The 137,736-nt window shown below is 57.9% G+C and overlaps 2 protein-coding genes across 10 annotated transcripts; both read left to right on the forward strand.

The window, feature by feature from the left end:
• The first annotated feature begins 4,994 nt into the window (after positions 1–4,994).
• EPB41L1 (erythrocyte membrane protein band 4.1 like 1) lies at positions 4,995–70,293 on the forward strand. 9 transcript variants are annotated; one of them, XM_063404727.1, is made up of 25 exons: positions 4,995–5,272; positions 14,635–14,684; positions 41,771–41,961; positions 42,539–42,703; positions 44,819–44,923; positions 45,000–45,042; positions 45,707–45,782; positions 45,987–46,205; positions 46,292–46,379; positions 46,634–46,786; positions 47,484–47,581; positions 47,727–47,902; positions 48,302–48,450; positions 48,966–49,001; positions 50,769–50,960; positions 56,547–59,108; positions 59,643–59,750; positions 60,872–61,270; positions 62,637–62,705; positions 63,107–63,187; positions 63,375–63,437; positions 64,332–64,427; positions 65,276–65,356; positions 66,185–66,301; positions 67,379–70,293. In XM_063404727.1, exons 3-25 carry the CDS (start codon positions 41,788–41,790, stop codon positions 67,385–67,387), a joined length of 5,259 nt encoding a protein of 1,752 aa, XP_063260797.1. In that variant the 5' UTR covers positions 4,995–5,272; positions 14,635–14,684; positions 41,771–41,787; the 3' UTR covers positions 67,388–70,293. The 9 variants fall into 9 exon arrangements, with proteins under 9 accessions (XP_063260797.1, XP_063260796.1, XP_063260800.1 ...); XM_063404726.1 differs by lacking the exon at positions 4,995–5,272 and adding an exon at positions 6,105–6,254; XM_063404730.1 differs by lacking the exons at positions 4,995–5,272; positions 63,107–63,187 and adding an exon at positions 6,105–6,254.
• Positions 70,294–71,512: 1,219 nt separating this feature from the next.
• AAR2 (AAR2 splicing factor) lies at positions 71,513–77,638 on the forward strand. Its single transcript, XM_063404737.1, has 3 exons — positions 71,513–72,340; positions 73,841–74,070; positions 76,576–77,638. Exons 1-3 carry the CDS (start codon positions 71,593–71,595, stop codon positions 76,741–76,743), a joined length of 1,146 nt encoding a protein of 381 aa, XP_063260807.1. The 5' UTR covers positions 71,513–71,592; the 3' UTR covers positions 76,744–77,638.
• The last annotated feature ends 60,098 nt before the right edge of the window (positions 77,639–137,736 follow it).

Below are 137,736 nucleotides of genomic sequence, written 5' to 3' on the forward strand. Positions count from 1 at the left end.
CATTCTTGACCTTCTCTTGATTCATTATCTGCCATTCCAGCTTTTAGCTTTCTAATTTTCCTGCCTTTCATTGAACCACTGAGTCACCAAGGTCGGAAAAGACTCTGAAATCATCAAATCCAACCACTGACCAGCCCAACTGTGGTCAGCACTAAACCATGTCACCAGGTGCCCTGTTCCCACACCAGGGATGCTCTGATGCTGTGCCCAGCAGTGTTAGAAGCCAAGATCTTCACATGGTCACCTGGCTCCATGTGCTGGGACACTGGTGGCTGTATCTGGTCATCTAAAATATCACAAATCCACAACAGATGGCCAGATGGCTTTTTTTTTTTTTTTTTTGCATTCCCTTCATGCCTGTGACTCTTAATAGAAAAATCCATACAGTCTCAAGATGTTTGCACTGAGAAGGAAGAGCTCGGGCAACAGGAAAGGTTATGCAGGACAAAGTCAGGTTCTTGGACAGAAATGCCACTTCCTACTGGTGCAGCAGTCCCCCAGGTTAGTGGGGGGGGGGCTGGGGGTCCTGGGGTTCCTGCTGTAATTGGCACTGCAGCCTCCTCTGGGGCTCCCCGAATCTGAGGGATGCAGGACAGGCAGTGTTCAGGAGCATCCTTCTCAGCAGGGCATGAGGGATGCAGGAGCCGTGCCAGAGGATGAGAGGTCACCAGAGGGGTGATGTTGGCAGGGTGGGTTACAGGAGCAAATGTCACCACATCCCCTCCTCCCTTCACACCTTGTTCTCCATCTGTCCCTGCCCTCTCTCTCTGGGGTTCCACTGGTAAGGGGGGGTGGCTGCTCTCAGGGGACAGGCTGGTGTCCCTCATCTCTGCTCAGACCCTGCCATCTCCAAGCTGGCAGTTAATTAAGCTGTTAGAGCCTTCCCTTGAATCAGAGCATAGCAGACCTGTGCCAGGGACTCCCTCAGGAGAACTGCACTATCCTGGCAGCCTGAGGATGGGAAGACACAGGATATCCCATTGCTCTGCCTGGCGCAGTCTGGGGCAGAGGCTTGGCATCCCCACACAGGATGGCACTGCTGCCCTGCAGGGATGGTCCAGGATTCCATCCAGCTGGTCAGTGCAGGAAGTCTGGCAGAGGAGGGAGCGGATCCGGTGGGCTCAGGACCCGCACCAGGGGCTGCAGCTGCTGCTGGAGCAGGACCTGCCCAGCCCTTCCTCCTGCCCCTCACATCCCACAGCACAGCAGGAGCCCCTTGCCAATACTGTCACTCTCTCCTGCTCCAGCTCTGCTGCAGCACCAATGCTGTCTTTGCATCTGGCTACAGCTGTGCTGGAGGCATCAGCGACCACACACCCTGCCCTGGGTCTTAGGGGCAAATATTCTTTCCTCCCAGTGTCCCAGGGGTTCTCCATAGCTTCCCACTGCAGTCTCCCTACCTGCAAGGCAGCAGGTGGGGTGTGTCCTAACTGTGACATGAGTCATTAATCTCTTTGATTAATTTAAAAAAATGCATTTCCTGCCCTTTTATTCCTATTTTTGCATCATGCGCGTAACTGTCTGCAGTATCCCAACTGTCTGAAGGCCAGGCACGGACAGCATTTGGGGAGAAGGTCCTTGGGAACCCTTGGGAAGCAAAGGATAAAGGCAGTGGGATGTCTGCTCATCCCCCAAGACTTCAGGGCTCCAGACATGCAGGGATAATAAGGGCTTGACTACCAGATCTGGTGACAGTCCCTGATGACATCTGTCCCAGAGACTTCTTTGAGCTTGGGATGCCACTCAAACAGCCTGGAGGAAGATGGCATCAAGAGCTGGAAATGTTTTCTTTGGGTGGAAATATTTGCCCGAGCTCCCCAGCGTTCCCATCACCCAAAAGTGGGAAGGGCAGAGGTGCCCAGGAGCTGCAGTAGCTGTGCCCCCTCTTCTGTGGGGTGCCAATCCCTGCCCGTGGGCACCCCCAAGCTCCTGTGGGGGTTTTGCTGAGGGGGCTGGAGCCGAGGAGCACACAGGGAGCGTCTCACTGATCCCAGCTGGCAGCCAGCTCCCCAAGCTGCACAAAGGGCCTTTTCATGCCCTGCATAAACAAGCAAAAGGCATGAAAGGTTGTTATCGCAGAGCATCAGCACCAGCAGCAGCTCAGGCAGGGATTCCCGAAATAACCTCTTCCCAAAAGGCACAGACACGCACACCCCTTTTTCCATGCTGTTGGGATTTAGGGAATAAAGGCTTTGGGTGCCCCCAGCTTCTCTGCAGACCTCTGTAGCCCAAGCTCTGTTCCCTTGTGCCAGGCAGGGTCTCCTTCATCTCAGCACAGCCCTGCTCCAGCTCCTGCTGCATCCCTGTGTCTGCCAGTGCCACGGAGCATCCTCAGCAGGGATGGCTGGCAGCTGGAGATGGGCCTTCATACCCGGGCTGACTAACAGTTTGCTCTGGGCTTGAAAGGTAGAGCTCCAAGGTGCTCTTCCTTGCAGATTTGTTTCCCCAGCTGCACCCCTCTTATCCATCTCCTTCAATAAAGAGCAGGTTTCCATGTAGAAATACATTCCAGAGGCACTGCTGGAGGAGGTGCTGATCCTCTTTGCTTTCCTTCCCATAAAGCCAGGTTAGAGTCACTGCAGAGGTAAACTGAGAGGGGAAAACTTGCTGGAATGAAAGAGCTTGGAGGTTCTCAAGGAGATAGAGCCATAGACCCAGACTGGTTTGTGTTGGAAGGGACCCTGAAGACCATCCAGTGCCATCCCTGCCATGGGCAGGGACATCTTCCACTGTCCCAGGCTGCTCCAAGCCCTGTCCAGCCTGGCCTTGGGCACTGCCAGGGATCCAGGGGCAGCCACAGCTGCTCTGGGCACCCTGTGCCAGGGCCTCCCCACCCTCACAGGGAACATTTTCTTCCTAATAACCAATCTAAATATCTCCTCTTTTAGTTGAAAACCATTTTGCCTTGTCATGTCATCATCTGCCTGTGAAAAAAGCTGCTCTCCTTCATTTTTATAAGCCTAAACCACTGGAAGGGGCTCTAAGGTCTCCTTAAAGCCTTCTGTTCCCCAGTTGAACACCCCCAGCTCTCTCAGCCTGGTTCAGAGCAGAGGGGCTCCAGACCTTGGAGCATCTCTGGCCTCTCTGGGCTCACTTCAGCAGCTCCACATGCTTCTGATGTTGGACCCAGGGGCTGGAGGCAGCCCTGCAGGTGAGATCTCGCTGAGCAGGGCAGTGGGGCAGAATCCCCCTTCTCCCCTGCTGCCCAATCCCCTTTTGATCCAGCCCAGGATGTCCCCCTGGGCAGCTAAAAATCTGGCAAAAGCCTGATGTCCAAATCTGTCCTAACACTGAACCGTGAAACATCTGCCAGCCATTTGCAATTTATGCCAGTCCAAATTTATTGGTGTTTTTTCTGTTGTTTCAGGTTGATTCTGCTGGACAATGGGAATCTGGTTAGGACATTCTCACTTGGGTTAAAATTGGGTGACAAAAATTACCTCACTCTCAAAAGAGGGAGATTTTCCCATGGAGCTCCCCAAAACTCACAGGTCCCTCTGTTCACATTGACGTTGCAGGAAGCTCCAAGTTTTCCCTTGAGCACCCATGGAAAACCAGGGTGGGCACTGGACCATGGACAGGCAGAAGGGCAGCTTCACCAGCTGAGTGGTGGCTGCATTTGGGGTTTAAAATAACTGTGTTTTCTGGAAATGTGTGCAATTTATCTGAAAAAAATACCTGAACAAATGGCAGCTCCTTTAAACGTCTTTAAATATCTTTTAATTAAGTTCCTGAAGACCTTGTAAAATTTACACTTCTTCTTGTTTTCCGGGGGAAAACAGAAGTCTTGCTCTCCCCTCCCTGCCCACCCCATCTGCCATGTATGGTATTTCCACTGCTCCCATTGCTGCAGCAGGAATTGGACAGGGATGTAGGAAAGTTCATTTATTGATTATTGAATAGCCAGGAGAGTCCAGCACAGCTGGGGTCACCAAGACCTCACAGGGGATTATTTTGCCAGGGAAGCTCTCTCCCTCCTCTCAGCAGGCAGAGGTGCATTTTCCATGCCTTCAGGACTGTTGGAGAGTTTCAGGCTTTAGCTTGGTAGTCAGGGGAAGACAGGCTGGGTTGTTTGCACCAGTGTGAGAAGAGGAGTGAAGGATTCACTGGGGAAATCTGTTTTATACATTCTTCTTCCAGCTCCCTGGCTCCCCAAAGGGGATGTTACATCCCAAGGGGGCAGTGACATTAAGGGTATCTGTGCTCAGAATGCTGCCAGTGTGGTCACCCACTGACTTATCTGACTCAAATTCACTTAAGAAGGTGAATTAACATTTACGTTTCCCAGGTTTTCCTTTGGAGTGTGACAGAACCCCCTGAGCAGCCATCACTGCTTTCCCTTTGAAGGCCTGGGAGATGAATACAGACAGTCACAGCAGCTTGCACACAACTGCAATTATTTTTTTCAACAACACAGCCCAGCTTTTCTCCTGTATAAATTCCCTACAAATTCAAATCAGTTGTGTCCCTTGCAGTAAATGCTGTTTCTTGCAGGGCAGCCACCCCAGCCCCAGGCAAAGCACCTCTTCAGCACTGTCCCTTAAGGATGTGCAGCAGTGGAAGGCTGGAAGGGAAAGCCGTGCCTGCACAGGGGATCTCAGCAGCCAGCTGGAATATTTATTTGTAAATGAATGCCCTCCCTCAAGCTGGTTCCCATGCAGTGGGGTGTTTCTTTTTTCCAAGAGGTTCCTGCTATTTACCCAACTTTCCAGCTGGGCTTCTCCACGGCACAAAGCGGCAGGACCTGCCTGAGTTTGTACAGTGAGTCAACAGCTCAGCAGGGGATTAGAGCCCACAATCCTGCTGGCATCACTGCCTTGGCTCGAACCACTGGACCATGCAGCCTCATTTTGTTCCTGGTACTCTCTGCTGGTATGTGGTTTGTCAGGGAAAAAGCCTCAGTGTGGCTAATAAAGGAGGCACTTTCCAAAGCATTAAAACAAAGCCCGCCTCATTCCAGCGCTCCAGCCCAGCCGTGGTGCTGAGTGGTCAGGCTCCCTGTGGGACTGGGAGCCGCAGGTTTCTCTGGGGCTGCTGGGCAGGAAGCTGAGGAGCAGCGCCCAGAGGCAGCTGGTGCAGAGCCCTGGCACCACTGCTGCCAGGCAGGTGAGCATGTGCTGACACACTGTCACTGCCTGGCTGCAGGGGACCAGCAGAGACAGCCAGGTTGGAGCTTCCCTGCTGGGAAGGGTCCCCCGGCCTTCCTCACACCACTGGAGGCCTTTTCTGTCCCTCACACCAGGAGGGTCACCGAGGGCAGCCGTGCCACCAGGTAAGGGAGCAAAGCCAGTCCTGCAGGGCAGTCACGGCATGAGGTGCACATGAGCAGAAGGCACTGGGTACTGAGCTGGGAGCCACCACAGGCTCTGGGAATGGGAAAACCAGACCCGTGCTGGGCTGGCACCTCCCTCCAGCCTTCACTGCTCAGAGGCTGCCAGACAGGGGGGCAGAGAGAGCTGAGTGTGCAGCCTCCCTGCTGCTGTCTGTGAGAGCCAACCCCATACCCAGGGGTTACACTGACAGCAGAGTGGCCCCTGCATCCCTGCTGTGCATCCAGCGAATCCCTCTGCAGCCAGTGCATCCCTGTGCCTCCCATTGCACCCCTGCTGTCCGTGCTGTGGGTGCATGCATATTAAGAAGAGCAATAGTCTCCCCTTTCCCTCTGCATCTCCTGTGGGGGCTGCTTGCCCTGTCACCCCCAAAATACACGAGTCTGGTCAGCTGCTGATGTGGAGATCTCCCGGGCCCGGCTCACGGGTGTGTCCCCCAAACGCCGCGGGTGGACAGCCCGGGAGGCTCCACGAAGGGCCGGCACCCTGCAGGACCCGCCGCACGTCGCGCAAGGGGTGACAGAGGGGGCTTCCCAGGGATGGGGCCCTGGGGGAGGACGCTGACAGGACCGGATGCCTCCGCGGGACCCCGCCCGTGGCCGGGGGGCGCCGCGCGGGACGGGGGCCCTCAGTGCCCCGGGGACGGAGGGAGCCCCGGCGCGGCCCCGCGATCCCCGCAGCCCCCGCAGCCCCGTGGCCCGGGGGCGGCTCCGGCGGCGGGGGCGGCGCGGGCAGGGCGGGCCCGCCCCTCCGCAGCGCCGCACCGCGCCCGGCCCGCCCCGCGCTGCGCCGCGCCCGCCGCACGGCGGGGCAGGAGCGGGCACGGGCGGGCGGCACGGCCAGGGCGGGCGGCGGCGGCGGCCGCGCCCGGCACACGGGGCGGAACGGAGCCGAGCCGGGCCGAGCCGAGCGGGCAGAGCCGAGGTGAGCGGCCGGGGCGGTGCGGGGCCGGGCAGCCCCAGGTGCTGCGCGGCGCCTGCGAGGGAGAGGCGGGCAGGGCTGCAGCCCCGCCGCCGGGAAGGCTGCCCCGAGCCGGGCCTTCCCGAGCCGGCGGCGGCGCATCCCGCTCCGCGTCCTGCCGGGATGCTGCGGGCGGGGCGCGGGCCGGTCCCCGCGGGCTCAGGAGCGCAGCGGAGCGCGGGGAGGCGGCAGCGCCAGCCGCGTCCTGCGGGCGGGATGAGGCGACCGCCGGCATCTGCAACCCCGGGGATCCGTAGCCCCGAGCTGCGGCACACATTGAACTGCCGGGCTGGGGTTTGAGGGAGACGATTTACATTAGAGGGAAAATGTGGAGAGAGCCAGGAACAACTTGGAATGGGTCCTCGCATATTTCTGTGGTTATTTTTGGAGTACCGTCATATGGCAGGAGGTGGGCTCTGGAGGTATCCTTGAGCTCAGCATTTTCTCCATAGGCCGGTTACCCGGGAGATTGTACTAGAGGACCTGCGTGGCCCTTTCCCCATCAGTGCTTTCTGTATCCCCCATCACCGTTTCTCTGGCTGTTTCCCGGGGTATTGTTCCCTCCGGCGTGCCCAGCCCTCAGCCTGTCTCGGCGAGGACCCTCCTGTGGGCAAACAATGCTCTGGGTGTGCTGGCTGGGCAGTCTCGGTGTGCTGCAGGCGATGGCAAAGCTGTGCCTCATTCAGCTGTGGATGGTGTGAGGTGACTCCTGATCAGCCCCTTCTCCATTGCTGTGGATGAGGTGTGGCTTCTCCAGCATCCCCAGAGAGACCAGCCCATGCATCCGTCTCCTTCCTGCACTTAGCTGCCGCTTTCCCTCCAGCTTTCTCATGCTACACTTGGCCAAAGGGATTTTTGCTCCAGCAGAACTGGGGGTGTGGGAAGCACAGTGTTTCTGTGGTCTGTTCCTCGTGGGTCTCCACATCCACAGGAGGGCTCTGGCTGTGTCAGGCCCTTGGACCAGGGCTGGAGAGGGGCTCTGGTGGCCTTCAGCTATGTGTCCTTGTTGCCACCGGGCAAGTTTGCCACTGAGGAAAGGCTGCCTGGCTTTGGGTGATGGTCCTTGCAGGAAGGGAATTCAGTACTCTTTAATGATGTTGGTTTAGAGTCTGGCTTGGCAGGCACAGAGCCCGTCCGTGGGGCTCCCTGGGGTGCTCGGAGCTGTGCTCTCCACGAGGACCTGTCCCTGCGCCGTGCAGGGATGCAGGGCATGTTCTGGAAGCTGTGGCAGGTCCAGAGCTCCCCTCCTTACCCAGGGATGGCCTCTGTGTTTGGAGTCAAGGACCAGGGTGCAGCTGCCTCCTATGGGCTGAGCCCCTCTGGGAGGGGGAGGATTCCCATCTTCTCTTCCCACCATCCCTGTGCCATGGGGATTGTTTTCCTCACTGCAGCCGCTCCCAGCAGAGCCCTGGCCAGGGCTGTGAGGTGCAGAGCCTGTGTTTGGCAGGGGATGAGTTCTTCCCCTGCTGCTTTGGCTGCTTGTGGATGTTGTGCCTAGAATTTTAGATTTTTATCAATTTTTGAGATGTGAGCATTCTCCAGAACTCTTGAGGGAGATGTTTTGGTCAGGAGGAAGCATCTAGACAGGGTTTTTGAAGTCCAGTATGGGATTTCTGAGCTAAAGGTATGAGTGTTCCTGGTGTGCAGAAGGGGAAGGGGAAGGTTTTGGTGCCTTTCCTTGTGCCATGGAGACACAGAGTGTGCTGGGCCTCCTTCCCTGGGCTGCTGCCATGGTTGCCATCCTCACCCCAACCTTCCAGAGTAAGTGTCTCCTGGTGTGTGATGTCTTTGTGGCCAGGAGAGGTGGCTAGCTCGGCTGAAGAAGTCACTGCAGCATAGAATGTGGGGGGAAAGTCTTAAAAATTATTTTTGTTCCCCCAGGCAGCTGACCTCCCTTTTAAGCTCTGGGTGATGACCTTGGTCCTGGTGAGGAGCTGGATCCCTCACTGATTTACAGAATTACATTGAGGCTTTCTGCTGGCAGCACTGAGCCCTCGTCCCACGGGGGATTCCGGCATCACTCCGGGCGTCCTGCCTGCCTTCCTCGCACTCCAGCACTGCTGGGGACTTCTGCTTTCCTACATGAGGCTTCCAGACACACACAGACCAGTCAGGTGCCTGACTAATTCTGTCCCTAACAGAAAAAATCTTTCCCATAACTAATTAGGGTTTCTAAATTAGGAAGCTGCTGAGAATGACCTGTCGGTTAAAGGGCAGGGGGTGGGCTTGGCTCTTCCCAGCCTTGCTCCAAGCTTCCTGCTTGGGCTCACAGACATCACTGGAGTGTCCTTTGCCTTAGTTCTCTTTGGCTGTGCCCTTGGGCTGTTTCCCTGCTGCCTTGGGCTCGGTGCTGCGGCGCCGAGGGACAGCTGGGCCGGCGGTGGGGAGCGCGTGTGCCGAGGGAACAGGCCCGGGCCAGGCTGGGCTCCGCACGCCGTGGGCGGCTGCAGGCTGGCAGTAGTAGACTTCCATGTGGTGCCTGTCACTTGGAGGTCTGAGCTGAGCCTGAAGCTCCCTCTGCCAAAGGACAAACACGAAACAGTGGCAGACCCTGAGTGCTGGGACCTCCTGCACAGGGATTCCTGTGCAGCCACAAATACCTGACTCTCACACGGCACCTAAAAATGTGCTGGCACTGGGGCTGTGACAGCGATGGCTGCGTGGCTCATTGTTCTCATTAGAGTGGCTCTGAGTCAGCAGGTTTGGGGTTGCCACAGCCTGTGCAGGTCTGTGGTGCTCAGCAGTGGGGCTGGCCCTGACCCTGCTGCAGGGAGAAGTAGGGTTTGAGCCTGAAATCAAAGGCACAGTGAGCTTGTGCTGTCCCTTGAGCCTGGAAGTTGTGTCTGTGTGAGCTGGAGGACAGCCTCCCTCAGGAACCCCTTCCAGCCCCTACCCCGTGCCATTCAGAGCTATAAAGCTGAGCACCACTGCTGCTAGCCAGGCTTCATGGTTCAGTCCTTCATCATCCTCTTGTGTGGATTACAGGAGGTGGGAAGCGTGGTGAGAGGAGACTGCCTTTGATGGGGACATGTTGCAAGGCTTCCCCGTGGCTGCAGATCCAGCCTTCCTCTCCTTCCAGCCCTTGAGTGGAAGCTTGTGGGAAGCTTGTGCAGGACCTAAGTGTGTCTTCAAAAGAAGAGGAGGAAATCTGGGCGGCCACATTTTCCAATGTGGAAGCAGTGGCTGCTTCCTGCAGCAGCTCTGCTGTCCACACAGCGTGGCCTGGTGCAAAGCAGGGTGCCAGGCCCAGGGCCCGTGGATGTCCCTTGTCTTGGTGGCAGCTGCTCCCTCTGCCCTGCCTTGCTCCAAGGGGATGAACTGTTTGAGGATGTGTGGAGCCATAGAATCATGGGTTTGGGTTGGCAAGGACCTTAAAGTTCATCGCATTCCAACCCTCCTGCCATGGGCAGGGACACCTTCCACTATCCTGGGTTCCTTCAAGCCCTGTCCAGCCTTGTCTTAGACACTTCCAGCCACAGCTTCTCTGGGCAGCCTGTGCCAGGGCCTCCCTTCTGTCACAGGGAAGGATTTCTCCCTAATACCCAGTCCTGAAAAGAGCTGTTGGGCTGGGCAGAGAGTGGTGGAACTGTGTGGAATGGGACAGACATCCCAGAGCCCTGGATGGGTGATTTGGTACAAATTCTTGTGTCTGCTTGTCCCAGTACACAGCGGAGGGGGCTCTGGATGCAGCTCAGAGTTGTCAGTGTCCTGAGTGGGGTGTGCACACCCCTGAGCCCATTCATGCACCCTCAGGTGCAGGAGGAATGGGAGCAGCAGACAGCCTTAAAATCTGGATGATAAATCTCTAGAAGAGGATTTTCTTTCCCTCTGCTGCAGATGGTCCGTGTCTTGCCCTCTGCAGGGCACTCCTGGCTCCCTGGGGGCTCAGCAGTGCCCCGGGCTGGGTCTGCCTCACGCAGGAGCTGCTCAGCCCCCCGGGGCTGGTGGGATCACAGCACCAGGGGATGCTGGACTGACCCCATTGTGCTCTGAACACGAGACAAATGAGGCTGAAGCTGCAGATCTGTGGCTGCCAGCGGGTCAGCAGTTTCACTTGGACACTTGGCCTCTTTGTGGCAGCGAAATGTGGCCGCAGGTTTGGATCTGCTCCATCCCCCTTCCAGTGCCCAGCCCGCTCCCCACTGGCTGTAAGTGGACCCTGGGACCACCTGGCTGGGTCTTGCTGTCCCCGAGCCCCCCTGGGATCCTCGGTGAGGAGCTGGTGCTGGGGTGGGGAGCAGGAGCAGGTGCTGCGCCAGTGTAAAGCGCATCCTGCGTCTGAGGAGATGCTGAATGGGGATTTACAGCCCAGCCCTGCTGCCAGGTTCCTCCCACCGGCTCCTTCCTCCCTCTGCTCCTACTAACCCACTGCCGGGGCCCCTTGCTGCCTGGCAGCAGCGGAGATGTCTGCTGGTATCCTTCCCCGAGCATCAGATGGAGAGGAAAACACAGGGTGGAGTCAGCTCTCGCACAAAGGAAATGTTGAGGTATCGTTTCTGCCTTCGGTGCGTTTTTTAGGTGGCTGGGGAGAGATTAAACAGGATCTTAACACATTCACAGCCCCCTTCCCACCTCATTTTCCTGTGAATCTGTTGCTGTCATGGTATCTTTCGGATGATATTTTTAGCTTTGCCTTTTCCTTTTTTTTTTCCCCTCCACTCCTCGTATCAGGCTTTTGAAGGGAAACACGTTTCTATGGGAGAACAGAATGAGCCATTTCACGAGACATTTTGTTATGGGCAGAAGGGCCGGGAAATCTGATTGTGTGTTTGAAATGACACATTCCCCTTTGTAACCAGCTAATCAGCCTGGCTGGGGCGGGTGCCAGCAGCGAGGCGCCCTGGCCCGGCCGGCGGGGATGGACCAGCCCCAGATGGGCATGCATGGAGGGCCGGGGGTCCTGCAGGTTTTTCTCTCAGTGATCCCATGGGAAGCAGCGCTCTGTGCATGGGGGAAGCAGCTGGGTGCTGTGAGGAGGTGCACCCTGCATCTGGCAATGTCAGTGCAGGCAGGAGCCCTGCGGAGCGCATGGGGGTCGTGGCACCTGACAAAGCTTCAGGGCTCTGGGGGTGCTGAGAGGGAAGTGGCAAAGGGCTGGAGGTGGGAGAGGGGTGGCAGGACAGCTGGGGCTGTTGCTCGCTGAGGGAAGGAGCCATTTTTGACCAGGATACAGACTGATGTTACATGGTGATGGTGAGCTCTGGCAGGGGAAAATTCCAGCCTGAATTCTCAGCAGTATTTCCCTTCAGGAGATTTACTCAAGTCCTGATAGATGAAGGTCCTGTGGAGTGAACTGGCCAGAATAAGAGAAGCCTCCTGTGAGGGCTGATCTGGCCTGGGTCTGCACATCCCTACATGGGGCAGGAGCTGTTATCTCCGCAAATTCCCTGGGGTTGTTCTTCAGGGAACCAAGGAATTCTTCCTGCTGGTAGGACATGGTGACCACAGTATCATAACATCTCTGGCAGTGTCCAAGGCCAGCTTAGATGGAACTTGGAGCATCCTGGTCTAGTGCAAGGTGTCCCTGCCCATGGCAGGCAGTAGAATGAGATGGGCTTTGAGGTCCCTTCCAATCCAAACCATTCTGGGATTCTGTGGAGTGAGTAAATTCCTGCTCGTTGCCTTGGTCTGGTGTAAGACATGTCCATAAGAAATGGTCACTTTGGTCACTCCAAGTCAGTCTGCAGCTGACTTGGGCTCACCAAGGGATGGCCGCAGGATGTAGAGCAGATGCCCATGCTGTGTGGGGACAGGGTCCCTCTCAGCCCTCCTGGCCACCTCCATGCTGCTGACGGAGCTTTGGAGCTCAGTCCCACCCCGGGCAGGCCTGGGAAGGCCATGGTGGTGTGGTCCATGGACTCCTCTGGGTCTCCTGGGCTCCTCTCCAGGTGCACCCCCTGCCCTGTGTGTGCTCCTGCTCTGCTGGAGGGGGCACTACGAGTCCTTGTCCCCTGGCTGGACTCATCAGGAGGTTTGCAAGGTGCTGGGTTAAGTCTGAGTGAGCTGGAGCAGTGCAGGGCTCCTTCCTAAGCCCGGTGGCTGCCTTCATCCGTGTGCCACCGTGTCCCAGCGCCTGTCCCCCGGCAGCGCCACGCTGACCTGTCAGGGCCGGGCTGGCTGCGTGTGGTGACGAGCTGGTGACAATGTGGGTCACTGTGGGATGTTTGTGAGCCCGGGGCAGTGTCTGTGCTGGAGATGCTGTCCACAGCAGCCTGGCGCCAGCAGAGCTGCGTGCCAGGGAGTCACGGCACAGTCTGGTGAGGATTTCTGCTCTGGGGAGCTGCTATTCGTGGGCAGGAGTGAGCAGGGTTGGGGGAGGCCTCGCTGCCGCTGCCACTTCATTAATGTGATCCTAATTGTGCAGTGTCTGACATCCCAAAATGGCCATGGCTCGGAGCCTGCACAGCAGCCCCGTGGCCGCTCGCAGGGCAGGAGGGGTGGTCTGAGGCTCACGGGGAGTGCAGGGGCTCTGTTTGGCAGTGCCAGCACAGGCAGGCTGGGCAGTGCCGGGTGCCACTGCCCTGCCTGTGGTGGCTGCACCCTCCATCCTCCCTCACAGCAGGAACAGGGTGCAGCCCTGGGAGCCTGGGCTGCTGGTGCCATACTCCTCCTTTGGGGTCTGTGGAAAGCTGGCTGCTCTTGCACCTGCCTGCCCATCTCTGCTGGGCACCTGTCGACCCCACCTGAGCTGGGATGAGGGAAATCCGAGCACACAAACATGGAAGCAGCACGGGGTACTCACAGAAATCATTTGGCTCAGCAGAGAATGAGCGGGGCCATGGAAGCTGTGCTGAAGCAGGGGCAGAATGCCCACAGACCCCCTGTGTGCCCTGTGTCTGCCACTGGAGTCCAGTCCATGGATCAGCTCAGCCTGTGGATCCCCATGGATCAGGGGCACCCCTGTGTCCTGCTGGAGAGACAGAGCCCTTCTCACAGGTCTCTTGGTCTGCTCTGGCTCCTGAGCCTCTCAGCAGGGGCATCTCCGTGAGCAGAGGAGGTGAAGGAGAGGGAGGTTTGTCTGGACTCTGGGATGGAGGGGTGTGGGCACATAGGTGCTGGCATGGGGACACCGGTGGCATCCCTGAGTCTGTGGACAGACTGTCACACTGTCACATGCATCCAGCTCCAGTGCTCAAGCCCCATGACAGTGGCCCTGGGTGCCTGTGGGTGCCACCAGCACTGGAGCTGGGCACAGAGGTGCCCTGTGTGGCCACCCAGCCCTGCTCTCCACACCCAGGACAGCTGAGCCAGTAAAACCACGTCTGGGAAGGAATCTGTGCCTGCTGGGCCGGAGTGTAGGTAGTGCACCCGGAGCCAGCACACGGTGACATCCTACCTGTGCCTCCCCTGGGTGACAGACACTCAAAAGGACCATGCAGGTGGTGGCTGCAACCCCCTCTCCTTTTCACCTTATCTCTCATGCAGATCACCTGCTCAGAGGTGGAGTTCTTTCCTTGGAGGTGCTGAAGCTCACAGCCTTGTTGCATTAGGTTTTCCGGCTCGGTCCAGAAGACAAGCAGGAGCAGCTTTTGTGCCTCCTGGGAAAGCTGCTGGGGGTTGGTGCTGCTCAGGGCGGGCCGTCGGCTGCACACAGCTGATGTTTGCTTGTGGAGAGTGAAAGGATTTTGCTGAATCCATGAGAGAGATGAAGCTTTGCATAGGCCTGCTTTGCTCCTGCCTGGGGGGAGGCTGAGCCTTGCCTGTCCAAGGATGTTTGAAAATTAACCCTTGGAGAAGTGGGAGCTATCCCTGCTGTGCCACACTGTGCTTCCTCCTCCGTGACACTGTAGTGCCACTGGGCAGATTCTTCTTCCTCTTTAGGTGCAGCTGTCATGTAAAAAGAGGCTCTGAAAATGCTGTTGCAGGCTGGGGCTGTCCCTGGTTTTCCTCCTGCCGTGCTGGAGCAGCGGGGCTGCTCTGGGGGTCCCGCACCCCTGCCTGTCCTGGGCCTGCAGCCAGAGCCCTGCCCACCAGATGCTGCCCTCCAGCCATGGGCATGGGTGACAAAGGGGTGGCACAGATGGCCTGAAAGGAGACCTGGGGCCGTGCCCAGGGGATCCGGTGGCACTCGGAGGTGCGTGGGCTCTGCGGCGCTGCTGTAGTAAATATTTGCTGTTCTCCAGGAAGGAGCGGGGCTGGCTGCACATCAGGAGAGCAAAACGACGTTGAAAGCAATCCACAGCTCCCATTTCCAGCAGGGAGATTTGTGTGGAATCCAAACACAGCACTGGAGCTGGGCAGGCACCCTCTGGTGACAGCTGTAGCTGTCCTTCCAAGCACTTGCCATCATCTCTGGGAAGGACTTTTCCCTTCTTTTTAACCAAATCTGATTTCTTCTTTGCAGGTTGTAAATCGTGCCCAAGCTGAGCGCTGAGAGCAGCCCCTGGAAGCAGCGTGAGTTTATCCTGAAAGCTTTTGTTCTCCTTTCCACATCCCACATGAGGCTGAGTGGGTTTTGCAGCACAGAAAAGGTTGCTCAGCACGGAGAGGTGCTGCAGGGAGAGCCTTGTCTGCCAGGAACCCCTGGGAATCTGGCCTGCTCCCACCAAAACACTCAACTGCTGGGCTTGGGCTTGTTGTGGCTTTCTTTGTCTTGGGCTTGCTCCCTGGTTTAGCTGGGACTGGGGCAGCAGCCCCTTTGCCAACAGCAAGGCTCCCCCAGGCTGCCCCAATCCCTGTCCCCTGTCGGAGCGGGTTTAGGGTGTCACGCTGAGCGCGGTGTTTCCCCACTCTGGGGTTCTGTGCCCTCTTTTGTGTGCAGGATCTGAGGAAGGCAGCGTGTTTGCAAACCAGCTGTTGTGTTTGGCTGGCTGTGGATCCCTGCCCAGGGCTCAGGTCTGGGCTGGGCACAGCTGGCCTGAGGTGCATCCCGGGAAGGCTGGCACGGCCGGGCAGCTGGGAGCAAAGCATGGGAGAGGTCTGAGCTGCAGAATGCAATTGCTGTGATACCTGAAAGAGTCAAGGGCTTGTGGTCCAGGCCTTTTCAGGGACCCCAGGGTCCCTCCAGCTGGTTGTGTTGCTCCATTCCAGAGTCACGCTGCACAGCACAGTGACATCCATGTGAAACCAGATGTGAGCTGCTTCCAGCAGCTGGTGAGGGCTGGGGATGGCTGGGGGGACAAGGTCCTGCTTCTGCTTTGACTCTCTGACCTGAGGTGAGCCTGGGCAGAGCTGCAACATGACCTCACTCTGGGCTGAGGTGGGAGGATGGTGTCCTTATCTGAAAATTGGGATGAGGAGCTCTGTAGCTGCACTGTGCTGTCCTGGCTCTTTCCCAGGTGACAGAAGTATGTGGCAGTGTGCACCACAGGGCTCAGACCCCGCTGTCCACGGGGTTTGGCTCCTGCCCAAGGCAATGGGTGCAGGTTCTTCATCCAGAGGTTCCGCACCCAGAGGGTACTGGGCACTGCCCAGGCCCCCCAGAGTCCCAAGGCTGCCAGAGCTCCAGGAATGTTTGGAAAACACTCCCAGGAATGGGATGGGATTATTGGGGTGCCTTTTGCAGGGCCAAGGGTTGGATTGGATGATCCTTGTGGGTTCCTTCCTGCCCAGGATATTTCTTGACTCTGTGGGTGTGGATGTGGGCAGGGATCTGAGTCCCTGCCGAGGGCTCTGATGGGCTCCTCGGGGCTGGAGCTGGTTCTGGCTCGCAGCAGGGTAGGTCTCCATGTTTTATGAGCAGTTTCTCACCAGCTCTGCCCCTCCAGGCACTTTGCAAGATGCCAACTCCACCCATGCCCGGGGGTGCAGGTCTGTAGGGAGAGCCAGGAGAATGGCAGGGATTCTTGTCCTGCCTTCGTGTGCTCAGGAGTTTGGGAGTCACCAGGCTGGATTTGGTCGAGGCAGAGCTGCAGGCCCAACGTTAGTGGTGGATTTCTTGTGGGTTTCATGTGCTCCTGCATGGCCTCAGTGTCCCCCGAGAGTGGGGTCAGGGTGCCCTGGGCTCTGCCCCTGGGAGGCTGGGCACCCAATGGGGGTGTTCTGCTCCTGGGCAACGCCACTGGGAGCTCTGCCCTGGATGAGGTGCAAATTCCTGTTGGTGTCCCCCACGCTGGGGTGGCATGAGGAGCAGGAGCACATGTGCCATCCCCATGGTGACCCCTGGTGACCTTGCTGGTGGCTTTGATGGCCCAGGTGCAGCTGGGGGCCCTGGCCAAGGTCTGGGTGTCTTTGGTTCCACAATTCCCCCTTGTATCTGCTGGGTGCTGGGACTCGGGGCAGCTGCAGCAGAGCTGCTTTGTGTCCCTGCACTCCAGGCAGGCTCTCCCAGCCTGTGCCCGTCCCCTGCAGGTCCCAGCTCCCCCACAGGTCTGGGCAAGCAGGTCCTTGCCAGCACAGCCTGGGCCAGCTGCTGCTGTGTGCCCAGGGAGGTGTCCCCTGCTTCAGGAAGGGTCGGTGACACTTGGGTTGTGGCACAGGGACTGTGCTGGCAATGAGCTTCTCCTGTCTCTGGATTCCAGCAGCTCCCTCACAGCTGGTGCTGGATCCCACCTCCTGGGCAGGGCTCCTGGCTGCTGGGGTTGGGTGGGGGCTGATTCCATGGGAGCTTGCTCAAAGGACATGGTCATCCATCAGTTGGCCTGATGGCCACTGTAGGTCCCTTCCAACTGAGCTACCCCATCCTCCTCAAAGTGGTGCACAAGGTGTCACCATTACCTTGGGGAAAATGACACTTTGTCACCACTGTAGACCCTGAGAGGGCCCTGGTGGGGCTGCAGAGCAGAGGGTGATGATGGTGGGGAGAGTGCTTGGCCCTTCCTTTGGATGGGAGAAGGCAGGCCTGAGCCTCTGTCAGGACTTTTGGGCTCCTTTTGGTGGCTTCCCTTGCTCTGGGTATGGTTCCCCTACTCGAGCTCCTCTCCTCTTCCAGCCCACTGCTTCCCAGGGTGCCTGGCCCTGTGTTCTTGCCCAGGGAGCAGCTGATGTCCCCTGGCTGCCACATCCCAGCACAAGGCAGCTGAACCCGTGGTCTCTGCCTTCCTCTGCAGGCAGAAAGGATGGGAGCAGCTCTCTGCCAGTCCCTGGCAGGGGCAGAGCGTTCCCTGCTGAGGGGTGTTGCACAGGGGATGCAGCCCCCTGCCTGCTCCTGGAGTGCAGCCCAGGTGCCTTGCTGGTGCTCCACAGTGGGCACTGGCATCTCAACTGGGTTCTCAGGGTGCTGGCTGCTACCATCACAGCCTTTGCTTCAGCCTCCCTCCCCTGCTGCACCAGAACATTCCAGGGCTCTGGTGCCGTCCCTGAGTGAGGGTTGGAGTGGGAGGGGAGGGATGGCTGCAGTGCTCATGCTCCTGGTCCCTGCCCGGGCTGACTTGGCTGTGGCACCTTTTGGACAGTCACTCCCTATCCCAAAAAGCATGGGGTGGGCAGCAGGGCAGGGCCAGCTCCCAGCCCCAGGCAGAGCCCCGGGGCTGTCAGGGTGTGTCACTGGTGGGTTCAGTCCCACAGCTCTGCTCACTGGCAGTTTTTAATGCCTGCAAAGCTCAGGTGGGCAAGGAGCACCTGCTGAGGTGCCCCCTCAACTCCCTGGGCAGGATTAGGTCCCTGTAAGAGGAATTGGCCCAGGGCACTGCACAGATCCCCTCTGGCCTGGCAAAAGGTGTCGGGCTGTTTTATGGAGTACCTGGGGGCATGAGGCTGTTCTGTGCTCCCTGCCCTCCACCCCTCTCTGCAGCAGGACCCTGGCACAGCCCTGGCACAGCCAGTGGGAGCTGGCAGTGCTGCCTGCGGGTACCAGGGCAGTGCCCTGCCTGGCCCTGCCCTGCCCTGGGGCTGCTGCTGCACTTTTCTCTTGATTTCGGGCCCATCCTGGCTGCAAGACATGCCTTGGTCAACGAGCCTTGCTCTGTGCCATCCCAGCTGCTTGGGCTGAGCAAACAGGTTTGTGGTATGTGGCAATGTGGGCCCTGAAGGCTGGGGGAGCTGCCAGCTCCCTCAAACTCTTGGGAAAGGCTGGCTGCTGGCCAAACCCCTGCTTGCCTTGGCTGAGCCTGTAACCTCCTGTGCAGCACAGCGCTCAGGGGCTGGGCTTCCCCCGTGCTGGGTCACGGCGGGGCAGGCTGGGGTGTCCACCCGTGTCGGATCCCTGTGCCCTGTGCTGTTGGAGCCTCCTCTGTCCAGAGCCACGCTGGGATCCTGCCCCTCCTTTGGCATGCAGGGCTGTGTGCTCAGGCAGCAGGAGCTGGGGCTTTCCTGGGAAGATGCAGCTTTGCTGGTCTGATGGCGCAGTGCTCACCCAAGCCCTGGGCAGGTGATAGAGAGCTCTGTTCTGATGTCCCAGCCTGCCCACTCCTCCTGGCCAAAGGTTTGAAGGCTGGGCTGGGCTCCTGCTCTGCTGCACTGGGGATCCCTGTGGGGCTGGGCGGAGAGGAAGAGCTGTCTGCTCTCAGATCCCTGCGGAGGAGGATTTGCCACCCAGGACTGGTGCTTCACCAGCTTTTCTGGCACAGCAGGGCCCAAGGGATGTGGAGCTGTGGGCAGCATCTCAGCAGGCCCAGTGAGGGCTGGGGGTCTGCAGGACTTGTTCCCAGGGGAGCAGCAGAGGCAGGACCGTGTTCAGGAGAGCGCCTGCCCTGGTGCAGGTGTGCTCTGGGGCATCATCTTCCAACAGCACCTCTCTGGCTCCTTCCATCCCATTTCCCACAGCCCTTGTTGTTCTTTCCTTTATGATGGGACCCCCTGTGCAGCAGGCAGGACTCTTGGTGGCATGCTGGACGGTTGGTGGGGGGAGGGAGCTATGCACTGTGGAGAAGCTTTCAGAGCCTCAGGCCGCTGGCCTTGCTGGATGGAGTGGGAGGTTGGGTCTCGTTGCCACTGGTGTCACCTGTCCAGCCCCGTGTGCATGCTATCATTCAAGGCAAGCAGTGCTGTTGTCACTCCACCTGCTCCACAGGTGCCACCTTCCTCCAGCCAAAATCCCAGTGCTGGCCCCAGTGCAGGCACTGGTGTGGGGGCTGGGGGGCCGGGCGGGAGTGCTGCACTTCCCGCCCCTCACTGCGAGGGTGTGCTTCATGATGCATTTTAGGTGGAAAATTGGGCTGGATGAATTCGAGAGGATGAGGGAAGGAGAGGGCTGCCCTAATCCTGCTCTGGATTCAGCTCGGCTTTTGTGAACCAGCCTGCTCAGCTGCAAGTGAGAAGGTACCCGGGTTGCCGGGGAGACAGAGCCGTGGGATGTGGCAGATGCTGCGGCCACAGGGAGGGTTGTGTCACCCTTTTGCTGCCACCGGAGACAGCCCCGGTGACAGCCCCTGACTGAATTGTGTCCCACCCTTTGCTGCCATCAGGGACAGCCTCGGGGACAGTCTCTGAGGATGCTGCAGGGGACACAGTGCTGCGCCATGTGTGTGCCAAGAGTCCTCGGTGCTGTGAACACCCTCCTCAGTGGCTCCTGGGGGCTCTGGTTGCCCTGGATGGTGCCTGGAGGCCAGGGCAGGCTGGGAAGGGTTGGGTGCTTCTGGCATGGAGCAGGGCCCACGCTCCACAGGCATCTCCAGGTGTGTCCCTTGTGCCAGCCCCAGCAGGGTGAGGGGGCAGGTGGCCTTGCCACCACTCAGCTCATTCCCCTGGTGACCAAGATGGGCAGCCCCAGCTCTTGGAAAGTCCAGGCTTCTGTCCTCTCCTCTTCTAGAAGGGTCTGGTCAGAGACCACCTTCAGGTCCTCAAGGGGTGAGCAAGGCACATGGTGCTGTGGCAGCCCAGGCTGACTGGGACTGAGGGCTCAGTCTGGGGTGGACCTGGCTGAGCTGGAGTCACCTCTGGCTTTGTGTTTCTGGTCCTGCCTGAAACTTTCCCAGTTTAGCTGGGAGGGCAGGAGCTGTGCCAGCCTCTGGTGCATGGTCCTGGACACAAATTGCTGTGTTGGGATTTGCTGTGGTGGGGCCAGCCTGGCTGTGGCAGTGGGATCCCTGCTCCCAGCCTGGCTGTGGCAGTGGGATCCCTGCTCCCAGCCTGGCTGTGGCATTGGGATCCCTGCTCCCAGCCTGGCTGTGGCTGTGGGATCCCTGCTCCCAGCCTGGCTGTGGCAGTGGCAGTGGGATCCCTGCTCCCAGCCTGGCTGTGGCAGTGGGATCCCTGCTCCCAGCCTGGCTGTGGCTGTGGCAGTGGGATCCCTGCTCCCAGCCTGGCTGTGGCAGTGGCAGTGGGATCCCTGCTCCCAGCCTGGCTGTGGCAGTGGGATCCCTGCTCCCAGCCTGGCTGTGGCAGTGGGATCCCTGCTCCCAGCCTGGCTGTGGCAGTGGCAGTGGGATCCCTGCTCCCAGCCTGGCTGTGGCAGTGGCAGTGGGGTCCCTGCTCCCAGCCTGGCTGTGGCAGTGGCAGTGGGGTCCCTGCTCCCAGCCTGGCTGTGGCAGTGGCAGTGGGGTCCCTGCTCCCAGCCTGGCTGTGGCAGTGGGATCCCTGCTCCCAGTGTAGGTCTCAGGGTGCCTGGGTTGGAACCTCCTCTCAGAGCAGGAGGCTCTGGTGGTTCTGGGGTTCTCTCAGGCTCTGCCCCCCTCGGGTTCTGCCCTTGGGTGTGGTGGGGAGGCTTTGCTCAGGTTTGCCTTTTGTTTCCCCTTTATTTATTTATTATTACGTTTTAAAGCTTTTCCTGCAGCCCTTCCTTCTCTTGTCATTTAATTGTCCAAGTTCCCTGAATACTTGTCACCTGCCTGGGGGTAGAATTTGAGACACATCAAAGGGAGCTGAGCTTCTGCAGGTGCTGAGCGAACATCCTCTGGGAGCTGGGGAGAGATTAAACAGCAAGGAAAAACAACTGCTGCACTCAGGTTTGTCCAGGAGGTAAAATGGAAGGGCTGGGGGAGAGCGAGGGAAAAGCAGCAATATTTGCTCTCCAGAAAATGTCTGCCCCTTGCCTGGGAGGGGGCTGGTGTGGGGGTCTCTCCGTGTGGTGAGGCCTGGAGGGAGCTGGACGGGGGAGCAGAGGCTGGAGCAGCTCTCAGCAGCAGCGAGGGGCTCCGTGCACTGATCTCGGCTTTGTTCAGCTGCTGCTCGGGCCTGGGCTGTGCCCTGCTGCAGGGACTCAGCTCCTGCCCTGCTGCTGTCTGCAGGGGCGGGGAGCAGTGGCAGGGGCACACGAAGGGGCAGAGCTGGTGGCACAGCTGGGCTGGCTTCCCCGACTGGGAGGGCACAGGAGGGCAGGAGGGTCCGGGCTGTGCCCACCCTGCGGCGCCCGCAGCTCGGGTGCTGCTGCCTGCTGCTCATGGCTGAGTCACAGCTCAGCAGGGGCAAGGAAGGAGTTCTCAGCTTTGTCTTTGGGAGTGATACAAAGCAAATGGAATAAATCCCAGCAGTGGCATTGTTTGTGGTGGCAGGCCTGGATCAAGGCAGGGCTTGGAGAGGTGTCCACCACAGCACCTCGGTCTGTGGTGGAAGCCAGTGCCAGCTGCACCCCACAGGCCTTGGCAGAGCAGCCCTTAGGGCTGCTGGGGGCTGCCCTGGCCCTAGTGGGGCCTGTGACCAGCCCTCTAAGCCTTGGTGGACCTGCACTCAGGGAGGAATGGATTTTTGGGGATGTTTATTTTTGTTTAAAACCCTTATAGCAACAGGCATTTTGTTGCAAAAAAATATCTCCATACCTTATCTTTTATAAACATCCCAAATAACCCACCTAAGATATTCTCCTCCACTTCCCTGAAACACCTTAGGCTTTGATGCTGCTGGTGGGTCAGCCAGTGTGGGATGCTGTGCCCCAGCATCCAGCATATCCATATGCCAGCAGGGATGGATGCCCTGGTTGGGGGGTGAGGGGAGCTGGGCACTTTGGGGAGCAGCCAACTGCAGCTCTCCAGGTCCTTTAGTGCCCAGGGTGCAGTGCCAGGTGCAAGGGGGCAGTGCCAAGGTGGGAAGCTCATGGAAGCCTCCATGTGCTAGTGGGTGCATTGATTTCCTGCAGCACTAGTGATCAGTCAGATTTTCAGGTGTCCAGTCAAAGGGAAAGCTTAGCTTTACTCTGTATCTCTGACCGGTGAGAGGTCAGAGTCTGCTAGAAACACCAGTGCTGGGGATAGTGTAAGGAAGCCCCCAAAGATCTATTTTCCAGCTGTGGGTTTTCATGGTTAATACAGCAGTCTCCCACACCTCTTTCCAGCCAGATAATCTGTCTTCCCTCAGAAGGGAGATGAACAGCAGCATAAATTGCAAAATTTATGAGCCCAAAAAGACATTTGCAAGAGCAATTCTCTTCCTTGAGCTCCTGCCTGTTTCACTTACAGATCTGCTGCTCTTCTCCTGTGAATTTGTAGCATTTTCTCCCATGCAAATGAATTTTGAGGTGTTTGGGGGGAATGTTGGCCTCTGTTGGCTGAGGATGTTCAGTCGGGAGAAGAGAAGGCTCCAGAGAGGCCTTAGAGCCCCTTCCAGGGCCTAAAGGGGCTCCAGGAGAGCTGGAGAGGGACTGGGGACAAGGGATGGAGGGACAGGACACAGGGAATGGCTTCCCACTGGCAGAGGGCAGGGATGGATGGGATATTGGGAAGGAATCGTTCCCTGGGAGGGTGGGCAGGTCCTGGCACAGGCTGCCCAGAGCAGCTGTGGCTGCCCAAGGCTTGGAGCACCCTGGGGTGGTAGAAGGTGTCCTTGCCCAGGGCAGGGCTGGAACTGGATGAGCTTTAAGATCCCTTCCAACCCAAACCATTCTGGGATCCCAGACAGCTGGACTGGCTCTTGAGAAGGACTCAGATGTGATGAAGTGTTTCCATGTGTCCTTTCCCTTCCCTGCATGGCATTTATCAGTTTCTGGAGGCAGTAGCTGGACCTGGGCTGGGAGGATCTCATCTGGAAGTGTTGCTCCCTTTCCTGGGGGCCTTTGGGCCGAGGTGGGGCTGAGCTGTGCAGTGCAGCTCAGAGTGCAGAGGCACACACCCCATGGAGCCATCCCAGTGCTCCAGCGGGAAGGGGGAGGCTGCTGGGCACCGGGGCTGGTTCCTGGGTGGTTCCTGAGCTCTCCTCCGTGCCGGCTCTGCAGCAGGGCCGGTGCTGCCGGCAGGCCCGGGTGCAGTGGCTCCTGCGGGATGCTGGTCGCTAAGCAACCGGCAGAGGTGGAGCTTCTCGGGTACCATTCCCAGCGCATCCCTGCCTGCATCCCTGCCCGAGCCCGGCCTGCCTGCCTGCTCTGGCACTCCCACATCCTCCCAGGCAGCTCAGTAGGAGCTCCTGCTGCCCACACCACCCTGTCCTGGGGCAGGAGAGCACCCCAGGGTGTCCTTGGGCATCACTAAACGCTGATTTGGGATTTCTCTGCCCAAGATCACCCAAACCCTTCCCTGAGGAAGGAAGATGTCTTGAAGCTCTGTTGACTGTTTTGCATGGGATTCCCACCTCAGCAGTACTTGCCTGGCTCTGGGAAGCAGGGCCAAAAGAGGGGAGCCCCAAGGCTCCTGCACCCTGAGACTCCCTGCAGTCCTCTGGCTGGGCTGGTGTGTGGGTGAGCTGGCTGTGGAATGCTGCAGGAGCAGCTCTCCCTCTGGCAGTTGTGCCTAGGGAGCCTGGGGGCCTTGGGTCTTCCTTAGGCTGTTTTGTGACAGGGACACTCAGGCTGGCACAGGAGGGCTGGGTGTCCCTCAGGGTGACCCCAACCCTGTCTGGGTATGTTGTGGCCTTGGCTTCTGTTTCTTTGTGCCCTTCCCAAGGCTGGGTGTTTGGCTCGGGTGACATCCTGTGGGTGGGAAGGAGCCTTCCCTGTCTGCCTGGAGGATGGGGAGGATGTTTTGGGCTGGCTTCAGCCCTTCAATGCCTCCCTAGGGCTGGTTCATGGCATGCCATGGCACTGGAGGATGTTGTGTTCTGAGTGTCCCCAGCCTTGTCCTTGTCCTGTCCATCCAGTGCTCCTTGCTGGACTTTGCTGGAAGAGCTGAAAGCCCCAGCAGTGCCATCAGATCATGAATTTCCCCTCTCTCCACTCCTGGTTCATTCCCCACTCTGCTGACTGTGCAAGCCATGCCTTTTGAAAGGTCAGTATTTCCCTAGAAGAGGCACATTCCTGGCTTTATGAGGCTGCCTGGAGTGATGGAGGGGACAAGCTGGGCAACCTTTGGCTTTGCAGGAAGCCCCACGGGACATCCAGACCCCTGGGCCCTTCCCTGCAGCAGTGGGCGGGGATCAGGCAGTGGGGTGGGTTTGGCTGTGCAGGCACAGGGAATGCCTGGCTTGCTGTGGATCCTGCCACGAGGATCTGTTCTTGATGCACCCCCTGCTCCCAAGTGCCACACTCATGGGATCCTGTGCTCTGGGCTGAGTTTCGGGGTCCCTGTGAGCCTGCAGGCTGGTGTGGCTGTGCTGGCAGGAAGGGGCTGTGTGACAGCTGTCCCCAGGCAGGGAGGGGACTGGTGAGAGCAGGGGTGGCTCTCAGGGAGCCAAGACTCTGCCTGGGAGCAGAGGATGGCTTTTCACCACTGGTGACAGAGAGAAACTTCTGCTTGTGCTGCTGAGTGGCTGTCCCAGGGAGAGAGTGAGGGAACTGGGCTGGAACTGGAGAGCTCTGGAATAGCATCATCCCTGTGTCACCTCCATGGGCTGTGGGACTCTGGAGCTGCTGGGCAGGTGCAGCCAAGGCCCTGGCATGGCTGAGGGCATCAATTGGGCTTGGCTTTTGGAGGTGAATTAGGAGGGGTGGGTGGCACCTGTGGGTGCCAAGGAAAGCAGGGAAGTCCCCAGAGCCCTGGCAGGCAGGCTGGGGTCTGCCCTGAGGACAGTGCTGTGACACCCGAGCTCAGTGGTGGCACATGATGCCTGTGGTGGTGCTGCTGGTCTCATCCTGCTCTGGTGGGAGAAACCAGGGGGGACTGGGGGCTGCAGTCTGCTGGCTCTTCCCCCTCCCTGCTCCGGGGTGTCTGGGCTGCGCTTCCATCTGGGGAGGCACTGGGTGCTTGCAGGGGCTGACTCACAGCTCTCCTGCCCGCCAGCTGGGGCATCTTCATTTGAGCGTTAATGAGGTTGTGGAAGGTGTTTCTTGGCTTCTGAGGGGACACAGCAACTCATTCCTGGTCTTATTTACTCAGCTGAGAGGTGTCACTCAAAAGGGTAGGAGTGAAACCTTGTTTGAAGTGGCCCCAAATTTCCCGTGTCTGGCAAAAGGAGCGTGTCCTGCCGTGTGAGAGGGAGCTGGGAGGACGCTGCCTTCGCATGCTGGAGGGCTCAGAGGAGGAGGAGGCGCCTCAGCCCCATCCCCCTGGGAGGCAGCAGAGGTTGTGCTCCTCTTCCCTGGTTTTTCCCGGTGCCAGAAGGGTTGGGGCCAGAGCAAGCTGGAAGGAGGGTTTGGTCTCTGGGGATGGGCTCTGCCCTGGCTGTTCTCAGCACTGGCAGCTGGCATGGTGAGCTGCCATCACTGCCTGACTCCAGCCTGGCTCAGGGGATGACTCCCTGTCAATTTGGTGGCTTCTTTTCCCCCCCCTAACTTTCTCATGATTCATTTTTGACATGTGGCACAATGCCTCTGGAGCTGCAGGGATGCTGATCTCGACTTCCAGGGTGTAGTTTTGTGGAATAAGCTCAAGCTGCTCTATTAACCCCAGATCAGGGGCTGGCACCGTGGGCAGGAGGTCAGTGCTTGTCCCCTGCAGGCGAGGATGCCAGGGGAGGAGGAGCTGTGCAGGGGAGGCCCGTGCTGCCTGTCAGCAGGGTCAGATGTCCCTGCGCTGCCTGGCTCGGGCATGATGAGCGAGCAGATGTCTGGGCTTCTGGCAACTGCTGACATCATGTAAATCCATAATTGCCCAAACACACATTCAACACGTGTCAGTTCAGGCTGGGCTGCCTGCAGGAGAGCAGGGAGGTGGGAGAGCCCCTCACCACGGGTTTGTTTTGGGTGGTGGATCCCGAAGCTTGTGGAGGTGTCACACAGGATCGCTGCCCTCACATGTGTGTGTTCCCGTGAGATCACCCCACCCTTGCTGCCTTTGCTCTCCTGTTTTTCCCCACTTGACCCAGTTCTTCACTTGGCAGCTCCAGCCTGGCTGTCACACTCTGTGTCAGTGACGAGCCGCTGTCTGCTCTGTCTGCTTCAGTGGTGCTCGCTGGTGCCTCAGCCTGGGCTTGGCTCCTTTTCCCTGGCTCAGCATCCCTGGGGAACTCCAGGTCAGGTCAGTGGAGCTGAGCACACCAGCTCGACAGCCCGAGCTTGCCGGGCTGGCTCTGGGCAGGACAGCCCCCACCTGTCTGGACAAAGGTGTCTGAAGTCACCAGCAAAGCCCTACAGGGCCTGTCCCCAGGAAGGGACCGGTCCAGCCAGCCTGGAGGAGCCCTTCCTGCCCTCCCTGGTCAGGCAGGCTCTGGGTTGGGACTGTCATCTGTGCCAGAGGGACAGGAGTGGACGTGTCCCAGTGGTTTCCCTGGGAGCAGCCTGCCATGGTCAGCCCATGGTGATTTCTTCCACCAGAACCAGCAGGTTCAGACCTCTTAGCTCTTCCCCTCCTGAACTGCAGAATCATTCAGCTTGGAAAAGACCTCCAAGATCTTTGACTCCAACCTGTGACTGATCACCACCATCACAAACAACAGTTTGTCAACTAAACTGTTGCCACATCCAGTCATTTCTTGACCACCTTTAGGGATGGAGACTCCACCACCTGCCTGGGCAGCCCCTTCCAATACCTGGCAACCCTTTCAGTGAAGAAATTTTCCGAAATATCCAATCTGAAACTGCTGGTGCATCGAGGCCATTTCATCTCATCTGTCCCCAGTCTCCCCCTGGCTCCCCCCTCCTGTCAGGGAGTTGGGCAGAGCCAGAAGGTCCCCGCTGAGCTTCCTCTTCTGCAGACTGAGCCCCTTTCCCTCAGCTGCTCCTGGTGCTCCAGCCCCTTCCCCAGCTCTGTTTCCTTCTCTGGACCTGCTCCAGACCCTAAAGGTCTCTCAGAGCGTGACACAGCACCTGAGATGAGGAGCTGGTGCTTCCTGGTGTTGTGCTGCCGTGGGGTGGGACAGTTGAGGTCAGGTTGGCAGGATAAGGTGACAGAGCTCACCTGGGCTGGTGTGAAACCTTCTCACAGGCTGGGGACCAAGGCATCTGACGTGAAGAGGGAATGCTCACGCTGCCCTTCAAGCTCCCGTGTGATGTTTTTGAGCTCAATACCATCCTGCTGGGCTGGAGAACAACGTGCTCTCCTGGTCTGACATCCTTGCAAAGGCTGCTGGCCAAGGGCTGGGAGCTTGGGGGGGGCTGGGGGCAGTGTGGCCGTGGCCCTGTGCGTGTGTGTGGGGACAGGAGTGGATGTGTGGGGGAGGCCCAGGGGAGCGGAGGGACGATGCCTGCAGGCACCTCGTGGCTGCAGGGAGGGTGGGATGAGGTGGGTGATGGTGGCAGGGGAGCAGCAAAGCCTCTCCAGCACCCCAGGTCTGCCTGCTCCTGTGGGAATTGAGGTGCCCGTGGGATGGGGTGTGAGGCCAGCAGGGAGCTGCTTTACTGTAAATGGAGAACAGCAGGAGAGATTGTGATTGTCTGGGAAAAGAATTGGAGGCTAAAATACCCATCTGTGTGACTGACTGAGGAACAATGAGGAAACAGTTGGATCTGAGGAGGGAACATGGAGAGGGGGATTGAGAGAAGTGTGTGGGGTTGAGGGGCCAGAGAGCAAATTTTGGTGCTGTGATCACAAAGCTGCTCTGTCCCAGCTAACAGGGCCCTGCAGGACTGAGCAGAGAGGAGGAGGGAATCCCAAGGTCCATCCAGCTGCGGGCAGCAGGATCTGTTCCCTTCGGGAGCAGCCAAGACCCTGTGGGCAGGAGGAGGAACCGAATGTGTGGGGTTGGGCCCCGGCAGCGCTCGGTGCCCAGCTGCCTCTGCTGGGTGCTCAGAGGAGCTGCTGGGGCTGCAGGGACCTCCCTGGGCAGCTCCACAGGGCTCTGGAGACCTGCTGCTCTCCAAAAGCTTCCAGATCAGCCCTGGGAAGGGCCAAGGCTGGAACCTGATGGACCTGAGCAGGCACTTCCACATGGGGTGGCGTCAGGTCCTGCTGGATGGACGGTGGCTGTAGAGGGCTTCTGTGACCCACCAGGACTCTTGGCCTCTCCGTGCAGGACTGAGCTGTCACTGCCACTGCATCTCTGCAGGGCTGGTCCATGGGGGTCACTGGGGACAGTGGGGAGCTGCACAGCTTCAAAGAGTGGAAAGGCAGAAGGAGCTTTGCCCTGGCTGCTCAAGACAGGGACAGCAACAGCCCAGATCTGGAGGGAGGGAGGGAGGTTTGCTGAGATGGAGAACAACTCTCTAAGCTGAGGAGGATAAAGCCCTAGCACAGGTGGTGGTGCAGGAGAGGAGTTATGTAATTCCAGAATGGTTTGGGTTGGAAGGGACCGTAAAGCTTGTCTTGTCCCACCCCCTGCCATGGGCAGGGACACCTTCCACTATTCCAGGCTGCTCCAAGCCCCGTCCAACCTGGCCTTGATCACTTCCAGGGATCCAGGGTCAGCCACAGCTTCTCTGGGCAGTGTGTGCCAGGGCCTCACCACCTTCACGAGGAAGAATTTCTTCTTAACATCTGATCTAAATCTCTCTTCTTTCAGTTTGGAATGGTTCCTTCTTGTCCTATCATTCTCTCTCCATGTAAAAAGTCTCTCTCTCTCTATTTCCAGTGCCCCTAGGCATGGGAAGGGTCTCCGAGGTCTCCCTGGAGCCTTCTCCTCTCCAGGTGAGCACCCCCAGCTCTCCCAGCCTGGCTCAGAGCAGAGGAGCTCCAGCCCTCAGAGCATCCTGTGGCCCTGGGAGAGAAGCCTTATCCCACCCTCCTGCCCGCCGCAGGCTGTTCCAGGCTCGGGGCCGGGAGGGTGGCGGTGCTCCCTGTGCCGAGGTGGGTGGGTTAAAGCACCTCTAGAGCATTGTCTGGCCCTGCAGGGGGGCTGCAGGGGGCCCGGGGCTCCCGCGTCAGGCGCAGCCGGGCTGGCTCAGCGCGGTGAGTCAGCGCGGGGCCGGTGATTCACGGCGCTGCTGCGGGGATTAATGGGCTGCCAGGAGGGCAGCGCGGGGGGAGCCAGAGATGTTTTCCCTCTTTTATCGGCGTTTCCCCAGCCTGGCTGCCAGGTACAGCAGCTCTGAGCTGGGGAGATGTGCTCTGCCTGCCCAGGGAGCTCCGGCACATCCGGCACAACTGTAAATCACAGAATCACAGAATGCTTTGGGTTGGAGGGACCTTAAAGCCCATCTCATTCCACCCCCTGTCCTGGGCAGGGACACCTTCCACTGTCCCAGGTTGCTTCAAGCCCTGCCCAGCCTAGCCTTGGACACTTCCAGGGATCCAGGGGCAGCCACAGCTTCTCTGGGCACCCTGTGCCAGGGCCTGCCCACCCTCACAAGGAAAAACCTCCCCAGTATCTCATCTGACCCTGCTCTCAGCCATTGGGAAGCCATTCCTCCTTGTCCTGTCCCTCCATCCCTTGTTCCCAGTCCCTCTCCAGCTCTCCTTGAGCCCCTTCAGGCACTGGAAAGGGCTCTCAGCTCTTCCCAGACCCTTCTTTTTCCCAGGCTGAAATCCATTCAGCTATTCTGAACCAACCAGCATGTGGTTCAAAAATCTTATTTGGGCGTCTTTCCATGTCAGATACCCTCACCTGGAGCCGTAAGGACTGCGCACAGGTACAATCCTCTCAGGGCCTCGGCCCATCCTCAGTGCTGCAGCTCAGGGTGTGGTCAGAGGCTGTTGTGCATCCTCATCCTCAGGCTGGTGCTTCCCAGCCTGTTCTTTCCTCCTGAAGGGCTTTTGCAGAGCAGGTGCCCTGTGCCAAGCTGAATCCTGATACTGTGGGGGGGTTTTGGTTGCATTTTGCAAGTCATTGAGGAGTTCTCAGTTTGGGTGTTTGTCATGTCTGAGCTCTTGGATGCCAAAGGATTCTCCTCAGCTTTGTGGGGACACAAATGCTGTTGCTGTAAATTTGTATGGAAGTGAGACTGAGGAAATGTTTTCTTAGCAGAGTAGAGTCAAAGCCAGGTAAGAAAGGTTCTTCCAGGCTGCACCTCTTGCCATCCATCTCTGCCAAGACTGCTGTGGGCCAGTCCCAAGGGGGATGTCTGGCCAAGGTCCTTCCCTGGACGCTATTCCTGGCTTCTTTTCGATCTCCTTTGACACCTTTTAAGTCCTTTTGTGTATCTGTGAGATGCTTCAGAGGATGGAAATTTCCAAGTTCCAGTTTTCCCTGCAGCAGCTGGAACCCAGCTAAGCCACATGTGCTGTAGGGCTCAGGACAGAGTTTCAAACCCTCAGGTTTAGGGGTGGGTGCTGGGGGCAAGTCTGGAGACTTTGGTACTTTGGGGTTTGTGCAGGAGGGGTCAGGGCGTGTTGGCTCTGTGGTGGTGACACTGCATTAATGTGGATAAACCACACATAGTAAACACAGCCTGAACTGCAAACAGGCAGGGAAAGCAGCCTGGGCAGGGCTGATCACTGCTCAGTGACAACCAGGAACCTCTAAAGGGTGTTAAACAAGAGGGAATGGGAGTAAAGCCATTCCCCAGGATGGGATGTGGGCACTTCTCACATCCCTCAGCAATGGGGCTGAGGGTTCCCAGCTCCTGGGGGATGTGGGGACCTGATGGGGGGCTGGCAGCATGTGGGGCTTGGAGGTGGCCATGGGGCAGCTCCACTGCTGGTCCTCCAGGCTTGCTGGCGTGGCCTGTCCCGTCCCTGTCTCCTCCATGGAGGGTGGGGAGGGCTGATAGCACCTCTCCTCTGTGCCCGTGAGGTTTATCCCACACAAGGAGCTGCTCTGGGGAAGTGGGGTGCTCCCCCAGGACCTGCCAGGTCCTGGATCTGGCCAGCACAGTTACTGGGGAGCTTTGCTGTTTTGGTTGCATTTTGCAAGTCATTGAGGAGTTCTCAGTTTGGGTGTTTGTCATGTCTGACCTCTTGGATGCCAAAGGATTCTCCTCAGCTTTGTGGGGACACAAATGCTGTTGCTGTAAATTTGTATGGAAGTGAGACTGAGGAAATGTTTTCTTAGCAGAGTAGAGTCAAAGCCAGGTAAGAAAGGTTCTTCCAGGCTGCACCTCTTGCCATCCATCTCGACCAAGGCTGCTGTGGGCCAGCCCAAGGGGGATGTCTGGCCATGGTGCTGGTCCTGTTCCAGCTCCTGGGGAGCTTTGCTTCAGTGAGAGTCCAAGGAGTCATGGGGACCCCAGGCCTGCGGAGCACTGTCCAAGAGAAACTGGAAACCACAAGGATAGATATCAGTGAGGTGTGGGAGGCCCTGGAGGCTCCCCAGAGCAGTGGGACACCCCTGTCCCACGAGCCCTGGGGCATGGCACAGCATGTCTTGTCTCTGGGGCAGGGGTAGGTGACAGGACCCCGTGTGGGTAGCACTGGGGGGGCTGGGTTGGTCTGGGGGCTTCACTGCAGTACAGTTTCAGCTCTGGGGCAGGACTGAGGTACCTTCTCCTCTGCACCTGAGTCTCCTCTGTGTCCCACTGTCCCAGGGTGTCCCCCACGAGGAAGGTCAGAGCTGGTAAAGGAGCCCATGTGCTGCTCCCCACCCTGCTGCAGCTCTGAGCTCACTCACTTTCTCTTCTCCTCACTCTGATCCCTCTTGCATCCCTTCCCTTAAAAACATTTGTCTCTTTTCTCTGATAATTGCCTGTGAGGCCTGAGCACCCCCGAGGCCTGTGAGGTGCCCTTGCCTTAGCAAAAGCTGAAAATCCTCTTTCCTCCCAAGCCTGGGCACCCACAGAGGGGCCATGTCCTTCTCTGCAGCATCTTGGGATCTGCTGTGCCATGGGTACCAGGGGGATGTTTCCATGCATAGCAGAGGGTTCCTCAACTGCCCTGTGGATTCTCCTTGGAGCTGTGGGTCCTCCCCAAGGATGCTGCTCCCTGGTGTTCCTGCCCTGGTGGATCCCATGAGTCTGTGGCCCTGCCCCTGTTCCTTAGTGTGGTGTGGAATCCTGGCATGGACAGGAGGCCTGTGTTGCACATGCTTGTGTCATTTAGTCTCATTTGGGGACACTCTGGAGTTTTTCAGGGTCCTGGTCCTGTTCCAGTCTGTCAGTGGTGGAAATGGGGCTGAGCAGCCACAGGGCCCCCTCTCCGTGACAAACATGGCTGGGAGAGGGTCAGGTGGGGAGGAATCAGAGGGAAGCCTGCACTGGTGTCTGTAGATGTTCAGAAAGTGTGAGCCAGGCATCCCAAAAACGGGGAACTGGGCTAAACCCCACAAGTATTCAAATACTCCAGTGAGTGCTCTGAGGAAGGTGCTGAGGACAGAGCTGAGCACACATTGACAGGTCCAAGTGGGGTGTTTTGGGAAAACACTGGTGTGGGCCTGGATCAGCTGTGCCACGCCAGAGCTCCTGGCCTCCCCAGTGCTCCCTTCTCGTGCTCACACTGGGGAGGGCAGCAGGGACATGTGTGGGGACAGTCTCCCTCTGACTGCGTGTAACCAGGGTGCCTGAGGGTGCCTCTGGAGGTTACAGGGAATGATGGATTTAAACCCTCAAGGACTGGTGGGGTGTTTCCCTGTCAGGGGCCTGAGATGGCAGCTGGGTATAGGATGAGGCTGGTCCCAAATGCCAACATCCCCCACCTGGGTGAGGGGCAGGGAGGGTGCCTTGCTGTGACTGAGCCCCGTGTGCCTCAGTTTCCACTGTCAGGATTCGGTGCGCTCCGGGAGGGGACATAGGGAGGCCAGTGCAGCACCTCTTGGCCAGTCTGGTCCCCACAGTCCCCCTCCCAAGCAGGGAGAGCCACCATACCCCCGGGCTCCAGAGCCAGCCCCGAGCAGGGCTGGTGCAGCCTGGGGCCCGGCCCATGTTCCACTGCCCCAGGCACCCTTCCCCTGGCCCTGAGCTGTGCCAGCCCTTCCTCTGCTCAGGAGTGCAGGGCGGTGAGACAGCCCCTCCCAGCAGTGCCCCCAACACCTCCCTCCTTTCCTGTGGGCATGCCAGAGTGTCCAGGGCGGGATGTGCCTAGGGCTAGTTTGGGTGATGTTTTTCAATTGATTTTCCAGCCTTTCCAGCACAGCAGGGATTGGCTTTGCCAACCCTCCCCTCCCTCCACCCCAGCTTTATTGCTACCAAATTAATGAGGAACGTGTTGGTGCTTGAAGTCAGAGGCTCTATCAGCAGCTCTCTGCCTTCCTCCAGTTCCCAAATGCCTCCAAAAGGATGGCTGGCAGCTTTGCCAGGGCGATGGTGCAGGGATGAGACCAGTGCCTGCCTCTCTGCCCCCTCAGCATCCTCTACTGGGCACTGAGGGCTTCCTGGGACACTCAACTGAAACCAAAGCCCAATTCAACCCTGACTCTTCCAGGACGTGAGCTGTGTCCCACTGTGGTCCGAGGGAGCTGGCTCTGCTTCCCTGCCTGAGTCACCAAATCGTGCTCCAGGTGGCAGTGGGGGATGCAGGCAATGCCCTCCTGTGCCATGTGGGATCACAGGAATGTGAGGAAACGGTGCCATGGGGTCAGCAGGAGCAAGGGAGGACCCTCCAACAGCACTGCCTGTGCAGGAGCTCAGCTCAGTGCTTGCTTGGGGGGCACTTTTGGGGCAGGGGGAGCACCTGTGGGGCTCTAAAACTGCCCCTTTGCCCAGGAGGTGTTGAGGTGTCCTGGTGTGGTTTCGTGGTGGGTGAGGAGGTGCAGGATCAGGCCCAGGCCCATCTCCATGGGATGATTCAGGAACCAGGTGGGTTCTGGCTGAGCCTGTTGTCACCATGGTAGTTCAGAGGGCTCTTCTGGGGGGTGGCACTGTGGCTGATGTCCTTCTTCTGACCCCCTCCCTGCGCTGAAACACTGATGAAGGTCTCCTGGGCTCTGCCTCCCCCTCCTGCTGCCTGAGTTGGCCTGTGCCAGCCCAAGGCTTCACTTGCCTCTCCTTAGAGAGGAAATGTGGGAGCTTGTCCCTGGTGTGCCAAGAGGAGGGGCCCAGGCTCTGCTCAGCAGTGCCCAGGGACAGCCCCAGGGGCCACGGGCACAAAGTGACACACAGGAGGGGCCCTCCAAGCTCAGGAGACACTTGTGCACTGGGAGGGTGGCCGGGCACCGGTGCAGGTGCCCAGGGAGGTGGTGGAGTCTCCATCCCTGGAGAGACTCAAAAGCCACCTGGACACATCCCTGGCACCTGGCTGTGGGTGGCTCTGATGGCAAGGTGACCTCCAGAGGTGCCTCCAGCCTCAGCCAGCCTGAGATCCACTTCTGGAGCACAGTGCAGGGGTTCAGCAGGCACAGTGGGGTCCTCCCTGAGCACAGTGAAGGTGCCACAAAGCCCAAGTGCCAGCAGGACCCCCTTTGAAACCTGTAGCTGGTTACATCTCCCCAATCCTTGTGAACCCTGGGGGCCTCACCACTCATGGAACCACTGAGGTTGGAAAGGAATTCCGTGTGTGAAGTCCAACCCTTACCCCTGCACTGTCAAGGCCACCACTCACCCATGTCCCCAGAGTGCCAAATCTTTATGTCCTTTAGATTCCCCCAGGGATGGTGACTCCACCACTGCCCTGGGAAGCCTGTGTCAGTGACAGACCAGCCTTTCCAAGATTTTTGGAGCCAAGAAGAGTTTCCACAGGACCCTCTGCAGTTAGTGGGTAGTGGATGCAGTGGGTCCCTTTCAGCCTGGCCTGAGCCCCTTTCTCTGGGTCCATTATTGCTTCCTGCCAGGGATGGAGGGAAGATCCTTCCTGCCCTTGTTTTCCCCAGGCTACCTGATGGAGCCACCCAGGGACTCTGTTCAGTTGTGGGTGACACCAGCCCTGACCAGCACTCAGCAGCCTGGAACTGGTAGCCCTCAGCCCCAAACTCCAGTGGCTGCACCCTCCTGGGGAGTTGGGAAAGGGGGAGATTCAGGGCTGGAAGATGCTGAGGCTGCCTAGGCACAGTGGGTGCACCCAGGGGGGCCACAGGGTCTGGGGGAGCTGCAGGCCCTGCTGGCCCCTGGCCTGCCTGAAATGTGGGGATTGCACTGCCGAGGTGTTCGATTAGGGTGCAGACCAGGCAAGGATTTTGGAGGAGTATGAGTTTGCTGGGAAGTGTGGGGTTGCTGGTTCTCCGTGGCTGCAGGCTTCTGTGTGTCAGAATGGGACCCCCTGGGTGTCCCAGTTCAGTGGCTCAGGAGTCCCTGTGGAGGTGCCCAGCCTCGGGGAGGGCTGTGGGGGCTGGGACCCCTTTCCTGCCCGCCTGGTTCCCCCAGGGCTGGTGTTCCTGGCTGAGGGAACAGCCCATGAGCATCCCAACCCATGGGTGCCACTTGGGGAGCTCACACTGGTGAGCAGCGGGGCAGTCTGGGATTCTCCTCCTGCGTACAGCATGGTCACCCAGACAGTGAGTGCCCGTATCCCCACAGCCAGAGCCTTTCGGGAGTCTCCCAGCAAGTCCCCGGACTTGTGCTTTGTCCCCTTGGGTTCCTGATGGCTCGGCATGCCCAGGATTTCCATCAGCATGTGCCAGAACTTGTGGGTCCTGCCTGGGCACACCTGGCCAGGGTACCCCAGCCTCTGCCCCCGGGATCCCCCCGTGTCCCTGCCTGTGCTCTGGGTGTCCCCGGCACCCGGTGATAGCGGGACCTGTCGCTCTGCCCGGCGGGGTCAGTGCGGGGCTGCAGGAGCCCCCTGTTGCGCTGAGCACCCCTGCAGAGTGTCCCCCCGTGCCTGCTCCCTGGGGCTGTCCCTCCCAGGGGACCAGCGGGGGACGTGTGCCCTGCAGGCAGGGATGTGCCGGGTGTCACGCTCGGCACTTCACGCTGGACAGGGCCGATGAAAGAGCCTCTGTTCAGCCGCCGCTGCTGGGACAGCTCAGCTCAGCCCGGGGCGAGCGGGTTGCTGGGTTTTGATGTGTGTTTGCAGCCCCGGGACCCATGGCAGGGCCGGGGAGTGCAGGACAGTGCCGGGTTACCTTGGGATAAAGACGTGCAGCCGAGCTCTCCCGCCCTGCCGGGCGTGCGCAGGGAAGGATCCCGGCCCGGGATGAGTCAGGTGTTTGCGGGGACGGGGGGCGGTGGGGCTGGCATCGGCACCCCCGGGGGACGCTCTGGACACGCCCCGGAGGGCAGCCCGGCGCTGGGCCGGGAAGGAGCCCCGCTCCCAGCTCCCATCCCATCCCGGCTGCGGCTGCAGTGCACATCCATCCATCCGTCACTGCGCGGGGCGTGGGAAGAGGCGGCTCTGCAGAAAGCGCTGCCTCGGACGCAGCGCCAGCCCGGCGGGATGAGCCGCGCCGGAGCCGTGGGGAGCTGGCACCCAGGTAGGGCCCCAGGGCCGCTGCGCGATGCTCGGCCCTGCTGCTGCTGCCGCTGCCCCGGGCTTTAGCCAGGGGCGGGTGCCAGGGGACGGCCGGGGGGGATACGGCTCCTGGAGCCTGGGGGCGGTGGGGGTGCTTGGACTTGATCTTAGACGTCTTTTCCAAACTTGCCGGTTCTATGATTCTATGACGGGGCACTTTTACAGCTCGGGACACTGCAGATCTCTGCCCCTGCCAGTCCCCCGTGAGGAGATCAGGGTTCAGTGTCCGGGAGCAGGGGATCCCCTGTGTTTCTGATCCCCCCCTTCACCACAAACAGCTCATATGATTCTCTGGCCCTGCTGCAGAGCAGCACAGGAGAACTCTCAGGCTGCACTGCAGAACGGTTTGAGGATTTGTGCGTCCCATGCCGGGGGGTGAGGTCCCAGGGGTGGCTCTAGAGCCCAGGGATGGCACTGGGGCTCAGGGTGCTGTGTGCTGCCCGGGCTTTAGGGCTGTTTTCCTTGTTTCTGTGTCCCTGGAGGATTCCCAGGACCCCCTGCCGGGCTCCCCTCAGGTTTCCAGGATGGCTGCAAGGCACTGCCTTTGCTCCTGTTCCTTGCCAACTCAGCCCTGCCCGGTCAGGGTGCCGGGTGCCACAGCCCTGGTGAGCATCTCCGTTCTGCCTGGGGGCTGGCAGGTACCTGGCCCCCTGCCCAGTGCCATGCAGCCACTGCCACCCCCACAGGGTGTCCCCATGTCCGTGTGTCTCTGTGGCAGCATCTGTCCCCCAGTGTGATCCCACAATGTATGGGGGCTTTGCTGCCACCATCAGCCCCACGGGCCCTTGGCAGGGGTGGGGGAGGGAGTCCCTGGGTTGGCACCCATCTCTGTGCTCCCCACTTGAGCTGCAGCGTGTGGAGCCCAGTTTAGGCTCTCAGCAGGGGCTGCGGCCTGCCTGTGACCAAGATGCTCCGGAGGTGAAGCCTCATGGATGGGCAGAGTCTCTGCAGGGAGTGAGGGGCATAAGGGGGAGCCTAGGAGAAAAGGGGGATGCTCAGCCTTGGAAACCAGCCTGGCAGCGGGGAGTGACTGGGCAGGGGAGGGGGAGAGCAGGCTGCAGGGAAGGGGAGGCTCTGGGAGAGGAGCGCTGCAGAGGCTGGAGCTGGGATATGCTGGGAAAGTGCTGGGGCAAAGCAGCTGGAAAATCCACACTCCGTCTTGGAGGGGAAGGAGGAGGAAAACACCACGGGGAGGAGGAGCAGGCAGGGAGATGATGGGAGGAGATTCCAGGCATGACAAGCAGGTCTGCCTCTGATCCTGCTAAGGCTTCCTTTTGCAGTCACCATTCCCACGTGTCTGTTCCGGTAGCCTGGAGCTCCATCTGGCTCCAGCCCTCTCCTCCGAGGAGAACATCCTCCAGCCCCAGGCTCCAGCTGCAGCAGGATCAAGCCAGCCCGTGCTGGAAACTGGGCTTGTGCTGAAAACTTGCCCTTGCTGAAAACCAGGCATTGGGCACCAGGGCCTGTGGGTGCCAGGAGGAGCCCTTTGGCCACTGCCCTGCACAGGGCAGGGTCTGGGGGTCAGTGTCCGCTGCCTCCAACAGCCTCAGCACAGGATTTACTCCAGTGGGACAGGCATGAGCAAGGCTGGGTGCTGCGAAGGCTGGTGCCCAGTGGGATGGGGTCCTGTTCCCACTGTAGGAAATATTTAGAAAGCAAAAACTTCAGAATTCCATCAACTTCACTGCACTTGTGGTGTAAACCTCTTTTACAGGTTTGTGACAGCAGATATTTCAGTGAAATTGTCCCTTTGGCAGCACTCTGGGACCTGTGTCCTTTCTGAACCCGTGGCCTCCACTCTGGGGTCTCTGCGGGGGCAGCAGGAGCTGAGTGTGCATAGGGAAGGTGCTGTGGGATGGGCAGGGCTCCATAGCTGCTGCTCCCTCCCATCAGGGACAGCTCCTACCTCCGGCACAGAGCTGCTCCCAGGGCAACATCTCCTTCTGCAGCTCTTGAGGGCCGTAGGAAAAAAGAGGAACAAGGGGTGGGACAGGTTGTACTGTGCTGCTCAGTGCTGCTCAGGGCCCTGCAGAGCCTGCAAGTGCCCTCAGGGTGCTGAGCACCCCCAGCCAAGCACGGAGGGTGCTGGTGGTCATGTGGGTTTGGTGTCCTTCTCCCACAGCCTCGGGTGCAGGTCAGTGCAGGTGACCAGGCTGCCACGGAGGGTGGCAGCATCCCACTGCAGCTGCCACTGTCCCCAGGGGCTTGGTGCTGCCAGGCTGGGGCTGGGGCTGACTCTGGGCTGCAGCAGCACTGGGTGAGTGGCAGTGCTGGAGGAGCCCTGGCCTTCCCACTCAGCCCCAGGGTGGGCCTGGAATGGCTCCTGAATGCAGCTCTTGTGGCCATGGCCAGGAGCATGGCAGTGCCAGCATGGTCCCTCTGTCAGGGCTGTGCAGCTGCAGGGCTCAGCTGCAGAGGGCCATGCCCAGGGCCACCGCCCCTGCCAGCCCTGGCTCCCTCAAACAGCTCCTGCCCCCAGCAATGACCCTGTGTATGGGCCAGAGCCACCCCAGCATGGCTGCAAGGCCAGAGATGGAGGGATTCCCTGCCTGGGAGCAGGGAGATGGCGCCTGGGGATTTACCAGGATCCCTTAGCAGAGCTCTGCCACCCTAGCACTGTTGTGCCATGCTCTCACTGGCTTTAGCTGGAAGAAAGTCCCTGGGATCAGGCTCCTGGCCCACCATCAGAAGGTTGGAACTGGAGCTTAAGATGCAAAAGTGAAATAGGATGAATTCCCCTCTTGCTACACTTAAGAAAACCTTTCATTTCCTCAGGGATCACTGAAGGGAAAAAGTAGTTTGGAAGAAAGTTTAGAAATGTCAAGTGCAAAACTCAGCGTGTTTTTGGCCCAAAGTGATGCGTTGTCATTTTAGAGATTTCACATTGATTAAAAATTCACACACTGAGATCCAAGTGGAAATGCTTGGGAATGATCCGCACAGGGACTAGGGCTAGCAGCGAGCAACTGCTCGAATTTGCAGTGGAAAAACAGCAGCCCTGTTTCCTCTGTGGAAAAAACAAACCACTGGTGACCTCTGAAAGCTTCTGGTGGCCTCGGCCGAGCAGTGGTGTCGGTCAGGAAGAGCTGATGCTGCTCAGGGTGGGTTGTCTGGCTTGTCGAAGCCAGGAGAACATGGCCCTGGGACAAGAGGGTGAAATCCTGGGCCTTTGGGTGTGAACTGAGCCCTCTGTGGTGACCACTCAGCCAGTGCAGGCACAGGAGGGGAGCGTTCCAGGGATCTCCTGGTTGCGAATCCGGCGGAAGGCGTAGGCTTGACTCCCTGTCTTCTCCATCACCTCCTCTCTCTTCCCTCCACCCCCAGAGCCATTTTTAGTCATTTTCCTGGGAAGGTTTCACATCTTCCCACTGCTGAGGACACCTGAAGGGCAGCAGTGGGACAGGAGCTGTGGTGTGGGATGGGTTTCTTCGTAGCAGTGATTCTGGGGGTGACACTGAGCTGAGCCTGAGCAGTGCAGTGGATCCACCTGGAATGGGGCATCCATAGGCCCTGGGCAGGCTGGAGCAGTGGGCTCATGTGAACCTCAGGAAGTTCTACCAGGCCAAGTGCAAGGTCCTGCACCTGCCAGGGCAGCCCCAGCAGCAGCACAGGCTGGGGGCTGGGTGGGTTGAGAGCAGCCCTGGGAGAAGGACTTGGGGTACTGGTGGGTACAAATGGGATGTGAGCTGGCCGTGGGCACTGGCAGCCCAGAAACCAATCCTGTGCTGGGGGGATTCTGCCCCTCTGCCCACTCAGATGGGATCCCACCTGCAGAGCTGCCTCCAGCTCTGGGCACCCAGCATAAGAAGGATGTGGAGCTGCTGGAGTGAGTCCAGAGGTGGCCACAAAGATGCTACCAGGTCTGGAGCCCCTCAGCACTGGGACAGGCTGGGATAGCTGGGGATGTTCACTTGGAGAAGGCTCCAGGGAGACATCAGAGCCCCTCCCAGTGCCTAAAGGGGCTCCAGGAGAGCTGGAGAAGGACTGGGGACAAGAGATGGAGGGAGAGGACAAGGAAGGATGGCTTCCCACTGGCAGAGAGCAGGGCTGGATGGGATACTGAGGAGAAGTTTTTCCCTGTGAAGGTGGACAGGCCCTGGCACAGGTTGGCCAGAGAAGGTGTGGCTGCCCCTGGATCCCTGGAAGGGTCCAAGGCCAGGCTGGGCAGGGCTTGAAGCAAGTTGAGCTAGTGGAAGTTGTCCCTGCCCTTGGCAGTGTTTGGAATTGGAACAGGATCTGCAGGCATTACTCAGGGGTTGCTGGTTGTGGGTTGCTGGTGTGGCTGCTCTGTGGGCAGGGTGGGTGATGTGACAGGGTCACAGATGCTCCAGCTGAGCCACCTTGTGGAGCCACAGCCCTTGCCCTCAGGTGGGGATGATCCCAGAAGATGCTGCACAGCTGAACATGTCCTGGTGGGGAGCTGACAGGGCTTGAGCAGCCTGAGTGGGGAGTGGGTGATGGTCCAAAGGATGCTCCATGAACTGTGGAGTGTGGACCTTCCTACAACACCTTGCTAGCTCATGCTGTGTTGGCATAAAAGGTTTCAAAACCATAAAGGTACCAAAAGCACACTGCTGAGCATCCCGGCATGGAAAATGCCCTCCCCTCCGTATTCCTGGCCCTGGGTTTGTTTTTCAGGCAGCTGGGGCTGGAGGCAGGAATCCACAGGGTCCCACACTGGCCGTGGGAACCCAGCATGCTGCTGCTGCTGGGGTGGTCAGAGGGGAGCAAACCAGCCAGCCCGGATGCGAGCTGTGGAGCTGTCCCTGTTTGCCATTTCCTGTGTCAGTGCAGCCTTTCGCCTGACTCACAGCCTGCTTTTCCTCCCACTCCTAGAAAACACCAAGTCAGGGTTCCAGCCGGTGCAGGGGTGTGGGAGCAGGGGTCAGAGCAGCCCCACTGCCTGCTGTGCAGGAATGGGGCATGAGCCCATGCCCTTGCCTTTGGTGGGTCCCTGACACTGGTGTCTTTCCCCACTGCTGGCTCTTGTCCTCCAGCTCAGAGTATGAAATCCTGGTGTCCTGTGCTGCTGCCACCTTTGCAAAGCCACCTCTTGGCACAGACAGGGATCTAGGATCTGGCAATGGATCTGTGCATGGACATGGATGTGGGGTCTGGCAGTGGATCTGTGAGTGGACTGAGCTGGGGTCCGGCAATGGATCCGCGTGAGGCAGAGATGGGCACATCCCAAACCCATCCCAGCCTCCCCCAAGCAGCCAGGGCATCCCAGCTGGCAGCTGCCCGGGCAGCAGCCCCAGCCCGGGTGACACCTCCTGTCTCTCCCCTGGTGGCGGTGACCAGCGCGGTGACCGGCGGTCATGACAACGGAGACAGGCCCCGGCTCCGAGGTGAGGAACGCGCAGGAAGAGGCGCAGCAGCAGCAGCTGGAGGCGGCGGCCCAGGGCCCCACGGCCGCTCCCGGCCCCGCCGGCCGCGACACCGACCCCCATGAGAAGCTCGGGGCACAGCCCGACACCCGAAACATGGAGCCGGTGAGTGGGCGATGGCCGGGGCCGTGGAGGGGACAGGCAGGAGCAGCACCAGAGGGGACGTGCCCCGCGGGCTGCTGTCCGTGGTGCGGGAGGCCGGTGAGGCGGGCAGGCCCTTGGGCCTGAGGGGGACATCCCCAGAGGAGCCGCTCGGGCGGGCCTGGGTGGGCTCTGCTGCTGCCCCAGCCGCCTGCACAGCTCCTGGCAGGCAGGACAGCCCGCGGGAGCTGGGTGGCAGCCGGGAATGGCAGCGGGGCAGGGATGGCCCTGCCGGCCGGGGCACGGAGAGGGAGGGCTGCCGTGTGCCTGGCTGAGCTGCCCCGGGCCCGGCTGCTGCCGGTGTTGGCTGTGCCATTGCTGGGGAGCTGAGCTGCTGCACCGGTGGTTGGGCAGGGAGGGTTTGGGTGCTGAACTGACCCCAGGTGTCTGCCAGGGCTGTGCTGGCAGTGTGGGTTGTGGAACTGGCCTTGGCTGGGGACTGCCCCTCGCCAGCTGCCCTGCTGTGCTGTGCAGAGCCTTCCCCCTGTGCCCCTCACTCTGGCAGTGGTGCCATGTAACCCTCTGTGTGTCCCTGCTCCAGGGCACAGACATGGAGGACAAGGACTACAGTGAGACCGATGGACTCTCTGACAAAACAACTCCCAGCAAGACCCAGAAGTCACCCCAGAAAACCACCAAGAAAGTGAAGAGTGCCCTGTGCAGGGTGACCCTGCTCGATGCATCCGAGTATGAGTGCGAGGTGGAGGTGAGTCCCAGATTTGGGGGCCTGTGCTGACACTCCAGGGACCCTGCCCTGTCAAGGACAGGACTCTACCTAGGACAGCTTTGTAGTACCTCTGTCCTAGGGAAAAACACCCACAGAAATAGCCATTTGAGCTGAAATGTCTGTTGTTAAAATGAGTTAAAAATCTGAAAAGAAAGACCCTTGCAGGGAATTTCAAGCCCAGTGAAACCAAATTTGGCAGCTACTCATAAGAGGAAACAGTGTCTAAGTCAGAAGCTTAATGGGTGTGGCTAGAGCTCTGCCTGGCAGTTCAGGCACCTGGCAGTGGCTGCAGGCAGGAGCAGAGGGGACACATACCCAGTGGCCACCTGAGCACTGGGACATGCTGCAGGGCTGCTTCAACCACCATCAGCATGGACACCTCTCCATTCCAGGCCAGCTGGGGGACACCCAGGATTCACTCAGGCGTTGGGGCTGGTTGTGGAAGGTTCTGGTGGCCCTGCCAGGGGAACAAGGCAGCAGGGAGCAGAAGGACATCCCAGGAACCCCTGTTCCCATCTCCAGCACTTGCTACTGTCTCCTGTCCCCATAATGGGAAGGCAGCGCTGCTCCAAGCCACACCATGAGCCAGGAGGGAGGGACATTTTTAAGGACTGATAATTTTGCTTGGAAATAAAAAGCTGAGGTTGTTGAAGAGTTGAACCTCAGGGATCTGAGAGTCTTTGCCAGTGAGGCCTTTTCCTTGGCTGTGGCCAGTGGCACATGGGTGTTTGCTGGCAGCACAGAGCAGATCTGTGTGTGGGTGCTGCCTGCCCCAGGGCTCGACTGCCTGGGACTGATGAACAGAGTGGGAGGAGGGACCACCCCAAGGCTGGCTGGAGTGTCTGGCCCCTGCCACAGGAGCAGGACCTTTGGTCCCTGTGCTCCAGAAGCCCTGGCTGTCGCTTTAGCAGTAAAATTGGTTGCAGAGCTGTGGAAAGATGGGTTGGTACCAGGATGAAAATCTTCCTGAAGAGAGAAAGGAGTGGAGCATCCTAGGGGGTCATGAGCCCTGGCAGTCATCCTTCCCCTGGCTTTCTCCAGAGCACTGGCCAACCAAACTGGGATGGCAGGAGAATCTCAGGTCACAGGTGCTGGCAGAACAGAGCAGAGCAATGCCCCTCACTGAGTCACCCAAGGATGTGAACAACTGCTCTTTAAAAAAGCCACCTGGAACACAGGGGAGAGGGTTTGGGGTAGGAGTGTTGGTGCTGCATTTCTTTCTTTCTGCAGACCCTGTTGAAATAGTTGTGCCTTGTCCATGTGCTTTAATTAAACCTTAATTCAGTAAAAATTCAGCAGGGGAGTCAAACTGTTCACCCCAAAGTGTGACACCCCATGCCATGGGTGAGTGCCTGCCTTCAAATCCAGGTCAGAAGGAGGGAGGAGACCCAGAAAGGGTGATGGTAACTGCTAGAAAAGCTGTGGAGGGCATCAGGAGCCCAAGCTGTGCTGCTTGGTGCCCTGGGCTGCTGTCCTGGGGGCACCTGATGGAAGTGCTGTAAGTAGATGCCTTGGAGAGGGGAGATGGGAGCTGCCAGGCTGGAAACAGGGGAGATGCACACTTGGGAAGGGCTGTTCTTCCATGGCCAGGAGTAAGCCTGGCTCTTGGTGCCACCAGTAATGAAGGGAAATTCAGGGGAATTAATTTCCCATCCCTGGAGTTCAAGGCCAGGTTGGATAGGGCTTGGAGCAGCCTGGTCTAGTGGAAGGTGTCCCTGCCTGTGGCAGGGAGGTGGAACTGGACAATATTCCAGCCCAAACCATTCTGGGATTCATTGATCCCAAAGGTGCTCTCCACCACTCCACATGCTCCTGGTGGCTCCTGTTATGCTGTGCTTGAGGATCCAGCCACCACTGCCACCAGGAGCCCATCCCTGCAGCCTGGGCCCTGGGTGTCCCCACAGTGGTGCCCCATGTCTGCAGCCCCAGGACACCCTTAGGCGCTGCTTTAGGGACACACGGGTGGTTCTGGGGCTGCAAGGCTGCTATGTGGTGAAGCCCACACTCGGAGAGAGCATGTTTTGGTGGTCACCTGGAGGGTGTCCAGGAGCCCAGTGGACCAACTGACCATCAGCCTGTCCATGTCTCCAACAGAAACACGCCCGGGGCCAGGTGCTCTTTGACATGGTGTGTGAGCACCTCAACCTCCTGGAGAAGGACTACTTCGGCCTCACCTTCTGTGATTCGGACAGCCAGAAGGTGAGCACGGGGGGCCCCTCTGCAGCCACCCCCTCCAAGGTGGGGGCCCTCCTGACCTGCTGTCTCCTCTTTGCAGAACTGGCTTGACCCCTCCAAGGAGATCAAGAAGCAGATCCGCAGTAAGTGCCTGGGGAGGGTCTATCTTCTCCAGCCCTGGTGTGTCCCATAGAGCTCCTGGGTGGCTCCGTGTGGCTGTCCTGTGGCAGGTCACCTTCCCACCTGCCCTGGAGGGGACCTTTGGCAGCTGGCCTGAGGCCAGGGACATTGTTGCTCGTTCGGCTGTTTGTTATCCACCTCTCCTCTTACTCGTGAGAGATGGGGGGACAAAGGACCCCGTCTGTGCCACTGGAGAACTAGCTGAGACTTGGTGCCACTCTGGGCACCACCTGTCCAATGCAGGGGGGACAGAGATGGTGGAGACAGCTGGGGGGCCTTGCTAGGACAGGTCCTGGGGTGCATTTGCCATGGTGTTGCCTTGCTGGGATGGCAGAAGAGCTGTTGCCCAAGGTGTCAGCTTCTGGGACACAGGAGAATTTTGCTGGGACACTGAGCTTGTGGCACCTGCAGCTGTGATGCTTTGCTGTCCCCAGCTCTTTGGGGAGGATTCAGCAAGTTGTGCTGGAGTTCAAAGGGCTGTGCCCCAGCAGCCTCTGGAACCCCCTTGTCCCTGCCCTGTGCAAGGCTTGGAGGGAGCAGCAGGATCCTCAGTGGACACACGGATGCTCCTGTGCTCTGTGTGCAGCCCCGTGGGTGCTGTCCTGAACTGCTCTCTCCCCTCCCAAGGTGGGCCCTGGAACTTTGCCTTCACTGTGAAGTTCTACCCTCCAGACCCTGCCCAGCTGACAGAGGACATCACCAGGTGAGGACCACAGTTCTCCTTCCCAGGAAGTCCCAGCCCGCTCCAAAGGGCACCAGATTCCTTCCCAGGGAGCCCCAGACTGCTGCACAGTGCAGAAGTCTCCTTCCTGGAGAGCTCCAGCCTGCCCTGGGGGGCACCAGATTTCTTCCTGGGGAGCCCCAGCCTGCTCCCCTGCCCCACTCTGACTGTCTGCCCCTCCTGCAGATACTACCTGTGCCTGCAGCTCCGTGCCGACATCATCACGGGGCGCCTGCCCTGCTCCTTTGTCACCCACGCCCTGCTGGGCTCCTACGCAGTCCAGGCCGAGCTGGGTGACCATGACACTGAGGAGCACGTGGGCAACTACGTGAGCGAGCTGCGCTTCGCCCCCAACCAGACGCGGGAGCTGGAGGAGCGCATCATGGAGCTACACAAGACCTACCGGTGAGCCCTGCGAGGGGACGGCATGGGACAGCTGCCCCACACCCGTGGGGCACCCAGCCATGCGTCCCCTCTCTGTCTCCCTGCAGGGGAATGACCCCTGGGGAAGCAGAGATCCACTTCCTGGAGAACGCCAAGAAGCTCTCCATGTACGGGGTGGACCTGCACCATGCCAAGGTACGGGGACTGCCGGAGCGCTGCCCCTTCCCAGCTGCTCCTGCCCACCTTCCTCCCGCAGGGAAGGCTCCTGGCATGGCTTTGGGTGACACCAGAGAAGCTTCAGAGATCAAGCTCCACCAGCCTGGGGTTCAGTGTTCCCTCTGCCAGCCAGGCCCCCCGCAGCACTCTGCAGGAAGGATGTGGCACTGCTGCCCAGCCTGGCTTTTGCTGAGCTGCTGAGCTGTCCCCTCCTGTCCCCTTGCCTCCTCCAGGACTCAGAGGGTATTGACATCATGCTGGGTGTCTGCGCCAATGGCCTCCTCATCTACAGGGACCGGCTGCGCATCAACCGCTTCGCCTGGCCCAAGATCCTCAAGATTTCCTACAAGAGGAGCAACTTCTACATCAAGATTCGCCCTGGGGAGGTGGGTGCCAGGTGCTGGTGCAGCCACTGGATACCCATCCCGAGGAATTGGGGCTGATGGTGAGGATTTCCCCACCTGCCTCTGGCCTCTGCTCCAAGGATCCCACATTTATGACCATGCTGGCCAAGAGAGCACATTTCCTGTGGCATGAATTTTCTTTCATGTTCTCTCATGGTTTCAGCAGCTGAGGGACCCCAAGATCCCATCCCTGACAGACTCTGTGACCTTGCTGGTATAGGGAGCTTGCCTAGGAATGGGGATTGAGGGCCATTTTTGTCACATCTTTAGAAAGTTTTTTTATTCATTTTCAGACTTTATTTTCACTCATTTATGGTGGGAAAGTATATTTCCTCCCATGTGTTCCAGCAGGCTGGAGGGCAAGGACAGCACACCTGAGAGTGATGCCCTCAGACCAAAACAGCTGTAAAAGCTTTTTGTTTCTTGAGGGAATTTATCTTGCACTAAAAAGCCATTTACAGCTGAGGAAAGTGCTTAGGCCAGAGATGTGGGGTGTATTCCATAACTGCTGGGCATGGTGCTGGGCATGGACCATCTCAACATGGCTTTGAGTAAGATTTTTGAGGGTCTTTTGCATAGTCACAGCTCCTGCCAGAGGAACCTGAGGACCTTGGCAAGGTCCTGGCATGTCCCCTGGGGCAGAACGTGCCTGTAACAGCCTGTCTCTGTCTCCCCCAAGTACGAACAGTTTGAGAGCACCATTGGCTTCAAGCTGCCCAACCACCGCTCAGCCAAGAGGCTCTGGAAGGTCTGCATAGAGCATCACACCTTCTTCAGGTGAGGAACCCTCTGAGACCTTCTCCAGGCCTCCCTTCCCTGAGGCAGACACGTTCTGCTTCTGCTGCAGTAGGTGCACATGGGGGGCAGTGCTGGGGGGACTGACTGGAGCTCACTGACACCCTCCCACCCCTGTGACCCCCAGGCTGGTGTCCCCAGAGCCGCCCCCCAAGGGCTTCCTGGTGATGGGCTCCAAGTTTCGGTACAGCGGGCGCACGCAGGCGCAGACGCGCCAGGCCAGCGCCCTCATCGACCGCCCCGCGCCCTTCTTCGAGCGCTCCTCCAGCAAGCGCTACACCATGTCCCGCAGCCTGGACGGAGGTACGGCCGCCAGGGGCACGGGGACACGGCTCCGCTGCAGGAAGGGGGAAAGCTGCCCGCACTCGCTGGGCGGGGTCACAGCAGCATCAGGCTTCCTTCTGCAGGCTGTCCCCAGCCTCATCCCCGTGGCACAGGGGCTGTCCCTACCCCAAGGGGTAGCTCAGACTATGCATGAACAGGGGGACATGGCGGGGCTGGGGTCAGGCAGCTCAGGGACACATCACCCCCTCCTCTGTGCCCTGGGACCCCTGGAACCACCTGCCCCAGGTGTGAGCTAGCAGGGGCAGGGGGATTGGGGCAGGAGCAGGGTGGCAGGGCTGGGGTGACTCAGCTGGCAGGGGGATTGGGGCAGGAGCAGGGTGGCAGGGCTGGGGTGACCCAGGTGTCCCATGTGGGCAGAGTTCTCGCGTCCAGCCTCTGTCAGCGAGAACCACGACGCCGGGCCTGAGGGTGAGAAGCAGGATGAGGATGGTGAGTTTGGCAGCAGGAGACGCTCTGAGGTGGAGGATGAGGAGGTGACCACCCCGACAAAGATCAAGGAGCTGAAGGTACAGCTGAGGTGGGCAGAAGAGGGTGGGGGTGGAGGGGTAGGTAGGCAGGGCATGGGTGCAGGCAGCAGGGCTGGGCTGCAGGCAGGAAGGGTCACCTCGGGGCAGGATTCCTGCAGCCCTGTCAGTGTCAGCTGTGCCCCAGGCTATTGGGACCCTTGAGATGTGGCTCTTGGCCCCACCAGTGGAAGTGGAGCTGTCACAGGTGTTCAGCTTCACTTGGATTCCCCAGAACCCTCCAGGTGGTCTCAAGGCTCATGCCCAGGCAGGGCTGGAGGGCAGCCCGGTTCTGGGACAGGGATGGGGATGGGACAGGCTGAGCACATCAGTGCCCACCACTGCCTGGGCACAGCCCACCTCCTTCTGCCCTGTCCCTGGGCTGTCCCAGCCCATTTCAGCCCCATGCTGGGAGGGGAGGGGGGGTCCCTACCAGCCTATCAACTTAACTGTAGTGTTAGTGACAAGTGCCCTCTACTGACCCTGCTGGTTACTTTTAACCCTCTCTTTGCTGCCAGCCGGAGCACGAAACAACTCCCAGGCACAAGCAGGAGGTATTCTCTCTCTGGAGTATCTTAGTCCTCATTGGTGCATCATATTGTCCATCCTTCCCAAAACAAGTCTGTCTGTCACCCTATTTATTGGAATACAAGATGCACCGGGCTGGGGGTTGGATGCTGGAAGAGCCCGAGGAACAGACAGCTGGGGATCAGCTGTGGCATCTTCTATCCCACTAAGTAAGGTGGTCCTGATCGTGCCTGTGAGCAGGAATCCTCCCAGGGGCAGGAGAGCCCCTGGCCCATTGGGATGACCTGGCTTCTGCTCATGTTCCTGACCCTGCCATGTCCTCACCTTGTGTCTCCTCTCCTGTGGAGCTGGTCCCATCCTCCTGCTGGCACCCGACCCACGCTCTGTTCCTGCCTGACCCAAACTGCCTCATCCACCCCTGCCCAGCTCTCCTGCAGTCCCCTGAGAGCTGAGCTGGGGCTCCCCAAGCACTGTGGCTGCTATCCCACCCCACAGAGGCCAAGAGGCTCTGAGCTGCCTGGGAGGGCTAGCACTGATACCAGCTCTGTGCCTGCACACCTTGAGAGGGGCTGAGGAGAGAGGGAGGCTGAGCCCTCCCTGCACAAACTGTGCCTGTGGTGGCCCCATCAGGAACGATTCATCCTGGCCTCAAATCCAGGGCTGCTCCCTGGAGGATCAGCCTGGAGGATCTCTCTCCGTGAGCAGAGATCCCAGCTGGAGCTCCCAGTGGGAGCAAGCACAGCCAGGGAATGGGGTCGGCTGTGCTGGCACCACCCAGGCTCCCTGTGCAGCCCCACCGGGGGTGGGCACAGGCCCCGACCCCGCCCACCTCATCGCTTGCCCACTGCATGTGCATGTGCTGCGCCCAGCCCAGAGGTGGGCACACCTGAGCCCTCCTCAGCTCGGACATGTGGGGCCAGGGCCGGACTTTCCCTGAGCTGTGCTAAGCCTTCAGCATGTGGAAAATTTGGTGGGGCTTTTCCTGGGACTCTCATGTGTCTCTTCTCTGTTGCCGAGGAGGTACTGGGGAGGTGTTTGGGGCCCTCCATTTGAACCTCAGGAGAGCTTTGGGTTTGGGTCGGAGGCAGAAGCCAGGTTCCTCCTGGGAACTGGTTTGCCCACCTCTGCGGCAGGACGAGGGGGCCACCCCAGCGCCCGTGCCCTCACCAAGCCACGCTCTGACACCTGACCCCTCTCAGCCTGTGCGCCCTGAGCTGTCCTCTCTCCGCAGCACATCAGACCCACCCCGCCCTGGGCTGCTCCACAGGGATCCAGGCCTGGTTCAATGCTGGCCATCCCTGCCCAGCCCTGGACCTCCAGCCCTTTGTCAGAGCCTGCTCCGAAGGAGCTCTGATGGAAATGCCACCCACTTGTTTTTCTGAGACAGAGCCTGGGCCCCCTTTGTGCCTGGCACCAGACAACAGCACAGGCTGCTGGTATTTCCTGCAAGGGCCCATTGCGTGCTGATCCCAAGGGAGAGCCTGCTCCCCCCTCCAGGAATCTTTAGCTTGTCCCCAGCCAGGAGGACACAGAGCCCTGGAGATGCCACCAGCCCACACCATGCCCTTCATCTGCCACACACATTTGGCCCCATGTTACCTGCAGTGAAAGAGCTGCTGCTTCCTCTCCTACAGTGAGACCTGCAGACTGTGGTGCTCCATTACACTCCTTATTTGGCTCCTGAGACCCTAAATTCCAGCCCAGTGTGCCACCAACCCTCCCAGTGCCCCTGCTCATCCCTTTGGACTGGGCTGCTGCTTTAACCGTTGCTCTCTTCCTCTCTCCTTCCCAAGTTCTTAGACAAGCCAGAAGATGTTTTGCTGAAGCATCAGGCCAGCATCAATGAGCTGAAGCGCACCCTGAAGGAGCCCAACAGCAAACTGGTTCACAGGGACCGGGACAGGAGGCTGCCTTCCTCACCAGCCTCTTCCTCACCCAAGCACGAGGATGAAACACCAAAGGGAACCCCTGAAAAGGCCACTGAGGTTTGTTCTGCTGCTTCTCTTCCAGAGAGGATCAGGATCTGTTGGGGAGGAGCCCTTCAGCTCCTGTGCTGCCCTGAGGGAGCATGGTGGGAGTGATGTGCTGGGGACAGAGGTGGTGCTCCTAAGTTTTTTAAACCATTTTCACTGCTGGGAGGGTCTCCCTGGGCACTGCAGGAGACTGAACAGCCCTTGTCTGGAGGTGTTTTGGAGCTACCTGAGAGGTGAGCTGTGGCTCTGGTGGCCCATGGGTTGGGGTTTTGCTCACTCTTCTCAGGAGCAGCCTGTAGGGCAGTGCCAGCACAGCTCCTGCCCGAGGGTGTCCCCAGCAGAGCAGGACCAGGACCCTGTGCAGGGGTGCCCCGTGGTGCTCTCAGCAGTGGAACCTGGGTGGTGGGAGGAGTGGATGATGAGTGGTGCCACGCTGGCATCCCACACCACATCCTCCCTTCTGGCTTTGCACTGGGACCATGGGGGCGACTGGAGAGCGCTGGAGTTGGGGTGCCAGGACACAGCCCCCAGTGCTGGAGGTGTGTGCCCTGGGGCCCTGCCAGGCTGTGTGCCCTGGGGCCCTGCTGGGCTCAGTGCAGGCAGCACGTGCCAAGTGTTCCCCTGCCAGCCTGGATGCCCTGTCCCTGCCGGGGACCCTCCCTGCCTGCTGTCCTCTGGGCGGGGCTCTGAGCCAGTGCTGTGGCCGCAGCAGGGGATGTGGCTCCAGGAAGGAGGGTGCCACACATGGGGCTGCTCTGCCCTGGCTGCCCCCTGCCATGGAGAGGGCACAGGCTCTGCAGGAATTCGGGACGTGCCTGTGTTCCCACTGGGCCCTAGCACTGCCCAGAGGCTGGCGCTGCAGAGGGGGCTGTGGCTGCTCACAAAGCATTTGGCTGGGAAGAGGAAGAGGGACTTAACCCCACATTGCTTTTACCATGGAATATATCAGGTGCACAGATGTGAATGGAGCATCTAGAGCTGGCACAGCTGTGACCTCTGTCCATCTATCTATCCATCCTTCCATCCAGTCATCCATTCACCCACCTGCCCACCCTTTGTTCCTTCATTCCTTCTCAAATTCTCCCTTTCTCTCTCTCTCTCTCTCTCTCTCTCTGTCTCTGTCTCTCTGTCTCTGTCTCCCTCTGTCTCTCCCCATGGGTGCTGGGGTTTCCGTGCTGGCACAGACGATGGAAGAGGACACCTTAGACGATTTTGCATCTGATCATGGAGCTTCCCTAAGCATGGAGTCTTTCACGCAGAAAAGCCTTGTCTCCTCTCCTGAGGTTGTCACCACCCCCTTTCTCCCCCACCTCTCACCGTGGGGGTCCCCAGCCTGCCGAGGGGTCTTGTGCCCTCTGAGCAGAGCTGCCCATGGGTGGGTTCCCTATATGGTGACAGGCAGGACCCCTCCCAGGACAGGGCTGTTGATGAAACCTCTCCCCTGGCTGCTCCTGCTGGACTCTGAGATGTGTTCCTGGAGCGAGCTCCCAGTGCTGATGTGGGGCCGTGCTGGAGCTGAGGGTCCTAAGGCAGGGGTGACCCAATGGCCTGGACACCTGGGTGGCTGCTCCAGCAGCCTCTGGCTGTCCTGGCTGCAGCTTGAGTTCCCTAGGCTCAGGCACCCTGACAAAGGGCATCCTTGGAGGCATCCTTGGACCCACACCTGTGCACAGCCAGGTCACGCTCCATCAGGAGGATGTGAGGGGTGTGAGCTCTCAGCACCCCCTGTGTGTGGGTTTAGCTCAGGGGAGGGGACAGCCAAAAGCGGTACCTTCACTGAGCAGAAGCAAGCTGGGGTTTGAGCTTTGGTTCTGGTGTGGTTGGCCCCAGGGACACGCAGTGCTGGGACACTTGTCCTGCCGGTGCACCCCAGGGAAAGGCAGAGGGGTGGGGGACAGGCTGGGCACACTCTTGCTCCATGTGGATGTCCCTTAGTCCATGCAGAAGTCACAAGCACAGGCAGCAGCCTGAACCGGGGCTGACTGAAGCAATCCCCAGGAGCCAGGATGGGAGTCACGGAGGGCTTGGGCACAGCCTGGGCTTCAACAGAGCAGCAGCATCTCCTGGTCCATGTTGGCACCCTCCCCATTCCAGTATTTCAGAGCTGGAGGACAGACACAGCAGGTGTGAGGTGCACATACATCTCTTGAGTCAGGCTTGCCCTTGGCATGCCCAGCCTGAGCTGGGGTGCAGTTGCTAAGGTGGTCTCACCAGTGGTTTCTCTCCAGGCATCTGTGACTGAGACTTGGCCCTGGCATGTCTCCACATATCCCCAAAGGCCAGATACTTTGCTCTCCATGAGAGATTCATGGCCCTGAGGAGGTGATGGCACAAGAACGGCGCATCTGCAGAGCCTGGAGCTCTCATCACTGCCAGAAGCTCCCCTGGTGCCCATGGGCGTCAGGCCCACTGAGCTTGGGTGGTCTGTCACTTCCAGCCCTCTGTCCCCGTTCCTGCTGGAGGACAGGAATGCTGGACTAGGCAGGGGCAGGAGCCTCTCCAGCTCCCCGTTTTGTCCCAACATCTGATTCCCTCATTATCCTTGCCTGAGGCTATGCTTTCTTCTCAGGTGAGCTGAGTCTCCCTCAGAGCAGAGAAGGGCAGCAGGGCCTCTGAGGGATGCCCAGGAGAAGCCTCCTGCATGTCTGGGGCTCTCTGAGGTTGTGGCTCCCACTGGCAGGGGCAGAGGCTGTCTCTGCTCCCTGTTGTCCTCTTTTCTTTCTGTCTCTTGTGCTGCCTAGCCCACAGTGGGAATGGCTTTCCCAGTTGCTCCTGTCCCTAGAGCAGATGCGAAGGGAGAGAGGGAGGGAGAGCAGGGAATTGTAAAGTCACTTATCCCTTGGGAGGTCAAGGCTGGTCTCTGGACAGACCCTTCCCAGAATCATCTCTTTGATGGCTCCATCCTCCAGCCCACTGACCTCCAAAGCTCACGACCTTCCTGCTTCCCTGGGGGATGTGCCCAAGTATCCAGAGATTTGCTCCAAGCATCCCCAGAGCCCTCAGGCTCTGGAGACACAAGGGCTGCCCCGAGCTGTGGCCAGAGCTGGCACTGAACCCTCCAGAGCTGAGTTCACCTCACACCAAGGAGGAGCTGGATGTGCTCCTCTCAAGAGTCTGAGGAGAAGGAAGAAGCTGGTTTGGAAATAAATCTGAAGCTTCGAGGTTTTCGTGACTGGTGAAGAGGTCCTGTCATGGATGAATACCTTCCAAGGATCAGACTTTTTGATCTACAACATTTATCTTGGGCCTTAACTCAGAGGAGGAATCTGAAGAAACTCATCCCCTTTGAAGGTCTCCTCCAAAGGACTCTGGTTTGCAGCCAGAGAAGAGGAACGAGAGGGCTTTGCTGAGGAGATTTGTACGTGTGCCCACAGCCTGTCCATCCTTGTCCTGGCTGAGAACAGGTTCAGCAGTGGCACAGCAGGGCAGGAGCAGGAGAGAAGCTGTGTCACCCTCAGCAAAGTGAGTGGTGTCCTGGCTGAGTGTGGCTGCTGAACAGAAGGAGGGAGTGCTGAGGAAATGAATGCCAGACACCAGCATGGGCTGCCCAGCAGCCCCCTGAGCCTCCCAGCTGGGGGTGATGCTGCTGCCACGGCTCAACCCAGCTGGGAACGACCCCGGTGCAGCCACTGCTCCTGGCAGGAACTGATGGGCTTTGTTCCCATTTCCATGGACTGGGAAGGAACAAAAGCTGTGCTGGAGGCAGATGTGGAGGAAAGGAGCTGCAGAGCAGCTGGTGCAGGGTAAGGGGCTATGGGAGGAGCTCATGCTGGAGGGTGCTGGGGATCAGGTCTCCTGCAGACCCTGCTGTTTATTGGGGCTGCCTGGCCAGGGCAGAGTCCCTGCCAAGGATCCCTCTGGCACCAGAGGAGGAGGATGCCCTTGCTGCCCATCCCTGTGGATGTCCTGTCACTGTGAGGAGCTGGTACCTCCCTGCCCTCAGGGGTGAGGTGTTTGGGACCCATGGGCTGTGCCCCAGTGCAGCCCCTGGGTGCTTCCCTGCAGGCTCCTAGGGATTTTGGGGGGCAGAGGGAAACTTGGCAGAGCCTGGGGCAGGAGCAGGCAAGGGGATGCAGTGAGAGCAGGGACAGGGCCTGCAGCACTGTGCCGAGGGAGCTTTGCTTCCTTTGGCACCTGGCAGAGAAGGCAGCAGCTGGGAATGGCATCTTTCTGCTCGGGGCTTTCACTGACTTCTCATTTCCTTGTGGGAGCTCTTCTACTAGTAACTAGTTTTCCTCCTTTCTTTCCTCTAATGTTATCTTCCCTCCCTCTGACTCTGCTCCCCTCTGCCCCCCGTTTCCCATTCTCCAGTATCAGTCACTAGGTTTGCATTTTGTGTGCAAGTGCTCCAAACATTCCCCTGGCCCCCTGCATGGGGGGGATCCTTGGATCACTGTTCCTGGCTGGAGGGGGAGGGCACAGGCAGCTCCCTCCCTGGGCCTGGGGTGCATCCTGGTGCCCTCGAGTGCCATCCTTGCCCCTGCTGCAGGCTGTGCCCAGGCAGGCTGTGCCATGGGCAGTGCCAGCCCCACGGGTAGCCCAGCACTACCATCCTCATGTGCTGCCAGGGGTGACTGAGCTGCCTCATGGTGCAGATGTTCTCCTGAAACTCTCTTCCTGTGAGTTACTTCCTACCTGCTGTTCCAAAAGTGACTGGATTTTAGCAGTGCTTTGTTTTTGGCACTCATGAGGCCTTTAGCTGACGTTCAGGATGAGCACGTGGATGTACAAGGTGTCCCTGGGAGCCGTGACCTGGCGTCCCCTGCCAGCAGCACGGTGATATTCCCTCTGTGGCTGTGCTGCAGGATGCTCCGTGGCCTTTGCTTGGTCCTGCTGCTGAGCCCGTGGTCTTTTACACTTCACAGGGAACCCTTCACAGGTGACAATTTCTGAACACTTGGTTTCAGCATGGTGGGTTCTGAGATGTCCCTGATGTCCTTGGAAAGGAGGGATGGCCTTTGTGGGAATCTGAGCTGTAGCATCTGGCAGGAAAGGGACAGGGTCTTGCTGATAGCTTCAGATAGTTTCTTCCCCTGCTCGTTCTCTTGGCAGTCTGACAAATTCTTAGGGCACATGGATGAAGCTGAAAGTGAAGCTACCCAAAACCCAGGGCCTTGCTTCCAGTGAAATCTCATCCCTGGGAATTGCCAGAGCCAGCTGAAAACAAGGGGGCAGCCAGCTGTGTTTCCCTGCCTCCAGAGAGCCTGGTGGCTGTTAATGTGTCTGCTGGGAGCTCCACTCCCACTCTGTGCCACCAACAAAGCCCCAGGTATTGCAGGTGTGGTCGAGAGCCACCAACCAGAGCAAAGCACTGTCCCCAGAGAGGACACTGGCTCAGACCCCAGTGTGGCATTAGGCCGTTATTTCCAATCCCTCTCTCCATCGATGAGTTGGCAGGCTCTTTGTACAGTGCCTCAACTCTGGCCTGGATAATAATAATAATAATAATAATAATAATAATAATAATAATAATAATAATAATAAATGATGATGTAGCCAGCCCTGTGCCAGGCAGACCAGCTGTGCCACTCGTGCCAGCAGCAGTCGGGGCTGGGATGTCTGATGCGTTTAACTCTTCTTGCTCCAATTGCAATACAGGGCTCGGAGCACTGGGTATTTATAGAGAGAGAAGCCCCTAGGCTGGAAGCTGTAGCTCTGAGGAAAACTCTGAGAGCCAAGACGGAAGAAGCACGTGCAGGGACCTCGGAGGGGAGCGTGAGTGGGAGCCTGACGAAAGTGGAGGTGACGGTAGGGAAAGCCAAGGACATGGCAGGCCAGGAAGAGCCAGCAGCTGCAGCCTTGGAGACGAGGAAGAGAGCCAAAATGATTGCTAGTCCTGAGGATTTTGAGTCTGTGTGGGAGGATGAGCTCTATGAGAAGGAAAGCAGGGGTGAGGCCAGCCCAGGGGCAGTACATCCACCCGCCAAGAGCGTGGAGCGAGAGCCCCAAGAGCCGGGCAAAGACACAGCCACCAGGGAGCCAGGGCTGCCCAAGCCCTGTCAACAGCCTGAAGAGAGGCAAAGGACCAAGATTTTGGAGTCAGAGCCTCCCCAGGGAGAAGGCGAGATGCTCTCCAAGGAACATGCTTCTGCAGCCTTCAGGAAGCAGGAGGCCAGAGTGCCAGCCACAGCCCCAGAGTTCCTGAAAATTAAAGTGAAGGCTGGTGATGACAGCTCAGAAACTTCTGCAACCCAGAGGATCATCTACTTAGGAGATCCAGAGGGGGAGAAGGACACTAAAACACAACTGGTCTTGGACACTGGTGGGTGGCTTGGCTTGGAGGAGAGACCAGAAGCTCCAGTAAACACATCCGGGGAGGGATCTGGGCATGTGGCACCCGTGGCAGAAGGGTTCCAACCCCTTTCCTCAGCAAGTCACCAGCACAGGACAGTGTCTGGAAAGCCCACTGGAGCACCAGAGCCACCTGGGATGGGCCCTGATGGGACCAGCCAGGGGGGACGTCCCCTCTCAGGGTGGGAAGAACTGTCTCTGCAGCCAGAGAAAGCACCTGGTGCTGGGGTACCTGGAGCAGCACCCACGGGAAGTGGAGCCCTGCTGTGGTCCCAGGAGGTGGGACCAGAGGAGATGGAGCTGCAGAGCTCAGTGGGAGGCTTGAAGCCATGTGGCCTGGCAGGGGATGGCCCCAGGGCTGAGGAGCACAGAGAGAGCCCAACACAGTCCCCAGACATCTGCCCAGCAGTGGAGGGGCTCTTGGGAAGGGTTGGAGCAGACACTGACAGGGAGGAAAGTGCCAGAGTGGTTCTTCAGATGGAAGAGATAGAACCCAAGTCACCTTCATCATCAGCTGAGTCTCGGCAGGGCTACACTCACACCGTGGGGTTGGAGGGAGACAAACCCAGTGCTCCTGTACCTCCACCCCTTCCCCAGAAACCCAGCCCAGTCCCTGTGGAGCCGCCTCTGGGCATGGAGCCTCAGGGCACAGACCTGTCCCTGGGCACCAGCCCTGCCAGAGGAGTGGCCATGCCCGAGGTTGTGAACCTCTCCATGGAGGTGGCACTACCCATGGGCACCAATCCTGAAGCTGAAGAACAATCCCAAAATGTGGGATTTGCTTCATGGAAACCCCATCAGGGGAGACATCCTATTACAGGAGAACCCCCCCAAAACACAGACACCGCAGCAGAGTCGATCCAGGTTAGAGACCTGGCCACCAGGGAGGTTGCCCAGGACATGGACACAACACAGAGCAACGTCCCTACCACTGAAGAGCCACTGCAGGAGGAGAAGCCCATGATCAAAGAGCTCTTCCAGGGCTCAGGGTCAGGAAAGCCAACCAGTGATGAAGGCTCTGGGATGGAAGAACTGTCCCATCACAAAAGCCTTGGCAAGGCTGAGCTGCCCCCCAAGGGAAAAGAAGCAGAACACCAGACTGAGACAATTCTGAGAGACTTAACCCTCCACACTGCAGGTCCCAAAGCACAAGAGCCACACCAGGACTCGGAGTTCAATGTGGAACAAGATCTGCAGGGTGGGAGCTGGACAGTTGCAGAAAGCACAAGGAACAGTGACCTGGCTCTCGGGCAGCCACCACAGGATGAGTCTCCACCTAGAGTAGCTGTTGATGTCCCACACTTCCAGTCCCCTGCAGCAGGATTGTGCCAAGGAAGTGAGGCTTCCAAGCTCTCTGCCCTGGTGAATGAAGGTGAGGCAGGACAATCAAATGGTGGGACACATCCAGCAGAGCCTGGGGTATCAGTGTGCATGGCTGGGCTGGCAGGAGCTGTGTCCCAGGAGTGTGGGGACGCTACCATGGCCTCAGGAAACCAGCAGGACAGCAAGAGCTTCAGGGAAACCTCAGTGGCCTCCAAGATGAAGATGTTTGAGCAAGGTGAAGTGGAGCTAAGGGCCACCCGGGAGGGACAGGAGTGTGTTCTTGAAGCTGAGATGTCGGTGACAGCCACAGGGAATACAAATCTGGCACAGGATGTGACTTTGAGCACTGGCCTTGCCTCGCCCCTTGCAGCGGGACCTGTGTCCAGTGTGGGCTCCTTGGCCCTCAGGCAAGGGGCTGGTTCAGGAGACACCTTCCAGCCTCACTCCCTGAAGGAACATGTCTCTGCTGACCCCGAACACGAAGACGACAGTGCTGACCTGGCCTCACCCGACTCTGGCTGCGAGCTCACCCTGGCTGAGGCCGTGGTAACTCCACCGAACCGTCCGGACGGGACATTCGTGCGCATGTTCTGTGGCTCTGCCCGTGTCCAGTGGCTCCTCACACATCCATTGACTGGCAGCAGGCGCTTTGCATCCCTGTCCTCTCTGTCTGTGTGTGTGGTCAGGCTTCACTGGCTGCATGCGCAGCCACTGCCCAGTCGGTTCATCAGCTTTTGTTTTGTGCCGCCCCAACATTTTGGCTCCCTGGAGAATGCCGCTCGCTGAAGCCAGGAGGGGCACCTGAGCTCCGTGGCCGGGAGCAGGAGAGGGCGCCGGGGGGTGGCTGGAGGAGCTGGGACTGTCACAGACACACAGCCCCAGCAGCGGCGTGCCCACGCTTCCAGCTTCACCCCTGCATTTCCTACGTTGGTTGATAACCCTTCTTGCTTAGCTCCCACCCTGCCCTGCCTTCAGCAAGCTGGTGGCCGGGTGATGGAGCAGCTTCCCTCGCTCTTGTGAGCACTACAGCAGCTCCTGCAGAGTTCATTTCCTTCCAACTAACCCTTTTCTCTAATCCAGAGCAAATCTCAGGAACCAAGTGGGGAAGAAAAGGATTTATGTGGCCCATCAGTAAAATCCAGCCTGAAAGAAGAGAATGTAAAGGCTGCTGTTCCAGTGGTCTCGCAGGTCTCAGTGCTGTTTTGCTAAGTGCTTCTCCCGGCAGTGTGAGCGCTCGCCCCGCGGCCAGGGCTGTGCTGCCCCTCCGCTTCCCTAGCAGGGCTCTCTGTATGTATTGGTCAGACACACACCCCAACACGTGTCTGCAGGCGTGTTGCTCCGGGGCTGCTGGACACCCTGTGTTTCACCCATACCTCTCAACCTCCTGCAGTGCCGAGGGAGGGGTGTGCCGGCACAGCCCGGCCCCTGGGGAGATGGCCCTGGCTGCAAACGCTTGGAAGCAGAGGCCAGGAGGTGGGGTTTCTTCTGGCATCCGTGGGCTTAGAGCTGTTCCTAAGGGACAACTGGGTCTAGATTTCCCATGGCTTCATGGCAAAGTGTGGCAATGGGATGTGTCCGCTCCAATGGCAGAGTTGAGAGGTATGTCCGTGTCTGGAGAAGAGTGGATGGAGGGAGGTCATCCCTTGGCTCTGGCTGTGCTGTCAATTACACTGATCAGGCCACCCTGAGACTCACCTGAGGCCTCTGGAGGGGCAGGTGGTGTCAGTGGGGCAGACTCACCCCGGGGCAGCTGTTGGGCTGGACCTCCCCCCAGGGTGATGCTCCACAGGATGCTCAGTGGAATTGGCTCACTCCTCCTCACTGGAATTGGCAGCCTCCTTTGCTTCTCCCTCACTGTGCCTGGCTGATGGGCCCTTTCCTTTCAAACTCTTCTCTCTTTCTTTCCCTTGTTTTCTTTTTTTTTTTTTTTTTTTGAGTCACTGATAGCTCTGCATCTGAGCTCTTTCTGAATGTTTCCTATCAGACCCATTGTTTTGCATCCATCTGCTTCCACCAGTGCACTGAAGTCCCTCCAAGCTGGCCGAGCTTTTTTTTTTGTCTGACCGAGCCTTTTTGAGATGATTCACTGCCAACAAACTTTTGGCACAATCCAACTGAGTCGCCTTCTCTCCCCCAGCAAAGCCACTGCTGTCAGAAAGGTTTCGGTCTCCATGCTTGAGTTGTGTTTGACTCTACTCTGTGATGTTTGCTGCAGCCTTCCTCCTCCTCCTCCTCCTCCCGCCGTGTCTGCGCCGGTGCTGCCCCGCGGTGCTCACGGCCCCGTCTCTCCACGATTGTGTCTCCTTCAGAGAGCGGGCGTGAGGGAGGGCCCTGAGGAGAGGGTGAAACCGCCCCGGCACAGGGCCCCTGAGAGCGACACTGGCGATGAGGAGCCCGACCAGGAGAAGGACTCGGTCTTCCTGAAGGACAACCACCTGGCCATTGAGCGCAAGTGCTCCAGCATCACGGTCAGCTCAACCTCCAGCCTAGAGGCGGAGGTGGACTTCACCGTCATCGGGGACTTCCACGGCACAGCCTTTGAGGACATCTCCCGGAGCCTGCCCGAGCTGGACAAGGACAAGAGCGAAATGCAAGATGAAGGCCCGGTTTCCTTCCAGCACACTGACAAAGTAGTTCCTGGACTGGAAGAGGATGTCAAAGCCAGGGATAAGGTCTCCCAGCCCAGCCCAGATGTCTCGCAGCCAGAGGTACACAGGGACACCATTCACCAGGACTGGCCCGGTGCCACCGTGCCTTCATGTCCCTTGTGCCTGGCATTGCCTGGCGGGTGTGCGCTTCTGGCTGATTTTGGGGAGCATGCTGGCTGCCACCCCCCATTCCTGCCCGGTGCACACTGTGTCTGTGTTGCATGGCTCTGTCACGTGCTTTGTGCATCTGCTAACCAGAAGTCACGGTCACCTCTCGGTCCCTGAGTTTGCAGCCCTGCCCTCAGCCCATGGCAGCATGTGCGCCGCAGGGCGGCACGTGACACTAACCATCGGAGCTGTCCTCGTGTCCTGCATGAACTCAGTGACAGGCTGTGTACTGCAGAGCCACGTGTTGCCCACTAACCTCTCTGGTCATGCCGGGGCTGGGAGGGATTGGCCTCGTGGAGCCACCCTGGAGCTCATGGAGGGTCACTGTGGTGGGAGGGATGATAGCAGGGCTAACAAAATTGCATGTGCATGTGTGTGGGGCTGAATGCATGCACGGGGATGGGACAGCAGAACCAGCCCCGGCTCCATGTGGCCCTGTCAGTGCTGGGCCAGGGCCATCTCCGGCCCAGCCACCCAGGGCAGCCTCCAGCCCTGCAGGTAAGTCCCCAGTGCTGGCCAGAGCTGCTGAGGCTAGTCCAGACCTAAAGCCAGGAAAGAGCTACAGAATTAGAGGGAGCTGTCTCTGAGCCAGCCTGGAAGCCCTGGTGTGGCGTGTCCGGTGGTGTGGCCAGGGGGAATCCGCTCCAGGGCCGCTGTGGGCAGGGGTTGTTGGCTTGGGAATACTGAGCACTGGTCAAGCATCCCCTGTGCAAGAGCCCTTGGCAGCTCCAGTTTCCTACAGCAGGGCAGTGCTGGCTCTGACACCCTGGGTGTACCCAGAGCCACCAGGGTACAGGTCACAGGGTTGCAGATCACAAAATGGCTGCGGCAACATGCCTGAAATGGGTTTGGTGGGTCTCACTTGACTTTTGAAGAACAATTTGTTCTTATCCATGGTGTCTATAAATCTATCAAAAAAACTCCAGAGATGGAGCAGCAGGCCTGATTTGGGGTGTGTGGGTAAAAGGGACTGTAGGCTGTGTCTGTCTGCCCAGGGCAGCAGCCCAACCCTGCTGCTTGCCCAGGTAGGACCAGTGTGACACTCACAGGACATCGTGTGTGTGGCACCTGTGTAGGAGCAGGGCAGGGAGGCTCTGCCAGGGGCTGGTGCACAAGGAGCACAGAATTAGTGTGGCTGGGTTGAAGGGACTTTAAAGGTCATCTCTTTCCAGCACTGTGTCATGGACAGAGCACTCAGGGCTGTTGGCATTGTGCCCCAGGGCCTGGCTCTGCTGACTCTCTGCTGTTCTTCCTGCAGCCTTCAGCCCCAAAAGTGGATGCTGTGACTCCGAAGAAGGCCGAAGCAGAAGGCTCCACTCCCCATCAGGTCAGCACCACGTACACGACCCAGATGACATGGTGGCTCCCCAAAGACCCAAAGAGGCTGAGCCCTGAGGGTCCCCAAAGCCTCAGCCCACCAAAGCATGTCCCTGGCAGCAGCGCTGGGAGGGCAGAGCCTTTGTGGGGTGGTTGAGGTGGCTGGGGGCCTCTGCTCATCCTTGGCTTGCTGAAGTCCCCAAAACACAAACTAAAGCCCAGCCAGAGATACTGTCTGAGTGTCCCTGGCCCCATCTGCCATGCTGCTGGGCAGTGCTGGCACACAGGAATATCTAGTGGGTGACAGCCACCAGCTGTGGCTTCCTCTGGCAGCAGGGACACTGTCCCTGCAAGTGTCACTCACTTTCTGGTGGCATCTCCAGGCTCACCTGGTTTCCTTTGCCCTGGCAGGTGGATGGAGGCACCCCGGGCAGCAGGGACACCACCACCACTGCCCAGGCTGGCAGCACAGAGACAGCACTGGTGACCTCAGTAAGCAGGGCTGGCCCTCGAGGGGCGGGGCAGCCGTTGTCCCCTGTGGTCCCTCTGCTCCAGCAGCAGTGACTGGGGCCAGCTGGGCTGGGGGGACCCTGCCCCACCAGGGGTGTCACCAGGGTGGCACCTGCCACATTTGCCTCAAGCCAACATGAGCCAATGTGCATGTCTGCTCTTCTTTCAGGATCATGGCACGAAGGCTGGCAAAGGGGCTGCTCCCACCACAGACCTTCGCTCCCTGTCACCGGTGAGGGGCGACAGTGGTGCCATCAGCCAGGCCAAGCTGGGAAAGGGAACGCTGTGGGACTGGGAGTGGGTGAGATTGGTGCCACTGGGCCCCCTGCTGTGTTCCCAGCACTGGCTCCTGGCTGATGCGCTGATACTGGGAAAGGCAGAAGGATGCTCAGAAGGCTGAGGAGCAAGAAGTCAGGACACCCTGACCTGTGGGGGTTTTCCTATGCCAGATCCATGCCTTGGGCATCTGCCTGAGAAGGGTAGTTCCCAAAAATACCCCAGTCCCTGCTGCAGTGGGCTGAGATGCATTTAGCCCTGGGTGTCCTGCAGGGTCACCCAAGGCCACCCACAGTCTCCTGACTCCCAGTGGAGGTAATGGCCACCAACCACCCTGTCCAGCACAGCCCTTCCTCTGGAAAGGGATTTCTTACTCCATCCCCTCGATTTGATGGAGTCCAGCCTGGCCAAACACCAGGTGCTGCCCCAGGCTCATCCCTTTGTGCTGCAGGGAGAGCAGAGCTGGGACTGGGGCTGGGGTACCAGTGCATCCTACACAGCCTTCCTTCCCAGCCCTTGTCATGCTCAGTGAGATGGACTGAGACAGGCAGCCTGAGAGCTCTGTGCTAGAGTGGCCCAGAGGGTGGGTGGGGAAGAGCCAAAAGCAGCCATGTGACCTCTGTCCACTGCAGAGGCCCTTTCCAGCAGCTGTGGGCCTGGGATACCTGTGGAAACCTCTCCATGCCCCCCAAGCCCTTGGTGCAGTTGGAAGCACAACTCAGTGTCTTTTTCCCTTGCCATGCTTTCCCTCCCGTGCTTGGCTGGGTGGGTGCATGCCAGTGGGAAGGTCCTGGGAGCTGGGCTGGGCTCCCCCACGATGTCCCCTGAGCTTGCTGCTCATGTCCCACAGATCTCTGGTGGCCCCGCTGGAAAGGAGGTGTTCACCAGCATTTTCAGCGCCACTGCGGAAACGCTCTCCACTTCCACCACTACCCACGTTACCAAGGTGAGAGCAGCTCCAGGGCTTGCTGAGGGCCGCAGAGTGAGGGGTGGGTGGATTTATATTGTGCTTGTGCAGCAGAAAGGGTCCCTCTCCTTCCAACGAGCCAAGAGCTGTGTGCTGTCCCATGGCAATGGTGGTCCCACAGAGTGCTCTGTGCCCTGGGTGCTGCCTGTCCCATCCAGCCAGGTGTGACCACAGCAGGCAAGCACAGCCAAGGGTGTGCTTTCAGCCAGGGGCAGGCCAGGGGTGGGAAGTGAAGGAGACAAGGCTACAGCAGAGGGTCTTACTCATGGCTGTTGCATCCCCAGATTAAATAAATGCTCTTCTTCCAGGGAACAAAGGACAGGATGAGAGGAAATGGCCTCAAGTTGCACCAGGGGAGGTTTAGATTGGATATTAGGGAAAATTTCCTCACAGAAAGGGTGCTCAGGGACTGGCACAGGCTGCCCAGGGCGGTGGTGGAGTCCCATCCTTGGAGGGGTTTCAAAGATGTTCCACTGGGGACATGGTCAGTGGTGGCCTTGGCATGCTAGGGGAACAGCTGGGCTTGGTGATCTCAGAGAGCTTTTCCAGGCTCAGTGATTCTCTGATTCTCTAAAGACAGCAGCAGCTCTGTGAGGGGGCTGAGCAGCAGGAGGGTGCTTGGTACCTGCCCCCAGCTCTTCTCCTTCCCCCCTGTGGGCTGCTGTGTGTCACATTTCTCCCCAAGTCAAGGGCTGGGGAAGCTCTGCTGAACTACAGGGTAGTTTTTGAGGGGATGCTGGTGCTGTTCCTGCTCCCATGGCAGAGTTCCCCCTGCCTGGAGCTGGCTGCTGGGACAGGGGTTGAGAGCTCTCCTTCTCCTCGTGCAGACTGTGAAAGGGGGGTTCTCCGAGACGCGGATAGAGAAGCGCATCATCATCACGGGAGATGAGGATGTGGACCAGGACCAGGTAGGAGCAGGATGCCCTGCCTTTGCCCAGTTCTGACTGTCCCTGGATGCAGCACTGCATGTTTCTACTTCTGGCTGAACCTGTTTATCCCTTTTGTCCAAAAACTGACCACCAAGGCCCCAGACCTGTCCAGCAGGGTGGGTTTCCGTGGGTGCAGTGACCCTCAGGCCATCTCCCACCATGAAGCCATGGCAAAGGTCACATCCCAGTGCAGAACAGAGTGATGGAATCACATTTAGAGGTGCCCTTTCTCTGTTGAAATAGTCCAAAGTGACCCAGGTCACCTCTCTCGTCCAGCACAATCTCACTACAGGTTAAGTCTCTCCAGGTGATGGTGTTTTGCCTCTGCCTCAGTGTCAGAGGACAAAAATTGACACACTTTTGTGATTAAATAACAAAGACTGAAACAAATCTTCAGAGCCACAGGGTCATTTTCCTATGGCTCACCCTTTGGGATGTGTTACTTAAGAAAAAAAAGTTAAAAATATAAAGTAATTAAAAGGCTCTAAAATAATTTTTAGAATTACAATAATGAATTTGATAATTCCTGTAGATTTTTCTAGTGTTTTCCTTTGCCTAGGTTTCAGCAGAATATCTGTACAGAAAAACAGCCGAGAAGGACACATGTGAGGGCGCCCAGTTGTGCTGGATTCCCATGTTGGCTCCAGCCTCTTCAGCCAGGCTGCTGTGGGTTCAGCTCTGAACCCCTGCACTCCAATCTCCACTCTGCTCCCTAGAATCCTACGCAGCTGCTTTCTGGCTGCAGTCAGGGTATCTGATTGCAGGAGAGGAAGGATAAATGCTCTCTCTTACCCTTCTGCTTTCCAGGCACTGGCTTTAGCAATCAAAGAGGCAAAACTCCAGCACCCTGACATGCTGGTAACCAAAGCTGTGGTGTACAGAGAAACAGAGCCCTCTCCAGAGGAAAGGGACAAGAAACCTCAGGTAGGTGGAGAAGCTGCAAGTGTGATTTACACCTGCTGGGTAATGGGGGTGTAACAGGTCACGGTCTGTGGTCCTCAGGCATTGGCACAGCCTGGGCAGCCACCTTGTTGTGGTTAGGAAGCCACTACCATGCCACCAAAAGCAATGCTGTGATGTCACCCTGCTGCCCTGCTCAGCTCAGGGCTCAGAGGCATTTGAGGTAAAAAGAAAAGGACCTGCTCGTCCCCCTGGGGTGGGGAGGAAATGAAGGGACCTCAGGTTTGTGGGTAGGCTGAGGCACTTGGCTGCGGGTTCTGCAAAGCCAAAGTATCAGATCAATATTGGCAAAAATTATAATTTCTTTACAAAAACCATACAGTTTTTCAGTCCCACTTGGATCCCCAGGTTGAGTTTTTATACACACACAGGTGTAGGCAGCAGCACACAAGGTTTGCACCTCCCTGCAGACACCCCAAAGCTGTCACAGTCCTAGACACTTCTCTAGGGCTTGGACAGTCCTACCCCACCCCAAACCCCCTTTTTGACCCCATTCTCCCCTGTCAGCCAGGAGCTGCAGCTCCTCTGGGCTGGCACAGCCACCAGACTGTGTGGGAGCAGTGGTGGCAGAGGTGCAGAGGAGAGGGAACAGTTCTGGGGGCTCTGGCAGCAGCCAGGCTGCAGGTTTGGACAGGCTCCTCAAAACTGGGATTTTCCATTTCTTTGTCATATGAAGGTTTTGATTGGCAGCTTTTAAGCCTGGAAAAGTGACCAGCAGTGCAGCTGGGAAGGTCAAGGCTCGTGGAGCTGCCTCGTCCTGTCCCACAGTACAGACAAGTCCAGACATTCCTGCTTCCCATAGAATCCACCCAGTTTTAATTGAATGGCTTAAAGTGAGGGAGCAGCAACTCCCCCTCATGTCCTTCATGCACCAACAGCAGCCCAGTGCCTGAATTCCTGCTAATTACCAGAGCTCCTGCTAATTAAATGCAAACTGTGGCCCCAAGTGTTTGCAAAGTTTCTATCCAGTGCCCTCATCCAAAGAGGAGACTCCATGGATTGGCACTCCATGACTTGGTCCTTTCCATCTGCCTTGCACAGGAATCTTGACCAATATGTTCCTGGAAGTCAACATCTGTATTCCAACCTGGAGAACGGGAGAAGGAGCCTTCATGCTGGATTTGTCAGCAAGACATAGACATCCTAGCTGCAATGTTCATGGCGAGAGACAAAAATTTTTAAAAAAGGAATAGCAAATATATTATATATATATATACATACATACATATATATATATATATATAAAAACAGGAAACAAAATGCATCCTTGCACTGCTGCTATATGCTGGAAATGAATAGTAAACACCACCACCAATAAACAAAGCCAACCCTGTGCAGATAAATTGAAGAATTTCCTGGATTGGTGATCAAATCAGATTTTAAAAGTCATAATAATAACAATAATCTCGGTAACAATACAGTAAGCCACCATCTTGCATGTTACATGAAAGGACACACAATCATGAGTTCATTTGTTGCACACTGAATGGAAAGGAAAACTGCTTTGCAACAAAGCAAGTAAGCAAACTGAAGTAAAAAACCACAAGCAGAAGCAAAACCATTCCCCACCTCTGGAAAGAAGAGAGAAAAACATTCAAGTTATGACCTTAGAGTTATTTTCCAATTCACAAGTGTCGTTTCGCCCTTCTCCTCATTCCATGCTGGTTTTTTGCATTTTTTGGGGGTTCTGTTAACTCTTCCCCTTCCCTTCCTTATCTTCTCTGTGCACTTGTCCAACCTCTTGTTCTCTGAAGGTATTTAGGAATGGGTTTAATTTCGAACAAAGCAAATCATATGTACATGGTTTCTCATCTCTAACGAGCAGCCTGTGGGGTTTCATATGGATGTGCATTTCAGTTCTGTATATTATTCTGTATAACAGAGGGGGAGGGAGGGAACAATTCTGAAATAATTCAACAATGCTGGTACAGACAATGCCGACATTTTTAAATTATTAACTCTTGGATTGACCGTGGTTGGTGTACTTGGAGACTCTTAGATCACACGTGGGACTCTGAGTCCTGCAAGAAGGGAATGGGAAAGGTTTTGGCTGCTGCTGGCTGGGGAGAAGGGGGAGAGGGCAAGGGACAGGACTGTCCTGCCGGCTAATCTGCAGTGTGTGTGGTGAGGTTTGGAGGGCAGTGGTCACCTGGAGGGGCACGGAAGGCTCCAGCTCCAAGAGCCGTAGGCAGGATGGGCTCCCAGCCCCCCCTGGGATCAGCTGGGAGCGAGGTGGGAGCCGCAGGGCTCGGGGTCCCCTGCAGCCTGCAGAGCCGTGCTGCTGGTGGGGTGGGTTTGCTTTGATTCTGGATCCCAGTAATGGAGGTACTGGAGTTCTGTAATAGTGCCAAAGGCAGAGGGGCTGTTTGTGCCCTGCCTCCCCCACTACCCGGGGTGTGATGGCAAAGGGCTGCGGACAGCGCTGGCAGGGCCATGGCAGTGCTGCCCCGACCCGCCTGGAGACGGGCAGTGGAGGGGCCGTGCTGTGTCCATCCCTGCAGAGTGTCCCCAGCATCCCAGGCTGTGTGGGAGAGCCCAGGAGGCGCCAGTGGAGCTGCTCCCAACTCGGCCTTCAACCACAGGCTCCCTCCAGGGCTGCCTTTGGAAGGGGATCCTGGGCCAACCCCAGGGCCCCGTACACTGTGAACCAGGCAGTTCGGGTAGGCTCAGAACCAAAACCAGAAAGGAAAGGAAAGGAAAGAAATGGGTTTCCTTCTCGGAATTGTCTCTAGCTCCTGCAGAAACAGAAGGGCCCATGATTCTGCACCATTTTGCCTTTAGTCTCCCACCCCTCACACAGACTGTGCCCAGGACCAGGTGTGTTTCCTGGCCCTGCTGGGACTTGCAGGATGCCCAAGCAGGAGCGCCTGAGCTTGAGGATGCCGTGGGCAGACCCTGCTCCCACCTTCACTGTCCCAGGAGGGAGCTGCTCCCTGGCAGCTGCTCACCAGTGAGTGTTCTCCTGGCAGAGAGGTTTCTCCTGCAGGCATGGAAGGCAAAAGCACAGGGGCTGCTGCCAGTGCCAGTGCCAATGCCCATCCTTAGATTCCAGCCACGTGCCTTCAGAGAGCACAGCCCCAACCTAACAGCAGTTAAGGCAGTTGCAAAGAGGCTCCTTTTCTCTCATTTGTTTTTCCAATGCACCCAAGCCAGCCATGCCCAGCAGTGGCACTGCCAGGGGTGGTGGAGGGCCACCTCTGCCCACCGTTCTGGCATCCACCAGTACATGGCACAATTCAGGGTCGGGGGAACCCATCTGGCTTGGGCACCTCCACAGCCCACCCAAGGCCGCTGTGACCCTCCAGAGTTGCTTTTGGCATTGTGCACAGTCTGGGAATTGAAGGTTCCCGTGGGATTGAGCAGCCTTACAGAGTCAGGCTCCCTGTGTGCTTGGGCTGCCATGAGTTCTGTTTGCAGTGAGCAGCCCCTGGCTCCCGCAGCGTGTTCATGGGTGGCAGTGTCAAAAACTTTTTTTTTCTTTAAAAAAAACAAGAGAAAAAAAAAGGAAAGTAAAAAAGCTCACTGCTTGTTCTCCTGGCGAGGTGTGGCTTTCTGCTGCTCAGCCCCAGCCTGCCCATCACCGTGCTCTGTTTCAGATAGCTGGCCACTGCTTGTTTTCTTCCAGAGGCCTTTTTTGTGGAAAGGGGTGGGAGACATGAGTGCCTGTTTTTACCCAATCCCACAAATTCATTCTGAACCTGGCCTGCAATTGCATGAGTAATAATAACAGTAACAGTAATAATAATAATAATAATGATATTTATTTTTATTTGAGAAGCACCTTACCAACCAACTGCAACGCTCTGTTGTTCCTTCACTAACTCTCCTTTTCTCTTCCCTTGTTCTCCCTCTCCCCCTTTGGTCATACTCCTTTTCAGTGCTCGGTGGTGTATGCGTGTGTGCTCACTGTTCTTGTATTCAATAAAAGTGAAATAAATGTGTTTGATGCTAAATCAGCCTGGGGCCTCGGTGGACTCTTTCCTACTGAGAGGATGGGTAAGTGAAGGGGGAACCTTGCAGCAGGGGCCACTGCACATGGAAATACTGGGCTTTGTTTAAAGAGAAGATTGTAGAAATCATGGAATCCCAAAATGGTTTGGGCTGGAAGAGAACATAAAGCTCATCCTGTTCCATCCGCTGCACGGACAGGGACACCTTTGACTATCCCAGGTTGCTCCAAGCCCTGCCCAGCCTGGCCTTGGGCACTGCCAGGGATCCAGGGGCAGCCACAGCTTCTCTGGGCACCCTGGGCCAGGGCCTGGCCACCCTCCCAGGGAACAATTCCTTCCCAATACCCCATCCAGCCCTGCCCTCTGGCAGTGGAAGCCATTCCCTGTTGTCCTGTTCCTCCATCCCTTGTCTCCAGTCCCTCTCCAGCTCTCCTGGAGCCCCTTTAGGCACTGGGAGGGGCTCTCAGCTCTCTCTGGAGCCTTCTCTTCTTCAAGTGAACACCCCCAGCTCCCCCAGCCTGGCTCGGAGCAGAGGGGCTCCAGCCCTCCACCTCCACCTCCACAGCCACCTCTGGACTCTTTCCAACATCTCCACATCCCTCGAGTGCTGCAGACCCCAGAGCTGGGCGCAGTTCTGCGGGTGGGATCTCACCCCACCAAGAGCAGATGAAAATGTTGCCAGGTCGGGAATTACAGCTGGTGGAGCCGGGAGCGGCTTCGTGCGGCAGGGGCTGAGCCTCGGACACACCGTGGGGCAGCGAAGGTGGTTGTGAGAATGCTCAGGGTGCAGGGAGGTGGTGGAACCGCCCCTCTTTGGGGACCCTGGCTCTGTCTGTTGTCCTGGGAGGGAGGACGCGGTGCAGGGACAGTGTCCAGCTTAGAGGTCTGTGTGTCACAGTGAGGGTCCCCTGTGTCTGTCCCGGGGCCTCCATCAGTCCCAGGCACGGCTCTTGTCCGTGTGGTCCGCTGCGGGCCGGGAGCACGGCAGCCCGCTGGGGGGACTGAGGACCGGCTCAGTGGGGACACTGGGTCAGCGTGGAGCGCCGCCAGCCGCGGAGAGGCAAAGGGGAGCAGCGCCGGGCTGGGGATGGGGCTGGGGGGAGGGGACAGGAACGGGACAGGCGCCGAGCAGGGCCCGAGGCGGGGGAGGTCAGGGGCAGCCCAGCCCCGACTCCTCCCCGCTCTCGGGCGGGGCCGGGCAGCGAGGGGGCTCCGCCCGCTCCGTGCCCGGAACCGCCGGGCCCGGACATCCGGGCAGGGCCGCCCGCAGCTGCGGCCCGTGGGAGCGGGCGGCGCGGCCCGGCCATGGCGGCCCCGCGGCCGGACCCCGAGCTGGCCCGGCAGCTCTTCTTCGAGGGCGCGGCCGTGGTAGTGCTGGACGTGCCCGAGGGCACCGAGTTCGGCATCGACTGCAGCGCCTGGGCCGTGGGGCCGCGGTTCCGCGGCGTGAAGATGGTGCCGCCGGGGCTGCATTTCGTGCACTGCAGCGCGGCCGGCGCCGGCGGGCGGGACGCGGGGCCGCGCTCCGGCCGCTTCCTCAGCCTGCGGCGCCGCGAGGTGCGGGTGCTGCGCTGGGACCCCGCGGGCGAGGCCGTGCGGCCCGAGCCCCCCGAGCAGGGCGAGGCGCTGCGGGACAGCCTGCGGGAGCTGGACCCCTTCCTGGGGCCCTACCCCTACGAGACGCTGAAGAAGTGGGTGTCGCTGAGCAACTTCGTTAGCGAGGCGGCGGCCGAGGAGCTGCAGCCCGAGAGCGGCCAGATCTGCGCGTTCGCCGAGGTGCTGCCCGAGGCGGCGGGGCGGCACACGCGGGACCGCGCCGGGCAGCGCCGGCCGCCGCTGGGCGCCGAGTGCCGCAGCTACGCCGAGGGCCTGGCCCGGCTGCCCCGCATGCAGCCGCGGGCCGGCACCCAGATCCGCTTCTCCGAGCTGCCCCGGCAGGCCTTCCCCGACGGGGCCACCCCCGAGGAGATCACCCGGCACAGCATGGACCTGAGCTACGCCCTGCAGCGGGTGATGGAGCAGCGCTACCCCGGCCGGCCGCTGGGCCTGCTCGGTGAGCACTGCCCGGGGAAATGGCATTTCTGTGCAAAGACGGGCTCCAGGGCCGAACCGTGCCTGTTCCCTGCGCGCCGAGGAATCTGCTCAGTGCAGGACAGGAGTTTGTGGAGTTTTTAGCAGCCACAGGAGCTGTTCCCATTGCCTGGAGAGGCTGAGGCCGGAGCTCCGAGGGGGCTGCGGCTCCTCCGCAGGGGCAGCTGCGATCTCTGTTCTTTGTGACCGGGGAGAGCACCTGAGGGAACGGCTGGAGCTGTCAAGGGAAATTTAGGCTGGATATCAGGGAAGGTTCTTCCCCAGAGGGTGCTGGCACTGCCCAGGCTCCCCAGGAATGGGCACGGCCCCGAGGCTGCCAGAGACTTTGGACAGCGCTGCCAGGGATGCACAGGGTGGGATTTTGGGGTGTTTTTGCAGGACAAGGAGCTGCACAGGATGATCCCACTGGGTCCCTTCCCTCTCAGCTCATTCTGTAATTCTGTTCCAGGACTCTCTGGTGTGAGGACAGGAGCTGCAGCCCAGATTAGGTCAAAAGCAGCGGTCACAGGTGGCCCTGGTGTCTGGCGCTTTACCTGTTCAGTGAAGTTCTTGCGGACATACTGTACAGAGTCCTGGGAGCATCAGTGGGGATGGGCATCCCCAGCCCCTCATTCCTGTGGTTGGGCAGGGCGTGGGGGCCTCCCAGCTGGCAGCTCCTGGTGCAGGGAGCAGCCGCTCCCTGGCCCGGCTCCCTGTGTGCTCCCTGTTCTGCTCTGACAGGGGCGGTGTCCGGGCTGTGCCAGCCCTGCTGCGGGGACACAGAGCTCCCAGAGCTCAGCTGCTCCCAGCCTCTTCTGCACCTGGGATATAAACAAATGCTGAGTCTGTGGAGGTCCTGGAGCAGGGGTTGTTTTGTTGCAGGATGGAGGGAGAAGCCCTCCCAGCTTCCTAGCCCGAACCTAAATTTGGAATAAGCCTTTGTTTGTACCTTCTTCCATTTTTTGTACATTAACGTTAGACAATTTATTCTTTTTCTAAATTACCAAAGACAGCTGTAGGATGTAGAGAGAACAAATTACCTTAGGGAATGGTGGCAAAGCAGTTGATGGTCAGCATCCAGTGGGATGAACCCTGGCTGTTGATTCACAAGGCAAACACACTCGTTGATGTACTGCTGATCTCTCCCAGGATGCCAGGACATGGTGTTTGCAGTCCCATGTGGCACTGGACACTCAGCACAGGCAGGCTGAACTCTCAGAATAACAGCGGGGTCTGGTTGATGTCTGGGTCTGTTGTTTAGTGTCTGTAAAGTCCCTCTCCAGTGCTGATAATCACAGTTACAGGTGACCTGCCCTGTTCTGCTTTGCTACAGCTGAGGAGCAGCATAGGGTCAGTGTTTGAGAAGAGAATGCACTTTGTGGGGTTTAGAAATGATTTACAGAGCTTTGGGGAGGACACATTCCCAGGATATCTGTTTACTCTTACATGTTTTGTTTTGCTTCCCTTCTCTGAACCCATATAGCTGAGTTGCAGTTTGCTTTCATCTGCTTCCTGATTGGGAACGTGTACGATGCCTTTGAGCACTGGAAAAGGCTCCTGAACATCCTGTGCCGCTCAGAGGAGGCCATGAGCAAGTACCAAGACCTTTACATCAACCTCATTTCTGTGCTGTATCACCAGCTCAACGAAATCCCAGCAGATTTTTTTGTGGACATTGTCTCCCAGGACAACTTTTTAACCAGCACCTTACAGGTGTGTCTGTGGCTGTTCCCTGGAAATGGGAGTGAGGGAGGGCGTACAGGGTATCACATCTGGGGAGAAGCTGCCAAAGGAATTAGCCTGTGTGGGAGATGGGAGCCTGTCTAAGCACACAGGAACTGACTTTTGCTTTTTCCCTCTGTTATTCAGCTCAACAGCTACAAGAGAGGCAGGGCTAGTGCAACATGGTATATGTTTAATTTTTCCAAAATTCTGTTCTTTCTTGAAAAAACAACACAAAAAACTTTGGCATGAAGGACTGATGATGATGATGATTTTTGGAATGGTTGGCTCAGTATGCAGGGAAGCTGCAGCAAAACCTTATTGAGCTAAGGGCAGTGATAGTGTTTAAGAAGCTTTTCCATTCCTTAGCACAGCTGAGGATTTCCTGTAGTAAAGTCCTTATCCAGAGGGAATTTATGGCTATTCCAACATGCAAAATGTACTGCTTCTGCTGATCTGTGGCTCAGCCCCAGTGAGACCAGAAACTCCACTGATGGTGACTGTGGTGGCAGTGCAGCAAACTGGTTTAGTTTACAAAAAAAAAAATCCCAAATCAGATACACTGATGAAGCTGTGCAATGGGAACCAGCCCTACAGGAAGCTCTGGGCAGTTGTGCTGCAGGTCCTCTCAGAGTCTAGTGCCCTCTCCTTTCCCAGAGAGCAGTTCCATTCCTCTCCTTGTTAACCCCATGTTCTTGCTGTAGTTTTGGGGAGGGTGGAGGTGTTGGGGTTTAATTGCTGGGTAAAATGTTTTGGGAAGCATTGCTTTAATCAAGTGTGTTTCAGAATTTTCAGTCTTCAAATTCTTTCAGAATTTTCAATTTTACAAGTCTTGGGAGGGTTATAATTTATATTTTATTTCTGTTATTAGATTTTTTTTTCCATCCCACTACAGGACTGGACAGCCCAGCTGTGTTTGTCAGTTCTCAGCAGTATCCAGAATATGGCAACCAGCCATTCTCTCCCCCTGAGGGGAATTTGGGAAACCCTTATTGCTGGTTCTGGCTGCCTGAGTCTCATCCACCCCTGGGCTCCATCAGTCTGTGTTTTACTCCTCAGCAGGAGCTGTGCTGGTGTCAGGATCACCCTTAAGCCCTGGCAGGAGTCACCACATTCCCAGTAACAAAGAAAAGCCTTGCAAACTGAGCCCTTCCTCACTCAGTTTTCCATTCTTCTGCTCCTGTGGGATTTCCCCAAAGTGGTGCCAGGGAAGCTCTGGGCCTTGCCTTTCCCCTCACTTTACTCACAGACATCAGAATTCTCTGCCTCAAGAGAATTGGCTGTGGGCAGATGCTCAGAGCTGTGGGGGAGGGCACTGTCTGTGTAGCTCCTGCTCAGCTCTGGAAGCAGCAACTTCATTTTTGGAGTTTGATCCAAGGCAAGAAGAGCACAGCACAGCCACCAGTGACTGCAGCCCTACCAATGCTTAAAGAAAAGAAAAAAAACCACTTGGTGAAATAATTAATTTAACATGCAGTTCATTGAGAAGAAGTGGGAAGTATAGTTCTTCTAGGAAGTAGGAAGTTTATATATAGATACATAATCTTCTAATCTTTTTTCCCTCCCAGCAGCATTGCGGTGTAAGAGTTCTCTTAGAGGCAGTTTTCCAGTAGAATGAGCAAGGAAAAGGCAAATGTTCATGCACAAAGCAGTGAACTTGGCTGCTCACTGGCAGTGTTTTATCCAGCTTTCAGTAGGTCTCCCCAAAATAGGAGGCTGTGTTTTCCCCAGAGGAGATTTCTTTTTATGGAAATTAGTTCTGGATCACAAGTTCAGGAGGAGCAGAGCCAGGCTGATCCGAGCTGGGCCCTGGGGTTAGTGCCCTGTTACTCACACACAGGTGCTTTTCCCCTGGGGTGCCAGCAGAGGCTGTGAATTTGTGACACATTAATAGATTTGTGTTTGGGGATGAAGGGCAAAGGTTCCTCCAGACTTCGGCACCCTGTGCACAAGGTGGGAATAACCAGGCTTTTTTCAGAGCTCCCATTCCTCTCTGACATTCAAAGCGTTTTCATTAAGTTTGTTCTGTATCCTAAAGTCTTGGTGATACCATATTGCAAAAATACTTTGGGAGATCTCTACCCTTGGAAATGAGGGGTGCAATTATCTACTGGCCTTTTGGACACTTGCTGGAAATTTGCTTACTAGTACTTAATTTTTTTTAATTCCTTCTGTCAAGACATTTTCCTTAGCTCACACTTTGCCATATTTCAGAATTCCACAGTACAAATTCAGTTACAAACATACTCCTGCTTCAGACAAAGTTCTTACCTGAGTGCAGATAATTCTGATGCTGACTCAGTGGTGTGAAGGCAGGATGGGCTTGGGCTGTGAGGTGAGACGTGTGGGCTTTGCTTGGGTCCCCAAAGCTGGAGTAGTCCCAGAGTGGAGGATGCTAACCTGGCACTCTCCTGGTGCTCCTGGTGTCTCTGTGGGGAGGAGATGCCCAGCTGGTGCCACAGCTGAGCTCTCCCTGACCTCTGCTCTTTGTTTCAGGTGCTCTTCTCCTGCACGTGCAGCTCTGCTGTGGATGAGACTCTGAGGAAAAAGGCTGAAAAGTTCAAGGCTCACCTGACAAAGAAATTCAAATGGGACTTTGAGGCAGAGCCTGATGACTGTGCTCCTGTGGTGGTTGAGCTGCCTGAGGGTGTGCAGGTGGACTGAGCCAAAGGCCTCCTTAGGAGCAAACAGCTTCTGAAATGACCCCTTCCTTCTCTTCTCCAGCCTTGCCAGCTCCTTAAAGGCTGTTTGTGAAGCTGATCCTCTTTCTGCTGGAGAAGCAGGTGTGGGAAACCCAGGAAGATGCTGAGCTTTGTGAGGAGACCAGAGGTGTTGGAGGAGTTTGGGTGTTGCCACATGGCTGCTTTGGACCTTGGGGTTTTCCCAGCCCTTCTGCAGCATCTCCTCCTAGAACACAAACCACAAAGTCATAGAATCATTAAAATTTAAAAAGACCTTTTGATATCATGGAGCTCAACACTAAATCTCACACTGCCACGGTCCTCCTGCACTCAGCTGTCCTCTGCATCCCTGTGGTAAAGGGCTGTAACCCCACAGAGTGGTTTTGGCAGCCCAAACCCAGGCTGTGAGCTGAAGTTCGGCTCTTCTGGGCTCGTGTTCAGCGGTGTGACCATGACTGCTGCACTGCTGTGTCGGGTGCTCACTGTGATTTGTCTGTTGGGGAGGAGGCTCAAAGCCACAGCAAAATTCCTCCAGTTTCATGCACCCAATACCTCACTGTCTTATTCCTGTTGCTCCTATTCTGTTAAACTCTTTTGTATTTACTGCTGGCACTGTTTTGCCTGGTTTAAAAGAAAGTGAACAGTTTGGTGCTAGGAAATAGTTACTGGACTGTGGTCACTGTAGTTAAAGAACAGAGCCAGCAGGAGATAAAGGATCAGATTTCCACATGAACTGGATCCTCTGTTTTGTTATAATTGGCAATCCTATGTTTTTGCTCAAAAACTGTGATTGAAAATGGTTTGTAATGGTCAGGTTCCCATGATGAATTGCACTTTTAGCAGTTAAGAAAAGAGAATATAATTGTACTTCCATTGTGGTGGGTTTTTGCTTTTTGCAAGGTTGTAGTAGATGTTGGAGTCCTACAAAGCTAATCATAGAACCCCAGAATGGTTTGGGCTGGAAGAGACCTTACAGACCATCATGTGTCACCCCTGCCAGGGCAGGGACACCTTGCACTGTCCCAGGCTGCTCCAAGCTCCATCCAGCCCGGCCTTGGGCACTACCAGGGATCCAGGGGCAGCCACAGCTGCTCTGGGCAACCTGTGCCAGGGCCTGGCCACCCTCCCAGGGAACAATTCCATCCCAAGATCCCATCCATCCCTGCCCTCTGGCAGTGGGAAGCCATTCCCCTTGTTCCTGTCACTATCTGACCTTATAAAATGTCCCTGTCCCTCTTTATAAGCTCCTTTGTATCTCCTTTTATCTCTCATTAGTATCTCTTGCTAGACGAAAAAACAAGTGGGGAGCAGCCAGGCTGTGGTGCAGGAAACAGAAGCAGCAGAGCCTCAGCTAAATGCAGGTGGAGGTGCTCAGAATGATCTCGCTGCACACTGGGAGGGAAAAGGGAAGTGGGCACATAGGAAGCAGCTTGTCGGATGTTTACAGGGTGGGGATATGAATTCGGGGAGGGAAAGAGTGGGAGTCAGCAGGAAGGACGGTGTGTATAAGTGGCAGCACAGAGTAGAGGAGTTTCTTCCTGCCCTCCTAAAGCCTTAGGTGATAGTAACGCTGCACCTCCCTCCAGCTGAACGTTATTCAAAGGCAAAAGAGACTTTGGTAAATACACAGTGCTGCAAGTCAATGAGGTGGGATTTGGGATGTGTTTGCAGTTCTGCTCCCATGCTGGATTGGAGTCAGGGGCACTGAGGCGTGAGCTCCATCCACCTCCTGCTCCTGGGGAGAGCTGCCCGGCTGCCAGGGCAGTGCCACGGGGGAGACTGGCACCATTCCTACCTGTGAGCCGTGCTGCCCTGCAGGCTGGGCTGCAGCAGAGCCCTGCAGAGCCCGGCTGAGGCTGATCCCCTGGGAATCCGCAGTGGTGTGAGTTGGGTACCCCATGGCTGCAGTGACCCTGCAGCCACTGCAAAGCCCAGAGCGAGGGTATCCAACCCCCAAAGTGCTCTTCCATTCCTTCTCCCTGCTCCCACAGGCTCAGGGATGTTGGACAAACCAGAGTTCTCAGGCAGTTTCCTGCTGTGGGGCCTCTGGGTTGTCCTGCACCACACCACGGATTGCTGCTGCTTGTTTCATCCACCCTGCAAATCAGACAGGAATGTGCTGCCTGGGGCTGCAGGGAACTGCCCTCCTGTCACAGAATGGCACAACTCCCTTTTCTTGTTGGGAAGACAAATGACAGTTTTGCTCCAATGGTTACTTCCCTGTTATTTCCACCACCTCCTGCCCAGTGCTAAGGCAGCAGCCAGACCACTTCAGTCTTTTTGGGGTGGACTGATGCTCGTGATTCCATTGTGGTGATGCCTTGGGAAGGCTGACTTGATACAGAGACTGGACAGAGCTAGAGAGTAAAGTATGTATTTATTAAAAAGCCTCCAGGATCTACCTGTGGCAGGACAGGAGCCTGACCAAGGCTACACTCAGTGTGGCCTAAGAATGCTCACAAAATGGCTCCCGGGTCACGAGATCTTACATTTTATAAGTTCTGGTCTATTTGCATATTGGGGTTTAATTGTCTAATTATACCTTTAGCTTGTGAGGTTTTATCTTTTTTGTTTTCTCTTTTCAGTCTACCATTCTTTATGCTGTTGAGCTGAAAGTTGTCTTCAGCCCTTAGCAGGAAAGGTTTTGTTTTGTGTCCCTGCTCTATGAAGAGAGCTGACTGGCACTGAAAGTGAGGCTCAGAACTGCACCCCTGGGCAGCACAGAATCTGAAATTAGAAAGCTAAAACTTCAGGCATCAGTGGCACTGGGAATCTCTCCTGGTGTAGTCCTGCAGCTCAGCTTGGGTTTGTGCAGCTCTGGGGCAGAATGCCTGCAGCCCTTGAGCAGCCCTGATTTGTGTGGTGTGATGTGAGCCAGGGAGGTTCGTGTTCTCTAAAAGGGAACTGCAGGTGAAAGGGGGCAGGTGGGAATGTGTAGAAAGCTTGGCAGTGCTGTGGTTTTAAATCTGAAATCAGCTCAGGGTTTTTTTGTTTGTTTGTTTATTTGTTTTGGGGTTTTGTTGTTTTTTTGTTTTGTTTTTTTTACCAGCAGCTCTTCCTTGAGGCTTTCTCTTGTCCTGCTTGATGGCAAGTTGAATTTTGTTCTTTGCTCAGTGTTTTGCTGTGGCAACCCTGCCTGTCTCTGTCCACTGTGGTTCAGCTCCAGTTTTTTTCTGGTTTTATTAGGTTTTTCTGGTGTTTGATATTATTGCACCCTTTTTTTCTCCAGAAAAAAACACAATAGAAATCCATTTGTGCCTCCAACAACTCCCAGGAGGGAGAGGTTTTCCAGGGTCTCTTAGACACACACCACCTTTGTTTGGAGCACTGTTTAGATCTGCTGCTGCTTTGGCAGCTGGACATGGCCTGCCCAAGCTGCTGCAGATGGACTGGCTGGCACCGAGCTCCTGGAATGTGGAAAAAGATGGACTGGAGCACCCTGATTCCTCTGTCTGAGAAAGGAAATGATTTACACCTGGTACTGCTGGTAATTGTCAAACTGAGGCACAATGAGGGGTTGGGCAGCCCTGCTCCTGGAGAAGGGATGTGCTGTCTTTGGCCATTCCTTCGTGCTGTGCTCAGCCATTCCAGAGCCACCCCTGCTCCCCTCCACGAACCTGCACCTCTTGTCCTGCCCTGCGCTGGGCTCGGCGAGCTGCCCCGGGAGGAGAGAGGGGCACAGGGCAGGGTGGAGCTGCAGCGGGGCAGGGATGCTGCAGAGAGCCCGGGCTGTGCCTGGAGCAGGGGTGGGGATGCTGCAGAGAGCCCGGGCTGTGCCTGGAGCAGGGGTGGGGATGCTGCAGAGAGCCCGGGCTGTGCCTGGAGCAGGGGTGGGGATGCTGCAGAGAGCCCGGGCTGTGCCTGGAGCAGAGGTGGGGATGCTGCAGAGAGCCCGGGCTGTGGCTGGAGCAGAGGTGGGGATGCTGCAGAGAGCCCGGGCTGTGGCTGGAGCCTGGGAGACACTGACCGCGCCGGGGCCTCATTAGGACAGTGCTAATGAGCAGCAAGGCAGCCTCGATGCAAATCAACCCCATCTGGGTTAATCAATAGCAGGAAAAATCCATGGAGCCCCTGCTTTGGGTGGCGGCCCCGCTCCTGCGGGAGGAGCTGCAGCAGCAGTGCCTGCACCCCGCGGGGCCGGCACCTTCCCACGGAGCGGAGCTGGGGCTCCAGAAGCCCTCGGCAGCTCCAGGGAACCATGGATTGGGACCCAAAGGCCCGAGCCCCAGCCCCTGCAGGCCTTGGCTCCGGGCATAGGGACAGGGGGACAGAGGGACAGGGGGACACGGGGCTCCCTTCCCTGGGCTCCGTGCCGGGGCTGTGCCCGGCTGCGGGCCGTGCTCCGTGTCCGCACGGAACAAGCCGGGAACGTTTCCCAGCAGTGCTGGGACAGCTCCCGGCCGGCAGGGCCCTGCAGCCGTGCCCTGGGATGTTCCCCCCGGTGGGAGCTGCCGCTCTCCCGCGGGGCCGGGCACGGCTGACCCGGCGGGAGGAGGGTGCCAGCGGCCGGAATGCCCCTCCTGTGCCCCCTGCAATCTGCCCACCGCGTCTGCCTGCAAGGTGATGTCTCTGCCCGCCGCAGCCGTTCAATAACCCAGGAGATCAGCTGGTGTTTGTGAAGGGGGATAGTGAAGAGGGGGAAATGAGGGGAGGGAGCCTGGCACCCCTCAAACCCCCTGGGCTGGAGGCTGGGGGTGCTGGTTCCCTGTGGGATGTGTAGGGCTCCCCAGAATGCAATGTAGTTCTATCCTATGCTAAAGGTTTCAGCATGTTTAGTATTTCTTTTTCTCCCCCAAGGGCAGGTTTAGCCACATTTTTTGATTTTTAATAGCAAAAGCTACTTCTCTCCCCCAGCTGTGATGGCTGTGCTTGGACACCTTTGGGGGAGCGCAGCATAAAGAGAATTGCTGTGATTTTTATACATACAGTAAATACAAAAGCGAGTTTCAAGATTCAAAATAATAAAATAAAGGAAGTTGCCCTTGGTTTTTATTCAAAAATCCCTAATTTCTCCCTCCCAGCTGAGGAGCAGCTGGAAGTGCAAGGAAGAGCCTGGAGCATCCAGAAAAGCTTAACCTGGGTGTGGCTGTGGCACACAGGAGGCTGAAGAGGTTTGGAAAAAAAGTGTGTCAAGGATATTATTCTTGAAAAGCTGGGTTCGGAAAAGATGTCCCTCCTCAGCAGACATGGATATGTGGAGGTTTCAGATGATGCACAAAACAAGAGCTGTTCGTTTTGACTGGACATTGGGAATTCTTTTTGCATGTGAGCAAGCAGAAAGCGGCCATGTGTGTTGGGAAAGTATCTCTGGGAGACAGGAATTTCCTTGAGAATCTGACCTGTTTCATCCTGTGAAGATCTTTTTTCTCTATTTTTTTTAATTAAATTATTGTTGTTTAAACAAAGGCATGTAGTGACACAAGGGGGAATGGCTTCCCACTGGCAGAGGGCAGGGATGGATGGGATACTGGGCAGGAATTGTTCCCTGTGAGGGTGGGCTGGCCCTGGCACAGGGTGCCCAGAGCAGCTGTGGCTGCCCCTGGATCCCTGGCAGTGTCCAAGACCAGGCTGGACAGGGCTTGGAGCAGCCTGGGACAGTGGAAGATGTCCCTGCCCAGGGCAGGGGGTGGGATGGGCTTTAAGATCCTTTCCAGCCCAACCCGTTCTGGGATTGTAAACAGTAGGAATTCCCAGTGATTGTTTTTCAGGAGTCAGTGTTGGCTTCCTCTGGCCAGCCAGGACAGGAATTCCCTGTGGGACTCTGCCCTTAATGTGCAATTTGTTCATCCCTTCTCTGGCCCCTTGGCCTGGCTAGAAGCTCCTGAGTTAAGTGTTCCAGGAGCACTAAGTGTTAAGTGTTCTTCTGTTAATGGTGGCAGTTCTTACTGCTTCCCCAAAAACACCTTTCCTTGTGTGCTGGGAGGGAGGGGCTGCTTGTGCTGCCTTTTGGGGGAGGGTTCCCGTGAGCAGCATCCTCAGGGGCTCCAAATCCAGCTTTGCTGTTGAGATTTGGCTGGCTGAGCAAACGCTCGCTGCAGAGAGGAAAGCTGTGCTGTGCAGAGCAGGGGTGGCAGAGCAGGACAGGGACCTCTGGGGGGCTCCATCCTCACAGGTTTGGCGGCGGATGTTGGAATTTCTGCATCTGCTACAGGAACATCTCTGAGCTCCTGGCCCGTCCCTGTGTGTGCAGCACTGACTGCAGGGAATCCTCGTGCCTGGCTAACACAGCTAGCAAGAGACAGCCCTGGGCCATCATTCCAAGGAATTGCATCCCAGGATTATCCTGGGAGCGCTGCCTCATGGCTGTGACATGGCCTGAGCTGCCCTGGGCATCCCAGCTGGGAGCTGGTGCTTCCCACGTGCCCCAATTCCTGCTGGTGTGGAGGGGCCTGGCTGCTGCAGCCCCCAGGACTGCCTGATCCCGGGACCCCAGGGCTGGCTCTGCACACACAACGCTGCAAGGACCTGCATTTCGGCTCAGGTGCTCCCTCCAGGCAGGCAGAGCCCAACTACTCCCAGTGACACAAAGTGAATTATCCTTTAATCAGGTTTGATGGAGGATTTTATGGGGCCACATTAATATGTATTCGCTCAGTGCTGAAATCCTCCTCTGGGTAAGTTCTTATGCCCTGCAGAGCGATGTGAGCTGCTCACACATCCCATGGGATGGGATCCCCTGCTCTGCCACCCATGGGCAGTGGCTCCAGAGCAGGGCAGTGACACAGGCTCCTGCCACAGGACTGCCCCACCACCTCTGTGAGGTCCACTAATGTCCCTGGAGTGAATTCCTGGCACCTGGGCAGGAGGAGATGGGGAAGGCATGAGCCGGCAAATCTCGGGAGAGGAGAGGAGTCAGGCAGAATTGCTGGGCGGCCCCTTGGGCTCGATTTTTCCATTTGTGTGAAGCACAGCCTCCTGTCTGGAGGTATTTTTGTTTTGTTTTTCAGACAGCCACTTCAGAATTTAAAAAGCATCACTTGAGAGTCTGCTGAGTTCCACAGACTTCTGAGAGACCTTGCCTGTGCAGTCAGTGCAGCAGGGAGCAGCTGAACACGTCACCCAGCTGGGCTGGTGGTCATTCAGGGCCTCTAATGGCTTTATTTCATTAGCACCAGCTCGCTGGGGAGGGCTCTGCATGTTCAGCACTGCTGAAACTTACCACTGTCCAAGTGTGTTCATTTAATGGAGTGAATTTCTTAACAAGACCGATAACCAGTGTATCTAAAGTTCCTTCTGGGGCTCTCACTCATTTCATTTCTCAGCAGAATTGGGTAGGTCAAGAGCTCTTCTGCATTAGCAAAAGATGTTCCACCTTCCTTATTATCCACTGTTCCCTGCAAAGATTCTTTTAAACTTCCAAGGGAAAAACTACCTTTGATTTACATTCTTTTTTCTTCCTCTCCCTTGCCTTCTTCAGTGGCAAAACATTTATTGCTACTTCAAAAGACAAGACAACTCCTCTGATTGTGGCAGGGGTCCTCATCCAGCTCTAATGAGGCTCAACTCATCAGCCTCCCCACACCTGAGGCTGGGAGGAGGTGGAAGGAGGTGGAAGGAGATGGAAGGAGATGGAAGGAGATGGAAGGTTTTGTTGTGTGCCAGCAGTAAACCATATTTTTTTCCATAATCACACCCAGCTGTCACTGAAACTACAGGGAAAACAAAACCTCTCCAACTGCATTTTTAGTGTTAGACAACCAAAGGCGTTACTTTATTCTGGCCAGGATGTTGTTCTGGCCAGGATGTGCAAGAGATCATTTCATCCACACATTAGCCCAGGAGTGCAGAGAAAATCACTCCATCACTCATGAATTTTACTAGATTTTTCATCTACTTACACAGTCAAAAGCCATAGAAATGCATGGCTCAATGTTTGTTGGTCCCACTTTGCGCAGTTCTCAGTATTTGGTTTCCTGTTGGTTAGGGATCTCTTCACCTCTGATGCGAAATAGGTTCTTGTTCTTCTCTCTCTTTTCCCAGACCAGGTATCTCTGACCATGCCAGGGGTGATGTTTGAGTCAGTGGTCATTAATGGCCATTATCTTTTGTGTATCTTCTGTGCTACTGCCAGTCTCTTAAGTTTCTCAGACCTCCCCTGGTGGAACAGTCCCCTGAAAAGAAACTTCAATTCTCCTCCTCCCAGGCAAAGGCAAACAAACCTGACTAAAGCTATAAAATAAAACAATTTAAACTTGGTGTATATTCCAACACAGTGAAAGCCTCTTTTGGTGGCTTTGCCTGTGTCCCCAGGAGGGTCCCTGAGACCAGCAGGCACAGGGCAGCTCCATGGTGGGCATCACACAGCCGGAGGTCCCGGGCAGCCGGGGAGGTTCAGGCTCAGCTCCTGTCCTGCTTCCCCCCCGTGCCCCTCGGGACCTCTCCTCTCCCTCTCGTCCCTGGGGGTGAGGCTCCAGTGGTTTCTGCCCTTGCGGGCGGGAGGGAAGTGATGGAGAGAGGAGCCCCTGGGAGGGCTCCGGGGCTGCCGCCAGCCCGGGGGCTCTGCCTGTCCCCCAGGCGTGTCGAGGGTTGCAGGTCAGGAGCAAAGTGCTCAGGCTGGGTGTCCCCAGGGTGCCCCGCTATGGGCGCTGCTCCCGGGCAAGGGGCTGGGCTGGGTTTAGGGTGTGAGCAGGGCTGGCTGCACCCGGCCTGCCTGCTGGGACAGGACCCTCAGCCCTCACTGCGACAAAGGCTTAAGGACATCAGGGAACACCAGCAGCGGCTCTGCTTGTCCTGCAGGGAGTGGGGCTGAGGCAAGTGCCCAGGAAGGGGATCTGCTGGTCAGCTCCTGCCTGAGGACTGAGCACCCATCCCCTGGGTCTGTGCCCGGCTTCCAAAGCTGTTTCTCCTCCTCCCCACGGCCCTTGCTGCTCCCTCTGCTGCTTATCCCGGCCCCTCCTGCTCCTGTGGATCAATGGGGCGATGCCCTGTGTGCCCTCCCTGCCTCCCCGACCCGGCTACCCCCAAAGGGAACGGGAATGAGCGTGGGCAGGGTGCCCGGGGTGCCTGCGGGGTGTGGTGGCTGCAGAGACCTGGCCCGGGCCTGTCCTGTGGGGTGGGACACAGATGGGACACAGACGTGTGGTGGTGCCACAGCATCGGGGGAGAGCCTTTGCCCTGGAGAACCCGCGGAGACAGAGATGGAGGCCGGTCTGCCAGGGATGGGGGCACAAACCAGATCTGGCACACTGCAGGTGCTGAGGGCTGGAGGGACCACGGGTTGGGCTGAAGAGGTGCTGGAAGTATTTTGCTCCCTCCCAGCTTTGGTGTCCCTGTGTGGCACCAGCAGCCCAAGAAAACACCCAGAGGGGTCTCCAGGAGGACACTGAGCCCCCACAGATCTGGGGAGGAGAGCAGTGGCTGCCTCTGAAGACCTTACCAGAGGTGGATGGTGGCCTCTGGCATCAGCACATGGGTCAGGAGTGGGTTTCAGGAGGTGGAATGCAAATGCTTGGATTTAGCAAGTAGACAGGAGGAAGGCAGTTTTGGGGGATATGTGGGGGGTGAGGTGGGATGGGAGCCTGTGTGGGCAGTGGGACTTGGGCAAGGCGAGGCAGGTGGTGTTTGGCTTGAGGAAGGACGGCAAAATCTGACAGGGCTGAGCAAGATGATCTCTGCCTCCAACCCACTGCTCTTCCTCCCTCGGTGTGCCAGGACAGGGCTCAACACTGGGGCTGTGAGCAGCCAGGGAAAAGTCTCTGCTGCAGGGCCAGTACCCATGGGAGTCCCAGTTCCACACTGGGCATGAGAAATGAGCTGGTGGGAAGATGACTTGGAGAGGCAGGATTTCCCCCAAGGCCCAGCAGAGTGAGGGGGACTTGGGGCCTGTGCTGTGGGTACAGCCCCAGGGCTGGGGCAGAGCCTCAGGGACATCCCTCTTGCAGCCCTGGCAGCTGGATGTGCTCTGAGCTGGAGGGTGACACCTGTGGAAGGAGTGACCCTGCCCAGAGGACACTTCAACATTGCCCTGGACTCCACTGTGTGCTGTGGAGGAACTGGGTGCCAAAGCAGGAGCAGCCCATCAGTCCCACAGGCTGTGCTACCCTGGGGGCACCTCCTGGCAATGGGGCCATTGGTGCTTCCCTGTGCCCTCTTGGTGGGCAGCAGAGGCCTCAGGCAGTGCAGGTGCCATGTGCAGTGGGGACTTCAGAAATATCCCTTCTTGTGTCCTTCCAAGCAAGGAGAGCTCATGGAGAGGACAGCAGGAGGAGTTTTTCCTTCAGGTGACTTTTCCTGGAGTGGTTCTGCTTTCCTTCCATCCTGCCTGGACATCTGGTGGATGTTCCACTCTCTCACAGCAGTGCCTGAAGCTGCTCCTGGAGGAGCCCTGATTCCTGTGATGCTGACTGAAGGCAGCTCTAATATTTGAGTGTGGAGTGAGCTGGGTGCTGTCCTCAGCCCTGTCCCCTCCCCAGAGGACAGCCTGGCTTGTGACCAGCCCTGCTTCTGGCAGCCCTTCAGCACATTCCCTCATTTCCCTGGCCCTGGCCCCAGGCAGGGCAGGCTCCAGCTCTGGCTGAGGTGGTGGCCACCCCAGCAGGGCTAGGACAGGGTTCCTGCAGGCTCCTTTAGGGGCCATCAGCGGCCCCAGGGCTCTGTTCAGAGCAGAGGCTTTGCAGCTGTCCCTAGGAAGTGTCGTGGAGTGTCCCCAGCACTAAATCTCTGTTTGTCTGCAGCTGGCAGTGAGTTACACCCGCATTTCACTGGGGATGTGGGGTGACACCATCTCAGCTTGCACAGAGCCAGGAGGAGTCCTGAGGCTCCCTCCAGCATCCTCCCAGCTACTCCTGCCTCTCTCCCACCAGCGCCCCAGCCCCTCTGTGTCTGAGTGCCGGGCACCCCTGGTACCCTCTGCCTGCCGCACTCGGGGTGTCCTGCTCAGGACAGCAGTGGCAGTGGGGTGCAGGTGTCCCCTGGCCCAGGGGCGAAGCTGGCAGTCAGTTCCTGGCTCCTCAGTGTCACACTGGTCCCAGAGGAGCCCCTGGGCCTGGCTGAGTGCTGTGCTGCCAGCCTGGCACACCGGGAGGCTGTGAGTGTCCCCTGCCCACGTGTGGCAGCCCCGAGTGCGGGGGAGCCGGCAGCGAGTAATTGCTGTGTTCCACAAGGAGACATAAATAAAGAGGGCTTTGCAAGGAGTGCAATCTCCTGGGAAAGAAATTGCAGCTCTGCTCCACCCACACCAAGCATGAGTGGCCTTCAGCACTGACTCATTCCTCCTTCCTGGGGACCGTGAGCAGTGCTGGCCCCACTCCTGAGGGGACAGCAGGGGCAGGAGCAGGGCTGGGCTGGGCTCAGGGGACAGCAGGGACAGGAGCAGGGCTGGGCTGGAGGGACAGCAGGGGCAGGAGCAGGGCTGAGCTGAGCTGGGGAGACAGCAGGAGCAGGGATGAGCTGGGCTGTTGGGACAGCTGCCCTCCATGGGGCCTGCAGGGGAGCTCGGGATTTCAGCTCTGGGTGACTCCAGGAGCTCTCCTGACCACACCTGCTCAGGTAACCCAGCTGGCCTGCACAGCGCCCTCAGTGCTGTCAGTCTGTCTGTCCCCCTCGGGCCACATGTCCTGTGATCCCAGGGGACCTCGTGTGAGTCAGTGTCCCTGCTGCTGCTCTGCAGTGACTGCTGGAGCTGTGGGGGGACAGGGTGATTTTGGGGATGGAGGGGATGTACCTGTGTCTCAGGTAAAACAGGCACTGCTGAACAGCCTCTCTGAGAAACCAGAGAGGTGTGGAGGAGAGGTGAGAGCCAGGGCAGCTCCCATCGAGCTGGTGGAGAGCACCTGATGACCTCAAAGCCTCCTTCCACCAACCCCAGGTTTGCTTGGAAAGCAGCTCCTCACAGGGCGTTGTGAAGACCAGAACTATGAGAGAGAAAACTTCCAAGAGAATTGGGCAAACATCTGCCAGCTGTGGCTGAGGAAACCCCCCAGATGTGGCTGGCTGGGGGGAGTGCAACATCTGCCGTGGTCTCGTGCTGGGGGCAGTCTGTGGGTTTGGAGATGGCCATGGTGAGTCTCTGTCCCCTCCTGCTCTGAGTGCTCGGGGCAGCTGCAGGAACAGGACTGACTGGAAGGTGCCTTGTCCCCTGGGGATGAGCAGGTTCCTCTGGAGGCCTCTGTCCCACATAAGGCTCTTCTCCTCTCTACTTGCATATTCTGGTTGGAAACTGTTTCTTGGCTAAAGGGCTTGTGCTCCAAGTGTGGCACTTGGCACTGTCCTGGGAATTTGAGGTGAATGGTGCAGGACAGGCGGAGGCTCCTGCTGTGGTCTGTCTCTGCTCAGACTGGCACTGTGAAGTTCCTCAGCTGTGAAGTTCTTTCTGTCTATGCCTCCATCCCCCTCCCAGGCCAGCCCCAATGTGGCACCTGGAGCAGCTGGCAGAGTGGGCAGCCTGGCTCCAGGTGCTGGGGGAGAGGGGCAGTGGGACATTCCAAGGGTGCTTTGCTCCCTGTGCAGCCTCTCCTGGTTCTGGCAGCCTCAAGTTACACCGAGGTAGGTTTGGATGGGATATCAGGGAAAATTTCTTTGTGGAAAAGGTAGTGAGGCACTGGCACAGCTGCCCAGGTAGTGGTGGACTCACCATCCCAGGAAGTGTTGAAGAAAGGTGTGGTTGTGACACTTGGGGACACGATTCAGTGGTGGCACTGGCAGTGCTGGTGGAACTGATTCGATGATCTTGGAGGGCTTTTCCAGCCTAAACAAGTCAGTGGAACCTCACAGGTGCCCCTCAGGGACAGAGTCACAGTGATGGCAGGAGGTGGAAGGAGCAGAATTCCCTTTGCTTTGCTGGGCAGCCCTGCAGTGCTGCATCCAGCCCTGGCCCCTCAGCTGTGCCCTGGGACATGGAGCAGAGCAGCAGCACCCGGAGCTCTGCCCACAGGAAATCTCTGTGTGGATGGGCAGCTGTGGAGGCCCAGGGTCCTGCCACCAGGAGAGATGCCCTTTAGATCAGGGTGAGAAAAACCTCCCTCCCACGGGCCTTTGCAGCCACATGTTAATATTTCTTAGGTTTCATGGTTCTACTGGTTTGTAACGTCACCCTGTTCAGCCCTGTTCACCATATATGTACACCTCCTAGAAAGTTCTTCCTTCCCTTGAACTGGGTTAATTTTGCTGCAGTGTTCCACCCCTGTGATCCCATTAGTCCCCCTGGTTCCTGGCCACCCCTCTGCACCATTGTTTCCCTATCCCTACTGGACCTTGACCTCAGGACCCTTTTATCTGGTACATAGCCCTGGATCCTTGGCCCATTTTTGGCTCTTGTCCCTGGTCTGCACTGGGGGCTGTACCCATGACAATAAACAGCACTGGATTTCCAAAGGGGCCCGTCTTGTCTCCTTGCCTTATCTCAGCAGAGTGCCCTGCCCGGGGCCAGGCTGCTCTCAGGGACAGCAGTGCAGATGCTGCAGGCAGTGGGGAGCCCCCAGGCATGCAGGGCACCCCTGTGTGCAGAGAGGGGCTGGGAGCAGGGAAGGTGACAGACAGGAATACAGGAATGCTGCTCGAGGGGTGGGCTGTGCTCCCGAGGGGGAGCTGGGTAATGACAGGGTGATGTGATCTGGGCTCATACCAGCAGTGACAAGAGCAGCAGAATGCAAGGAGCGGAGCAGCTCATGAGGAAAATAGAGAGGGAGATGTGGGAAGGAGATAGGGAAGGCTGAATCTAGGCTGTGATGGGATTGATGCTTCCATGTCAGAGCTAGGGATTGATCCACCCTGGGGAGAGGATGGGTGGTCAGGACGTGCCTCCTCCCTTCTGCTCTACCTTGGCCCACCTGGAGTACTGGGACCACCAGCACAGGCTGCCCAGAGAGGCTGTGGCTGCCCCTGGATCCCTGGAAGTGTCCATCCAGACTGGATGGGGCTTGGAGCAATCTGGGACAGTGGAAGAAGTCCCTGCCCATGGAAGGGGGTGGAACTGGATAATCCTTGAGTCTCTTCCAACCCAAAGCAATCCGTGTTCCTGTGTCAGAGGGCTCCTCTGTCACACCTGCAGGGAGGTGACAGTGCTGCTTGTCCCTCCTCTCAGACTCTGCCCTCCACTGGCAGGAGAGCTTGGCTCCCCAGGCCGGACTGTTTTCTTGTTTGCTTTGAGTGTTTTGGTTTTAGTAGAATGAATTCCTTTGGTCTGCAGCCCTGGCTCTGCGAGCAGGTCACTGGTGCTGCTGCTGCTGCGGTGCCCAGGGATGTTGGCTGGCAGTGGCAGCATGGCTGGGGGCTGCCACAGGCACAGTGTGCATGACTTACCCAGCCATTAGCATGAATGACCCACCGAGCCTAACCCCTGCTAGAGACAAAGAGCACCAGGACTGCCCCTGGGGCTGCTGCAGGCTTCTTCCCTCCCCTCCTTCCCTCCCTCCTTCCCTCCCTGGCACCACTGGGGCACTGCTGGGTGCCCAGCCTAGGTCCCACCACGGCTCAGGGGCTGGAGGGAAGCTCCTGTCTGCTCCCCAAAGCTGCAGGAGCTCGTCCTGCCCCTCTGCAGGACCACTGCACCTTAGCACAGCCTCTCAAACCCCTGCCCTACCTTTCCTTCAGACACGGGGGGGTGGAATTTGCACTCAAGTGGCTTTGGGACTGTATTTTCTTTTTTTCTCTCTTGGTTCCAGCTAATCCTGATGCATCTTTTCCTCCGTGGTGCTGGGCACCCCTCTAAGGTCCTGCCCAGCCCTTGTCCAGGGGCTCACTGGCACAGCAGCACTAAGGGAGGTTGGTGTCTCCTAAGGGAAGCTCCATTCCCAGGTTTGGCACCGTTCATGGACTGCAGCCCTGAGCTTATCCCAAAGGAGCTGATCCCATGGACATGGAGCCCCAGAGCTGTGCCACCAGGGGCTCAGTGCCCCTCATTTTGGTTGGAAAAGCCTTTAAGACCCTCGAGCTCAGCTGTTCCCCCAGCACTGCCGAGGACACCACTAACCCCTGTCCCCAGGTGCCACAGCCACGTGGTTTTTGAACACCCCGAGGGATGGTGACTACACCATGCCCTGGGCAGCCTGTGCCAGTGCCTGGCCACCCTTTCTGTGATGAAATTTTCCCTGATTTCCAGCCTAGATTTCCCCTGATGCACCTTGAGGTTGTTTCTCTTGTTCTGTCACTCATTCCTGGGAGAACCCTGAGCCCCACCTGGCTAAAATCTCCCTTTTTTATTTCAAATTGTGGCCAGTGTTGGAGGCAAAAACCATCTGAGAACTTCTCTGAGAGCCTCTCTAGGGGAGTCTGGAACTCTGAGCAACCACAGCCTCACGGGTTGACCCCCCTCCCTGCACTTCAGAGCAGCACCCAGGAGTTTGGGAAACATTCCCTGAGCTCTGGCTCCCTCATCCCCAGTGATGGGGGCTCCCAGCAGGGAGAGGTGTCACAAACTGTGGCACCCTTGAGGCTGGAGAGCAGCTGGCAGTGTGGGAGGGGTGGGAGGGAGGGGAAGGAGAGCAGGAGCCACCCCACACTGATGCTCCAGTGGCACTTCCAGGTTTTACACACCTCAGGCTGGGCTTTGGCAGGGCCCAGTGTGCAGAGCAGTGCTCTGCCTCTGGATTAAAGGTGCAGAAGTTGTCCCCTTGGCACCCCTGCTCTGACCTTCCCTGTCCTTTCCTCTGCAGACACCTTGGCTTTTTTTCCTAGGAATTCTTGAATTGTTTTAACCAGAGCAAAGCTTCCAATTTTAGGGCTGGGAGGCAGGACCTGCTTTCCTCTCTAATGGCTGCACTTGAGCAATCCTTCCTCCCAGAAAATGGGAGGCTGAGTGGAGACCATCAGCCCCTAATGCAGCCTTCCTTTCTCCTGCTAATGCTTCCTAGGGAGGAGGGGAGCTCCGGCCCCTGCCAGCCAAGCGATGCTCTTGTCATTAAAGCCCTGAAGCAGCAAAATGCTGAAGAACATCTTTGAGGTGCCTTCCAGAGCCTGGAGTGAGAGCTCCCAGCTGCAGCACAAGATGCTTGGAGGAGCTCTCATGCCCAGCTCAGTGCCAGCAGATGGGACAGCCAGGGTGCCTCTTTCCAGGGGCCAGCCCTTCCCCTGAGGCCAGCGCTGCTCAGGGACAGGACAGCGCCAGGAGGGCCTTTGGGACGTGGGTGGGAAGGTGTCTGTGTCACCGTCAGGTTTGTGCTGCCCTGGCAAAGCTGACCACGCACTGGGGCTTCTCCACTGATGTCCTGAAGCTCTGAACCAGGCTGGGGGCACGTTTGGAGTGTGATGTGCAACTGGGTTCTTTTGCAGAGAGTACTTGCCTTTCATAGAGAAAATAAGGATGGTCACCTGCAGGATGTCTGGGGGGTGTGCTGGGTCCTGCCTCACATTCCTGCTGGGGTTTGGCACTCCCTGGCTGTCTGAGACCCAGTGCAAGGCTGGGCCAGGGGCCTGTGCCAGGGGTGCTGCACCAATCCCTGGTGGCAGTGACTCAGGGACCCTGACCCAGGGCTGTGGGTCCCAACCCCCCTGCTCTGCCCCTCTGGCACCTCCCTGCTGCCCTCCCTGCCTCCCTCAGCTCTGCTGCAGGGCAGGAGGGGAAGCAGGGCTGGGGCAGCCCCTTCCCAGCCCTGCCGTGCCAGGGGCATGGAGACACAGTGTCTGTGCCTCGCGCCGCACTGCATCGCTCATCCTTCTCCTCCCTGCTGCTGCCCTCATTTGGCTGCTTTTTGTAGATGAAAAGTGGCCTTTAAAATATAGGACAAGGTCACCCTCCCCTCCCCAGGCAGTCAGCGCAGCCCCTGCGCAGAGCCTGGAGCCGGCAGCGCTGCAGAGACACTGCCCGGGCTGGGCAAGGACAGAGCCCCGGGCACTGCCCGGGCTGGGCAAGGACAGAGCCCCAGAGTCTGGCATGGCTCAGGCTGGGCAGGGACCTTGAAGATCAACCCATTTCACCCCTGCCAGGGGCAGGGACACCTTCCACCAAGCCCTGTCCAACCTGGCCTTGGACACTTGCAGGGATCCAGGGGCAGCCACAGCTTCTCTTGGCAACCTGTGCCAGAGCCTTCTCACCCTCACAGGGAACAATTCCTTCCCAGTGTCCTATCTAAACCCACTCTCTTTCCATTTGAAACCATTGCCCCTTGTCCTGTCCCTATTTGTCCTTGTAAAATCACTTTCTCTCTTTTTTATAAGCCCCTTTAGGCACTGGGAGGGGCTCTAGGAGGTGCCTGCTCCTTCCAGGGTGTCCCCAGAGCCGTGGCACTGAGGCAGGTGGCTCTGTTGTCACCCCTGGCCCAGCATAAGCTGCTGCAGAGGAAGGTTTGTTTTCATGTGAGCAGGAAATGTTCCTCCTGCTCTTCCATGGTGTGGGCTGGAGAAGGGACTGACACACCAGGAGTCCAGTGAGGGTTGGTGCAGCCAATGAAGTGCCAGAGGGGCACCCAAGGGTGCTGTCTGGAGGGGCTCACCTGCATCAGAGTGGCCTGAGTCCATTTTATTGCACCTTTCTGCTCCTTTCCCTGCCACAGACGCTGTGGTCTGACCACCTAAACCCACCCTGGTCTGACTGCCCAGCCTGAGCCGGCCAAGGCCAAGGGCAAAAATGCAAAACTTCCTGGGGAAGCTTCAAAGGCCTGTGCCCTCCTTCCAAGCATAAAGATACAGAGATAAAGGGTTTGTTATTTCAAGGGGGCCCAGGGCTCTAAGGCAAAACCTCCCAGGAGCAAATGCTGAGCAGCAGCAGCCCTTCTTGATGAGAAATGTCCTCCTGACTGTCCCTGATGGCTTTCCAGGTGGATGCCAGCACTCCCATAGTGCTCTTTGCTAATGGAGAAAGATAATCCTCGTGTCCTGGCCAGCACTGTGTCTGTGCAGTGCCCACGGCTGCCCAAGCTGCTGCTGACTGTTTGTTCCTTTAGCTGCTGTGTGGTGCCAGGATCTGCTCTCTGCCTGCAGCCTCAGGAGAGGACAAAGTGCCACCCCAGGCCCGGGGACCATCCTGTTCTCAGGGTGCCCCAGCCAGCAGGTGTGGCTGAGGCAGAGGTGAGGGGACAGGAGGCCAAGGGCAGCCCTGCTGCTGGGGGGGCTGGCGAGGAGCCTCCCACCTGCAGCCCTCCCATCCCAACCGCTTGGCAAAGCGCTGCTGTCACTGGAGAGAGGAGGCAGGTGCTCATCCCAAAATAACCAGATGGTGCTGTGCCTCTGAATGTAGGACAGGGGCACCTGTGGCTCCCACTGCTCTTGGGCCGTGTCTGAAGGGTTCAGAGATATGAACAGAAGTGCAAGACCTGGCCTGGTGCTCCAGCTCCTGCTCCAGAGGGGATCCAGAGGAGCACAGGAATGCACAGCCACGCTGGGGGACGCTGGGGCTGCCCCAGGGCTGAGCTCAGCCAGGGCCCCAGGGAGCTGTTCCTGTCACAAAACACAGCAGGGAGGGCTTTGCTCTCTGGGCTGGGGTTATTTCCACTCTGATTTCTGAGGGATGGAGCTGCATCCATACCCTCACATTCCAGAGCCCAGGGGGAAAGGGGAGGTGGGCACCATCAGGCTGTGGGTGCTGGTGGCACTGCAGAGCTGTGGGCAAGTCCCTCCTGCACGTGCCAGCCAGGTGTGCTGTGACAGCCACCGGGGAGTCCCTGTCATGGACCTGCACCATAGAGGGGAACCAGCTGAAGCCCTGGTTGATCATTCCTCAGCAAGAACCTCCTGCCTCTGTCTCTGGCTGACACTGAGATACTCCCAGTCTGTCTGGGAGATGGTGGCACAGTCCTGGGGTGACTGCCCACGTCTAAGAGGTGTCTGCCTGATTCTTTGCCTCGTGCCATTCTCAGGATGCCTTTTGGTCCTGCAGCCCAGAGGCATCTGCCATTGACACCTTTCAAAGACAAGAACTCTGAGTTCCAGAGCTGTAACTCCAGTGGGATATTCTGTTTGCAGCCTTCCTCCTTTCCTCTCAGGAGATAAACCCGTGGGAAATTGTGTCCCTAAATAACTGCGGGTCTGTGCTGTCCCTGGCAGTGCAGAGAGCTGGCTCCTGGCAGGTAAAGCAGTGGCCCTGGTTTGTCCCTCAGCTCGGGCTGTGATTCCAGCTGGGGAAGGGAAATGATTGCCTTGCCCCTTCCTCACCTTCCTGCCATCTAGCTTGATCCATCTCAAATTGGAAATAACAAGTCTGGTGCCATATCTGAGCTCTGGGTGGGGTTTGTTACCCAGTAGGTTCCAGTCTCCTGAACAGACGAGGTCTGAGATCCCATTTGGCTCCCAGATCTCACTGGTGGCTCTCAGATCTCAAACATGAGTTGCCCAGGGAGGCCCTTCTCCTTCTCAAACTGGGAGTCTGCCATGCCTTAGTCAAAACCCCAGCCCAGCCTGTCTGACTGATGTGCTGGGACAGGCTCCAATCCTGCTCTGGATGTGCTGGGAGCAGCCCTTGAGTGGTGTGAGGGGGCTCCTGGGGCTGGTCCTAGGCTGGGCTGGGGAGGTTTGCAGCCGAGCCTGGGGCAGCCCCAGGCAGGATCCCTGTGCTCAGGCAGTGCCAGGTGCTGGCACACCTGCACTGGTGCAGCAGTTTGGGCTCCCAGGTGAGCACTGACACAGCCTGGGCAGGATCACACTGGGCTGTGTCCTGTCCAGTTCTGTTGCCTTTCCCCACCTCTGCCCCAGACTCCTCCTGGAAGGGAGGGACAGCGTTTGTCTGGCTCTCTAACCCAGGCCAGCTTGGTTCAGAGCAAAACCTGCCAGTGTGTAAACCCAGAACACAGCTTCTCACCATGCTGACTCATTTGCACAAAATACCCACAGCCACGCAGGGTTTCCTCTGCTGTCTCAGGAGCACAGTTGCCACGTGGCTCACCAGGGCTTGTTCCTCGTGCTGACAGATCAAGTGAAAGAGGCAGTGGGGATGAGAACTGCTTCCACCAGGGAGTCTGCCAAGGAACTCTGCTGTGAAGTTCAGGCGCCATCAGCCTTTATTAAACAGCATTAAACTCGTCCCCGCAGACTGACAGCATGAAAATTTCATGTGGCTTTTAAGTAAGGCTGGGTGGAGCTCTTTAAACAGCTACATCTCAGGAACAAGGAGGAAGAAATCTGTGCCAGGCTGGATCTTGGGAAGGAGGACTCTGGAATGCAGCAGGATGGGCTCAGGGTGGGAGGTGACCTGCAGTGCACTGCCCGTGACTCGGTCAAAACCACCTCATTTCTTCAGCATCTACCTGATTTGGGGGCAGGGATTACAGGCAGCAGCTGCTTGTTGCAGAAGATCTCTTTGCCCTGGAGTGAGCCCAGAGGTGGCTGTGGAGATGCTCGGAGGGCTGGAGCCCCTCTGCTCTGAAGCCAGGCTGGGACAGCTGGGGGTGCTCACCTGGAGGAGAGAAGGATCCAGGGAGACCTGAGAGCCCCTCCCAGTGCCTAAAGGGGCTCCAGGAGAGCTGGAGAGGGACTGGGGACAAGGGATGGAGGAACAGGACACAGGGAATGGCTTCCCACTGGCTGAGAGCAGGAATGGATGGAATTCTTCCCTGTGAGGGTGGGTAGGCCCTGGCACAGAGTGCCCAGAGCAGCTGTGGCTGCCCCTGGATCCCTGGCAGTGCCCAAGGCCAGGTTGGACACGGCTTGGAGTAGCCTGGGACAGTGGAAGGTGTCCCTGCCCATGGATGAGTTTTATATTCCCTTCCAGCCAAAACCATTCCACGATTCAATGATTCTGTGATCTTGGACTCTCTGACTCAAGATGACCCTTTTGTTCCTGTAGCTGTGAGGTTGGGGAATGAATGTAAAAAGTTTAAAGGACTCTTCTTGTCCAGGTCCCACTGCTGCTCACAGGAACAGTTGTAAAAACAGAAGCAAAGGAAAATGTAATAACATTGCAAAAGGAATTGTGTTCCTGTGGGCAGGTGAAAGGCACTGGTCCCTCTCCATCCTGTGTCACTGACTGTCAATGCCATAAACAGGAAAGACCAAACCTCACAGCAGAACAGAGCTCCTGTCAGGAGCTACCCTGTCAGTTCCTCAGGCCAGCATGAGCTGTGTTCTGGCTTCTGTGAGAGCTCCTGAGCTGAAAGGGATCTGTCCAAACTCCTCCTCTGGCTTTGCAGCTCCCACTGGCATTGCCAGCCTTTATTGGAGAAAAGCCAAAAGCTGCCATCCCTCAGAACCATTAACCTCAAGTAAAATACCTGAGCTTGGGGGTGTTCTCAGAACTCGCTGGGCAGGAGGGGTTCCCAGCCAGGCTCCCTGGCAGGGCCGCAGGGATGAATGACACCAGGACCACCAGGACCATCCCAGGGGGGGCATGGGGTGCTGGGTGGGCTCAGCTCCAGTGTGGGAGGAGAGCAGAGCAGCAGAGGTGGGAACCTGGCCCAGGCCACGTCCAGGATCCCCCTGACTCCGGCAGCCTCGGCTGGGGCAGCTCTGCAGCTGCTCCATCCTGATTCCACCTCCTGCATTCCAAGGCCTCCTCGGTTTGGGAGGATGTGCTGCTCTGGCCCTGAGCCCCTCTGGAGGTCTGTGGGGACAATTCCCCTACGCTCTGTGTGGCCCCATTTCCCCCCAGAGCTGTGACGTGCTGGGCTCACCCCCAGGATCTGGCAGAGGGTGGGAAGTGGGGAAGGAAAAGAGAAGCTGTCTGGCCCCTGGTGACCTGTGGCAAATGGCCCAAGTGTCTGGTCCCCTCAGACGGGACAGGTCCTCCAGAGCCCAGAGGGGAGGAGGGAGCCCCCCTGGGACAGTGCTCACCCTGCCACACACCCCACAGAGCTCCGGGGATTTGGGAGGTTCCTGAAGTGGGAGCCAACTCGGGTGGAAGCTTTGCTGAGTGCCAGAGCTGGGGGTTGAGCTGCCACCTGTCCATAATTAATGTAGCAATTCCTCTAATGAGTGCCACTAACTGCAGAAGCTCAGCCCTGCAGGTGACCTGGGGCTCCCCTGCCCTGTCCTGCCCCCCGGTGACTCTGGGTGAGGCTGCCCTGTAACACGGGGCTCCTATAGAGGATCCCCCTCCAGCCCTGGAGCAGGGTGTGCCACGATCCAGCTCTTTGGGCACTGCAGGAAGGTCACTCCATGCCAGTGGCACTGGGGGAAGGCAGCTGGTGCTGATCTCTGCAAGCACTTTGGCCTCCCCATCCCAGGAGCTGCCCCTTGCCCATCCCTGGCACTGGTTTCTGCTATAAATGCATATTATATGATTGGCTTTTCACAGATATTAAAATTAATATCCCATGTGTTATGTTGGGAAGTTATGCTGTATTCATAGTATTTCTTTCAGTAATATGGTAAATGTAGTTTTCAAGTTATAGCATAATAGTAAAATAGAAACTATGTTATGTAAAGATGCTTTTGTAATTAGCTTGAGAAACAGAGAAGATAACCAAAGAATTTTTTTTCACAGTATCCTAGCTGGATAAGAGATAGCAGCAGCTCTAAAAAGGCTCTGAGAAAAGATTTATGGCATAGCCTGTGACTGAATGGAGCCATGAGAAGGCCAGATTTTTAGATGGAAGAGAGAAGGGGGGAGTTGAGATTAAACAGAAACATCTAAAAGTTGAAAGGAATGTTTGACTCATGTATGTAATGTATGAATATTCAACACACAGGTGTTTTTAAGGGATGACTCTTTTGTTAAGAGGTGTACCCACATGGTGAATCCCATGTGAGGGTACCCAGGTGGCTGTAAAAGAATACTTTTGTTCTTATTTTCTCCTGATTGTCTATTTGTATTTTTTATTAAACTTTTAAGTTTTACCAAGTGAACCTCGTTTTTCACACTTCCCTTGAGACTCCCTCCCCCTCCTGGGGCACTGAGCCAGAATCCCAGGGCGTGACACAAATGCTCTCAGTGGGGGGCAGAGAGGGATTTAGCATTTCAGGTACAGAAACAAGTTCCCCTTTAGGGCACAGGAAATAGGGGTGAGACTCTCTGGGATCACCACAGAACGCAGAGGAACGGGGAAGACCCATGGAAGCAGGAGGAGAGCCTCTTGCAGATGGGCCTTCCTTTCACTGCCTCTCACGTCTATCTCCTTGCCTGTGGAAAGCTCCCCAGAAGATAAAAATCACCATTATTTGGTTTTTCCAGCCTGAGCTCTAAAAAACTAGCTAAATAAATATTCCTGATGTGGCAATTGTTTCCAACAAAGGCAGCACATGGCTCCCGAGGTCTCGTCATGGTGTGGGGATGTGTGCAGGGCAGGAAGCCACCTCAGACTGGCTTCAGCTTCCTTGCCCCACTGGCTGAGCTCCTGGGGGCTCAAACCCCTGTTTCTTCCAGGGCCAAAGCTGGACATTGCTATTTACAGCCCTTTGCCTGACCAAGACCATGCTGTGCCTCCTGCAGCCCACCCTGCAGTGGTGCCTCAGCAGAGCAGTTCCTCTTTGGGCAGCACTGGTGTGATGTGCAGAGCTGTCCCGGGGCTGGGGGAGCTCCTGGGGTACCCTGGGGTGGCAGCTGATTGAGAGGGGAAGAGGAAAGCTCCAAGGAGGGCACCCCCAAGAAGGGGGTGAGGGCTGTGGCCCCCCAGCTCTTCGCCCCCTTGCTGTGGCCATCAGCTTCCTCCCTGCCCGTGCTGGGGTGGCACCTGCCTGTCCCTGTGCCCTTCGGAGGGGCTGGCCCTCACAGCCCCCTCCCGCTGCCATGCCAGTGCCCAGCTCCTTCTGGAAATCCCTTTCTCAAACTCCAGCTGGAATTCCCTGGATCCCAGGCATTTGGAAATGCTGGCCTTGGCCTGTTCCCACCTGCCTCCCCCTTGTCCCCTGGGGTCACTCGTGCCCTGCCTTGCCCTGGCTCAGCACTGGCTGCTTTTTCACATCCTACGCAGAGATGGTTCAGTACCTCCCCTCAGAAGGTGTGGGAGGGACACAAGGAGGGAATCCCGGCGGCCCTGGGGATCAGTTCCTCAGCCAAGGACTGAAGGGTGGCAGGGGGAAGCCATCAGTCCCGCCAGTGCTGCTGTGACCCGTGCTGCTCCCAGCCTGGTGCAGCCGGACCGGGCTCCCGGTCCCAGCGCTGTGGTAGTGGGTGCAGGGCATTCCTTGGGGAGCTGCTGTCCTGTCCCCTGCCACCCCCCGTGGGACCCCAGCATCCCACCCAGCCCCAGGGAGCAGCTGCCGGTGCCTGGGGCCGCTGAGCCCCCACAGAAGCGCGGCTAGGTTGTGGGGATTGTTCAGAACCTCCCCGGCTTCACCTGCCGGCTCAGTCACAACAGTCCCAGACACGCTGCCTCCCTCCTCCCCCGTTCTCCATATGCTAATGCTTCCCTCTCACCTGCCAGGGGCTGCTGCGGGAGCGCTGTCAGCCTGCCGGCAGTGTGGGGCTCAGTTCTTCTGTGCACATGATGACTTCAAAGAGATTTGGCCAAAATACCGAGAACCTTAGTACTTTCTGCAGCTATGCCACCACTATGCCACTACTATGTACTTACATAGATGTAGCAACCATTTCCTCTCTAAATTCATGTTTGATAACTTATTTTTCCATAATTCTGCACCTTGTACTTCTATATTCCACCCTGAGAGTTTAGCTATTTCACACTGTTCAGCTTGGAAACTGCTCTGGGATTAGAAACAGCTAGGGTTAGAATCATTAACCTTTCCCTCTAATGAACAAAAGGGGGGGAAAGTGCACTCCCCTTCCTCGAAAATGCAGCAGGGAAAAGTTAACTGACACAAATCAGCAATGTATGGCCTACCCCTGATCACACAAAAAAATATGAATAGCAACGCTCCTGCCAGCTGTGCCTGGGGGAGGCACTCCGGGGTCGGGGGAGGCTGGCTGGGTTTGAGGGGTTTGGGACAAGCAGGCTCTGCCCTGTGGCCTGTGCCCTGTGGCCCGTGCCCCGTGCCCCGTGCCCTGTGCCCTGTGCCCTGTGCCCTGTCCCCTGTGCCCCATGCCCTGTGCCCTGTGTCCTGTCCCCTGTGCCCTGTCCCCTGTCCCCTGTGCCCTGTGCCTGTGCCCTGTACCTGTGCCCTGTCCCCTGTGCCCCATGCCCTGTCTCCTGTCCCCTGTGCCCTGTCCCCTGTGCCCAGCCCGAGGCCAGGCTGTCCCAGCTGTGCCAGGGAAGCCAGGGACAGGTCACAGCGGGCTCAGAAAGGTGCTGTACCCCCTGCAGGAGCTCTTCCTCCTGCTCCCAGCCTGGCAGAGGGGGGACCCCCCCCCAAAGGGATGGTCCTTGCCCAGTAGTGGGGCTGCCACCTGTCCTGCCTGCCCAGCACACATATGGGGACGTGTGAGATGAGGGGACAGGTCCATTGGAGGTGACACCAATGCCAATACCACCAGTGGGAGGTGATGGAAACCCTGCCTGTGTCTGGGAGAGGGTACCCAGCTCCCTGGCAGCCTCTGGGCAAGTTGTTCTGCCAGCTCCCTGACTCAGTTTCCCCAGTTGTGCCATCCCTGGCTTTGCTTTTGGGGCCCACAACAATCTCAATTTTGCAAACCTGGGAGCAGATGTGATGCGAGCCCCCATTCCTCTCCTCAGCCTCCTGCCAGCTCTCCAGATCTGTGCTCCCATGGCAAACCCAAAAGCTTCCTCCTCCTCTTCATTCTCCTCCCAGCTGCCAGAAGAGCACAGTGCCCTGATCCAGCAAGCTGGAACTGAGCTGGCCATCATCATCTGTGCCAGTGCTGAGGCTGGTGCTGTGCTGGTCCTGCAGCTCCCATGGTGTGGGGGCCAAGGGCTGGCAGCCCCCACCAGCCCTCTTCTGAGGGGAGATTATTTTCTTACCAGATATCTCTTGTGTTGAGCATCTCCCTCTATTCGTGGACCTTCTGAGCATCATTTGCTTCCCAGGCATTCTACCCCCATCCCCTTTATTTTTAAATTAAAAAGAAAAAAAGCTATGTTTCCATAGGAACTTGGAGAGAGGCTGATCCCGACCTCATTATTTGCTCAGTGAAAGGAACTTTATTTTTATCTGTTTGTGTACATTGTCAGATTTTGGCTAAACCTACTTTCCTGACTTCGTACAGTGAGTTCTTTTAATCTTCATTTCAGATGCATTCATCCCGGGGCTTAATTTATCCTGTATTGTGATCAAATTTAGCTGAAAGCGATCTGCTTTGCCAGCCCTGCATATTCATCAGTGCCTCATTCATCCGCGGAGCGAGCCCTGCCCGGGGCTGCGGCTGCCGGGGCCGGCGGGGGCGGTGCCGCCGGGGCTGCCCCAGGTGCGGCCGGGCTGCTCCTCCCGCACTCCGCTGGAGCTGGCCCTGTCCTGTTCCCTCTGTGTGTGGCTGCGGGAAGGAGCTGTGCTGTGCAGGAGGAATCACGGGGATGCAGAGGAGGAAGGATGGATCATGGAATCTCGGAGTGGTTTGGGTTGGAAGCGATTTTAAATCTCCCCTCGTTCCAAGGGCTCTCTAAGGTCCCCCAGGAGCCTTCTCCTCTCTCCTCATGGGAGAGGTGCTCCCAGTGCCTAAAGGGGCTCCAAGAGCATTGAAGAGGGGCTTGGGAGAAAGGCCTGGAGTGACAGGACACAGGGAATGGCTTCCCACTGCCAGAGGGCAGGGATAGATGGATATTGGGAAGGAATCGTTCCCTGGGAGGGTGGGTGGGGAGGCCCTGGCACAGGGTGCTGCCTCTGGATCCCTGGAAGTGTCCCAAGCCAGGCTGGAAGGGTTGGAGCACTCTGGCCAAAGGGACCCATCAGTGCCAGGGGCAGCACTTGGCAGAGGAGCGGAGCACTGGTGCAGCCCCTGCCTCTGCACAAGGGCTGGCCTGAGGTGTCTGGAGTGAGTCAAAGCAGAAATTTGTCCCTAATGCCACCTCCAAGTGTGCCGTTCAATCCATCCCTCTGTATTAATGTCACTTTGCAGCTCTTCCCCTGTGTCCCTGGAGACTGCAGAGATTACTGGGAGGAAAGCCCTGGTGCTGTGTCCTGGCCCCCCAGCCCTGGGCCACCTCCCACCGCCCAAGCAGCTGCATGAACCTAATCTGGTTTAGCTAATCCAGCCCAGCAAAACCCCTAAGTGGATTAGCTTATCTCTCCTCACTAACCCAATCTGCCAATTGGATCTGGCTGGGTTTGCCTGGTCTACAAGTCTGTCCTGGAATTATCCAGGAGATGTGCACAGATGCTGCCTTGGAGGCTCAGTGGCCTCACTGAGCCCGCTGGTTCCTGCCACCTGATGCCATCACTGCCAGGCCTGTGGGAGCACCGTGGCATGCCAATCCTGGGCTGCTGGGCATGGTGACACACACCTCACCCCACGCCTGCGGAGCACCCACCCATCTCCCTTGGCTGCCTGCAGCAATGGGAGCAGCAGGACGAGCCCCTGGATGGATTCATCCCTTTCTCAGCAGCCTTGTCCAGGCTGCCAAGCCTTCAAAGCCCGAGAATGCTGCAGGAACAGCCAGTGCTTTGCTCTGGCTCTCTGCGGGATGGGGGAGAGGGAGGGGTGAGCAGGCTCGCTGGAAGCTAGCTGGAGACACTGGTCTGAGTAGCAGAGCCCACAAGTGTGCCGTGGCTCTGGTGGGATGCTCCAGCCTCTCCAACCCTGTGAGGGACAGGGCTGGCAGTGAGCACTGCCATGGATGTGGGACAAACACCCAGGCCTGCCCTGCCCTCCCTTCGCTCTGCCACCCCAAGATTGCTGGGGTGAAGGACGGGGACGGGCTCAGTTTGGGCCAGAGACCCCAGGCTGGGCCCCTGCAGAGGCACAGCTGAGCCCCAGGGCTGTGCCCATCACCCCTGCAGGGTCCTGGCAGGGACAGTGACATGGAGCCACCTGCCACCACTGCTCCAGGCACGGCCCAGCAGCAGCACTTGCACAAAACCAAGACTGAGGGAAAACATCCTGGACAGAAACCCACAATTTATGTAAAAATGTAATTGCAACTTAAAGCATTCTCCCTCCCAAGGGAACTGGGGAAGGAGGGCTCCAAAGCCCCCAGAGTCCCATCTCACCCCGTCATGGTTCTGTCAGGGAGCAAGGGGTGCCTTGGCAGGAGGGAGCAGGGATGTTCTTCCCTCTGTGCGCCGGGTGCCAGGGACACGCTGGGACTCCTGCAGGCAGTGTTGTGGCTCCCTGATCAAATTTTGGCCTTTCTGATCCCTGTGGCCTTTCTGATCCCTGGGCTCATTCCTGAGCAATTCCTGTCAGTGGCTGGTGCTGGCTTTTTGATTTCCCAGGCTGTTTGCTGGCAGGAGCACACAGCTCACTGGAATCAAGTGAGCTGGGTGTGTTTCTACTGGGACAGACCCTTTCTTGGGCATCTTAAAAGAAAAAGCTTGCAGAGACAGGTTAAAGGTTGTTCAGCTCCTCAAGGCTCCAATTTAGATCAAGACTGTCTTTTTCTCGCTCTGAAGGGAAGGGTTAGAAGGGGAATGGTTTCTGGCCGTGTCCTGAGAGCTCTTCTCCTCCCAGGTGCAGCACAGCTCCCGTGTGGGCCGGGCTGCAGGTGCAGCTCTCAGCACGGGGAGCCAGCCGTGCCACTCTGTGCTGGGCACTCAGGGCTGGCACAGCCCGGCTCCCCGCAGACCCCGGGGCCCCACACAGCGGGGCTGGTCCTGCTGCCAGTGCTGCTCCCGTCGCTCTCCAGCCAAGCCTGAAAGCGGGGCTGACAGAACTGGGACCCACCAGCCTCCTCCCCAGCAAACCAGGGCCGGGGAAGCGCCCGGCTCCAGCTCCCCGGGCTACCCGGGACCTTTGCACCTCCCAGCAGGGAGGGCTGAGCGGCCTGGTCCCCTCTGCTGGGTGTGGGGCATGGGCAGAGCCTGTGCTCAGTGTGGGGCACGGGCAGGGCCTGTGCTGGGTGTGGGGCACGGGCAGGGCCCTGAGCTCGGTGTGCCTGTGCTAACTGCAGGTAATCGCTGCGCTGACGTGATGCTTCGTGGCAGAATGAGGCAAGTGCTGCGCTTGGCAGGACCTCACCTGCCTTCCTCAGCAGAGTGGGGAAGAGGAGGAGGCAGAGGAGGTGGAGAAGGAGGCCTGCTCCAGGCTGAGCAGCCTCCCTTGCGGTTTTCAGGGAAGCAGGAGTGGAGAGAGCTTGTGGCACACTGCTGGAGATGGGGGTTTGAACAATTGTGGGACAACTAATCACAGCAATTCACAATATTCAGTGACTTCCAGCGATGGGGTGACCCTGCAGAAGGAGGGTTCCAGGGTTCAGCCTCACTGCTGTAGCCTGGAGCTGGTGCTGTGTCCTCTGGGGGAGCCAGTGCTGGGCAAGCCTGTGGGACTGTGATGGCTCTGAGAGCTCCTCCACTCCTCCACATCCCTGCACAGTGACTGCCATGTGCCCTGGCCATCCTGGCATCAGCTGGCCCCCTCACCAGGGCAGTGACAGGTGACACGTGTCCTCAAGGCACCCAGGTCACCTTCTCCCACCACACACATCTGTCACTCTGTGCCCACACTGCCTCGTTCAGTGTCCCAGATGGTGAAGGTTTGGAACAGGCTCCATCAATCGCAGAGTGAAGTGGTCACCTCAGCCCCTCAGCAAGTCCTGGGGCATTTGTGCCATTGTTCTGCTCGGTGTGACTGTCCTCAGAGTCCCCACAGCCCCCAAGCAGAGGTGGGGGGCTGTGCTGGGCAACGTGGGGATGCAGCAGCTCAGAGCAGCCTGCCTGAGGCTGCAGGGATGGACCCAGTGACAAAGGCTTTGCTGGCCTGTGCCCCCATCCTGGCTGCCAAGAGGGGATCCACGTGTCTGGCATGGGGCTTCCAGGGCTCTGGAAAGGCATTTCCAGTGCAGCATGGCCCAGGATGCCTCCCCCCAGCCCACCCCAAACCCTGCTGCTGCTGCACAGCACTGCAGGGACCCCCAAAGCGAGGGGCTGAGCCCCAAAGCGAGGGGCTGAGCCCCAAAGCGAGGGGCTGAGCCCCAAAGCGAGGCGCTGTCCCACAGGACTGAGGCAAGGTGGGCTCACCCTCCTGCCCAGCTGAGCAGGGGAAGGCTCAGGCTCCTCCCAGGGCTGGTCCTCAGTGCTGTGCCAAGCCTGGCACCAGGGGCTGACCCCTGGTACCCACGGCTCCCACACGGACTACAGAGATCCCCAGGGTGAGCAGGGAGCTGCCACAGCCCTGCCCAGGCACGGCCCCTCGGGAAGGGGGAGCTGGCTCCGGGTGCTGCCCCAGGGCTCTGCAAGGGGGAGAGGGCAGGCTGGGGGAAGGCAGTTCCTTGCCTCCCACATGGAGCCTGGAGCACAGGATGTTTGTGATACTTTCAGTCAATCTAGGCAGAGGAAGATGATGATCATGGGGAATTATGGAAAATTGAGGAGTTCTGTGCCCTTCATAAAACCCGAGGAGCTGAGCAGCACCTTTGCATGACTGCAGAAATCAGTATTGAGGATTTGTGGCTCTTGCAAATCTGAAGAGGCAACATTGCCAGGGCTGATGGATTCCTCGGAGGAGAGGAGGCCTTTTAGCAATCCAGAGATGAGGAAAAAGCTCAGAAAGCCACCAGAAGGACACGGAATGGACCCCAAACCAATCAAGATTCACTCCCCAAAGGTAAACACAGAAACTGGCTCATGGAGCATGAGTTGCCCTGATGCTCTTGACCTGGCAGAGGATCTGTTGTTCCAGGAAAGGACACGAGGTGGGAGTTTGCAAAGAGCAGCACATGGGTCTGCAGGGGTGATGGATGGGAAATGACTGGGAAGGGGGAGAGGAGACCTCCCTCTGCAGGGAGCTGCCCAGGGTGGGGAGAAAGGACCTGGATCAGCCTTTGATTGCAGGGGGCTCTGGAGGGGGAACATGCACTGAGGCAGCAGCACAGAGGGGTGAGAAACTGCAAACAGAGGGGTGGGATAAGCCAGTGTCACTCCCCTGGTCACTGCTGGGGTCCAGGCAAGCTGAAGGAACACCACAGTTTTGGAAGAAAACATGTTCTGCTGCCTCCACACCCCTACATCCCCCAAATCAATTCATGCCCTGGCTGTACCTGCAGGATCTGGAAGATGCCCTCAGGGGAAGCCAGCTTTGAGGATTCAGAATCTCCCACAAGTGGAGGTTTCTCTGACACTGTGGTCAGCCCTGAGGGGCTTCATGTGAAATGGTGCATTCAGGAGAGCAGGGCAGAGCCCAGCAGCTCCACTGGGACCTTTGAATCCAAAGGAAATCATCCCCACGAAGTTTTGGGAAGAGTCAGGGGATGAAGTGATGAAAAGGATGGGGTCAGTAAATAACAGGTCTGGAGTGATGTTGGGTGCAGTGAGGTGCCAGAGCTGGCTCTGAGCAGTCACTGGCAAACACCAGTGACACCAGTGACACCAGCACAGGGGAGATCTGGCTACTGGCTCACACCCTGGGCTGTGAGGGTGGGGACCTCAGGGATGTCCCCTAGTGTCCTGTACCTCTCCTGGCTGCTGCTTGCTGGGAGCTGGATCAAGAGGCAGTGGAGTCAGAAAGGGCAGGACAGAGCCAGGACACCAACCCTGAGCTCTGTGCATTTCCAAACATGCCACCCACTGCCTGAGGTGCTGCCCTGTGCCACCAACCACCCCCACAGCCACCTCTGGGGTGCCAGAGCTGGGGACAGTCCCTGCCCTTACCCTGTCACTTCACTGAGATGGTTTCACATGAAGGTTCTGTCAGCTCCCAGGAGCTGTGCTCTGCCAGGAGCTGCTGCTGTCAGAGAAGTGAGAACAGCGAATGTCAGTGCCCCAAAAGTGCACTGGGCAGGGGAAGGGGTTGGGGAGGCTTGGGGTGACCCGGGCAGTGCAGGTTCCGACAGGATTCTGTGCAACGCCCTCCTGTCCCAGCTGCATGGCTGCTGCTTGGGCTCGGTGCTGCAGGAGCTCCAACCCTCCCCTCCCAGCATGGGCAGTGTCCTGCTCACCTCTCCAGCTCATCCCTGTGCATCCTGACCCAGCTCTGCTGGTCCTGCTCCAGCTCATCCCTGTGCATCCTGACCCAGCTCTGCTCCTGATGCCTCGAGCAGGACCCTGCTGCCCCATCTGTGCCTTCTCCACCACTTTGGTGCTCAGGTGTCTCAGGGAAGGTTTGTGGTCACCAGTTTATTCAGGGCTTTTTGTCTTTTATACCCAAACTTGGGGGTTCCGGGGACACAAATACAACCAACACAGTTTGGTGTGCATTTCCTGGAAGGTCCAAAGGAAGACAAACCCACCATTTTTGTGTCTTTTTGTGCTTTGAGGAAGACTGAGAGTCCAGTCCTGGCAGAGTCCCCAGGCTCATTTGTGACATCGTGTGCCCCAGAGGTGTGATAATCAGTCCATGGGAGCTGGGGAAGTGACAGCAGGGTGCCCTACCCCAAGGGACACTGCTGGATACCCTTTGAGGACTCTGGTTCCCATCCAGGCCCAGCCCAGCCCTGTGATTTGGGGATGAACCACAACCCTCACTGCAGCCAGCCTGTCCCATCGCCTCCCCAGTGGCTCCTGCTCATGTTCCTCGGTTGTTGCTTTTACCCCCAACAAATCCCCTGGGCAGCAGTTACTGGAAAACAAAATTACAATTACCTGACAGCCACTGGGGCAGTGTTTATCTCCAGGGGAGTTAAACAATAAGAGTCCCAGGCCTGTTGCTGAGAGCCCAGAAGAGCCTGGGGCAGGTAGGGTGGGCTGAGGAGGGGGTCTGACCTGCTCCCCTGCTCCCCTGGCATGTTCCTGTTCCCTGCTGGAGGTTTTCTGTGAGCACCACAGTGACATTTCTGGGTCTCTTCATGGGGACAGCCAGGTGCACCGCTGTGTTTGTGTACCTGTGCTGGCACAGGGCAGATGGGCAGCCTCACCCCAGCCCACCAAGGTTGCCACAGGCTGTGCGACCCCGGAGCTGAAGGACTTTGCCTCCCAGGTGCTGGCACTGCCTGTGCCATTGTCCCTGACAGGCTGGTGAGTCCTGTTCTGCCACCCAGCCCCCACAGGATGGGTCCCCAGAGCATCCCCCCACCGGGGCTCCTCTGGGTGGTCCCTGTCCCTTGGTGCAGTCCCAGAGCTCTGCAGGGGCTTGCTGAGGGCTGATCCCATCCCTGGCATGGTTCCCAGTCTGCCCCCAGGGCCTGCCTGGCTCCTGAGAGCTGCCCTGCTCTGGATTTGCTGGGTGGGCACCGGGCTGACCCCAGCCACCACCCCTGACCCTGGCCCTGCCTCCTGGACTCACCTTGGCCCTGGAGCTGTGCCACCACCAGTGACCTGTCCTGATCACAGTCATGGAATCATAAAGAACAGAAAAGCCTCTGAGATCACTGAGTCCAGCCACGACCCCAGACCACCACCACGGTCACCCCTCACCCATGTCCCCAGATGCCACATCCCCACGTTTTTTCAATGCCTCTAGGGATGGTGACTCCACCACTGCCCTGGGCACCCTTTCCCTGAAAAAATGTTCCCTAATATCCCCTGCAAACCTCCCCTGGCACAGCTTGAGGCCATTTCCTCTTGCCCTGCTGATGGTGGCTCTGGGCTGAACCTGCCCTGCCCAGGTTCCCTGGGACAGCCCCTGCCCTGCTGGCAATGTCCCCCTGCCCTGGCTGTGCCCCAGCAGGCAGTGCCACACTGAAAGGGTTCTTTTCCTTTGATCTGTGGTGCAGAATGAGCAGAGCAGTGAGGCAAAACCCTGCATTATGTATCTAAGGTGGATGAAACATGGCTTTATGCACCTGGCTGAGAGTTCCTGCTCTGCCCCTGGCTGGATTAGCAGCCCGGGGCGGGCATGCTTGGGCAAGCGTGGCCATGCCTTGCACCTTTCTATCAAAGATCAGAGACAGAGAGGGGCACAGGGCCAGCTTGCTGAAATCCAACACTGTCCCGGGCTGTGGGCTGGGCTCCAGACCCTGGACCTGCTTCCCACTCTAGGCCAGCTTGGATGGAGCAACCTGGTCTGGTGGGAGGTGCCCTTGCCCATGGTAGGGGGTGGAAGGAGATGAGCTTTCCACACAAACCATTCTGGGATAGATTTGCTCTGAAAAGAGCTGCTCCAAAGGGTGGAGGTGGGAATGCCCAGATGTTTGAGGTACTGGGGAAAAGAACTTCAAGGCTTTGCTGCCTCAGGAGTTTGTGGCCAGTGGAGGATGCTGAGGGAGAATTGCTGATAACATGACGAGCCCAAACTCCTCCTACAGCTGACTTGTTGAGGTGCCACTGCTCATCCAGAGACTGTTGGAACTGCGTGCAAACCATTGCCTTGGATGTTTGACTTCCCCCATCCCTTTATTCTCCATAATTCCCTCACGTATTTTTGGGCAGATCCTGCCTTTTGCGTGTTTTAAGCCCTCTGTGTGGCAGCATCTGTGCTGGATTAGCTCCTGTGCCGAGACACTGAACAGGCAGTGCTGCCTTGTGTCCCTGTCCCCCCAGCTCCCCATGTGCCCCAAGGACCGTGCAGGAGCCACCCCAGCCTGGCACTCTCCTGATGGGACAATTCCCTGCCATTATTCCCCCCCGCAGAAGCAAAGCCTTTGCGTTGCTGGGTCTGTGAGGGTGCACGGGAGCAGGGGATGGCCCCTGGTCTGGTTAATAACCTGCGAAGCACCGGCTGCCCTCCCCCAGGAGGTGCCGGGGTCATGCCCAGCCCTTCCCTGCCCTCCTCCCCGAGCCTCCAGCCCCTTCTCCTTGGTCCAGCCCTGGATTATCCCTTCAGCTGCGTGGATAAATCCCTTCCGAAGGGGCTGGAGGGAAGGGAGAGGCAGGAGCCTGTGCTGAAGAGCGGTTCCGTCCTCCCGCAGCCACATCAGAGGCGGTCAGAGCCGCTCCAGCCGCCTGCCTGCTGCACCGCGGGAGCGGCCAGAGCCCGGAGCAGCAACGGGGCTGGCTTTGTGCTGCGCTGCGTGTGCCAGGGACACGCTCACACCCAGCACGGCCAGCCCCTGCGCCTGCCGGGGGGGAAGCAGCGAGAGCTGCCGGGAGCACACGGCCGGATAACCACGGCGGCAGGGGCTGAGCGCGGGCTGCAGGAGCGGCCAGAAACCTCTCCCGGTTCAGCTGGAGCGCGGTGAATGAGGCGCTCCCGACAGCGGGCACACCTGCAGGAGCTCCGGAGGGATCTCTGCGGAGCTCCCGCATCCATCCCGCATCCATCTCGCATCCATCTCGCATCCATCCCGCATCCATCCCGCATCCACCCCGCATCCATCCCGCATCCATCTTGCATCCATCCCGCATCCATCCCGCATCCATCCCGCATCCATCTTGCATCCATCCCGCATCCACCCCGCATCCACCCCGCATCCACCCCGCATCCATCCCGCATCCATCTTGCATCCATCCCGCATCCACCCCGCATCCATCCCGCATCCATCCCGCATCCATCCCGCATCCATCCCGCATCCACCCCGCATCCATCCCGCATCCATCCCGCATCCATCCCGCATCCACCCCGCATCCATCCCGCATCCATCTTGCATCCATCCCGCATCCATCTTGCATCCACCCCGCATCCATCCCGCATCCATCCCGCATCCATCCCGCATCCACCCCGCATCCATCCCGCATCCATCCCGCATCCATCCCGCATCCATCCCGCATCCATCTTGCATCCATCCCGCATCCATCTTGCATCCATCCCGCATCCATCCTGGCCGAGCCTTTGCGGCACCAAACCCGGGCCCAGGCGGGCGGGGAGGAGCAGGAGCTCAGCCCCGCACAGCCCGAATTTCTGCCACTGCTCCACCACTTCGGAGATTCATGCCCTTAAAGCTGAGCCTTTCTCTGAGAGTCACAACATGCGTATTGCCAGGCTGAGGCAATTTAAATCACACTTGAAATTCTTCATTTCTTTTCTATACTTTTTCCCCAGGGATTAGAGAAACTGGCGATTTTTAGTGAAAATATTTGTAGGATTTTGCAGATTTGTTGTGAAAACAGGATTGTTGTGTTCCTAATGGGGATGAGGAGCCTGGCAAAGAGCATCTCCCTGTTCCACTGCACGTGTTGGGCACTCCAAGTGGAAAAAAGGAACTTTTACAGGTGGAAAGGCGAGCAGAGAAATGAACGCATAGGGAAAAGGGACAGCTGATGGACAGGAAAATAGGGCAAAATTTGGGCAAAGTGTAAAAAATTTTAACTGAGGAAACACAATTACTCAAAATTAATTTTAATTTCAAGCCTCTAACTTTCACTGTTATTAGTTTGATACTGGGCCAGCACACACATCCCACCCGAAGCCTCATCCCGGTGTGTACAAGCACTGCTGGTATATCCTGATGGAATTGTTCTGTAGTGAAATGTTTTGACACTTTGAACAAGATGGGAAGACAAGCACACAGCAAGTTAATGAGAGGACCAGCAGCTCTCAATATATGCAGTAATGATTTCCAACAAACACAGAGCTATTGTGTCAAAGTATTTTATTAAAGCACAAAGCAGCACTTTGATCTGGAAAATAAGATGTTTCAATCAACACCCAGTAAAAGCTGTTCTGAATGTTGTAAAACAAATACAGCAATGGGAAAAAATTAATGGAAGAGCAGGAATCCTCTGCCCCACCGTGTGCCTGGTGCATGTTACAAAGCGCTGCTGGGTGAGAGAAATGGAGAGAAATACCATTTCCATCCCTGGGAAAGTGACGCAGTCAGCATTTTATTCTAAATTTTGTGCATTTTATTTTAAAACAAAATTAGCACTTTTGCTTTCCCAATTATATCCATTTTAGAAATGCTCTCTTTACTGGACAGTTTTCCCCCTCAGCTGGGATTGATGCAGGTTTCAAGTGGTGACAGTTTCTTATTAAATGCAGTTTCTTATTAAATGCAGTTTCTTATTAAATGGAGTTTCCAAGTCCAAGCACTGTCAGGTACAGCTGGGTGCCACCCCTCTGGCTGGTCACTGCTGTCCCCGGTGGGCTGGTGGCCAGAGGAGGTGGGGATGTCCTTTGCTGCCAGCGCTGCTGTGACAGCGTGGTGCCACCGCACCCTGGGCACGTACCCGTGACTGTGCCCAGGTGCCACCACCTCACCCCCTGCCACAGAGGGGCTGCAGGGGGGGGTCCCTCCTCCCCTGGGGTGGGAGCACAGAGGGATGGAGCAGGGGCTGCTCCACATTCTCCGGGCTCCTATCCCAGCCCTGAAGTGGGGTCCTGCAGGCAGAGCTCCTTGGGAACTCTGGGATTCTCCATGGACTGACGGTGCTGTTCAGGAAAACAGCATCCAAGGGGGTCATGCCAGCCTCTGCCATTCCCTCTGGGCCTTGACTCTGTTCCTTGCTCCCAGGCACCAGGCACAGCTCCGTCAGGAGGCCGTGGTGCTATCCCAGATCTCCCTGGGAGCAGGAGGGAACCGTGTGTCCCTCGCTGTCACACAGCCGCTGAGAGGACCTGCTCCCCCTCCACGTGTTCTGGAGGCGCAGGAGGCAGCTGGGGCGAGTGGCATTAACTCTGTCCTGGCTGCTCTGGTGGCTCATGATGATCCAGGAAATCTCCTGCCAGAGCAGCTGTGCCTGTGCCATCCCTGGAAGTGTCCAAGACCAGGCTGGAGTGGTCTTGGAGAAACCTGGAGTAGTGGAAGGCCTCCCTGCCCAAGGCAGGGGGCTCAACAAGATGAGCTTTGAGGTCTCTTTCAATCCAAACAGTTCTGGGATTCAGGGATTCCCAGGCTGCAGGGTCACAGGTCCCTGTGCACTTGTTCTCCCCCAAGCCACAGCTCTGTCACTGTCCCCATCCCCAGCAATGCCGTGGCCACTGCTCCTGTCCCAACACCTGCAGCAGCACAGGACAGACCCTCACTGGTGGGCTCTGCACCCAAAATGTCCAGGCCTGGCGTTTCCTATTGCCCTGGTTTTCCATGTACATGCTGAGCAGGTGATCCTGGCAGGTGGACAGAGCCCATCCATCCCCATGTGCCTGGGATCTGTCCCTGCCCTCCTCCTGCTTGGCAGGGCTATGCCAGAGCCTGCTGGTGGCACCTGGAGCTGGAAAAGTGCCAAGAGGCCACGAGTGTGTCAGAGGAGAGCTCTGATGTCCGGACCCTGCACACAGGGAGGCAGAGCTGCACCTCCTGTACATGAGCCCAGCCAGGCCCCTCTCTGCCCTCCCTGGCTGGATGCCAGGCTGGGCACTACCTCTGCCCTCCTCTCTCTCCCAGATCCCAGCAGAACAACCCACAGAGGTGCCAGCCCGGCCTCCCCCACCCACACTCACCTGGCTCGAGGCAGGGAGCTCCTGCAGAGGCAGCTGAGGGCTCCCAGGGCACAGGGACACCCTGAGCAGCCCCCTCAGAGCGTGGCACTTGAAGTGATGCTAAAATAACCTTTCTACTTGGCAAGAGCATCTTCAGGGTCCTGTCACTCTGCACAGGTGCCCGTGAAGGGCAGCCGTCCTTGTGCCCATGGAATGCCTGCAGGGTCATCCCTGGCTCCATCTGCAGCAGATGGAGACAGAAGGGCTGCAGCAGGCAGCTCCCAGTTGGAGTGGCTGCGTCCCAGTTTGGTGGCCTCAGCTCCAAGGAAGCCCTGTGTGTCCTGCAGTGCCCTTGGAGGATAGAGACCCCTCAGGCTTTGCCCAGAGCACAGAGATGGGGCCTGGTTGTGTGCCCCAGTGCAAAGTGCTTTTGGCTCCGCTGCTCCAAGGTCGCTGCTCATCCCCAGAGTTACCTCACTGAACTTCCACAGGCTTGGGCCAGGCTCTGCTTCTCCACAAGGAGCTCAGGAGGGACTCTGGGATGTGCTGAGCTGCTGCTGTTAATGCACAGAGGGAGCAGCAGCCACCAGCAAATGCATAGAATATTAGTAAAGGAGAATAAATGGCTGGCTGGGAAGAAGTGTATCTGTCACTAAAAATGGCAAGGTAATTTAGGAAAATCTCCTCTGTGTCCTTTGGCTGTAGTATCTTGTTGGTGTCAATGCCCTGAACACAGAATGGGATTTCACAGAACAATAAAATCATAGAAGTTTTGGGCTGGAAGAGACTTTAAGCTCACTCAGTTCCCTTCAGCTCACGGACTACACAACACAGACCTGGTCTCTGGATATTCAACAACATGCCCATGGATTTAATTTATTTCCATTTATTTACTTTTCATTCTTGTGCTGTGTTGTCATTTATTTCTCTTTCGAGCAGTTCCCCCTCTATTCCTGTTCATTCTTGGCACCTTCCCTGCCCTGTGCCAGGGGTGCCACAGCTCTGCCCCCTCAGCACAGCCTTGGGTTGAACCTTGTTCGGTCCAGGATCCAGAGTGGGAAGGGCAGCAGGGAGCTGGACACCAGGGCCAGGAGTCAGCCCTGGGCTCCTGGGACAGCACAGCTTTCCCTGCCTCCTGCTTGGCCTTCCTATTCCATCTCCAAAATGTGCCTTGTGTGCTTTCTGTGCCTGTAAAATAAATAAATAATAAAAAAACAACAACCAAAAAACCCCCAAAAAACCTCCATGGCATCTCCACACTGTAGGGAGATAATTAGACTAATAATGATCTGTGTTGTAAGTGATTTTAAAAACAAAGCACAGCTATTTCTATTTCTATTAGGCTTTTAAAAAGCCTTTATAGGCTTTTATGAAGCTTACAGTTGTTTTTTTTGGATCATTAACTCCAGGCCTATGGGACGCTGATGCTGCACCTCTGAAGCAGCTCTATCCCCCCACCCCATCCTGCCAGGGGACAATGCTCCCAGCTCTCCCCCTGCACTGGTGTAGAGCCAATTGCCCTGGGATAGCCCAGTGACCCCTCCTGTTGTGTTTGCTGCTTCCCAGGCCCTGGGAATTCAACTTCTCTTACAGGAACTCCAGCCTGACACCTGGAAGCTGCATTTTTCCTCTCTCCAGCTAAAAACTTGGTCTTTGCCCAGCTGTCTTCTCCCAAAGAACCCTGCAAAACAGGGAGCAAATGCTGTTTTGTCTGTGCTTCAGCCAGGAAATGGATTTTGAGACAGAATTTGGAGATTTTAGAAAAGCCAGGAAATGCTGAAGAATGAGAGTGGAGCAAACCCAGGATTAACTAAACATGACTAATTAGTTGTGTCCGTTATGCACATGATGGAAAAAAAGTCCCACTGTTAACTATCAAACACTTTGGCCTCACTAATTAAATGATTATTGTATGGCATAGAAGATGTAAGACCTTGGGGGGAAAAAAAAAAGAAGTTATTCTTAGTGTATCTATCACAGAATCTCAGACTGGTGTGGGTTGGAAAGGAACTTAAATCCCATCTCATTCCACCCCCCGCCATGGGCAGGGACACCTTCAGTAGCCCAGGGTGCCCAGTGAAATATCTCCCACCCTCCCCATCTCAGGGCTCTGCTCTCCACCTGAGGGAAATCAGGCATCCAGGTCCTTTCCATAAGAAAGGCTTTTCCAAGGAAACTGGGAAAACTTCAAAGCAAATGTGTTTGGCATGACCTGCCAATCAAATGTCTCCTGAGATCAGCTGAAAGGAGATAAGGGAGGCAGAGGATGGCAGAGATGAGCCTGGCACCATGGCTGATCTGACAGGGTAAAACCCCCCAAAACGGGCAGAGCCTCTGCCCAGGCTGTGCCCTGAGGCTGCTCCAGAGCCCATCTCCTCCAAATGCCCCCGTGGGCACTGGGCAGCCACCAACTGGGCAGACTGGCAATGCCTCCAGTCTGAACTGGGCAAACCAACCCATTCAGCCATCAAGCAGCTGGAGCTGCCTGCCCACCCCTGCCTGGCTCCACCGATGACAGTTTCATCATTTTTTGAGCATTTTGGTTTGAATTCAGTCAGGTTGCAAAAATATTCATTTTATCCCTAGCTCAGATGTGGAAATTGAATGTCACTTGGAAGCAGAAACCCAGAATTATTCCGTGAGAAAATGCTAAAAAGAGGTTCTGCAAACTTCAAAAAATAAAATCCCTTCCCCAGTGAGGCTGTTTGCTTCTGTGAGCCCCATGCTGGCCATGGCCTGGTTGGCAGGGGGGCTTTACTGGGGGGTCCCAGTACCTTTTCTCCCTATCCTTGCCACTCTCATGGAGCAAGAGCATCGAAATACAAACGCTAAAGGTTCAGATGCCATAAAGCCAGCAATTTGAATTTTTAATCTCCCCAGATTTGCAATCTAATGACATGGATTTAAAAAACATTAGTTTCTTTCATTGTACTTTTCTGCGGGGTTGAGTTTCTTCGTGCTTAGACTTTACCAAAGCAGTTACCTTGTTCCTCCTGCAGCCACAGGGGTTGGGTTTGCTGTGTCCCTGCCCAAAGCAGGACCAGGGACCAGGTGCTCTTCACTGTCACCTCACCCTGAGCCCCAGCTCCCAGCACCACGAACAGCACTTCCCACAAGGAAAACCCATTGGGTAGGGTGAGATGGGATATTGGGAGGGAATTCTCCCCTCTGAGGGTGTTAAGGCCCTGGCACAGGATGCCCAGAGCAGCTGTGGCTGCCCCTGGATCCCTGGCAGTGCCCAGGGCCAGGGTGGACAGGGCTTGGAGCAACCGGGGACAGTGGAAGATGTCCCTGCCCATGGCAGGGGTGGCACTGGATGGTCTTTAAGGTCCCTCCCCACCCAAAATATTCTGGGATTTGGTGATTTCCAGGAATCACTGCCCAGCACGGGCTCCAGACCCCAGGGGAACACACAGGTCCCCAAGGGAGGGAAATGTGGCCTGGCTTGCACGGGGTGCTGGCACTGCCCTGGCAGAGGGGGCTGTCTGCTCCTCTGTGACCTCATCCCCACATCCAGCCCCCAGCACTCTCATGTCCCATGGGATTCCCATCCCACTGCCCTTGTTTCTGTGCCTGGCACCCTGGCTTTGCTGCCGTGTGCTCCAGTGGAGCCTTCCTCACTCCTGTTTCTGGGTCACATCTTCGATCTCCCTTCGTATTAGTTGCCATCTGCTTTTTTTAGCGGGATGCCCTCCTGCTCAGGCCCTCCTGGGCCTCACCTGGCTCCTCCCTGGCACAACCCTGGCTCATTCCCAGGTACTGGCACACCGGAGAATATTGCCATGCCCCCCTAGCTGGGAGCAGAGTACAAAATCCCAGATTTTGGGTGCATGGTTTTAATTAGAAATTGACATTTCTAAGCCTGTGGCTGCCAAGCAACAAGCATCCAGCAGCTGATCTCTGCTGTGAGATGGAGGGACCTGGCTGTTCCCAGCCTGGGGAAGGGCCAGCCTGCCCCTCCTGCCCAGGCACTCAGCTCTGGGGACAGGGCAGTGCCACTGGATGGGCCCCAAGGGACAGGGGTGGCCCAGGGCTCCACAGCCTCAGTGCTCAGAGCTTGGGGATGACATTCCCTGTGAGAAGAAGTGGGATGCTCTGAGCCTGCAGTCTGATCCCTGCAGAAGGAGCCCTGTGGGCCAAGCCCAGGACTCCCCAGCTGAGGATGTGGCCCTAGTTCAGGGGGCAGACAGGAGTGTGTGGGCTGGTGCTGCCACAGCCTGGAGCCTGCGGGACATGGGCAGGAGCCGGAGCACAGGGAGGCTTCTACCATCCTGCTCTGGCCTCATCCTCACACAACCACCCCCTTCCTGCTCCTCTTCTCCTTCCAGAGGAGATCCTGTCTCACACTGGCCACTGGCTCACTGCACCCCTGGCACAGCCCTGCCCTGCCCTGGCACCTCCTCGGAGCTCTGGGCAGGCTGGCAGCGCAGGGGAGCACCCTGAGCCAGGCTCCAGGGCAAAGCCCTGCAAAGCTCTGCTACTCAGGGCCATCCTGCAGGTGCTGATGGGCACAGCACATCCCCCTGCCCTGCCCTGAGGCCCCTGAGCTCCCCAGCCCTGCTCTGGAAGGGAAGAGGCTGCAGCTCCACAGTGAAGCTGCTCCCTGAGTGAGCTCCTGAGCTGTGGAGGGAAGATTGGAGCTGCCTTATTAATTTCGTTCTTTTCTGGTACAGTCTCATTTCTCACAGAATATTCCTCAGAGCTGTGCAGATGTCACATGCACTGCAGCTCTTGAGGAGCAGCTGGACAGTGTCCAGCTGTGTCTTCATGCCCAGACCATGGTTTTCTGCTGTAAAACCTGCAAACATCACACTGGAGCACACTGGTGCCCTGCCTGCATGTTCAGCAGTGGTTCATGGCAACTGGTCCCAAGGAAGTCTGTAAACACCCTTAAAGTCCTCTCCCCAGAGGGTGCTGGCACTGCCCAGGCTCCCCAGGGAATGGGCACAGCCCGAGGCTGCCGGAGCTCCAGGAGTGTTTGGACAGTGCTTCAGGGATTGCTGGGGTGTCTGTGCAGGACCAGGAGTGGGATTGATGATCCTGGTGGGTCCCTTCCAGCTCAGGATATTCCATGACCCGGGGTTCCAGCCCTGCAGCCCTGCCCTGGGGGGCTGGGTCACAGCTGCAGCAGCACTTGGCTGCAGCAGGAGAGCTGCAGTCCCTTGTTTGCCTCCTCCTTGGGCCTAACGTGGCTGCAGGTGCTCCTCTGCTCCCTGAGTGCCTAATCTTCTTCCTGAACCTTACTGAGTTCTTCCCTTCAGTTTTTTCCCATTACCCCTTAGTGTTCCCCCCTTGCAGGTAAGCAGAGATGCTCCCAGCCCTCCTGTGCTCCCTCCTTGGCTCATCATGTATGGAACTGAACATTTCAGCGTGAGAGCTGGACTGACTTTAGCTCAGACTCTCACTCTTCTGGGTATTCAGTCCTTGCTGTGCCCTATTTTGCATGTGCTCCAAGAATAGGGCACAGGGCATTTTTTATTCCAAGATCTCATCAACTGGAGATGGTGCATTTTGTCTGCATGGAACACGTCTGTCCTCAGTTGGGCTGGCAGCCTCCAGACAGGGCAAGAACCCCTTGATCTGCCCAGAGCTGCCCATAGAATAAATCTGTCCTCAGAGAGAATTTCAAACCCTCAGCAGAGCCACATGGCCTGGAATGAACCACCACCTGGTCAGGAGGCATTTTGGGACAAAGGGCAGCAGAGGCAGCTGTGGCAGAGGGTTCCTTCATGTGAAACAGGTTTTGTGGGGGCTGCCACGTTGGAGCAAGGCAGGGGCAGAGGGCCACTGAGGTTCTGGGCGCCAGGTTGTGTTAACAGGCTGCTACTCACCAGTGTTTGACTTCAGTGAGGAGCAGAAAGGAGAAGGTTTGACTTCTGAGAGATTTATGGGCTGGAGAGCAAAGCAAATCGGGCTGTCCTCTGCCTGGTGGGGAGGAGGGGGATGTCTGCACCCACCAGGCACACATCCCTCATCTCTTACAGCCCATCACAGTTTTTCTGCCCCTCCACCCCTCAGTGGTCTCCAGAGGTAACTGCAGCACTCTGCAGTGCAGGAGGTTGTAAGATCTCCCTGGAGGGGCTCGGGGCTTGCTGAGTCTGGGGGGAGCCCAGTGGTGAGTGCATGGCCCTGCTCCTGCCCCTCTGTGTGGTGAGAGCTCTGGGCTCTGCTCCCCTGCAGTGCCACTCACCTCCTCCCTGTCACCCAGGCCCTGGGCCAGCCCTGCTTGTTTGTCCCATAGGTGCAGCAGCCCCAGCTCTGCTTGCTGCATGCTCAGCACTGTGTCCATCCCTGGGCACTGCCTCCTTGCTCGCTCCTTCTCCTCTCACCTTCCACTCCACACATTTTCCCCCAGTCCCTCCCTGGCTTCCTGCATGGAGCCAGAGCCATCATTTCTCCTGCTGGCATTGAAGATCTGGCCCATTATAACTTAACTGGCCATTGTCATCTCTGACCCACTCTGCCACCCCTGGAGACAACAGCAAGGCAGTGCCAGGGGAATTGCTCCTGCCTAAGAGCAGAGTGACACCCACAGCCTGTCCTGTGGCTGCAGAGCAAGCACCAGCTGAACCCTGCCAGGATAAAACTTGAAACAGAGGGGCCTTAGTGTGAGCAGGGGGGTCACACACGCCAAGTGCCCATGGATCAAACCATAACCCAAGACCCCAGCCCAAGGCAACTCCTCAGCTCAAAACTGTTCCTCTGGGATTTGCTTCCATCTCCTCCTCCCCAAAGGACCCTGTTCCTCTCAGCTGGCTGCCCTCCCACACAGCATCCTTCACAAGAGATGCAAGAGCCCGTAACTCATCGGCCCTCACCCTCTTCTGCTGTGCCCTGCTGCCATGGTGGGACTCTTCTGGATCCCTCTGTTTCTCTTGGCAACACCATCAGCTCCCTGCCATGGGGACAGCCTGATCACACCCTCCCTCTGCTCTGCTGTCCCCATAACCAGTGCCAGGGCCCCTTGGGTTTGCAGCACAAACATCTCTAGACCTGGAGAAATCCCCTTGGATTGCTGCCCCATCTCCCAGGTCTGCTCTTCCTCCACCTCCACACTCAAACTGTCCCTGCCTTCTGTCCCACCTGCCCAGCAGAGTCCTGGCCCCAGGTTTCTCTCAAAGGTTTCAAAGCTCTCTGATTTTTCTCCTGCTCTCCACACATTCAGCCACGCTTACAAAGGGTTAGAAAGCCTCTCTGATGTCCTTCCCTTGTTTTCTGTGTACCTTTGTCATCCATGCCTGCGTTTCCCCTGCCCCCCTGTCCTGCCGGGTGCCCAGAGCCCGCTGTCCTGCAGCCCTGCCTGCTCCCCTCTCAGCCATTGCTGGCTGATCTCCACCACCCACCCGCTCCAGCCACTATCACTATGGTGACTCTCAGATCCACAGCGCTGTGCCAGACTTGTCTCTTTCTCTCAAAAACCCAGCCAGCCTGGCTGATGTTTCCTGGTGCAGGGTCAGCCCCTCAGCCCACTTTTAGCACGGTTGCTCACCCTGGTCTGAAGCCTTCCCCCATCCCTGCTGTGCAGACACTGCTCTGCTCCACCTCGAGCTCAGCTCCCCCTCCCAGCTACGCCTGGGTCCCACCTGAGTCCCACAGTTCTCTCCATCACTGCTGCCAGATGTGTCAGTCCCTCCAGGACAGCACTGCCCTGGGCTCAGGGACATTGCCATCGGATCGGGCTGTCCTCAGCTCTCTGGCCTGGCGCTTAACCAGTGCTCACCACACCACCTCCTGGAGAGATCATTTCCCCTTAGCCTTGAATTGTGTCACCCTTGATCCTCCCTCCTGGATCACCAGGAATGAGAACCATTTGTCTTCACTTGGAGAAGCCTCTGTAGCTGCCTGTGGCTTTCCTGCAGGAGTCCAAGCCCCCTCTTGGCTCCAGTACAGCTGAGAAATGAGGCTTTGGGCTCTTTCACAGAAAAACCTCCCCACATGCCCTTCATTCATAGAATCCCAAAATTCGAGAATGGTTTGGGCAGGAAGGGACCTCAAGGAACATCTTGTTACAACCCCCATGCCATGGACAGGGACACCTTCCACTACCCCAGGATGCTCCAAGCCCCATCCAACCTGGCCTTGGACACTTCCTGGGATCCAGGGGCAGCCATAGCTTCTGTAGGCAATGTGTGCTAGGGCCTCCTCACTTTCTTAGGGAGGAATTTCTTCTTAACTATTAAAAATAATTTATTCCTAAATGTCTTCCTAAACTCCAGCTATCCCTTATGTTTTTCCTCCACACGGGCTTTGCTGGGCTGCTGCCTGAAACCCCAGCAGGAGCTCCTGCAGCCTGCCAGGGCTGCTCCATCCCCCTGCTCTGTCCCTGCCCTGGCCTGCTTAGGACACCGAGTGACTTTCCTGAGGAGCACCCAGACACTCACAGTAAAATCAGTAGCAAACGTCATCACTCGTGCCTTTATTTCATGTCTTTTCAGCCACTCAGAACTGCCATAAGGCTCAGAAATAGGCAGAAGGATGGAAAAGGCATCCTCACAGCACAGGCTGTGCTCCTCACAGCCAAAAGGTTCCAGGCTGCCTGGTCCCAGTGCTGGGCCGTCCGTGCCTTCGGCAGGGCTGGAATGCCCTTTCCCCTGGGGTGCCTCTCCGCCAGCCACTCTCCCAGCTCCTGCTCTGGTTGTGCCAGTGCCCCTGCACTTCAGGCTCCACCATGGACAAATAACCTGTCCAATTACAATTTAAGGGGAGAAAAAGACACATTTTGAGGCTGATAGGTTTTCAGAGAGGGGGGTTGGAAGCATGAGGAAAACCTTCACTGCCCTGAAAAGGAAGCCAGGCACCCCTGGAATTTGGGAGAGAAAGATGCCAGGGTTGAGAAAGACTTTGGAGGGTGCAGAGAGCACTGTGGGGCTCGTTGTTCCTCTCTGCTGGGCCATTTCCCCTTAGGGATGAACTGAATGGTCAATTCTGTATTCAGGACTGGGAAGGCAGCTGCACTTTTGCTGAATCTGCTACAGGAAGGAAAAAAAAAATCTGTATATTTCCATTTTCCTTAGAGAATGAATCCTCTTCCCCAGAAAGCCAGCTCTCCATTTGCAAAAGCACCAGGGCAAAGGGATGGGAAAATCCCCGTGGTAGCTGCTCCCACAGCGTGCTCACCCCTCAGGCCGGGCTCTAACGCAGGTGCAGATCTGGAGGTGTTTCACAGGATGGAGCAGTCCTGGCTCCAATCACCTCATCCCACGGGGCAGCCCTGGCCAGGCATCCCAAAACAGCAAAATCCACGCACTCGTAATCACCTCCGAAACCAGCAATACCTGGATCAATACCTGGATCGCTTGAGGCCAGCCTGGAAATCCCTGGCAGAGGGAAATCCAAGAGCTCTTGCTCTCTGTCCTGCCTGGACCCATGAAAGCTCCTCAGTGCCCTGCACACACCTCCAAGGGCAGCCAGAGAGAGGCTGCTTCCCCAGAGAGGCTCCTCAGCCCTCCCTAGGGCAGGATTCAGTGCAGGCTGGGCATGGGAATGCCACTGGGCATGGGAATGCCAACACAGCAGGGGAATGCCATTGGGCATGGGAATGCCATCAGGCATGGGAATGCCAACACAGCAGGGGAATGCCATCCGGCATGAGAATGCCATCATGGCATGAGGATGCCATCATGGCATGGGAATGCCATCACAGCACGGGAATGCCATCAGGCCTGGGAATGCCATCATGGCATGGAAATGCCATCACAGCATGGAAATTCCATCAGATATGGGAATGCCATCAGATATGGGAATGCCATCACAGCAGGGGAATGCCAACACAGCAGAATGCCATCACGGCACCCCAAGATCCGAGAGCGTGTCAGGAGCAGGCACTGCCCTGCAGCCCAGAGCTGGCAAGGTCACCTCCAGCCCATGGCAAGGTCACCTACAGCCCATGGCAAGGACATCCCAGCCGTGGCAGGGTCATCCCCAGCCCATAGCAGAGTCACCTCCAGCCCAGGGCAAGGTCACCCCCAGCCCAGGGCAAGGACGTCCCAGCTCATGGGAAGGAAGACACATGTGCACCAGAGTGACCAAAAGCCCTGAGCAGAAGAGGAGCAGGAAGTGAACAGTTGAGCCTAATTTGTGTGAGGTTGTAAATTAATTTCACTGTGGCAGATGGTCAGTGGATTATTTTCCAGAGGGTTAAGCAAGACCCAGATTAGGAAAAGCTGAGAAATTTTGATGTGGTGTGCAGGACGTTATCCTGGGGCTCAGGACCCTGGTGTATTTGAGGGGGTCCTGACTGTGTGTGAGGGTGAAGTGGCCCTGTCTGAGCAAAGCTGGGCTCTGCAGAAAGGGCAGACATGGAGCCAAGCATGCAGCCCCCACACACCAGGTTGGCAACACCACCAAAGGTGCCCCCCCGAGCTTTCCATGCCCTTAAAGCCAAGCCCCTGGTGGGGCTAGGTGCTGTCCCCCGGCCGGGTCAGCCCTGTCTTAGGGGGGACATTTGGGTTCTCCAGGGGGGCCGTGCCATGCCCTGGCCCCGCACGGGACCGTGCCCACCGCCCGCAGTCCCCAGCCTCTGGCTCGGCATCCCCAGGAGCCGGGCTGGGGCTGCCGTGCCGGGCTGGGCGGGGGGTGCTGCGCCGGCCCCGCTCCACTCCCTGCCCTGATTTCCTGGTGGAAATCCCAGAGTCTTCTCCAGATCCAGCTCTGGTTTTGGGGGCAGCCATCTCCCTCTCCCTCTTTCCTCTTCCCTCCTTCTGCTCTCCTTCCTCCTCCTCTCCCTCCCTCCTCTCCGCACTGTGCTCTCCGGGGGCTCTGGGTACCGCTGCAGCATCGCCAGCCCCCTCCATGCAGGCGGCTGGGGCGCGGGGCGGAAGGGGAGGGCTGCGGGGGCCAAGCTGAATGAATGGGCATCGCCTCGGTGCCGCTCGAGCCTCCGCATAGGGGCGAGGCGGCCGCACCGCGCCGCGGGCAGGGGGGCAGCGGGGCCGGCCAGCGGCCGGGGCCGGGGCCGGGCCGGGCCGGGCCGAGCCGAGCCGGGCCCCCTGCCCAGCCCGCCAGGGCGCTGCGAGGAGCGGGCGCTGCCCCGCCGCGGGACCCGCACAGCCGGGCCAGGTGAGGAGGGGCTGCGGGGGGCCGGGAGCGGGCGGGAGGGCGGTGCGGGGCGCGGGGAGGGACGGTGTGGGACCAAGGTACGGACGGTGTGGGGAACGGCTTGGACGGTGCGGAATGGAGGGATGGACGGTGCGGGGTGAAGGTCCGAGCGGTGCGGGAAGGGGCCGGCTGCTGCGGGAGGGATGGCCGGCCGGTGCGGGGTGTGGGGCCGGCCGGTGCGGGATAGAGGGATGGCCGGCCGGTGCGGGGTGTGGGGCAGGCCGGTGCGGGATGGAGGGATGGCCGGTGCGGGGTGTGTGGCCGGACGGTGCGGGAGGGACTGGCTGGTGCAGGGCTGGGCTGGCTGGTGCGGGAACGGGCAACAACGAGTTAAGTGGCTGCGGAGCAACCGGGCTGAGAGCGTGTGTTTGTGCGTGTGTGTGTGCGTGTGTGTGAGATCCCGCACCCCGGGGGCGTGGCCCGGCCCACCCCACGCGTGTCCGTGCAGGGCAGCGGGGCCGGCTGCCGGTGCGGGCTGCGGCGTGGCGGGGCCGCGGCTGCGCAGGGGTGCGGGATCCGCGGCACAGCCCGGCCCCGCCGCCTCGCTGCGCCCCGCATCACGAACATGTGCGGGAGCCCCCGGCCCGCCGCGTGTGCGGAGACCCGCTGCGGGGCCGCGCTGGCTGCGGGACCCGCGGGGCCGAGCTGCGGGGCTGAGAGTGGCCCCGTTTCCCGGAGCGTGCCCTCCGCAGCGAGCCCGGGCATGCGGGTGTGCGCGGCCCGCGCCTGCGTGTGCTCGCTCGGGTGCGTGTGCGCCCCTCGCATATGTGTGTGCTCGCTCGGGTGCGTGTGCACCGTTGGATGTGCGTCTGTTCCCCTTGGATGTGCGTGTGTGCTCTCGGGAGTGTTTGTGCCTCTCGGGGGGTGCGTGTGCCCCTCGGGGGTGTGTCACACGCGTGTGCAGCGGTCGGTGGCGATGTCCCTGCAGGTGTGCCTGCTGGAGGGCTGGAGGTGTGTGCCAGGGAACGCACAGGGGCGATGGAGGGAGAGGGCACGTGTGGGGAGCTGTGAGCACGCCCGTGGCCGGGCTGCCTGCTCCACCGGGCCCTAGCCTGGCTGCAGCCCCTGGTGGTCTCTGGGCACCTGTGCCCATGCCACGAGTGGCCGCCGGCACTGGGCATGGCCTCAGCCTGTGTTTGCTGTGCCTGGGGTGAGCTCTGTCCCTCCCCTCAGCTGGGATGGTTCACATTGTGCAGGCAGTGGCTGCAGGCAGAGCTGCCTGACCCTCACCCCTCTGCCCGACCCCCACCCTTCCTCCAGCGGGTTTTCCATGTGAAGGCACTCCAGGTTGCCCAGGGCCAGTGGGGCTGTGGGGAGTGGAGCGGGCAGGGAATGGAGCCAGCTGGCAGGAAGTGACAGCGCCTGGTAGGTCAGTGCCTGCTGGCCTGTCCCTGTGTGCCACCCCCGGTGCCCCTCCAGCTGCACCAAGGACCTGGATCAGTCCCAGGATGGTGGCTGGGTCATGGCACTAGCATTAGACTCTCGGAGGGGCAGACAAATGTCCCCTCCACGTGCCAGTCCCCTCCAGGAGAGGTGCTACATAACAAACTCTCCTCTGGGCCTTTGCCATGATGCACTCTGGAAGCTCCGGTCCAGGATGAGGCCCAGGCAGGAACAGGATTTAGAGCCTTGCTGCCATCATTTCCATTGGAGTTTGGCACCAATGTGCCTTTGAGAGCAGAGCCTCAGTGACCTTGCTGACCCCATGCCTGGTGTGGGGCCAGCAGGAGCTGTGTCCGTGCAGAGGTGTGGGCTGGCGTTCCACAGGACCGGAGCATCTTGGAGCATTTCCTGCAAAATGGACTCTCGGAGCCTCGCAAATTCATCTCCGACTGTTTCTCCTCCAAGGAAACAGCACAGAGCCAGCCCAGGGGCTTCTCGCAGGAAGCTGTCACCTGGTAGGAGCCGCCACTCCTGCTCTGGGACACAGGGCAGCCACCTGTACTGGCAGGAAAATGGGGCTTTTCCAGCTGTGGGCTTGGCAGATGTGGCTCCGGTGTCTGCAGCAGCCCGGCTCCCTCGCTCCTCTCCGTGTCCATGATGCACGGTATGGTTGGAAGCACGGCTGTGAGTGGCGAGGAACAGAGCAGCTCCAGGGAAACATGCCACTCTGCAGCAGGAGACTCCTGCACCTTCCCACCCTCGTGCTGGGCCAAATTTCACCCTCGGAGCATCAACATCTGGTGAGCCAGAAAAAAACATGTAAATCGAACAACCATCAGGAGTAATTGGAGACCCGTTTGGAAATTGGTTTGCTACCTGCATGCCTCCCAGGCAAGCTTTTCCCTGTTAACCATTGTGCATCTTTGCATGAAAAACGAGGCTTTATTTTCAGCCTGGGTAGTGGCAGCGCAGCAGGATCGGGATGAGCACGCTGTGTCCCCTCTAATCTGCCCACAGTCAGCACCGAGCGCTGCTGCCACTGCTGCAGAGATGGAGAGCCCTGGATCCAGATGGCAGCTGCCTTCCTCACTGCCCGCATCCTCCCCTCGCCATCCGCAGCACAGGGGAGCAGGGGAGCAGCGCAGGGGAGCAGAGCAGGGGAGCAGAGCAAGGGAGCAGCGCAGGGGAGCAGAGCAGGGGAGCAGAGCAGGGGAGCAGAGCAAGGGAGCAGCACAGGGGAGCAGAGCAGGGGAGCAGCGTGCCAGGACTGGCCCTGGGAGGGCCCTGTCCCTGACAGCCACCTGCGTCCCCTATTTTGGTCTCCAGCTCAGGCCAGGGCCATCAGCTCCTGCGAGCGTCGCCAGCCCCAGGCGAGGCAGCCGGCCGGGCTGCCAGGAGCTGGGCTGGCTCCCATTTGCTCTTGGATGGGGTTCAAGGAGCTGATTCGGAGCTTGGTGGGGTTTTTCTTGCCCTGTTTCCAGGGGGAAATCCTGCCCAGGATCAGCAGCTGCCTGTGCTTGAACAGCCCCCCACTGCAGCATCACAGCGCCTTTGGGAGCAGGGTGGGCTGTGCTGGCCACCCAGAGTAGGCTGAGCATCGCCCACCTCCCACCAGGAGCCTCTTGGAGGGGGACTCCAGTCACACTCACTGAGGCAAAAGGGCTGCAGGAGATCTCAGGCTGTCACTGGGGTGCTCAGGGGCACTCATTTTGGGCAGTCAGGCTGCTTTGTTATTCTCATTTTGGGGGTGTGTTTAGCTCAGTGTAGAAGCAAAGGTTCTGCTCGGATCTGTGAGGGAAGCCCTTGGCTCAAGGTTTGAGGTGCTGAAAGCTGGATCCCTACAGCAGAGTTTTGCTGAAGCCGCTCTCTGGGGGCTGGCACCAAGCTCCTGCAGCCTGGGCTTGGCATGCGCTGCTCCCCGTGGCAGCGACATGGCAGGGATTGCAGATGTCTGTGCTCCTCTCCTCATACCTGCTCACAGCTCTGCGCTGGGAGCTCCCTTGGGCCCCTCTGTGGGCAGAGACTGTGGCTACACCAACCATGCAGCTCCCAGTGGACACTGCTGTGGGCTCTGTGTGTGACTCCGTGGTTTGGGTGTGCTACAGAAGGTCTTGAGCCTCTTCTTGCTGCAGAGATGTTGTAGAAGGAAGGTTTCCACCATGCTGAGCCCTCCTGTGCCAGCTCTGGCTCTGCTCAGGAAAGCTCCCATGGGTGTCAGCCTTTCCTGTGGTTGTCTGGTGGTTCTGGACTGTGGGCTGTCAAGAAAATTCTCTTTCCTGAGCACTTTACCCAAATGAGGCCTGGCTGCAGCTCTTGGCCAAGAAAGCAAAGCTGCTGCAAGGAGGCACAGCACAACCTCCAGAGCTGTTATGGAGATCTCGTGGCTGAGGGTTGGAATTAGATAATATTTAAGATCCCTTCTGACCCAAACCAGTCTCTGATCCCATGATTCTATGGTCTTGGTGGGTTTATGCCCTCTGGGGAAAATGGGACTGGGGGAAAGAGACAGGCAGCCCCAGACCTACGCTCTGCTGGCTGTGGGATGGTTTAGATGTTCCTGGGCCTGGCTTCTGCAGTCCCTGGGATATGTGGACCCTTCTGCACGTCTCTTGATCAACTCCCACAGGGAAGGAGGCCATTTCCTCAGGCCTCCAGAGGCTGCCTTTGGGTATGGTGTTCCCTGTTCTCCCGTGCTGTCCATAGGGCTGCTGCTGAGGGCTTGGAGAAGCTGAGCTCTCTGCAGGTGCTTTGGGATGACACTTGCACTCAGGAGGAGTGGTAAGGCCTGTGACGAGCATGAGAGTCCCCTTACGTCAAGTCTTTAATATCCCAATTCCTGAGCTGTTTGTCTCCGTGTGTCTCCACAGGACAGGGACCACCCACACCATTTTCCCTGGCAGGTGACAGATGGATGACAGCACCAGCTTCCAGCCATTCCAGGGGGGGCTGGACAGCCTGGCTGGGGCTGGGAGGCTTGGATCCCCTCCCCACTGCTTCCCTCCCAGCTGGGCTGAAGTCTTTTCTGCACCCACAGTGTCTCAGGGCCTTGGCAGAGGAGCGGGTGCTGGAGGTGTCACTGCTTGCCCACGCTGGGTCCTGGGGTGGCCCAGCTGTGGCCAGGAGTCCACAGGGAGCAGCTTCCCTCGGCTGGGTGAGCTGGGAAGTGCTTGCAGTGAGTGTCCCTGCGGTGTTCCAGGGCATCCCCTTGTGCCCTGAGCAGCCTCTGTTGGTGCCTGCTCTGGTGTGAGACACCCCTCTGCGCCTGGGGTCCCCATGGGGAGGACAGAGACAAGCTGGTTGTGTGCCAGCCTGTTTTGTGTCAGAGCAGAGTCCTTGGCTGTGGCCACAGGGACACTCACAGTTTGCTTTGGGAACATCCTTGGAGTGCCAGTGCTTTGCACCATTTTCTCACCTCCATGCTCCCTTGCTCAGCCCCGTCCCCTCCGGGGCCCTGCCCAGCTCCTGCTCTGTTCCCATTGACCCCGGTCCTCCCTCTGGCACCGCTGTCCCCTGGGCAGGGCTGTCTCCGTGGGGCTGGCGCATCCTGCCCAGCTCTCCTGTCCTGCACCTGCAGGGTGTGGCTGAGCCTTCCCGGGGTGGGCAGGGGCATGTCCTGCTGCTCCCTCAGCAGAGCAGCACCCCACGAGGTATTTATAGGCACCATAATGTTATTCCCCTGCCAAACTATTACGGAAATAGGCTCGGTGTGTGTCATAGGAGAGAGGACGGTAATGGCACAGTTTTCACTGCGGGAAGGAAGGTGACGCTCCCTCGCTGTTTTCCTTGACTGATTAATCCCTCCCATGGTGGAGAGGGGATGGCTGCTCTGGAGCTTCAGCTGGGGCACCATGGGCTTGGGCAAGTCCTGGGCGTGGGCACCACAGCCAGGTGGGACAGGGACCTGCTGGGAACCACCTCCCTCCTGGGCAGAGCTGCTGGGGCAGCCAAGGCTCGGGTTAGGACTGAGCAGACCCAGCTGATGAAAAAGGTCCATCACTTTGTCCAGTGATTTTCTTGTTCTGAACAATTTGAAATGATTTTCTGAACAATCAGAAAGGGCTGCTTTGGCATTTTCTAAATAGGCCACCCTCCTTCTGTCTCAGCTGGGCACTGCTGTTAGTTTGGGAAGAGCTCAAAGTCCAGTGACAGTGATGTGTTAGGAGGTGTTTCAGCTGGCTAGAGAAGGGAGCATTTCTCAGTTGTCAGCTCACAGCCCTGGTTCCATTCCCTGCCTGTCCTGCCTGCTGTGGGGAAAAGCCTCTGGGACGGGAAAACTGATTTCATGGCAGGCCAAGGTTTGGATTGTGCTTTCCAAGCAGGATACTGGATATATGGAGGGACATAGACAGACAGACCTTCACAGCACAGAGGTGTGTCCTGCCCCTGCTCAGCATGGACAGTGACGCTCCCTGAGGGGGTGATGCTCATGGAAGGGATGATGCTCCCAGAGGTTGTGTGCCCTGCACAATGAGGCAGAAGGATGGGCAGGAATGGGGCACCCAAGCTCCACATGAGCTCCTCAGCCCTTTCCTGGGACTGGCAGGCTCAGGAGTCCTGTCCCCAGCCCTGAGCTGGGGCTGTGAGCAGGGGACAGCAGCCCTGCTGCTGCCCTCACAGAGCTCCTGTGTGACCTGGGGACTGCTGCACACTGGAGCTCCCTAGTTTTGGGCAGGCAGAGTGAGGCCTCAGAGCTGCAGGAGCTTCTGTCCATGTGCCCCTGTCACCCTCGTGTCTCCTGTCCTCTGCTTGGAGCAGTGAGCTGGGGATGGAAACCTTCCCCTCCTGTGGCTCCCTGGCAGCCTCTGGCACTGCCCACCGGAGGTGTGGACAGCTCCTGGGGCTGCTGCCCAGCCAGGGCTGGTGGCCGGGGCTCCGTGGCTCCCTCCAGCCCCCGGCAGTGCTTCCCACGGGCACAGCAGCCAGGCCTTGCAGAGACAGCTTGGAAACTGGGAACCGCTGAGCTGGAGAAAAACGCCCTTCCCACACAGCCCGGCCTGTCCTCCCTCCCTCCCCTCCCCGTGCTGCTGTGGGGAGCTACGGCTCACTGCCAAGGGCCGGTGCCCTGCGGGATGGGCACAGCCGAGCTCCAGGGCAGGGAGCAGGATGCCATGGGCATCCCCTGGGCCCGGTCCTCCTGCCCGCAGCTCCCCTCTGCCTCCTGCCTTTGGGGGAGGGTGCTGGGGGTGGGATGTGACACTGGGGGCTGAGTTCCTGCCCCCACCCGCGGGGCTCCCACCCTTGGGCTGCTGCCCTCGGCCTTCCACCGCGGGGTTTTCCCAGCAGCCGTTCCCCTCTCGGGTGGCTGCCTGTCCTGAGATCAATGCTGAGCGCTCTCCTCCTCCTCCTTGCTGCACTGTCCCTTAGGAGGGACCATTCAGCCTGCTCCTCCTCCTCCTTTTCCACTTCATTAATGAGTCTCTTTGCACTAAGGAGTCGTGATAGCTGCCGGGGGACTGGGAGGACTGTGGAGAGCAGCGGGGCCACCAGCCCAGCTCCCGGGATTTCGGATGCTGGGCACTGGGGTTGGGATGCTGCCGGCCCCCCTTGGTGCTGGCTGAGGCCCTGGCACAGCACGAGGCGGGTGGGGGAAGAGGGAGGGGACAGGCAGGGGCTCTTCTGCCCACATGCAGTGGCAGGAGGCAGAGAAAGCAGCTTGGGGCAGCTCCAGCTGCTCTGCCATGGTTTGGTCCCAGTTCTCCCATCCACGATGTTCCTCACCCTGCTGCAGGGCTCCTCCTTTGGGGGTGCCATGGGCAGAGGGTGGCCACTGATGCTCCCACAGAGCCCTGTGGATCTCACAGGAGATTTCCCCAGGCCCTGGCAGCCTTCAGATCCCCAGGGCTGCCCGTGGCAGAGAGTGGGGGTCCTGGGCAGCCCCCAGCCCTCACCCAGCGCCCATGCCCAGCACAGGCCCACTGGCAGCAGAAGTGGTGCCTCACTAAAGAGGCTGGACTTTGCAAACACTTTCTGTGGGCATTGCTTTAATTTCCCAGTGTCTCAACACTCTCCCAAACCTGAGAAACTGAGATGGTTTCTGCTCTGCGGAGAGGGAGGCTCCTGTTGTCGCTCTCTCACATACGCACGCATCACACACACAGACACTCTGATTCCTCTCCCTTCCCACTTTCCTCCTCCAAATGACTTCAAACACTTTATGAAAATGTTATTTTCTCCCAAACTGTTGCCTTTCTGCCTTGCTCTCCTGAACAGCCTGTTGGCTTTCTCTGGGCTCCCGTTGTGCAGGGGTAGGGATGTCCCTGCAGAAGAGGGAAGGTGCTGGGGTGGCTGTGCTGGGGGGGCTGAGGTGTGCTGGGGGGCAACACCAAACCTGCCCATACTTCTAGTGGGGCTCATCTGATCCTTCAAAGTTTCTCTGGATTGAATCACTGAACCCCAGAATGGGATTGAAAGGGTTGAAAGGACATCACAAACCATCCAGTCCCATCTAGGACACAGGGCAGGAATGCCTTCCAGTAGATCAGGTTCCTCCAAGCCCTGTCCATCCTGGTCTTGGACACTTCCAGGAATGGGGCAGCCACAGCTTCTCTGGGCACCCTGTGCCAAGCATCTTCACAGGGAAGATTTTTTTCCCAAAAATCCAATGCAATAGAGCAAACCCCTCCTGCAAGGTAGTGAAGTGGGGACACAGCTCAGAGGTGCTCTCCACGATCCCATGGGGGTCCTGTTCTCCAGGAGCACGTGGGAAGATACCCCAGCCCCTGGGGTCCCCAGGCAGGAGCTGTTTCCCTGTCCAGGGCAGGCTCTGCTGCCAGAGCATCCTCTGGGCACGCAGGGCCCCAGGCCAGGCTGGAGGAGGGCTGGAGTGAACCTCTCTGCTGCCTGTGGCAGGGGCTGACTCACGGCACTCTCCAGTCACAAGCAGATGGATGATTTGATCACCTAGCAACCGAAATAAGTAGAGGATTAAACCATCATCCCCCTGGGTGGCAGGGGCCAGGCAGCCCCCAGCCACTCCCCAGCCCCTGGGCTTCCCTGGGAGGGGGCTCAGGGAGCTCTCTCCTGCCACCCACACCCCAGCAGCAGTGACTCCAGGGCTGAGCTGGGTGCAGAGAGGGAGGGGGACCCCCAGGAGCAGCTCCCAGGGAGGTCCAAGGGGCATCTCCAAGCATGCACAGAGGGACCAGGCCTCTGGCACCCTTTGGAGAGGCTGCTGAAGTTCTGGAGTGTCCAGAGATCCTCTATCAGGAAAGAGAGGCTTGTGCCAGGACCTGCAGAGTGAAGTTTCTGGGAGACTGAACTCAGAGAACTTTGGATGGGATCTGCTGGCCCCTTGTCACCCCCTCCACCACCAGCTCTGAGCGTCCTTGGCTCCAGCCCAGTCCCTTGCCGGGTACTGTCCAAGCCAGAGAATAATCCCAGCATAGTGTGTTCATTCCAGTCGTTCCATCACAGGCAGCAGGATTTTGCTCCTGGCGGAGCCCTGGTGCTGCCTGAGGTGGCATTTACCTTGTGATGGCTCCAGCCACCTCCAGAGGATCCTGGCACAGGGCTGCTCTCCATGCCCCATCCCTGGCAGTGTCCAAGGCCAGGTTGGATGGGACTTGGAGCAGCCTGGGACAGTGGAAGGTGTTCCTGCCCATGGCAGGGAGTGGCACTGGATTTAAGATCCTTTCCAACCCAAAACATTCTGGGATTCTGTGATCCTACCCCAGCCCTGAGGGGGATGGGCCCTCCTGGGGCAGGGGCTGAGCTGAGCTGGAAAGTGAGTGCTGGGCAGGGAGAGGGGCAGGAGGAGGTGTGAGGACACTGTCAGGTTTGGGGTGCCCATGGCCCCCATTTGGACCTAGGGGAGTCCCTGTGCTGCGGAGCCCTCCTGGCTCCATGGTGCCTGTGGGAGGTGGGGCAGTGGGACACGCCTGCCCTGCCACAAACTGCAGCATCCTTGGGAGAACTGGGCCGGCTCCTGTGCCCGTGGCACTGCTCTGCTGTTTGCACCTTGTGGCAGTGGCTCACAGCCTGTGGGGAACCCAGGATCAGCCAGGCCAGGGTCTGGAGGGTGGGATGGAGACCAATCCATGACAACTGCCCCAGACCCACACAGCCATCTCCTGCCCAGAAGGAAGCGTCCATCTGGGCAGTGCCAGGCCAGCCTGGGGTGGAGCTGTGGCCGCTCTCTCTCCTGCGGCCAGAGGTGCCAGGGACATCCCAGTGCCAGGGCAGGGCCATCCCAGTGCCAGGCAGGGCCATTCCAGTGCCAGGCAGTGCCATCCCAGTGCCAGGCGGGGCCATCCCAGTGCTAGGCAGTGCCATCCCAGTGCCAGGGCAGTGCCATCCCAGTGCCAGGCGGGGCCATCCCAGTGCCAGGGCAGTGCCATCCCAGTGCCAGGCAGGGCCATCCCAGGGCCAGGCAGGGCCATCCTAGTGCCAGGCAGTGCCATCCCAGTGCCAGGCTGGGCTATCCCAGTGCCAGGCAGTGCCATCCCCATGCCGGGCTGATGCCAGCGTGGCGCTGCGGGGCCCAAAGGAGGGCTCAGGAAGTAGGGCAGCCCCGCTGGCAGCCCCTTTGTGGGACAGTGCTGATATAATTAGATGAGACACGCTGCTCTGTGCCCCGCGAGCCCTGCAGCCCTACTTTGGTGGCACTGCTTGTCCCAGCAAAGCTGAGCCACTTCCAGCACGGAGCCCTGCCTGCTGGTCTCCTCCCTCGCTGTCTCCTGGCTGGGTGGCCGTGTGTCCTCGCCTCTGCTGGGGGTTTGGTGGCTTTGGGAGACCCTGGTGACCTGCAGGAGAGGGCCAGGCAGGGGATGGTGGCAGGAGCTGGGTCAGGCCCTCATCCCACTTCCCTGCCTGTGGGACAGAGTGACCAAATCCAGTGCCTGCCACAGCTGCAGGACATGGGACCGGCCTTGGAGCCAAAGCCCCACAGGCAAACCAGGGATTGGAGGGGTCACTCTGAGTCAGGCTTTAACCTCATTGGAGAACACCCCAAAGTGCATCTGCTCTGCCACTGGAGAGCTCTGTCCCCCTGAACACCCATCCTGGTGTTCAGAAATGCCCATGCCTGAGGCACCCAGCATGGCTGTACATCTCTGCCCCAGAGCATTCCACACATCCCAGGCTGATCCGTGGACCCTCCAGGACTGGTCATCTCCAGGAAGATGAGTTGTAGCCATTTGGGAATTACCAGCCAGAGCTGTCAGGGGTGGGGTTAGGTTGGATTTCAGGGGAAAGGTTCTTCCCCAGAGGGTGCTGGCACTGCCCAGGCTCCCCAGGGAATGGGCACAGCCCTGAGGCTGCCAAAGCTCCAGAAGTGTTTGGGCAACACTGCCAGGGATGCCCAGGGTGGGATTTTGGGGTGTCTGTGCAGGGACAGGGGTTGGACTCAATGATCCTTTGTGGGTCCTGTCCAATTCAGGATGTTGTGTGGCTCTGTAGGAACTCCTGCTTTGTGATTTTGACCTCAGAACCACCAAATCCAGCCATTTATGCCCCTGCCAAGAAGCCAGGAATGTGCTCGGCATCCCCATTCCTCCAGCCACTTCCATAGGGAGGGGCTCAGACCAAGCCAGGTCCATCAGGATCCCTCTGCCAGGCTCCCACCTTGGTCTGGGTGGATCTGTGGGTGCTCCAGGAGCATCCCATAGCCCATGGTAGGAGCAGCCAAGGCTCTGTGGACAGAGGCAAATTTCAGAGAAAGCTGAGAGGAATTTTATTTACACAAACATCTGTTTGCACTGAGCTACTGGTTTCCACTGGAGCTGGGAAGCTGCTGTAGCCTTCCTATCTCAGTGGGATGTGAAGGGATATTCCATGTGCCTTGGGCTCAGGGCTGGGGTCTTGGAGCTTTCTCCTGGCAGTGAGAGGGGCAGGAGGGAGAAGAGCAGCTGCTTTGACATCTCCCACCATGGGCAGGGTGTCACCCCCTGAGGAGTGCCTGGGATTGGGGGGCACATGGGGACATTTTCCATGAGGAGAAGTCACAGCATTGTGGCCTTTGGGGAATTTGGTGGGAGGAGGAGCCCTGGGCAATGCCCTGAGCTGTGGGGTGCAAGGGGGTGCAGTTGGGGCTGTCCTGCCTCAGTGCTAGCACAGGAGGGTCCCTGTAGCAGCCTGTGGTGAAGCCCCAGTGTAGGAGAGGAGTTGGGAACCTCCCAGGTTTTCCTGAGCCCCACTGGGCTGTGACAGAGCTGTGGGAGCAGTGCAAGAGGAGCAGGGGTGGCAGCAGGGCTGGGTGCTGCTGGGGGCTTCTGTGGCATGGGGCATCTCCTGCTCTTGGCAGTGCTGCCAGAGGCTGGGGCAGGCTGGAGGCTTTTTGGTTGGAAAGACAGAATGGTGCAGGACAAACCACCAGTGTGGCTGAGAGGACTCAGCTCTGCCCTGGACCCAGCCCAGGCACCCCTCAAAGGGGGTCTCAGTGGGGGCTTTGTGGCCAGGGGGAGCCCCAGGTCATCCCTGGTCCAGGAACCTCCTGTGCCTCTCCCCCAGGATCAGAGCCACTGCTGCCCAGCACGGAGCCCTCGGAGCCCCTGCCTGCCTCTCCTGGGGGAAAACTGTCCAGCCCCTTGACAGGTTTTAACCTCCAGTGCCATTCCTGCTCCTCCCTCGCTCCGCAGGTGGCATGGG

This window comes from Prinia subflava, chromosome 8, assembly GCF_021018805.1.
Source record: "Prinia subflava isolate CZ2003 ecotype Zambia chromosome 8, Cam_Psub_1.2, whole genome shotgun sequence".
Taxonomy (NCBI): domain Eukaryota; kingdom Metazoa; phylum Chordata; class Aves; order Passeriformes; family Cisticolidae; genus Prinia; species Prinia subflava.

Excerpts from the sequence above, each read along its gene's own strand:
- EPB41L1 (XM_063404727.1), top strand. The coding sequence starts at position 41,788 with ATGACAACGGAGACAGGCCCCGGCTCCGAGGTGAGGAACGCGCAGGAA. Across the intron at positions 42,704-44,818 it reads AGTATGAGTGCGAGGTGGAG|AAACACGCCCGGGGCCAGGT; the intron begins GTGAGTCCCAGA and ends TGTCTCCAACAG. Across the intron at positions 49,002-50,768 it reads CTCCCAGGCACAAGCAGGAG|TTCTTAGACAAGCCAGAAGA; the intron begins GTATTCTCTCTC and ends CTCCTTCCCAAG.
- AAR2 (XM_063404737.1), top strand. The coding sequence starts at position 71,593 with ATGGCGGCCCCGCGGCCGGACCCCGAGCTGGCCCGGCAGCTCTTCTTC. Across the intron at positions 72,341-73,840 it reads CCGGCCGCTGGGCCTGCTCG|CTGAGTTGCAGTTTGCTTTC; the intron begins GTGAGCACTGCC and ends GAACCCATATAG. Across the intron at positions 74,071-76,575 it reads TTTTAACCAGCACCTTACAG|GTGCTCTTCTCCTGCACGTG; the intron begins GTGTGTCTGTGG and ends TCTTTGTTTCAG.